We start from the raw sequence: 144,179 nt of genomic DNA on the forward strand, positions 1-144,179 counted from the left end.
GATGAATCTATAAATTTAGTAAGATCTAAATAAAAATATGGGAAAGACTTTAAACCTTGTGTAATTGCAAATTTTTTTCCTTTTGTATATTTTTATTGGTTAATTCTTTCAGAAAAAATTAAATAATAAGGTTTCCAACACAGTCTTCTTTTTCACTTTTACTTGAAATCCTTTTCACCATTAGGAGTTATGCCAGCATTGGCTGATACAACATACACATACTGTAAGTTTTTAGTTATAGGAAATCAACTCAACATTTCTATATTCTCATTTTACTCAACTTCTTAAAAGCAATCAACACAACTTGTCTCTCCACTTTTTTCCTGTGGCTTCTAATCAACACAACTTGTCTCTCCACTTTTTTCCTGTGGCTTCTAATACCACCATACACTCCTGCAGCTCCTTCACTGTTGTCCTTTGTTCTCTGTACCTCTTTAATCTGCCATCCAAAAGTTGCAGATGCCTCAGAGTTATTCTTTATATGATCTCTTGTCCATGTAACCTCATCTGGTCTGTCTAAAAAACCCTAAATTAGAAAGAGCCAGCCTGGACGTTCCTCCCAAGCTCCTTCCTCATTTCCAGCTACCTTAATGACATCTCCACTTGCATGTCAGATAGGCATCTCCAAGCTGCCATGTCCGAAATAGAACTCTTTATTCTCTCTGCCCCCAAACCTATTGCTCATCTCACACTCCTTGTCTCAGTAAATACCTACCATCAACCACTCAGCTGCATAAGTCAAAAGGTGAATTATTCTTAATTCTTCCCTTTCCCTCATCTAGTCCTTTTGGTTGTATGCCCAAAATATCTAAATGTTATCCCATATTATTTTCTAGGAGTTTATAGTTTTGCATTTTATATTATGGTCTATGATCCATTTTGAGTTATTTTTGTGAAAAGTGTAAGGTCTGCATTTAGTTTTTTTTTTTTCTTGCATGTGGACGTCCAGTTATTATGGCACCATTTGTTGGGAGGACTGTCTTTTTTCCACTGCACTGGGTTTGGTGATGACTCCAAAAGCACAGTGTATGAAAGAAATAATTGATAAGCTAAACTTCTTTAAAATTTAAAATCTTTGCTCTGCAAGAATCACTGGCAAGAGAATGAGAAGATAAGCTACAGACTGGGAGAAAATATTTGCAAGACACATCTGATAAAGGACTGTTATCCAAAATATACAGAGAACTCTTAAAACTCACCAATAAAAAAACAAATAACCCCACTTAAAAATGGGCCAAAGACCTGAACAGACACCTCACTAAAGAAGATACAGAGATGACAAATAAGCATATGCAAAGATGCTCTGTGCCATATGTCATTAGGGAGATACAAATTACAGCAACAGTGAGATACAACTACACATCTAGTAGAACGGCCAAAATCCAGAACACTGACAACACCAGATGCTGGGGAGGATGCGGGGCAGCAGGAACTCTTACTTATTGCTGGTGGGAATGCAAAATGCTTACAGCCACTTTGGAGGGCAGTTTGGCATTTCCTTATAAAATTAAACATACTCTTACCTTACAATCTAGCCACTGTGCTCCTTGGCATTTAACCAAAGGAATTGAAAACTTATGTCCACACAAAGCTCTGCACATAGATGTTTATAGCAGCTTTATTCATAATTGCCAAAACTTGGAGGCAACCAAGATGTCCTTCAGTCGGTGAATGGATAAATAAATTGTAGTATATCCAGACAGTGAAATATTATTCACCACCAGAAAGAGATGATTAAGCCATGAAAACACATGGAAGAAACTTAATACATTACTAAATGAAAGAAGCCAGTCTGAAAAGGCTACATACTATATGACCTCAATTATGTGACATTTCAGAAAAGGTTAAACTATGGAGAGAATAAAAATTCAGGCGTTAGGGAAGAGGGAGGAATGAATAGGTAGAACACAGAGGAATTTTAGGGCAGTAAAACTACTTACATTCGTCAAAACCCACGGAATGTGCAACACCAAGAGCAAATCCTAATGTAAACTATGGACTTTGGGTGACCATGATGTGTCAGTGTTGGTTCAGCAATTGTAACAAACGTACCGCTCTGCTGGGAATGTTGATAGTGAGGGAGGCAATGTGTGGAGTGGGGAGGGCAGGGGAGTAAATGGAAAATCTGTACCTTCCACTCAATTTTGCTCTGAACAGAAAACTACTGTAAAAAATAAAATCTATTGTTTTAATGAGGGTTTAGTAAAATTATACAGAAAATAAACATAAGAATCTGTATTTTAAAAATTGACTCTTAAGTAGTAACATATAAAAACAACATATGTAACATATGTAGAAACACAACGTTAAATACATGAAGAGACATACTTAGATTTTTGGTAGGAAGACAGCACTGTAGAAATATAAATTTTTCCCAGTTTGACCTCTAAGTTCTAAGTAATCTCATTCAAAAAGGAATTTGACAAAATTATTTTAAAGCTAATCTGGAAGAATAAACATGTGGAAAAAAATCAGAAAACTTCTTAAAGAGGAATGTAATGAGGAGCTCTCTAATTTACCAGATTATAAGATGCATCTAAAAAAATTGGGGGAAAAAAAAACAGGTCAATGGGAGGAAAACAGAGTTTAAAATATACAAAAGGACTTTGTTGTGTGATGAAAAAGCATTTCAAATTCTTCCGTAAAAGAAGAACCAGAGTATTGAGTCAATTGACTAGCCATTTAAAGATAAACACACACACAAATGTAAGTAAAACTGGGGAAATCTGATTACGATTGGATTGTATCAATGTCAATATCCTGGTTATGAATATTATACTATAGATTTTCAAAATGTTACCACTGAGGGAAACTGGGTAAAATGTTCAAGAAATCTCTATTATTTATTACAACTATATGTGAATCTATAATTATGTCAATAAAAATTTCAACGAGAGGGAGAGAGGGTCCCGAGATGATCTAACTCATTACATCAAAACAGTTTCAGATGGCTATTGCATTAAAGCTTATTAAAAGGAAAGAAGAGAGAGGGGGAGAGAGGGATCTGATTAACTTTCAATTTCCAAATCAATCATTTTCTCTTGATTCTGTTGTTAATATACACAATTTTTCCAATGTAAAGAAATGACACTTTAAAGGAGTCTTCTGTTTTGCCCAATCTGTTGTCACCTATTGATTTATAGCTAGTATTGTATTTAAACAATTCTTGTCCTTTGCACTGAATCTAAATTCCTTTCCATCACATACAGTCAACACTCTCCAATCCCATCAAATGCACACACAAACATTTATTGAAATGATATTATATTTCGTGAAATAAGCAAACCAAAGAAAAACAAAACGTTGACTAAGAGAGTAATTATGCTATACAAACCAACATTCCTACCAAACTCTATGCGTGTGCAGCTGTGCTTGGAGGAAGAGTCTTTGCACACGTCTTCTGGTCATGGGCATCCAACTGAAGACGGTTAGCTGTGAAAGAGTGGAGGTTTGTTTGGGGATTCCCTGCCCCCGCCCCCCGCCCCTTTTGTTACTCCCTGCCTCACAGCCCTTCATGTTTGCTCCATCCCACTCCCCGGGGAAATGGGCAGCATGCACTCACACCTGTCTGCTATGCATGAGTGAAAATGAGCCAAGGCTCGTTGCATTTGTCATTTAAACTTTAACAACAACAACAACAACAAAAACAATGAGAAGAGAAGGGCTTTGTTTCCTATTAAGAGTTTGGGGCAGCTTAGGGAAAGCCTCCAGAGTCACACTGGGTTATTTCCTTGGGATAAAACGTATGCATTCTTTAAGGACACACGCATATCCAAGCACAGATGGTAAACACCTCACAGTGATTGCTGATGGCGGTGGAAGAAATAAGTATAGAAAAATGGATTGGTGATTGTACTAATCTCCTACTGCTGCTGTCACAAATTACCACAAATTTAGTAGCTTAAAACAACACAAGTTTATTTTCTTCTGATTCTGGAGGTCAGAAAGCCAAGACGGGTCTCAGTTGGCTGAAATCCAGGTGTCAGCCAGGCGGCATTTTCTCCGGAGGTTCTAGGAGACTCTGCTCCTTGTCTTTTCCTGCTTCTAGAGACTGAAAGCATTCCTTGGCTCATGTTTACCTCTCCAAAGCTCATTACTGCTTCTGTCACCACATCTCCTTCTCTGCTTCTCACTCTCTCCCCTCCTCCTTTCATGCATAAGGGCCCTCGAGACTACACTTGGGTCTCCCTAAAAAATCCAGGCTAACGTCCTCATCTCAAACCCCTTAATGTAATCACAGCTGCAAAATCCCTTTTGCCAATCAGGTGACGTATTCTCTGGTCCCAAGGGTTAGAGCATAGACACATTTTGGAGGGAAGGTGTGATTAATTTGCCTACCACAGTGATAAAAGAGAAAAGAACAAAATAGAGCAAGAGAAAAAGAAGTTAACAACTAGAATTAATAATGTGTCTGTTAGTTAGCTCCATGCTTCTGAGGTTAGAAATTTCTTCCTTCACCAGAGTACAAACCAGAGATTCTCGGCCTTACCTACATGTTACAATCATCTAAGAAGCTTTAAAACCTCCCAATATCCCAGCCCGCGCACCAGACCAATTAAATCACAACCTCTGATTGTGGGGAACATCAGGACTTTTTCATGTCCCCCAGGTGAATTCCGTATGCAGCCAAGTTTGGAAACCCCTGGTGTAGGTACTTAGTGATTAGTGAAGGCATCTTCCTATGGGTTTGTGAGTAAAGACGTGTTCCTAATAGGTCAAGGGACCTGGAGCTCTCCTAGCTGGCTGCGCCCTACTTCCAGACACGTTTTTCTCCATTCTCAGGTAAAAAGCACCCCATCCTACTTACTGTCTCCAAGTTCTTCTGTCTCCTCATTCAGTCACCGGGACTGAGAACACCATCTCACTGAGCTCTCCCATGCTCACGATGGAAGCTGTGCCTAAATCTCTTCCACCCCAACCTAGTCTCCCCGCAAAGTGTGGTGATAGTGCTTTTGCGTTCTGGAAAGGTCATTCCCACTTCCTCAGCCCAGACTCTCTTTTAGCTCTCAGGGTCCAGGATACCCAGGGCAGAGCAGCACAAGAAACACTCAGATGGGTGGAAGTGAGGACGTGGAATGAAACGCAGGTGCATAAGAAGCATAAGAATTGAGAGGTTAGTTCCAGACAGAGTGTGTGTGTGTGTGTGTGTGTCTGTGTTTTAAGCTGCGTGTGTAAAAAGTATTAGTGGTTTTCATTTTGAAAAACTAATGGAAAGAAAAGCTGTAACATTGTCTTGATTCCATGAAAAGTAATACCAAGTGGCTTTCATCAATTGCTTGTTATACGCATAACCATTATGCAGCACGAATATTTCATATATTACATGTATCACTTTGTGCTACATAAATATTTGTGCATATATCCAATTAATTTATAAATTTTATTTGACAGTGATGTTTACATCCCCTCTATTACTCTTATTACAGGTCCTATCAGAAATTCTGGAATATGAGGTTCAGTTTTGAAGTCCATTGTTTGATCTACAACATGTCCAATTAGTACAGTGTACTGTGCTTAACTATAGGTAGTGTATATAAAATCCATTCTTCCAGCAGGAGGCTCTCTCACCATTAGAAGTACAGATGGGAAAAGTTCTTAAAAATGTTCCACTCAGTTGTTCTTTCATCCACTCCTTCACCAAAATATCATTGTGTTCCTACTAACTACCAAATTCTGCTACTTTCCAGGAATCCAGTAGGGAGATCTTTGTTCTCAGGGAACTTAGAATCTGATTTCTAATTTTTAGTTACCTCTACTAGAAATAATCAGTTTCTGAAGTAAAGGCTGTTATTCCTAGAACATTCGCTTGGGGAGGAGGTGATGCTGGTTGCTGAGAAGGTAAGCCCTTTGAAAAGACTTGGAGTCCACATTAAATTTGAGTTTGTTCTTCTCTGTGCTCTAAGAGATGTATTCCCTCTTGCTGCTAGAAGAGAAATTGCTTCTGTTCCTTCGATAGCCTCTCCTGAGATCCAGCCGATGCTGGATTCTGAGAGGGAATGACTAATCAGAGGTAGAAGTTCCCTCTGCCAAAAACTTCAAATTTCTTGTCTTAGAATCGATTATTCTAAGAATGATGAGAGAATTGGAAGCAACACCCAAGATGCAGAGACCATGAGCATCACCTAGTACAATGGGAGTCAAACGGTTTCATACAAGGACCAAGTCAAGAAAAATTAAGATTTTTCAGACGGTATTTTTGTCTTCCTTCCAAATGAAAATGACATCATTGCTTCTAAGAACTTGGATTAACCACTTTAATGAATTTTTTAAATGTGAATGAATAGACTGGTACTCTTATGAACCAGTAAAACATTAACGTCAGAACCAGGTGGTAAAACTTGTTTCAAGGGGTAATGGGAATACCTGTTTCAAGAGGTAAAAGGCTGTGGCAGCTTCTAATCTTTCTTCTTAAGATTTCAGTCTGGGTGCAGCTTCAGGACCATGGCATGTACACGGATCTGGTTCAACCATCTCATTTTGCAGATTAGGGACTTAGAGCCCAACAAGGATTCAGGACTCGTCCATGTCATGCAGTGAGTTCTCAGGGCATCTTTCTTCAGGATTCGTTCTTAAAGATTGTGAAATCATAGCATCTGCAAGTTAAAATGAATCTTAGGAAGTTCAGCCAATCCAACCTTCTGCCCAAAGTGAAAGCCAGGTCAGTAGCCCCTATGAAGAGGCGTCATCTAAGCCTTCCGCCCCTCAGAGGGGCCCACTCCATCCTGAGAATCCCCGTTGTATGAAAGTCACACACTGGGTGCAAAGATAACTTCTCATTATTTCTAGTTTTGCTCTCTGCATCTGTTATTTAAGAACAATCATCATAGCTTCAGTTCTCTTTTCCAAGCTAAACATCCTCAATTTTTCAGCCATTTTCCATATGCTGTAGTTTCTCCTGACGTCCTCAAGTCCTACCCAGATCCTAAAATGTGATGCCTAATGTGAAGTTATTTCAGATGAATCTGAGGAGCAGAGAGTGGGATGTACAAAGATACAAAATATGCCCACTTCCCGGTAAACATATCTACAGATGAGAGAATAAAGAGTCGTCACTCTGAACAAATAAAAGAAAAACTGCCTTTCATGTCATTTCAATCTATGGAAGGTTTTTTCAGTTTAGCCAGTTCTCCAATCTAAAGAATGAGTTTATTTGAGGGGAAAAAAATCAAGACATTTCACCCATATGATAGCAATACAAATCAACCCAGAAATTCTGAACACCACTCCTTCCACCTCGAAAATCCTAGGGCCTGGGCTCAGAGTTAACCAGGTCCAAATGGATCGATGAATGCCTTGAGGTTCAGTGCTCTCTTGGGGATATTACGTCATTCCAAAGCACATATTCTTCAGCATCTAGAGGTATAATTATAAGGGGTCTTTGGATTCATATAATAAGCATATTAACAAAAAACACCAAGGAGTAGACAATGCAAATTCCTTCTGTTCATAAATAACATATGGATGTGTTTATGCAAATCAATGAGCAAAAACCATTACATTGCAATAACTTCTAAATAATGTCCAGTTCCTAAAACTAGTTTTAGCTAATTGACTATGGTAAAAACTAGCCCATTGTCCTCAATCTTACTGAAACTCTCTATGATACTTTGAACAAGTTGACAGTGACTCAGAATAGTCCTAGATTGACAGCAGAGAGTCAATATTGCTCAAATTTCACACTAGCCCCCAACAACGTGTATGTTTTGTCCTCTGCATCTAACTTATATGTTTTGTCCTCGGCATGTTTTCAGCCAGATACCAGCCACGTGTTCACATTATTGTCAGTGTGTCTGGGGAGAGTTTCAGAATCTTATAGTGACCATATTCACTGGGTCAAAAATAAGTTGATTTATGGGAGCAATGGGATAAAATATTTGAATTTGTATCCCCAGAAAATTTAGAAGTTACATTACTAATGTCTGTTCCCATTTGGACTTGAACCATGTCCAATTTGCTGGGATTATGTCTTAAGCCACCAAAATATGGTACACACACTCAATCTAGTTTCCCTGGGAGCATTTTAGCCCCCAGACGTGGAACATTAAGATAATAGCTAATAATCTACCTAGTGTGATTTGTTGGGTACCATAGACACACACTATTTCATTTTGCCTTCGTGAAAAACCTTTTCATATAGGTACTTATTCATTCACATTCTGTAGGTGAGGAAACTTGAGTTTTAGAAGAGTGAATTCACTTGTCCAGGGTTGATTAGCTAAGAGGTAATAGAACTGAGAACTGGATCCCAGGTCTACCTCCAGAGTGTATGCAGAGTACCCTGCTTCACAGAGGATGCTTCTCATTAAGGGAGAGAGGATGTGGCTCCAGCTCCGTATCTTCCACCTGGAACAAGTGAAAAGTACCTGGGCTGGGAAGGACTCCTGTCCACTTTTGACAGTTTTCCTGTACAGCTAACCAAATAGCTATACCCACTTACAAAACACTCATTTTTGAAAATCCTAACATCACCTTAAGCTCAATGTTGAGATCAAATCTATTAGCTTTTCTGCACAGAGTCAGCTTCGTGTAAAAAAAATTATACAGAGTTTGAAGTCAGAAAACTGTACTCTAATTGCACCCTCACCATCTACTACTGTAGGTAAGTTATCTCTTGGAATCTCTTCCCTCAACCCTAAAATGAAAATAAAAATGTTATCAACTTCCTAGAGTTGTTACAAGTATTAAATAAGAATAATACATGTGAAAAATATTTCTCAAAATCCTATGCATACCATATGATATCACTCATATGTGGAATCTTAAAAAAAAAAGACACAAATGAACTTATTTACAAAACAGAAACAGACTCACAGACATAGAAAACAATCTTATGGTCACCAGGAGGGAAGGAAAGTGGGAAGGGGTAAATTGGGAGTTCAAGATTTGCAGATACTAACAGTATATATAAAATAGATTTTATACTGTATAGCACAGGAAACTATATTCAATATCTTGTAGTAACCTATAATGAAATAGAACACGAAAATAAAAAAATTGGATTTGTTAATGAAGAAAACATATTCAGTTCTTTAACTGTTGTAAATTAAGTGCTGTAAAAATGGTTTTAAAAACTTCTTAATCATTTCACCATATATATGTACACCTTTAAAAAAATCCTGTGCAAATCTTATAATTATTACTATCCTTTGTGTTTATATGAGAGCCTACTTTATTCATAAGATATAACCATCTGAAAGTAGAAATATGTTCATAAAATATTTTCATATTTCTACCTTTATTATAGTTAAACAATAACAAAATGTCAACACAATGAAGTAATTTCCAAATGCTAATTTTCACAGTTTGCCAAACATACAGTAAAAATACTCAAACTTTAATGTTCCTACCATTTTATTTTACTTCTAACAAGTACAGAGGACAATGAATTTAGCTAAGAATGATTTCAGATTAACTTCTCTAACAGAAAGCACTCAACTTTTATAACATATGAGGGCAAATAATCAGCACAGAAATATGTAATTGCTTTTTAAGAAATATCTGTTTTCAGTTGTGGTTTTAGAGTAATGTGGAGGACTAAATTATATTATTTTAAAAGGCTGTTAGGTAAAACTCTTAGTATCAGTAATAGATTAGGAAATGGAAGTGTCGTCATAGAAAAAGGAAAATAAAATTTTAAAAGCATTGAACCTTAAACTCTACCATTATTCCACAATCCATGAGAAGACCACAACAGTCTATTATTGAAGTAAGACATCAGTCTCATTTTATAATATTTCCTCTGACTTTACACTATTCCTGAGCTATGTTCTCAGAATTTCCTTACCCAAGGTGCTCTTTTGTTTGCGGCAGGCCCTCCTGCCAGTCTCTGCCCCATTCTAGCTGCATTAGCTATTTGCTTCGTGCACTTAGTTACCTGCAGGCCAAATGCTCCCTTCGTGGAAATAATGAAAGGACAGGTAGGCAGGATATCAGCAATCTTCATCCTCAGAAGAAAAATCTGGCTTTGAAAATAACCTTAGAATGCTCTCGCTCCAAAAGCAGAGCTGCCAGGTGGTGCTCAGAACAATCATTCGTGCAGGAGTTTATGCATTTAGAGATGATGTAATGAAGAAACAAAAGCACCATCTCTGGAACAACTTCCATTCCCAGCTCTTCCACTTATTACCTGTGTCGACTAGAAAAAAATGCACAACCTCAAAGTTGAGAACGATGTTTTATTCGGCAGACAAAACTAAGAAATTAAGCCCAGAAGACAGTCTCTCAGATAGCTCTGAGGGACTGCCAGGATACATAAGAGTTTTGCAACAAAAATTCAGGTACCTAGAACATCAAAAGACTAATGTTAAAGAAAACCAGACATCTCAAGGTAATGAATTTAGCATGCTTTTCCATGTATGGGAAGATACAAGAGTCTGGGCTAGTTAAAATCATTCCTTTGATATGCACCTTAGCTATCTAGGGCCAGGGTCCTGTTTTTCTCCATCCTGAATCCCCTTAGGGTGCATAGTTGTCGGTGGCTGCTGGCTTGATGGCCACAACATTCTTTGTTTACTGATATGACAGGCAACATTTTTTGATCTACAGCTTGACCTTGGGCAACCTAACCTCTCTGTGCCTCAGTTTCCTCGCCTATAAAACGTGGGAACTAACTGCACCTGTCTCGTAGAGTTGTTGCAAGGAGTAATTGAGTTAATATGTGTGAAATACTGGAACAGTGCCTGGTGCATGGTCTCTGTTCCATGTGTTCCTGTTAATGCTCCTCTCATTTTTTGTTATTATTCATTCATGAAATATTTACTAGTCTCTGCTCTTACTCTAGGCATCATACTACGACACTGAGCAAAGCAAACAACAAACAGTCCTCATGGAACCTACCCAGAGACAAACGCAAATCAAATAATCTCACAAATATACAATAGTAAACATGATATAAACGCTTGAGGGATGCCTGTCCGCTTTAAAATCATGAGCCTATCTGCTGGATTTCTTAATACTGCAGTTCCTCTGTTTTTTCCAGGTGGCAGGACGGAGTCTGCTTGGCTACTGACTGGTGAACTAGTAATGACTTGCTTATCTGATCCCTTTGCGCCCTATTTCTAAGGAAAGGCCTGACTCCCACTGGTTTCCATTCTTCCCCATCTAGTTTTGGAACGGCTCTATTAAACAATGCAACCCATACCTCATGCTTCCTCCATCACGGAGCTGCCCCTTTGAAAGTCAGCCTCGGTCCTGATTCTACTCAAATCAGCAGTCCTCCTGGGCTCTGCCACTCGGGTGGCAGTGGCGCCTCATTGTCTGTCATATTGCTCCAGGTTGCCCGTATTCCCATACCTCCTACAGCGCACACTTTGGGATACCTGGATCTGGCTTCACATGCTGCCTCTACCATTTGTTACTGTATGAGTTTTACCAAGCTTCTCAACCTTTCTCATTCAATCTTTGTAGTTGCATCTGCAAAATGAGAATAAAAAATATCTACATTATAGACGAAAGCACCTTAAATAAGATAAAACCACTTGAAACAACTTTAAGTGTCTAACATTCAGTAAATAAATTCATTCACACAATAAGTATTTATCCCCAGGTACTAAGGCTATTTAACCAACAAGTACTTATCATCAAGCTCTGAAGATACAAGGGTAAAAAAAAGACGTAAATTGGTTTCTTTGTTTGGGAAGATTATATTCTATTGGGAGAGGCAACTAAAAAGTTAAATAATGTAAATTATAATACGTACTATATAGGAAACAACAAAAAAATTGTTGAGATAGAAAACCAAAGGCAATTTACTATAGGTAGAGCAGTCAAGAAGGGTGGTGGGGAGAGGCAGCCAGAGGAATGAGCATGTGCAAACGTCCTGAGGTGGGAAAGATTAGCATGTTTGAGGGTCTGAAAGACCACAGTGGCTAGAGCCTGGTAAGCCAGGAGTGGAGTGGCACAAGTTGAGATTGAAGAGGTGGACTTTCTAGGCCTCCATAATAAATGGTTTGGATCTTTCTTATAATTTAATTTCTCTCCCTCCTAGGACCACTGCTAGCCCCCTGTTTTATTTTTTAAACAACAGATAGATATTGCTACACAGAAGTCTAGTTGATTGATCTCCATTTTAGGAATTGGTCTTGTTACTTTTAATCCAGCTCTTTAGGGAATGAAGAGGGGAAGGGGAGAGATGGACAGTGTGATATACATAATATTCTTCCATTTTCTTCCTTCTCTTCAAATGTTGGTGTGCCCTAGGGGCTCAGTCCTGCATCCATGCTTTCCATCATAATCTCCTTCAGCCCCAAGGCTTTATGTAGCATTTTGGGCCAGTGACTCCAGTTTACATCTCCAGCTCTGACTTGAGAGCACTCCAGATGGACATCTAACAGTAGGCCTCTTCACGTCACTACCTGGGTGTTCAATAGGCATCTCAAATTTAATGTGACCAGAAGAGAGCCATTCATTTTTGCCCTAAAATCTGCTCTTCCTTCGTTTTCCCTATCTTTACCACCATCCAACATTTTATTCAAATCAAAATTGCAGATAAAATCCTGACTCCTCCCTTCCTCGTGCGGTCCCCCATCCAATCCATCCATAGTACATCTAAAATAGATCTTTTATCTATTTCTCTGTCTCACAGCCATCCCTCTCCCTGAGTCAATCCATCATTATTTGAACTACCTGGGCTACTGCAGTCCTCTGTCTCCTAAATGATCTACCTATTTCCACCATTAATCAATTGTTTTTAGATTGTTATCCCCAACAATCAATTCTCCACACACCAGCCAAAGTGAGCTGTTGAGAACACGAACATAAATCACATCATGTTACTTTCCTACTTAAACCCTCCAGTGCTTCCCACTGCACTTAGAATACAATCCAAACCCCTGACCCTGGACCATGAGATCTTATACGACCTGGCCCCTTGGCTCCCCTCTCCTACCTTACCTCTTAGTCCTACATCTCCTCTCCTCCTGCGTCATGAAGTTCCCGCAATACTATCTTCAAACACAGCACAACAGCTTCCACCTGAAGGGCTGCACGCATCTTGTTCCCTCTGCCCTGTGCCCTGTACCTGATCTTTGCAGGTCTGGCAATCTCTTGTCCTTCAGGCCATGCCTAAATGCTTCTCTCCCAGAGAAGCCTTCTCCAGCCTCTCATTTTACAGAAGTCCCTCATTCCCACGCCACTCAACAGGACTTTCTATGATGGAAATGTTGGAAATGTTCTATAATCAGTGCTGATCAATACAGTAGACACAAGGCAAGCAGATCTCTACTTGATGATCGTTGATAACACCATGGGCCCAGACTGCTCAGATTCAAAGTCCAACTCTGCATTTCTGTCTGTTAACCCCTCTGTGCCTCAGTTTGCTCATAGGCTGTTTATCAGGATTTAATGAGTTAATAAATGTGGTGAATTTAGAACAGTACCTGGCAGAGAATAGCACTCAAGAAGCGTTAGCTATTATTGTTATTATTACTGCTACTACTGCATTGTGTGTTGAAAACAGATTTTTCTGCTTTTATTTGCTGTTAATGAGGTTCTCATAAGTTAATAATCACGTCACTCAAGGTTCTTAATTGCAGGCAACAAAAACCAACTCCAGCTGACTTAAGCAGGAAATGGGATTTATTTAATACATGGGGAGTGACTCCCAGAATTGCTGGAAGAACTAAAGAACTGACATGCGGCTGTGCTGTCGGTAACAACAGCTAATCACGAGGGAGACCTGCCCGGTGAGACTTCCTCTTCCCTCTTTCCCCGCTACTACCACTGTCACCTCTGAAGCTCTGGTGTTCTGACTTGCACCACTGACACCCCGAGTCCTAGATGCTGCGTACAGCCAACTGCCCTGAGGAACTCAGTCTTCCTTCAGCTGTCACCACCACGAAATTCAAGCCTCCCAGCCCCCACCTCACTGGCTCTGGGTTCTCAGCTGGCATCGTCTGACTGATGGAGGCTTGATCTCAGAGAGATGCCAGAATAGCAAGAATTTGGCATTTTCTTCTTCTATGGTTGTGGGTAAGCCTGCTTCCTTCCAAGATTCATTAGATGGGGGATTTCTAAAACATAACATGAGCATTCCAATGGTGGACTGCCAAAATAATTTTTAAAGGTGAGTGTCTGCTAAAGTGGTCATTAATGATTTCTCCATGATGAGCATAGTTTTTTAATTCATGCATTAAAAATTCAGGAAGTTCTCCCAAGGATTTACACCCTTATTATATCCCTTTCAAGGTCATAATGGTAGTCTTGGAACTAAAATAAAAGATTGGTCAAAATACTAATTGCTTGACTGATTTATTTGCATTATTATTTTTTCACTGATGGATTATCCTTCACGAGAAACTCATTAATTGCTTATTATAATTCCCCACCAATCTTTGTGCTCTTTCAACACTCAGGAGCTGTGATATTACAAGCCTCTTACCCCTTAAAAATTGAGTTGTCTCTGTTTATGGCCTCCTTGGAAGAAGTTCAAAATCTTATTGCTTGTGGTATTTTAATTTTATTTTTCTAGGAGACAGTCATGAGAGTTTCTCTCATTAGAAGCTTCAGAATGAGTGGCTCTGGGCCCATGTGATTTGGCGCCAGAGAACTTGAAATGAAGTAGATGCTCCCCTGCACATTAAAGAAGGAGCCCCTGACACCAAGGTCAAAGCCATTTTATATGCCTACCAACAGCTTACATGGATCTAAAAGGAGGAGACGGGATATTTCTGCTCCAGGTAATATTCTACTGCCATTATCTCAAGAATCTAGAATTTTTCTCTGGTCTTTTACCTTGAGATCTTTTATTTCCTCTTTTATTTTCCCCTTTTATTTTTCCCTGATGCTATCCATCTGTAGAGGGTTGTCCAAAAAACACACATTAGGCAAGTTGATTGCATTGCTTAAAAGTACTTTACAAGAGTGTAAGAAAAAAAATGGTGAGATACAACTCACACCTAGGTGGGTCAACATGGAGTTAAAGTCTTGGTTAGTTAATTCAGCTTGAGTCATCTTAAATAATGGTTCAACCACAGAGACTTTGCCTCTTCGGGGACATTTGATAACGTCTGGAGATCTTTTTTTGGTCACAGCTGGGGATGGGGCAGGGCAATGCTATTGACAGCTAGCAGGTAGAGGTCAGGGGTGTTGCCAAACACCCTGCAATGCACAGGACTGCTCCCTCAGATAAAAAAAAATCCTCCCACCCAAGATGTTAATAATGCCTAGGCTGAGAAATCCTACGTGAACACAGGGACTTTCACAGACAATTCCACTTTTCCCTCCTCACTCCATAGCCCTTTTCCTTCCTGGTCTAGAGACTCTTTCTGGCTCTCAGGTCTCTAAAGAAGTGAGATTCTTTCAGAGTGGTCACCCCAGAGCTCATCCTTAAGCTTCAGCTTGGAAGATAAATTCACACCCTGATCTTCCATTCTGAAAATTCTTTGAACAAATTGACCTTGGTAAATCCTCCTTGGTTTGAAGCCTTTTCTGAAACATTCAGTTCTGTGTATTTGAACCTGAGATTTAAAAGACTCAACTCCTGTTCTCCCCACAAGGCTCACATCTTGACCCCAATTTCTCTTAACGGTGTAGTCCTAAAGTTCCAATGGCATCCTACCTACAGCCGCGTGGCCTTGGAAAGTCACAAAAGCTCTCCCCACAGCATTTCCACATCAGTAAAATAATATAATAAAACTAGTATTAGAAGGTAGTTTGATGATCAGATGAAATAATGTAGAAGCATTTAATAATCTGTAAACAGTAGAATGTTTATTTTTGCCATTATTATTCTTTTTCTCCCCAACTCTTTTCCATACCCTGCTCCCCTGGGGTTAATATGTGTAGGCCTCCCTGATAAGGATGTCCTACAGATTTTTGTTGTTGTTGTTGCCTTTAGCAACAAAATCAGCATATCTATAACACACATTTTTGTTACTCTTGCTCTTACCCTTGTAGGCAGTGAATCTATGTAGTCACATGCTTTGAAGAGTTGAGAAGGGAAGACATGGCAAGGGGACCCTCCACAAATATAGCAGAAAAAAAATTATAGATGGCTCAGGATTTTTACTATATGATACCTGGAGATAGGAAATAAAATAAATCATCATAAAATACTATATTTTCTCTTAGGAACAATCTTATGATTTGTGGTTGAAAAAAATGGCATCAAATAAATCTAAGAAAGAACAAAGACTAAACAAAAATATATAATCTTTGAAACAGAAATTTACTTCTAGCCATAGAAAATAAGCATAAAGAAGTCATACAGATTGACACATAACATTTATGTTAGTCTTAATATTTATAAAACTTTTTTATTGATGGACTTGGATAGTTTATGTTATGAAAACACAGCTCATGGAAGTCTGAATTACTATCTTCTTTTTCCTTTAGTAAGTTTCTCTAAACTTAGCTGAAACAATCCATCTACCTTGGAGGGCCTTGCAATGTTGAGACCGTTATTCATAGTCAGGGCAGTATCTAAGCATTTGAAGCTTTCCCAAAGAACCTGAGTTCCCCATTGCCTTTCTCCTCCAGCATTGGATGGGAAAACAAACCACGTAAGGAAAGCTATAAAGAAATGAATGGCATAAAGGACGATCACAGTCCTTTGGCTGTGAGCATTGGAAGGTAGTAATGAGTTGACTGTTGATGAAGTACAAAGTCTTTTGAGGAACAGGCCATGGAGATGCATTTCTCCCCTCATCATATTGCTCTCCTGGGTTACTGCCAAAAGACAGCAGCATCAAACTCTACTTCAGAGACTGTAGAGTGAGTGAGTCTATTCACAACAAGCTGAATTATGGGTCCAAACCCACCCATATCCACTTACACACATTAGTATCCATTTGTCTCTATTTCCTAGTAAACCACCTTTCAATTTTACAAATATGATTCCTTCATCCCATATGTATTCTTTAGTAAGTATAGACGACAAAAACATTTCAGGATTATTTAACCAGCAATGTTATAAATGCAAACATTTTGAAGTGTGCATCTTGAATGGAAAATCCATTTCCCTCCAGATACAAGCATCTATTTGGAAATTATTCTTGATGCATAGGATCAGACTTTATACTGTGTCTCCATATTGTTACTGTAATCAACACTGGCAATTTACTGTTGCCTGTTCTTGAAGGCAGACTGCTGTTAAATAGTCCACTGAGATTTCAGCTCTTCCTTTAAGAGGTCGTTAGCTGTGTCATGAACTCAACTCAGTGTGGCAGATTTTGCAAGCTAAATCCCTGTTTCTTAATCCATTCTGTCTGGCCTAGTTCCCTCCGGGTCCATTACAGCAATTGCTGTCACTTGTGATAGTGTGACATTTGCCTTTTCTATCTTAGGTTCAGGATTGCAAAGTTAACACCTCAGAGACTATTCATCTGAACCTAGAGATGTGTCTGAAAATTCAGGTACTCCCAAAGGTGAGCAGTGGTGCCTGGCACTGACATCCACATAGGGATGGAAAAGGAAAAACTGCATACTTTCCAGTTGATTTTATTTTGTTTATTACAATTTATTTACTTCTATAAAATAAGGCAGTAATGACAAATCATCCTCTAATAATTAACTATAAAAAGTGAAACATAATTCAGAACAAAGAAGAAATTCAAACATCTCAGTAAATTCTCACAAGTAAACATCTGCAGTAAGTTAGGATCTCCCCTTACCTCCAAACTAAACATCTCTGTTTGGTCATCTTCCCAAAATGGCTGAGGCTGCTTAAGCTCTGACTACTTGCATTTTAAAAATGAACCTAGATCCTTTGAAGTAGGGGTACCTCGGCAGCTCTAGTGCTACACGTGGTAATGCTAGTTGTGCGCCCAGTCCAAACATTGGGGCCTCCCAGATTCACGGCCATCCCCATTTTCCCATACACATCCACACACAGCATGGTCTGTATGCTGCTCTGCTGACCCAGCTTTGGTTTTGGACCAAAGTTTGGTTCCTGCGCCTGGAACTCAGTGCTGATACCATGTGTTAATCTTAGGGCACTTAATCAGGGCATGAGGAAGAGCAGGTTTCCTTGAAACCTCATCTAGAAATTGTTTAGCTATAAGGGTCTTAACTCTCCATAACATGGAATCTACCTGAGGCATAAAATCTAAATGAGAACTTGAGAGAAGCAAGAGAAATAGGAAACTGGGAAATGGGGAATACTCATTAGACTTTCTGTGTAATATTACTGCCATTTTAGCACTGCACTGTTCTTACCACGTTAGAAAAGTTTGTCAGTAATATTCTACAGATCACACTTTCTTCTCCCCCCAGAAAAATCCCTACAACATATTCAGCAAGTCCACATCATTGTCAGGACTTGCTCTGACTGTTCACTCACACATTCCTACTAGCCGAGGCCACCCAGTCCCTGATTCTGCCAAGCCTGCACCTGTCTTGGCATTTGCAATTGCTGTTCCTTCTGCCTAGAACGCCCTCCCTGCAGAAGCTTGAGTAGCTCACTCCTTCTCATCCAAGTCTCAGCTCAAATATTCTGCTCTCAGAGAGGCTGCCTTTCACTGCCCTACTAGCTAAAGTTGCCCCTCTCCAACAACATTCACTGTTATAACACCCTTCTTTAGTATCTTCATACCACTAAATACTACCTACATTATCTTAGTCATTTACTTGTTTATTATTTGTCTCCCCCACCAGACTATTTATTAATATACCTAATAGATAAGGGCAGAATAGGAACAGGATAACCGCCATAAACATTCCCATTTGAAATGGAGAAGAGTGGTATAGAGATAGCAATCACTATTCTGTGGCAATTGTGGAACCCTACCAGGCAGACATCACAAGGGTCCTCCACCCCAGGGTGGGAAATGTTCCTCTATTAGGTTTCAGTTCTGATCCATGGTAGATCCTCCTCCCCCACTGCATTGTTTTCCTGTGGTCCTTAGCTCCATTTTCCACCATTTAAGGGAGTTCTTTTCCATTGTCCCTCATGTCCTTCTACTAAATGAGCATGAAGAATCTGTCCTTGGATTTTTTGAGGGGGCAGGTAATTAGGTTTGTTTATTTATTTTTTAATGGAGGTACTGGGGATCAAACCCAGGACCTTGTGAATGCTAAGCATGCACTCTACCACTGACTTATACACTCCCCCTGTCCTCCTTAGATTTTGAGCAGCTTTCTCAGACTACTTCCTGCCCACAGAAAGTTGAGTCCCAAGGGTCATTTTAAGTCTCATTCACAGTTTCCCTTTGCACTCACTGGTAGATATTTTGGCACCACCCTAAAAAATTTAGTCATCTTCTCTATTTGATTCAAGTTGGCTCCATGTGCTATTGTCACAGCCACTGCACTTTCTGAGACAAAAATTTTTCTTTAATTTCTCTCTTGTGGGCAAATTGAGCCCATCAGCCTTTGTCACTGGGGAGACCTGTACCATTTTATCCAACTGAAGGGACATACTGGGCACCACTTTAATCCACTTGGAGATTTCAGTCATGAATGTGACAGTCATATCCTTGAATTGATCCTTGACACAAGGCTGAAGTCTAGACAGCCTTTGTTGCTCAACTCAGTTAAAGATAAGAATCATTTGCATCTTATACACAGTATACGTTTCTGAATCTCTGGACTCCACAATCTCTTCCATTTCTAATTGCAAGTTTGACAATTATTTTCTGATTCATCTTTTCCTGTAACATCTTATGTAATCAATAGTTACTAACATCCAAATGTATCTAGCAAACATATACATCCAACAGCAGCAAAATACAATTCTTTTCAAGTGCAATGTTTTCTAGGATAGATTATATGTTAGGCAACAAAACAAGTCTCAACAAATTCAAGATATAAATTATATCAAGTATCTTTCCCAACCACAGTGGTATGAAACAAGTAATAGAAGGAAAGCTGGAAACTCACAAATATGTGGAAAATAAACAAGACAATCCTGAACAACCAATGGATCAAAGAAGAAATCAGAAGGGAACTTCAAAAATATCTTGAGACAAATTAAAATGGAAACACAACATACCAAAACATATGGGATATAACAAAAGCAGTTCTAACAGGAGTGTTTACAGCTATAAACACATACATCAAGAAAAAAGAAAGAGGAGTTGGCTTCAAGATGGAGGAATAGAAGGACACACAGCTTACCCTCTCCCACAAATACATCAAAAATATATCCACGTGTGAAACAATTCTCAAGGAATACCTACTGAACTCTGGCAGAAGATCTTGTACAAGTGGAACTACAAGGAAAATCATCACAAAACTGGCATGCCATACACCCATAAAGATTACTAAACTCTTTGAATGCTTAAAAATAAGCCCATGAAGAGAATAAACACTGCAGATCACCTTCTAGCATTTCCAACATATCTGTTCCATTTTCTTCATGGTTTCATGTAGAAGTTACCCACACTGATTAACTTAAAAAAAAAAAACAGAGAAAATAAAACTGGAATAAAGTTGAGCCAGATGTGTACAGTGCCTGGCTCTGGGAAAATGTGTGCAAGCTTCAAGACTTCACATTGAAAGGCATCAGGAGGAATAGGCTGGATGGACTGAGCCTTCAGCTGCAGCAAGAAGGTCAAGTGAAGGGTAAAATAGCTGTGATGACCTGTGTCTTACCTAAAAATCCAACCATAGCTTGCAGACCTTCTTGGGGATAAGGGGTTGGGAGAGGCATGGAGTGGCCTCAAGGGGTACTTTAATCCACCTTACATGAAATGGCACCTGAAGACAACTTCAGTATACTACTTTTCTTCAAGTGCATACAGATGCCATAGTCATTAATAAAATTCACATTCACTAAAGAAAGAAAAAAGAAAGATCTCAAAAAACCTAACACTATACCTCAAGGAACAGGAAGGAACAAAATAAGCCCAAATTTAGCAGAAGGAAAGAAATAATAAAGATCAGAGCAAAACTAAATTTAGAGAATAGGAAAACAACAGAAAAGATTAACAAAATAAAAGGTGGGTCTTTGAAAAGAGAAACAATATTGACAAACCTTAGCTAGATTCACCAAGAGAAAAAGAGAGAGGACTCAAATAAAATAGAAATGAAAGAGGAGACATTATAATAGATGTCATGGAAATACAAAGGATCAGAAGTGACTAGTATGAGCAATTATACATCTAAGTTGTCCTAGACAACCTGGAAGAAATGGATATGTTCCTAGAAACATACAGCCTACCAAGACTGGATCATGAAGAAACAGAAAATCTAAACAGACCAATAATGAGTAAGGAAGTAAGGAGATTGAATCAGTAATCAAACAGCTCCCAACAAATAAAAATCCAGAACCAGATGGTTTTGATGGTAACTTTCATCAAACACTTAAAGAAGAATTAATATCAATCCTTCCAAACTCTTAGAAAAATTGAAGAAGAGGAAACACTCCCAAAGTCTTTTACAAGGCCAGCATTACCCAGATACCAAAGTCAGATAAGGACACTACAAGAAAAGAAAACTACAAGTCAATATCCCTGATGAATATGGATGCAAAAATTCTCAACAAAATATTAGCAAACGGATTCAACAACATATTAAAAGGATCATACACTATGATCAGGTGATATTTATCCCTGAGAATAAAAAATGGTTCAACATATACAAATCAATAAATGTAAAAAATTACATTAATAAAATAAAAGATAAAAATCTTTTTATCACACAGCTGAAGCATTCAACAAAATTTGATATCCTTTCATGATAAAAATTCTCAACAATTGGGTATGAAAGAAACATACCTCAACAAAATAAAGGCTATATATAACAAACTATGGCTAACATCATAGTCAAGGATAAAAGATTGAAAGCTTTTCCTTTAATATCAGGAACTAAACAAGGATGCCCACTCTCACCGTTCCTCCTTCAACATAGTAATGGAACTCCTAGCGAGAATAATCAAACAAGAAAAAGAGATAAAAGACATCCAAATCCAAAAGGAAGAAGTAAAGCTGTCTTCATCTGCAAATGACATGATCCTACATATAGGAAACCCTAAAGATGCCACCAAAAAGCTGTTAAAACTAACCAGTGTATTCAGTGAAGTTTCAGGATACAAAATTGACATACAAAAATCAGTTGCACTTCCATACACTGACAATGAACTATCTGAAAAAGAAATAAATTAATTCCATCACAATAGCATCAAAAACAAGTATTTAGGAATAAATTTAACCAAAGAGGTGAAAAACACTGTACACTTAAAATTATACAACATTGGAGAAGGCATTGAAGAGACCAATGGAATGATATCCCATATTCATGGATTGGAAGAATTAAGATTGTTAAAATGTCCATCTACCCAGAGTAATCTATAGATTTAATGAAATCCCTATCAAAATTTCAATATGTTTTTTATAGAAATGAAAAAAATTCTAAAATTACTATGAAACCACAAAGGCCTCAAAAAGCCAAGGCAATCCTGATAAAGAAGAACAAAGCTGGAAGTATCAAGCTTCATGATTTCAAACTATATTACACAACTACACTAGTCAAAATGTATGGTATATAAACAGACTGTACATCTCTGGAAAAAAGTAGAGAGCCCAGAAATAAACTCATGCGTATATAGTCAACTAATATTTGAGAAGAGAGCCAAGAAAACTCAATGGGGAAAAGATAGTCTGTTCAAAAACTGGTGTTGGGAAAACTGGACAGCCACATGCAAATGAGTGAAACCAGACCACTATCCTAAACCACTTTCAAAAATTAATTTGAAATTGATTAAAGACTGAAATTTAAGACTTGAAATCATAAAACTTCTAGAAGAAAACATAGGAAAAATAATTCTTGACATTCGTTTTGGCAATGATTTCTTGGCTAGGACAACAAAAGCAAAAATAAACAGGTGAGACTCAAACTAGTAAGCTTCTGCACAGCAAAAGAAACAACAAAACAAAAAGGCCACCAATGGATTAGGAGAAAATACATGTAAATCATACATCTGATAAAAGGTTAATATCCAAAATATATATAAATGCATACAACTCAATAGCAAAAAAACCAAATAATCCAATATAAAAATGGGCAAAGGACCTGAATAGACATTTTTCCACAGAAGACATACAAATGACCAACGAGCACATAAAAAGGTGCTCACTGTCACTAATCATCAGGGAATTGTATATCAAAACCACAATGAGATGTAACCTTACACTAGTAGTGAGGTGGGAAGCCCCATGAAAAAGACCGGCAGGACACCCAGGCAGGGCCACTACTCTCCTGCCGGCACCATCCAGTTCCCTGGCCCAGTGGCATTATCTCGCTTTTTAAACTCTGAAATGGCTTACCTCTAGGAAAGCGGAACTTACCCCTAAGATTCTATTGGTTCCCTGAGCTAACTCCTGATTGGTCCATTTGTAGTGCTTCATTTTCATGGAGCTCACTCCTGATTGGTGATCCATTCCTGGTTGATCCATTTCTACAAAGCTTGTTCCTAATTAGTCACATTTGTTATACCTTATTTGCACATGATGTTACAAAATGTTGCAAAGTCTAGACTGGTGGTAGCCTGTAAAAGTCTGTTTAAACCTACAGACTGGGTCCAGAGCTTGGAGTGTTAACTCCTCTGGGCCTGCTGGTGTAATAAACCCGAGTTCTTCAATCCTCCGAGTGCTGCTTGGTCTCTTGCCTGGATCCAGGTTGCTGTCACAACTGAGCTGTAACACTGAGCTATAGTACTGAGCTGTAACACTTTGCTGCAACAGTAGGAATGGCTATTATGAGTTAAGACAAGAGATAAGTGATGGAAAGGCTGTGGAGAGAAGAGAACACTTATGAACTATTGGTGGGAATGTAAATTACTATAGGCACTATGAAAAATAGTAAGGAGGTTCCTCAAAAGATTAAAAATAGAACTATTGGTGTAAAAATAGGTTAAAAAACAAATTTCTCTATGTAAAAATAGGTTAAAAAACAAATTTCTTCTGTACAGTACAGGGAACTATATTCAATACCTTACTATCAAAACTTTAATGAAAAAGAATATGAAAATGAATATATGTATATATATGCATAACTAGGACATTATGCTGTACAACAGAAATTGACACATTGTAATTGACTATATTTCAATAAAAGAAAAAATAGAACTACTATATGATCCAGCAATTCTACTTCTGGGAATATCCAAAGGAGTTTCAAACAGCACATAGAAAAGATGTCTGCACTCCCATGTTCACTGCAGCATTATTTACAATAGCCAAGACATAGAAACAACCTAAGTGTCCACTGACAGATGACTAGATAAAGAAGATATGGTATGTGTATACAATGGGCCATAAAAAAGAAGGAAATCCTGTCATTTGTGATATATGGATGAACCTTGAGGGTATGGTGCTAAGTGAAATAAGTCACACAGAGAAAGATAAACACTATGTGATCTCACTTATATGTGGAATCTAAAAAAACAAACCCCACGGAAACAGAGAGTAGACTGGTAGTTACCAGGGACTGTGAGGTGGGGGAAATGGGTGAAGGTGGCAAATGGGTGAAAGTGTACAAGATGAATAAGTTCTGGAGAATGTAACGTACTACATGGTGGCTATATTTAACAATACTGGATTGTATACTTGAAAGATACTAAGTAAATCTTAAAAATTCTCACCCCCACCTCCTCAAAGAAAAGGTAACTATGAGGTAATGGATATGTTAACTATCCTTGTTAAGGTAATAATTTCACAATACATACATATATCAACTCATCATTTTGTACACCTTACACTTATACAATGTTATACGTTAATTCTATCACATTAAACTTGGAAAAAAAAGTAAATAAAAACATGCCTCTCCCTGAAACACACCAAAAATAGTTACCAACACATGCCAACAGCTTTCCATTTTCCAGCCTCTTCCACTAGAGCTACAAGTTTACAGGGTCCATTATCGGCCTTCCATGCATCACCATGTTGTCACAGGAGATTGTTTTGCCAAATGTTTCACTCCTGTGAACATGAGTCACCATGCATAAGGCTTCTAAAATCACTTCCTTTGCTGCGTACTACCCAGCCCCTGAGCCAATGCCGTCTACTTAAGGTTTTTGTTCTAGTCACAGCTCACCTCTGACAAGAATTTCTGCGTCAGTCAGTGTTGCTGCAGTAATAAACACCACTATCTGAGTGGCTTGAAACAACAAAAGTTTCATGATGATTTTACTATATATCACTATGGGACGGCAGGGGTGTTCTGCTCATTGTTGTCACTCAGGAACCCAGGCTGACAACAGCCACCGTTTTGAGTGCTGCTAGTTGTTGCAGGAGAGGGAAAAAAGAGCTCTGAAGGGTCTGGCATTGGCAAGGCTGGAAGTGACTCATATTACTTTTGCTCATAACTAATAGGCCAAAATTAGTTACATGACATTACCCAACCACAACGAAGCCAGGAAGAGCAATTCTCTCTTGAGCTTAGGATGGCAGACAAAAGGAAATATTTGTGGACTACCTACCAAAATAGATAAACAAAAAAAAAGAAAAAATGTATGATGAGTGAACTGAAAGAGGTTCTGAAAAACTGAGCTATATGGTAGACATGATTGAGGAACCTATTAGAAGTTGGATGGTCTGGAAGGCCTTGCTAAAGAGGTAACATTGGCACTGAGACCTCAGGAGTGAGCAAGAATTAAAAGAACATTCTAGACAGGAAGTAACAAGCATAAAAGCCCTAGGGTGGAATTAGCTTGGTTTTCCTGAAACTGGCAGAAGATGAGGTCTATGGGAAACTGAGAAACCACGGGATGGGAGGGGAGGGTCATGAGATGAGAGAGACCATCAGGATCAGACCACAGAGGGTCCTGAAGGCCATGGCAAATAAATAGGATTTTATCCTAAATGCAATAGGAAACCATTGAAAGGTTTTAAGATAAGAAATGCATATTTAATTTATGTTTTATAGAGGTAACTCTGGCTGTATAGGGAATTAATTGGAAAATGGGAAGACCAGCAGGGAGGCTACTGCAGCAGGGCAGAGCTGATAGGGATGGGAAGGGTCGGGTTGGGGGTAGTCAGCAGGGAAGATGGCTAGAACAAACAATTTAAGATATATTTTGAAGGACTTACTGATGGATCGAATAAGAGAGAAAGGTTGGGAGCAGTAGGACTTATTTATGACTCCCATTGTCAAAGACGAGCAAAGCAGGACCCTGGTTAAAATGGTAAGGACAGATTTTTGCCAGCAGTAAATATTGCTATAGGGAAAAAGAGTCCAATGTAAACTAAACAAAACTTCAATTTCTACAGCAATGAATGTGTATTTTAAAGGGAGAATACGGGTAGAGTATGGGTCTAGAGTAGGGGCTCAGTAGAGTCAGGGAAGGAAAAAATTACAAACGATTAGTCAGCATAAATGCAGTTAGGCCAGCTGTGGCTGCTAGTGGCAATCACTGAAGTTAGGATTCTACCCTCCTACAGAGACTGGGAGAGAGAGGTCCTATCCTCAGGGGTTGACTGGGAAAAAGAGGAAAGAATTTTTTGGCAACCTTAGATTTTCTCATGCAGGTACTTTAAGGGAGACTGAGGTCATTTTAGGATGTGGCCTTGAGCTGTTAGGAAACTATGTTAATGTTTGGTCAAGTCTTTATAGACAAAGGTTGAAACCTAGTCAAAAAGAAGGCTCACAGGGGCCTGGCTAGAGTCTGGTCAAGGAGAGAATCTTTTGTCATCATGTTTCTGATCTTAGTGACAGTGTGGTTGGTGATGTCATTCACAGAGAAGGGATGGTCTAGGGGCAACTAGGTTTAGAATCTAGAGGAGATCAAATCCTATTGTGGACAAGTTAAGTTCGAGACATTCAATTGGGTGAAGAAGTTAAATATAAGAATGGATCACATAGGAGAAGTCTGGACTAGAGATAAAAACCAAGCGCTGTTAGCAGGATATAACTCAGAGATCACACAGGTGGGAGTTAGAAAAGAGATAGGAACTCCAGGATTTACCTAACAAATTCCTCCTCCAGATCTGTTTCCAGAAATGTATCATTGTTAGGCATGTGGAGTTATATTTCTTATTGTCAGAAAGTAAAGTTAACAGAATAACAACTGTTAAATATTTGGAGACTCTTCTTTTGCCCTGAATCCTACCCCTGTTTGCTATTTCTAAATCATAGCCATATACATATATGCATTTATTAAACACTATAGTCATACCCATTTAATATACATGGAAAACTGAACCGAGAAGGATTAAGTAACTTGCCTGAGGTGATACAAAATTAGTAAGGGTTGGGTCCTTTATTCAAAACTAAGCATTCTGGTTCCAGTCTGTGTTCTGAACCTCTATACTACATGGCAAGCCTAGTATAGTACCTTGGTTTATCTATTTAGTGGGTCATAAACAATAAACTATATATATATATATATATATATATATATATATATATATATATGTATATATATAATAGTTCCAATAAGAGTTTTTATTGGCTTTCTCTATGTTCATGTGTGCATGTCTGGATCATTAGGGTTGAGGCACAATTTACCTGGTGGACGTGCCGCAGGCTATTAGAGTCAAACTCTAGAAAGAATGGAACCGGCTTCACTAGAACGGTCCTGAAGCTTCAAACCATTAAAAACAAACGAATACAAAATTTTAAAAACACCAATTGTACTGGTCAGTTAAGTTTTCTCTGCCCTGGGGCAACAAGCTGAATTCCTAGTCCCTGGACATCATTAGCTGGTCAGTGAGACAGTAAAGTTTTTCCCTTCACAGAACATTATATGTAGTATTGACACACTGAATTCACATTGTTGTCGTAAGTATTGGAGAGCTCCTTGAGGGCAGGAATTGTTTTATGCCTTTTTTTTTTTTTTAATATATCCTCCGTGCCTAGCGAAGTCTGACATGCAGTAGGAGCACAAGGAATGCTAGATAGAAGGGAGGGAGGGAAAGGACAGAAGGAGAAAAGGAGGGAAAGAGGGGGAAAGGCATTAAAATCAAACATGCCTACTGAATACTTTTTGAAGATGAGTAAAACGGCCTTCCAAGGTTGTAGTTTTGGTTTGTTTGTTTTTTAAGTTTTTCCCGTTTATAGTGCCCAGAAACGTCCTGAACTCAGGTAAAATCCCTCTCCCTCCACCTGCCCTCCGCGCTTCCTGACCTCCAGCCCGGTCCCCAGGCCTCCCAGTCCCGCCCACTCCGCCAGCGTTGGCCAGTCCAGCCACGGCGCCTGCGCACTCGGCGCTCTCGATCCGGGCCGTCGGGGCGGGGTCCCGAGCGGGACGTTCCGCCCAAGGGAAGAGGAAGAGGAAGTTGGGGGAGGGTCCTAGCTGGGAGTGAACCGGAAGTGCAAACGCTCCTGCTTCTCCTCGGCCAGGCGGAACCTTCTGTGCTGGGCCCGGTGGCTGCGAAAAAACTTTCTTTCTCCCGCCCCAACGGTCGCCGCGGCCAACTGCCTCGCCCGCCTGGCAACCTATCCCGCCTTCTCTTCTCTCCGGCTCCGCGCGGCCCTGTCTCCCTCTCGCCCGGCGGTATCCGCTTGCTGCTGCCACCGCCTCCTCGTCTTCTGCCCGGCCAGCCGGCTCGCCCCGCTGCAGTGATGTGCGACAAGGAGTTCATGTGGGCCCTGAAAAACGGAGACCTGGACGAAGTGAAAGACTATGTGGCCAAGGTAAGCGGGGATGCTTGGAGTTGGCGAGAGCCTGGAGGTGGTATGAAGAGGAGGCTGAGGAAGCAGCTGGGAGCTGGGCTGGCGTGGGCGGGGGTGGGGGAGACCTCTTGGATGGAGGTGGCACCGACAGAGTGGGGAGTCAGAGAGCGTCTACACTGAAAGAAGGGTCCAGATAACGCGGTCGTGCTCTGTGTCAGGTAGCTGCCGTGGTGATACAGCCAGGCGCTGGCCTTCCTGACCCCTTGGGGGAGGGGAGGAGTGGTGACCCGCTCTTTTAGAGTCACTTATGAGCACTGATGATTTCCGTTCGGCCCTCTTTTACGCCAGTTACTTAAATCTTTCTTTGGATGAGGTAATTCTCCATCTTGGATCTGCCCATTACTGAATGAAGTAAGTTAAGTGATTAGGATCAGAGGAACGTTTTCTTTACCTTTGGGCCTGTTACGAATCTAAAGTAGTCATTGACCATGAAAAAAGAGTACCGAAAATAGCAATAGTTAAAATTCTGAAACTTCTCTGTAAAGTCCTAACTTTGGGTGTGGCCTTTTCCTCCACCACCCCCGCCCCTGGTCCCCCAACAAATACTTGTTTGCTTCAAGTGGTAGGGTGGTTGGTTAGCATCTGGGAATGTTTAAGATTATCTGAGTAGTTTTCAAACAAGAATGTTAACTTTTATTATTCTTTCTTTCTCTTTGATTCCATCTGAAATGCTTACATGTGTAGTAAATAGTAATGCGGTTTAGTCACAGTAATATGGGGGTAAAATCATGATGAGGAGAGCTAATCTCAAACCTGAACCCAAATGTGAATCCACATTGCAAAGAAGTGGTAAACTTTAAATTCCAAGTCGGCCTGCCTTTGGACCCTGAAACTGTGCTTTTTGTAATTGTGAGAGAACTTACATGTAATTTCAACATGATAATGATTTTAAAAAGTTTTCCTAAAGTATGGCTTTATGACATCACTATGGAGCACATTTTGCCTCTAAAATTTTAACTTTATGATGAGATCATGGAGGGCATCTTGGTCACCTTCTAAAAGTGTGGGAACCCAATCTAGACTTTAGTTCTTCAAAGGGTATGATAGGCTGCTGTGTTTTTACTTTAGAGATCTGTGTTAGGAAGCAAGTAAGCAGAAGAGAGTTTCTTAAAACTCACAGGATTGTGCAAGGCAAGCTACTGATAGACTTTCTACATAGAGATTATCTGCTCAGTTGTTATTTGTAGTGGATTTTTAGAACATTATTCACTGCCTTCTCAGCTAGTGGCAGTCTGAAACTCAACTTGTTGGATGTTTCAATGTAAGATTAAAGGGAAGAAATTACTTGGAATACTTTAATCAACATGGTTCACTCCCAGTGGTGGGACTCTGCAGTACTCTGGAAGTGAATGGGCTTCCCATTAATAGTGGAACCTAAGTTACTTGATATTCTTGAAATAAAAAAAGTTGTTGCAGCTTGCAGCTACAAAAATAACACAATTTATGTAGTATATTTCTGTTGTGTTATTTTATATCATTCTTGTGAGTCTTGTGGAATAAGTCCTTTTATTAGCCCCATTTTATGGATAAGATTACTGAGATGCACGGTACTTAAGGAAAAAATCCAAAGTTGCAGAGATAACCAATGATGAAGTTAGAACTAACCTGCTGACTCCAAAACTTAGACTCTAACTGCTCCATGCAGTATCTCACAATCTAAACTGTAACTGTGAGAGCTTATGATATCAAGATTTCTAGTAGGACATTCTTGAGGTCCACATCTAAGCACATAAATTATACAGTTTTCAATCACACAAAAACATTTTTGTAAAATTGTGTGCTAATAATGATTATTTCTTTTTGGTTAGTTTTTTAATTAGGTTATTCAATTTGATTTTGATTTTTCCCTATTGCTACCATACTTCCTACTTTCATTAACAAAAAAGATGTGCATGAGAGGGAAGGACAGTTAAAGAAAAGTAAAAAGAAGTATTAAGAACTGGTTTATCCAAAAAGATTTGACCGTAAAGTAATCCTACGGACAGACCATTGAGCTTTAGACTTCTGTAGTCTTTACTGAGTAAATTGAGTCTCTTAAAATAGCATTTGCTTCATTAGTGAAAAATAACAAAACACAGAACAACCAAAAACTGCACTCTAGTTTTTACTGCCTGAGCACCTGAGCTCCCTTATTGTGCCTTTTCACCTTCTCAAGTCCTCATAACATGATTTGTCCTGTTCAGCTGCCATCTTTCCTGCTTATTCATTGATTCACTTTTTTATCCACCAATTTATGAACACTCATTATTATTTTCTGAGTTTATGTAATGTACATTTATCTGAGTGTGTACAAAGAAGGTACATTAAGAAAGATTTAGACTTGTCTAGTTTTCCTTTTAAGAGGTGAGAATCTTTAAAATACTCTCCTCAGTATTCCCGTGAAGATCCCTCCCATTGTTAACGTAAGAATGGACCTATAGGTGAAGCGTTTTAGTATTTTCTCTTTTTTAAATTAACATTTTCAAAAATCAATAATTGTACTTTTCTACCTGCTTCTGACTTCTGTGCAGAAATCTGAAGTATGGATAGGCATAAATTGTTGGTTTGGGGTGAATTCTTGAACCCCGGAAAATAAGTTCAGAGTTCCCATACCACTGAAAATTATTTTTCTAAGTGGAAAAAGCGGCATATAAAGAAGAATTTAGAGTACTCCATATTAAATGCTTATGTAAACATTAAAACACTATCTGAAACAGTTTGGTTTCTTGACTGACCTAAAGACCACATTTAGTTAATTCATCCATCTTTATTGGGCACCTTTCAGGCCACCAGCACTTTGCTAGGCCCGGCACAATAATGAAGTTGGACACAATGCTTAGAAAACTTAAACCTCTATATTCAGCAGATCTATATGGAAAAGCTGTTGTACTTTTAAAGTAGTATGCAAATTATAAGTAACATCTCACTTACATAAGCAGTTTGTCCAATTGGAAAACAAGTAAAAGCCACAAAGTGTGATATTCATGAGCAGTGTTAGTAGCTATTCATAGTCCCATTTTCAATCTGTATGATTCCTCTGGGTGCCTTATTTTGCCTTTGTCCTCCATTTCTGCCTGTATGTTAATTTCTCCCCTTGGAGTTAATTCAGCCCTCACATGAGCTCCACACTGCCTAATGGGTAGCTCCATTCAGGTAAGTTCCAAATTGAGCTCACATTTTCTTCTCAGAAACTGTTTCAATTTTTGTTGTCTCCATTTTGACTTATGACATCATGACCCAACCATTTGCCCAAACCAGAATTTGGAGGATTTTCTCCAGTTTCTGACTGTTATCAAGACTACCCTTCTTAGTCTTTCTCATTCATTCCTTACTCTCCATTCTTGATCATCAATACTTTAGGTTAGTTACTGCTTCTTAACCACCTGGACTGTATTTTCCTTGACTGTAGGTTTCCCCTCCTTCCTGGTCAACTTACACATCTCAGCTGGAGAAATCTCTCTCTAATATGAGTCTGAGCATCTTATCTTTTTCAGCTAACCTCTTTCACTGCTCTTCTTATACATTTGTGAGTCCTCATTATTTACTCTTAAAAAGACCAGCTCATCCTTGGTTTGGCATACTAGATGGTCAAGATCAGACCCATGCTTGCCTTTTTAAACTTGCTACTCTACAAGCACGCTGCCTCAGACCCTGCCATGCTATTTCTTACTTGTATCTTCACATGTGCTCTTCCATCATCCTTGACCAAGTCTACTCACCTCAGTCCCTAACTCCCAACCTGGTGAGCTGTTTATCCTCAGCTTAAATATCACCTCTTCCAGAAAAGCATTTTGACTTGAAATGAAGTGCTGCTGCTTTTACTGTTTTGCTTATCACATAGCTGTGATTTTGTTTATATGTCTGCCTTTAATTAGGCTCTGAGCCTCTGAAGGATAGATACTATATCCTTTTTCATCTTTGTATCTCCAGTATAGTGCCAAGGAATTTCACACATTAAAAGCATTTGTTCCAAATAAATTCTTTTTATTCTCAACTTTGCTATACTTTCAACATCCTGCATAGGTTATATAATAATAATTACCTTTGACAGGTTGACTTATATTGCCAAGTACTAGAGTGCACTCTGCAAGATTTTTACTTAAATTTTCCTTTTTTTTTTTACCACAACGTTTCAGGATAGATACTAGTGTTCCATTTTAAAGATGAGTAAATTGAAGCTTAGAGAAGTTAAGAAATTTAACAAGATCGCAAAATAAGTAGCACAATTGGGATTTAAACCCATAGCTTTCCGAAATCTACAGCCCACATTTTTTTCCCTTATCAGTCTGGCTTGAAATGGTTATCTGGCTTCTTAACTCACAGTAGCTTAGCAGCAGCACATTAAGAACATGAGAAAGGGGTTTGCAGGAGGCAAGCACGAATTATCTCTGACTATGAATGAGGACATAGTAAATTGGCTACAGTTTTTAAAATATTAAATAATAACAATTTGGAAGTAGCATGGAGACACCATCTCTATAAACTTTTAAGTCTTGTCAGGGGCTATTTTTTATCTTTGCTCAGGGTGTGTCTCTAAAGAAACTGATGGCTTGTGGAAACTTTTGTATGTATAGTCACACATAAATAATCTTATAATTTATATTCATAGTTATGATCCTGTACAGTACAGGAAAAGTTAAATTGTGTCTGCCTTAAGAAGAAACAAAAGTTAACTGAAGTATTAAGATTTCTATTCAGATGGTTTAAATTAAACAAATGACACTTTTTTCAAAAGTATGTTCTTAAAACTTCTATATATTTGAGTATTGTGATATCAAGTACAGGTATAATGTCATTTACTTATCACATCTACCCATGAGCATAGTTAATATTATTAACCTGATTTTAGAGATGAAGAAACAGAGGCGAAGATTAAATAACTTGCCTAAGGTCATAAAGCTCTTGAGTAATGAAAATGAGATTTGAACTCAATCTCTCTGAGTTCAAAGCTCTTTGCTATTTACGTCAGCATACCGTTGACTTTCGTTTCTCAGTAAGGCTGGATAACTCAGGGGTACTATATTATTGAGTACTTAAGTATTAAAAATAATCACAGCAGAATGGTAATTATCCATTGAGACTATATAGAGGGAGCTTTGTGTTTAGTTTAGAGAAACCAACTTTCTTAGTGGTGAATGCTTGTGAGTTATATTGATAAGTAGTATCTTAGACTCTCCAGCAGGTCTGATATATGTACTCGCTTGTTTACATGTGCTTCTGTTTCACTTGCAGTGAAATACTATACATTAGGTCTCTAACTTCCCTTTATTTGTGGTTTCCTTTCCCTCTCCAGCCCGCATTCTAATTATACCTGCCTTTGACACTCTAATAGAGTTGAAAAGCAACAATTGTCCACCTTCTGAGAGAAAAAGATCTCTTGAACTTGAGAAAAAGTATTATCTAATCTTTAGAAGTTGCGTGACTTACTGGGATCACTTTTCACTTTCCTAATAAAATAGGCAATTGAAAAGAGGTCCCGATTCAAACTGTCTTGCGTTTATTAGTTTTATGCAGTTTTCTTTTTCCCCCTTTGTTTTTGTTTTTTGAGTTTTTTTAATTATCAGTTTTTTTGGTTTTTTTTTTTAATTTATCACTGTGTTATGCCCTTTCTATAGAAGGGCTTGTGACCCAGTCAGACAGCCAATATGTCAGCTTGTATATGATACAGGTGCCCTTTGTAGATACAGAGAATTTAGTGTAGATACTTTATATTAGTCTTTTAGTCTTTTACTTTGAATTTAAAATAAAGCAAGATCTTTTTTACCCTGGAATATAAGTGTTCACTCAGATGTCCAATGGCTATGTGTAGTGTTTTGCTTTGAGATTTTAAACATTATCAAACTAATGCACACAATTTAAAGTGTAATTAATTAAAGCCGATTTAAATTTTAAAATACTGTTTATTATTTAAGAGATAAAGCTGTGTTGAGTAGAATGAAACAAAGTGCCTCATTGCCCATTATCCCTTCCCAGGTGGTTTCTTAATGTAAAATACAGATTTTATTAGATATTTTTAAAACAGAAAAGTATAAGAAAAAGACAATAATTGGCCCATAATCCTACTATCTGGATAATTCCTGTTAACTTTAAAAAGTGAAATTAATTAAAGTACAGATTAGAAAATGTAACACATGGGTCTCTGTCTCAGTTCCTGTGAACAGAGGTAGCCATTCTTAACAGGTTAACATAATTAATTCCAGAAAAACATTGGGAAACTCACTGACTCATCCATTTCCCCACTTTAAAATAATTCTATGCACACTTCTGCACTAGGCTTTTTTTTTTTAATTCCTTAAAGATTTATCTTAGGTTCCATATTGAAATTTATTCATTCTTTCCTTTTTAAATGATAAGTAGTATTCCATTTTATGGATATATGATAATTTATTTAACTGTTGCTTTTTGACAAACATCTCTTTCTAGCTTATTTTTGTAATTAAAGTGTTATCGTGATTACCTTTGTATATATGCCTTGAGACCTTCTGAGGCTATATATGTATTTACCCTCCTGATGAATTTTATCAACTTAGACACACGTCAGTAGCACGTGAATCAAATCATTCATTCCCTCACGATGCTGCATTTTTGCTATTTGCATAGGTGAAAAATAATGTTGCTTTGATTTGCATTTCTTTAATGAGGCAAACAAACATCAGAACTTTATTAGCTTTTGTATTCATTTCCTCAGACTTCTTGTTTATATCTTTTGCTCACTTTTCTGTTAGGTAATTGGTCTGTTTTTTACTGATTTGTATGAGCCCTTTATAAATTAAGGAAGTTAGTTTTTTTATCATTTGTTTTGCAAATATTTTTTCCAGTTTGTGTCTTGGCTTCATCTTTCTTGTTGTTCTATAACGGTCTTTACTTTTTAGCTTTTATGTGGTTAAATATATCGCTTTTTCCACCTTTTATGACTTGGATTTTCTGTCCTGTTTAAAGAGACGTGTTTTTTCTCCTCTGTCAAATCATGAATAAATTTGGTCTTCCTTCTAGATCTTCTGTGGGGTTTTTTTTTTCATTTTTTGCATTTTAGGCATTTGATCCTTCCGTTATTTATTTTGAAGTAAGGCATGAGATAGGAATATAGCTTATGTATTTTTAAACAGTTTTCACATCATTTATTGTAATTCCCCTTTACCTACTAATCTGAACTATTGTCTTTATTATAAAGAAAATTCCAACATGTGTTTGGATTTCTTACTCTTTTTCTACCCATACTAAACTGTTTTAATGGTAGCTTCATCATATGTTTTAGTGTGGCATAGAGCCACTTTCTCATTATGTTCTCTCTAGAATTTTGGCCAGAGGGTTCTTTTAAGATTTTTTCCTTTTTCCTATCATTTCAGGGAAAACATGAGCATTTTTGGAATCTACGTCACATTTAACCCATGTATCTTCATAAGCGTTAACCTTTTTTTTGGTCTGGAATACTAGCATCATGTGATCTGGAGACATGATGCTTTAGCTTCATTCTTTATGAAGTATCTTAGGAGAATATGGTACAGTATCACAGTGTTGTGTGTCAAAGTTTTTGAAACAGTGAAGTTGTGTTTAGGTAATCAAATCACAGCTGAATTGTTAATTAAAAATTTCTTGGTGAGACTGCATCAAAGACAAGACCACCTTGTAATGAGAAATATGACTAAAAGTAGTTTTTTTGCAACTTGGCTTATTTTTTTAGTTCACAGACTATTACAAGGGTGTAGAGTACCTGTGATTAGTGAAAGCAGTGAGAGAAGAAATAAAAACATAAGAAACTGACCCAAGAAGGTGAAGTGACAAAGAATCACATTACCTTAAAGTTCCACAGACCTGTATAATAAGTAATATGTGTAAGTGTAACCTTGAGCTTCAAGAAAAGTTAAAATTTGGTCTACTTTCTCTTATTGAAAAAGTCAGAGACGTGCATAATATATTTTGGAAAGATTTCCATTTGACAATATGAAGTAATATATTTATAATATTTATATACTTGGGCCTAAATTCTTGGGCATCTGAAAAATTTAAATATCAAAAAAAAAGGTTGTAGATAATAAACACTTTACCCATAGCATAATAGAAGGCATAATGGCAAATTCCCTGTTGGCTTTGGAATTAAACTCTCCCACTCTGGCTTTCTTACTAACTGGATCACTTTGAACAAGTTAGTTAACTGCTCAGAACTTGTTTCCTCAACTGGGGCAAATGGGGATAATGGTGTCTACTTAATATATATAAACTGTGTTTCCCTGGCATATGGTGAGTGCCAATAAATGTTAACCATTGTTATCAATAATACTAACCATAAATTTATTTAGAAGCAAAACTACTTAAAGATCATCTAATCTACCTCCCTTATTTTGTAGATGAGGCAAAATTAGATGTTAAAGGGCTGGACCCAGATCATGCTGCTAATTAGGGTTAGGACTTTAATTCAGTTTTCCTGACCTGAACAGGTGTGTTTTTCACTACACTACAGTGTTTTTGAATGAAGTAGTTTATACTAGCTGTTACCACTATTGGAGTATTCTTTTTTGCCTCACCCCATTTGCTTGGTAAATTTCTGTTTATTTTTTTTAAGTTTTTTTTCTGCATAGCATTCCCTGACTGTGCAGTTAATCCCTCGTTTATGCCAACATGGTACCTAATATAGAGTTTTCTTACTGTATTTATGTTCTAGTGTAGAGTTTCTTAAACTTGAGAGTTACAGGCTCCTGACTTGGCTGACAAACCCCCAGACTTGAATTTGAAAAACAGCGAATGGCTTAAGAAACTCAAATCTTGCTATGTGGAATATGTCTTTAAGTTTTCAATGTTCAGTGTTTTGTGTTAATGACTGTTTGAAAAAACAGATGCGGGTATAAGCGTGTGTCACTTGTTACTATTTAGATATTTGAATAGTGCCTGTCAAATTGAGAACTGAGAGATTGTCCCCTCAAAATATCTCTGCAGATCTTGATGTAAGATGCATTGTTTGTAGAGGGGCGTTTGTTTTCTTGGGGGTGGGGCTTCACAGCCTATGAAACCCCTTCCTGTGTTTGAGGAGTTCCCTGGCATGTAGTATGAATCTTACTGAAATGCAAAACTGGCTCCCAACTACTCAAAAGCCAACAAGAACAAATAAATTGTTTTCTCCTGCCCACACTTAGGAAATGGGCCCATAACCCAAACATGGCTAATTGGATGTTTTTACCTGAAACTGATACTCGGGCACAGTAGAGGATGTAGTGGCAGCCATAAAGCATCCAGTTTCCGAAAAGAGAAGTAGTGGTGTACCCGTTTTGGCATCGCTTCTGTGCTCAGGTGGTTCATATCTCAGATTTTGATTTTATTCTTGCCTGTAAGCCTCCTTGGTTCCTGCTCATTTACTGAGTGTGGTTCTTCAAACTTCCCCACAATTCTAAGAGCTACTTTTAATATCTGTTTAATGCATTACATTCTGTTGATCAATATGAACTGGTTTTTGTTGCTTGCAATTAAGAACCCCATATTAATTTTTACCTGCCTGTCTTTCCTGTTTGACTATGAACTTTTTGAAGATAGAAATTATCTTTGTAGTCCAAATAATTATCACATTGTCTGTTACCTGCCTATGGCTTAGTTAAATTTGGGTTGAATTGGTATCTCCAGGAACTAACACTTCCTTTGTTGTTTTCAAAGTTGTTTTACCATATATGTCTTTGAGACAGATATTCTTAGTATAAATGGTATTCCTTCATTTCATTAGTTAAAAATAGATCCGTTTTCAAACTCTTTGTTTTAAACTCAGTGAACTTTGTCCACCTTTTTCACACTACTACAATAGTTGTGAAATACAATAATAGTGACAAAAGTTGTATCCATTGTATAAATATAGTGCCAACTCCACTTGTAACCTCTCATTTTATAATTTCAGTGAGGAGTTGTTAAATTCTCAATTTCATTGCAGCATTATTTACAATAGCCAGGATATGGAAGCAGCCTAAGTGTCCATCAATAGATGAAGGAATAAAGAAGATGTGGTATATACATACAATGGAATATTATTCAGCTAAAAAGAGAATGAAATCTTGCCATTTGCAAGATGGATGGACTTGGAGGGTATTATATTAAGTGCAGTGAAGTCAGAGAAAGACAAATACTGTATGATTTCACTTATATATGGAATCTAGAAAACAAAATAAGTAAACAGACATAACAAAACAGAAACAGATACATAGATACAGAGAACAAACAGGTGGTTGCCAGAAGGGAGGAGGATTGGAGGGATGAGTGAAATAGGAGATTAAGAGGTATAAACTTCCAGTTACAAAATTAATGAGTCACAGGAATGAAATGTACAGCATGTGGAATATAGTCAATAATATTGTAATAATTTTTATAGTGACAGATGGTAACTAGACTTGATCATTTTGAAATCTATAGAAATAACAAATCACTCTGTTGAGCACCTGGAACTAACACAGTGTTGTAGATCATTTATACTTCAATTAAAAAAAAATAAGATTACATATATAAAAAACGCTTTGAATAAAAGCATGTGAAATACTATTATTCACTGAGGAAAATATTAAAGTCCATAAATAAGTCTTAAATGTTTAAGTATTTCCATTTTCGTTATATTTAAATGTATATTTAAATGTTTATTAATAATTGCCTTAAATTGTCATTTAATTCTAATATGACTTAAAGTTTTTAAACCATGCAGTCTCAGTAAAAGTAAAGATAGTTGTTTTGCTCATTTCCTTGTGAAAAATAAAAATCATCACTGTTCTTTTATTGGTGTTAGTGGACAAATGTTAAAACCTGTGCTTAATGTGACATTACTTATGACAATATAAAAGCATGTTGACCATTAAACCAATAAAATTGAAAGCTTTCTAGCCGCAAACTAAGGCCTTAGAAAACACCTTCATTGTTATTTTAAAGGTCTCTGAAGAAGAGTAATTATGCTTTTTCTTTGATTTTCAGTAGACCTGAGTTTGACTCCCTGCTCTACCACGTATTAACTTTGACCAAGCTATTTAATTTCATCAAACCTCAGCTTCCTCATCTGAAAATAGGGATTGTAATAGTACCCAATTCATGTTTTATCCATAATTTTTATCCAAAAAATTTACCCAATTTTTAAAAGAGATAGTTAATGTAAAATTTAACAAAGCAGTGCCTAACGTATTGTAACTGTATAGTAAATGTTTGCTGTTTGTGGTGTTTTTAAATAAATCCTTTCCTAAGAAGGGGCTCTCTTACCTCTTAAGCTTTGTAAGCCATAGAATCTCTGTCACAACTATTCATCTCTGCTGTTGTTCAAGCAGCCATAGATGATATGTAAACAAATGAGCACGTGTGTGTTCCAGTAAAACTTTATTTACAGAAATAGGCAGAAGATTGGATTCGGCCCGTGGGTCATCGTTTGCTCACTCCTGCATAACACTAAAGTCACAAAAACTAGATTGTCAAATAAACTAAATTTCATTTCTTTCTCCTTGAGTTTTTGAGATCGAAAGTAATTAAAATATATAATCAAATATAAAACTTATTTTGGGGATCAGCATTTTCAAAAATCTGATCTTTATGGTTTAAAGATACTAAAGTATAAAGAAAAGCAAGGCATAGAAAGTCACATGTAGCTGGGGGAAGAGAAGGAGAAGCTGAATAAAATTCTCTGCAAGAAGTATAGAGTCTCTGCAGTAAATCTGAACCTTAGACAAAAGGCCTAGAATTATTCTGAAAATTAGGAGTTGTTACTTATAAACATACCAACAGGAACTAATTTAAGTCCTTAAACTGAAAGGAAATTCTAAATCTTTTTGGCTGTTAAAGGTCATTTATCACCAAAAGTGTGCCAGAATTCTCTTTCCAGCCCGAGTGCCAGTCGCATGACCTGGCTTGATTTCTAACTCTAAAAGTAAAAGAGAAGGTAGTTAGCACAGTTTTCACTGGTTCATTCACAGTTCATCCAGCAAATATCATTTGAGACTTATAGTACTGGCTGGTGTATTTAGTAACTCTTCTGAAGATGAGTTTCCTTTGGTAGATTCAGATAAAAGGATGTACAGGACAGACAACAAATAAGATAGTTATATGAGCTCTGAATAAATTATTTCCTTATTTAATATATGACATATGAATAAAACTTAGAAAGCAACTACACAAATGTGTTAAGAAAACTTACAACTATATAAACAGAATAGACTGCTGTAAGAGCAAAGAAGTCATATTTGGATGCAATACAGTGGAGAATAAACTCTATAGAATATCAAATTCAAAATAGAAGATAATGAGAACAGAATGCCTTCTCTTATTCTTACCTGGTATGGTCCACATAATAAATTAATACACATAAGCTGGACATGAAATTTAATCCTCACATCTACCCAGGTAGGCCTTATCTCCATTTTATAGGTAGGGAGATGGAAATGCCTGTGATCCTATAACTAATGAATGAGTGGAAGGATTGGATTTGATCCAATTCATTCGAGTAGAGTATTCTTTACCCATCATTTGTATTGAAATGTTTCAGAACTACATATGAAATACATAGATGGAATAAATTGAAGATTAAGTATTATAGTAGATAAGCCATTGGAATTGAACCAGCAAGATAGGGAAAAACATACAAGTTTGAAGTGCTAAATAGAAATACAAGTTTTCAGAACTGAAAAGAAGACCCCAGATTGGAAATAGAGGGTCCCTACTTCTATTCAAAATTAATAAACCCAAATGAAGAGCAAGATACATCCTAGCTAAAGTGATTAACTATAAAATTTTTTTTTTTTAGTCTGTAACCTCCTGGGCAAAATAATAACATTAATTTCCAAGGGGCAAAAAACGTCATCTTACCTTCAGATTATTTTCTATGATGGTACTGGAAAACAATGAAATCAGCAATTCTGTCAGGAATATAATATATGAAAAAAATGTTTAAATTGTCATTCATAAAAAAAAGTCATTCATGTGTGATGGCTACAGAAAAATAATCTGAGAAAATGTATATCCCACTTCACTCAACAGAAGTCTACAGAGATCATGCTTGAAATTTTAGGGATTGAATTTTTATTTCCCTTTTCTTTCTCCTCTCTTGCCTCCAACTTTCCTTCCTTTCTCCCTTCCTATCATGGAATTATTTATAGACATAGCCTTTAAGAATGTAAACCATTGGATCAGGACACAAGATATTTCCCAGGCTTTGTGAGAGTTTTAGGAATTTATTCCAACTACGGAGCCATGAATTAGTTTCTTGAAAATGAAGCTACTTTTTGATCATATTAATCTTTTTTCCAAATTGAGATACTGCTGTAATGTTTTGAATGGGTTTTCTTAATTTGGGTAGTCTTTCTCCATATAGAAATATGCATTTTGTTAAATTAAAATTTTAGTTTTATGCCGCCAGTAAAAATTTTAATACTTTGCTATTTTCAGTTAGAAAATGTCTAACTGACTAGTTGCTTTTCTAAATTTTTCTTAAATGAGTTGCACTTTTTATTTATTTGTTTATTTATTTTAGAGGGTAGAGGTAATTAGATTTACTTACTTGTTGTTTTTAGAGGAGGTAGTGGGGATTGAACCCAGGACCTCCCGTATGCTAAGCATGCCTTCTACCACTTGAGCTATGCCCTTTCCCCTTGAGTAATCTTTTAAACTTCCAAAGAAGAAAAATAACCAGTGTACCTAAAAAAGAGAAGTGTGCTTTTAATAAGTAAATCAGCTGTATAAAACTAATTTAAATGTCTGAAGTAGTCGTTTTGAAAGAGGAAAACCTTAAAGTTCTATATAGATGTATACATGGTATGTATGGAAATAGACCGTAAGATTTGTGGCCTTAATTATTGCAGGATTAAAACCTTTTTTTTTTGTAGTAAGAAAGACAGATGCTTAGCACATACATTGATTAAACATGCTAATAAAGACTTACACATTTGCACTGAACATTTTTTTCTGGCTCACATTTTGTTTCTTTGACTTCTATTAATTTCATGTGATGCTGCTGAGTAAATTAATGAAAATGAACCTGTAATTTGAATATATACTTCCAGAACCTTGAATAGTCCTAGGTTAAGAATCCCAGAGACAGAGATACATGGTTATTTGTAAAAACTGTTAAAAACACAGGATTTTGTTTTATTTTGTAGTTCTCTTCCTTAGATAATATATATGTGTTTTGTTTGTGAACAGTTTTTTTTTTCCTTTTTGGCCAGAGTCTCAGCCATCACTACCATTGAAGTGTGTCAGAATTACTACCACTTGCAGTAATTTAGTAAATGAAAATAACCCTCAATTGGGAACATGTCTGAAGTGACTGATCTATTGGATTTTACAAGGTGATGACCTTGGTCAGAATCAGCCTAACACAGGGCTAACATAGATTCTAACTAGTAATAAGAAACTATTGTTCAAAACACATTAAAAGTATTTCATAAAGATGCATTTTCATGTATTGTTATTAAACAGGTGCTCATTAAACAAATGATTATTTGTTATGGGTATTATTGTTCATTACTTTGAAATGAGTTTGTATTTATAATATTGAGAGTTGGAGGCATTTGGTGTGACAGAACTTTCCTGTTAACTTTGTAGAAAGTATATAGATTAAGAACAAGTTGTATACTTCTCAGACTTTCTACCTTTCTGTTGTGCCGTCTATTTGTTTTTTCTGTGTCATAAAGTTCCAGATAAAATACAAAAGTGTTATTCATTTGAACCCTTTGCTGTGTTGTAATTTATAGCTCTGGTACTGTTTTACCCACTAACGTCACCAATGCAGTAATGTATGATTCTTCTTGGCAAAGTGATATCCTGTGGTAAGAACTCAACCTTGAGTGGCAGGGGAGAGAGGAGAAGAGAGGGAGGATCATAGGAAAGGAGGAGGCATAGCATTCATCCAGTTGTCAAAGGGATCTGTCCTTATAAAAATACTAAACACCATAATCTTACAGACTTCTGAATTCTAAATAGGGAAAGGTAATAGTTAACTGTAACTGAATTATTGGGGACATTGACTCAATTATATAGAATTTGTTCAATTTGATAGTTTTGCTGAATTCTACAATCAGGTGTCCAGTATTAATTTACATGCTGTGCTACAAAATGGTCACACATATGCTAATTTAATCTTCTGTTTGTTAAGTAGCTTTTGAGGACACTGGTTTCTTGTGACAGTACAATATGTACTTAGGCCTTAGAGCTCAGTTGCAGTGACGTGTACATATCTTAGAGATCAAAGGAAGAGAATTGTTTCTTTTCACCTGGAAAAAGGCCTAAAAAGGAAGTTCTTTGCCCGTGTCAGATGACCATTTCATTTAGAAATATTATAGAGAACACTGTCCCATTCGAATGTTTGTTATTCAAATGAACCTAATGCTGCGTAGTAGATAGAGGGCTTGCAAGAAGAACTGGATCTAAGTGAGTATCTCCACTTTTGAGATGCATGTAAGAGATTTTTGCCATTAAGGACAGGAAATCTGAAACTATTGAAAATGTTATTCCGTATTAAAACCATTAAGGAGAGTGAGGAAGGCAAAGACTGAGGAAAACAAGGGGAAATCTAGTAAAAGGAAGAGTAAGACACCTTTAAAAAAAATAGAACTACTAAGTAAACTAGACTCATCCTGACTTATTCTGTATTTGGATAGTGGGTGTTAGAGATAGAACACTTCTTATCACAAATGAATTTTTTTTTCTTTACCAGTATACCTAACCTGTTGCCCTTTGTTTGCCTTTAACTTCTAGTAGCTGTATTTGCAATGAAGCAGTAACAGCAGCCCACCAGCAGAAAATTTACTGTCCGGGCCGTATAAGTGATTAGGATAATAATATCCCTGGAACACAGATAAAGCAGTCAGACACCTATTTTTTTGCCCTGTGCTGTGATCACAACAATGATCACAATATTCGAATGGCCATTGTTTAATGTGAGGTTATTTACTGAGTGCTTGGTCTACATTTTCTCATTTAATTGTCAGAAAAAAATTGATTTAAAAAAAGACCAAATAAGATTGTTTTGCAGATGAGGTAAATGAAACTTGAAGAAATTTAGGTAACTTGTTCAGGATAACTAAGCTAGTAAATGGCAGAGCCAAGATTTATCTCTGGATCTGTTAGACTCCAGAAGCCACTCTTGTTCCGTAACAGAAACATGAGGTGTTTTTTTGTTTGGGGTTTTTTTTTTTTTTTTTAAGTTTTGTTTTAAGATTGAGGAGGGAGAGGGGAATGGAGTTTGAATTTTTTTTTTTGTATGACTTAGCACAAACCTGTTGTCAAAGGGAAACTTCTAGAACCACAGTGACCATAGTCCAGCTCTTGCTGTGCAAATTACAGCTATTACTTGACTTGAACTTTGTATTTTTTGTTCACTTCTGTATTTCTACCACTTAGAATAATGTCTAGCTCATAGGGGGAGCTCATAAATATTTGTTGAATGAATGACTGATCAAATAAATGGCTAGTGAATGAACACGCTTTAAAGCTGCTGGGTCTTGTGGAAGATCTAGAGCCGTGTTTACCGGGGTTAAGAGGAGTCCGTGTAGAAAGAGCTTGCAGCTCTTTTCTATCCAGAAGGCAAAATCGAAATCAGATTAAGGAATATCAAGTCGAGGTGGCAAAATTCGGAGTCTAAATGACAGGAAAAGAAGAGTATCCAATGTCTGACTACGAAAAAGGACATTAGCACAGAGTCCAGGTAAACCAGTTCACCTTCTTGGCGTTCACACACTGGCAAACGGGGTCTGAAGGAGGGGGAGTAACATCGTTACAGAATTAACTCGTCACCCAGCGCTTTAGGGGTGTTCTGTGTTCTTCGATGCTCTTAACTACTTCTAAGGTGTAAGTAAGACAAAGAACAGGAGATGAAATAAAAAGGATGCCAGCCACTTTGAGTTAATCATGTAAAAAAGTGGTTCAGCATTTCAGGCTTCATAACTAAGTGATAATTTAACTTAAGTCATTGTAAGACTTCTTTACCTTTGGCACAGAATGTTGCCAGTTGGTTCAGTTATATATATGACATATATATATCATATATAATGATTCAGTTATATATTACATTCCTTTTCATACTCTTTTCCATTTTATTACAGGATATTGAATATAGTTCCCTATAGGTCCTTGCACAGTAGGTCCTTGTTGTTTATCTATTTTATATATATAGCAGTTTGTATCTGCAGATCCCAAACTCCTAATTTATCCCTCCCTGCCTTCCCCCTTTTGTAATCATAAGTTTGTTTTCTGTGTAAGACTTGTTTTTTAAAATAAGCTTGGAGATCTTCTCCAGTTAGTGCTGAAATTGCTTTATTTTGTTCTTAATTATTTTCTTGTTTCTGTTCTCAATACTCATTTTTATAAGGATACATTTTGAACAGTGTCAGGTTTGGGAATAATTATTCTAAAAGAAATATTGATGTATGTATATATAATATGTATATATATTATATATATATATATAGAAATATTGGGGTTTTTTCTCAAGTATAAAGAACTCTGTTTAATGAACTCTTATTAATACTGATATTACAAAACTAGAAAGATAGGGTGTTCTGAGATTAATTTTCTTTGGAAACAAGATGGATTGGATTATTTTTCTATACACAGTGTTTTATGGATTTTTAAATTTGTAAAAATTGTCATTACCTTTCAGCTAATGTGAACAGTTACCACAATTAGTATATTTAAAATTTTTGTTTTTGTTGTTTCGAGACCTAACCAAAATAATGTTTTCAAAATCTAATGTGAGTAAACAAACTGTGGCAGACTTTAAAAAGCCGTACTTTCATATTAACTTAATTAACTGTCTCACAAAAGCTCACTTGATTTTTCACAGTCAGTTTTGGTTCTGTCTGTAAATAATATTTTTACCTTTAATATAATTAATATTTTTAGCCTTATTTTCAAAATAGTCTGTAATTCTAGTATGGAGTTCCTCTTTACTCCATCAGTAATCTAGGACATTTACTACTGGTTTGGCTGTGTGTTCTGTGTGTTATTTTGTTTGTGCCTTTGATTTTTTGTTCTGTTTTGTGTTTGTGCTAAAGCTTTTGGTATTAATTTTTAGTTCTATTGCATTGAGATTAGAGAGTGGGTTCTATAAGCTTTGGAGTGTATTGAGGTTTTCTTTGGTCTATTACGATTGAGTTTTGTTAATATTCAATAAAAATAGAAGGTATAGTTTCCATAGAGTCCAGAGTTTGATATATATTCATTCAGTCTCACTAATTATTAATCATGCCCTGCTAAAGACTGAAATTATTATTCTTCATTTTGTTTATTCTTTTTCTTTCCTCAACCATGGTTGTAGGAGAGTGATAGAATTTTTTAAGTATAGTTGCTGTACAATGTTATGTTACAGGTATACAATATAGTGAGTCACAGTTTTTAAAGGTTATACTCCATTTACAGTTATTATAAAACATTAATTATATTCTACATTTTGTACAATATATTCTTATAGCTTATTTTATACCCAATAGTTTGTTCCTCTTACACCCCTATCCTATATTGCCCCTTCTGCCTTTCCTCTCCCCATTGGTAAACATTAGTTTGTTTTCTGTATCTGTTAGCCTGCTTTTTTATTATACTCACTGGTTTGTTGTATTTTTTAGATTCCACGTGTAAGTGATTTCACACTGTATTTGGCTTTATCTATCTTATTTCACTTAGCATAATGCCCTCCAAGTCCATCCATTTTGCTGCACATGGCAAAATTTAGTTCTTTTTTAAGACTGAGTAGTATTCCTGTGTGTGGTGTGTGTGTGTATGTGTGTGTGCACACACCATATCTTCTTTAGCCATTCGCTTGTTGATGGACACTTAGATTGCTTCCATATCTTGGCAATTGTAAATAATGCTACTGTGTATCTGTCTTTAATTGATTATAAAAATAGTGCATGCTCGTTTTTTAAAAATACAATCCCAGGAGTGGAATTACTGTGTCATATGGTAGTTGTCTTTAGTTTTCTTGAGAACCCTTCATACTGTTTTTCCACAGTAGCTGCACAAATTTACACGTATGAGAGTTCCCTTTTCTCCACATCCTCATCAACATTTGTTATTTGTGTTCTTTTTGGTGATAGCCATTCTGACAGGTACGAGGTGATAATCTCATTGTGATTTTAATTTGCATTTCCTTGATGATTAGCAGTGTTGAGTATCTTTTCATGTGCCTGTTGGCTATTTGCATTTCCTCTTTGAAAAAATATCTATTCAGTTCTTCTGCCCATTTTTTAAACAGGTTTTTTTTGTTATTGAGTTGTATAGAATGCTATTTTTGTCTGTCATTTTCTTGATACTCTTCATGAAAAGTCTACTCTTCTAAAAAATCATGACTAACTTCTGTGTTTTTTAAAAGTAGCATGAACATCTCTTTCCCATTTGCTCTGCCTTTAATTCTATTTTGTCATATATTAATATTACTCTTAGTTTTTTAGATATTTGTGCATGATATACTTTTGCCCATTCTTCTATATTTTCCCATTTTCTCATATTACTTTGTTTTTAGATATGTCTCTTAACAGCTTCTAGTTGGACTTTTGTTTACTTTTCTTTTTGTTGTCATTTAACAAAATTCAGGATTCATTCTTTATGTCTAAATTTGATAGTTTTATCTGTTCACATTTATTGATATAACTTGATCAATTTAAATTTTCTGTTTTTTAATTTTGAATTCACTTTGTTTAAACTTGCTTTCATTTGGCCTTTTTTTAGCTGTAGGAATTTATTTTTTTGGCTTCTATTTCTTCCATGATTTGAAAGGCATTCATATTTTTTAAGTCTGCTAGAACTTAAATTTCATCAGAAAAGATGTTTGGGTCTAGATTTTACTAACCAGTAGCCTTTGGTTTTAGTTTTTCAAAACAAATACCTGTCTTTAATTGATTATAAGAGTAATGCATGCTCATTTTTTTTTAAATTACTGAAATTCAGGATCTTCATAATTCTTCTCTCTAAAGATGACTACTAATAAATTTGTTGCATGTATTCTCTGAAATTTTATGATTGTATATAAGCATATTCTTCTAAGTTTTGAAATAAATGGGATCATACCTGCTTTATTCACTCAATAGCATGATCATCTCGCACATCAGCAGTACAAGACTTAGGTGAGTTACCTTCTCTGTGCCTCAGATTCCTTGTACAAGAATAGTAGTAGTACTAGCTTCCTAAAGCTTTTGTCATAACTAAATGAATTAATACCTGGGAAATACTTGTAACAATGCCTGGCACATGGTAAGCATTCAAGGATTATAAGCTATTTTCATTTCATTTTGAATGATTCTGCATAATATGGTATCAGATATGCCATCATTTATTTAAAAGCCTCCCATGTACAGCATTTAGTTGTGAACGTGTCACTTAATAAGATCTTGTGTCTGACAGAATCTAGTAGGTTTTATATTTCCTCACCTACTTTCTGTTCTATATAAATGTGTGATTATATATATTTGTTAAATTATATATCTTCTCTCTTAAGACTTGTTTTTTTAACTATATTTCTTAAGTTAAAAGTCTCACTTAGCTTTACTTTTCATTATTAATTTATGCCAAAACTCCCCATTCTTGCATTCTAATTTTGAATTCATCTCTTTGGTTTCACTAGAGCAGCAGTTCTCAAAAGTACTGTAGGTCTCTAGAGGCCCCACAGACCTTTTCAAGAGTTCCATGAATTCAAAACTCTTTTCATAACAGTATTAAGACTTTATTTTCTCTTTTGATTGTGATGATACTTTTACTGATGATGTAAAAGCAAAGTGAGTAAAACTTTTTTTAATTGTTCAACTATGTATCTGTGGGAGGCCAATTTTTTTTCATATATTTCAGCCAAAGCAGTATGTCAAAACAAATTAAATGTGGAAGCAGATATGATAATTCAGCTGCCTTCTACTGAAACAAACATTTTAAAAATTTGCAAAAAATGTGATACAGTGCCATCCTTCTCCATTTGAGGGAGGGTGGAATACAGTTTTTGTTTTTTGTTTTTTTTTTAAAGATCTCATTTATGTTAACATGTAATGTCTTTTGGTTATTTCTAAATGAATTAATAAACATTTAACAGGTCTTCTACTTTAATTTCTAATTTGATAAATATCTATAGCTATAACCCATATTAAGGGAAAAAAATTCTTTGGAATCCTGAGACTGAAATGTTGGAGAATTACTGCCCTAGAATTCTTAAAGTGCACCTCACCTTTGCCTCCCACTCAAGGGAGCCTGGGTGATACATTTTCTGATTTGCTAATACCCAAGACTGCCTTTACACATGAATGTTGATTTGCTTGCAGTGAATACATGAGTCATAATTTACTCTTTCCAAACTGCAGGTCAGAGATTCTCAATCTTCTGCCTACCTTTAACAGCTCACACGTCTCCCATTATTAGTATTAGTGTCAGTAACTCTCCTCGATTCTACCTGGTCCCCAGGCCTTCTCCAAATATCATTACTGTAGTTAGTTTCTCCCTGTTCTCTAGAATTCGGTGTGACAGAGAGGTAAAAAATAAGACATCAGACTAATTTAATTTTCTTTAGTGTTATTGTGTTTGTTACTTATAAAACAAATTGCAAAGCTGTATTAATGAGAGAGTCTGTTGAATTTTTACTATAATATAGTGAGCTTTTATGATCTGCAGGTTCAGGCCTTTCTTGAGCTCAAAAAAATTTATTTTTATAACTATCTCACTTCCCTTTTTTCTTTATGTATTATTTATAGGTTTGAACTTTAGTTGCAGCAGTCATCTTTTTTTTAATTATTTTTATTTCCTTGTTTATCACCTCTGTATTCTGGTAGAATTTCTTAAACTTGTTCTCAAATCTTTAATTAAATTTTCTTAATTTGAGTAGTGCTGCCCATCTCTGACTTCAGTGCAGTTTTGTGTAAGTGTGTATATGTTTATTTATTTATTTTTTAAAATTTCGTCTAGTTGAAGTCTAGTTTGAAGTCTAGTTTGAAGTCTACTTGATTTACAATATTAGTTTCCGGTGGACAACAAAGCAGTTTGGTTATACATACATTTTTTTTTTCAGATTCTTTTCCATTATATGTTACTACAAGAAATTGAATATAGTTCCCTGTGCTATACAATAGGTCCTTGTTGTTTATCTAGTTTATATATAGTAATATGTATCTGTTAATCCCAAACTCCTAATTTATCTCTCCACTGCCCTTTCGCCTTTGGTAACCATAGTTTGTTTTCTATGTCCATGAGTTTGTTTTAGGTTTGTAAATAAGATTTGTATTTTTTTTTTAGATTTCACGTATAAGTGATACCTTGTGCTATTTGTCTTTCTCTGTCTGACTTACTTCACTTAATAATGGTAATCTCTAGGTCTATCCATGTTGCTGCAAATGACATTATTTCTTTTTATGGCTGAGTAATATTCCACTATATATATATATATATATATATATATACACTCCACATCATCTTTATCTAGTCATCTGTTGATGAGCATTTAGGTTGTTTCCATGTCTTGGCTATTGTAAATAATGCTGCTATGAACATTGGAGTACATGTCTTTTCGAATTACAGTTTTCTCCAGACATATGCCCAGGGGTAGGATTGCTAGATTGTATGATAAGTCTGTTTTTAGGTTTTTAAGGAACCTCCATACTGTCCTCCATCGTGGCTGTGCCAGTTTACATTCCCACCAACAGTGTAGGAGGGTTCCTTTTTCTCTACAGCCTCTCCAACAATTACTATTTGTAGACTTCTTAGTGATGGCCATTCTGACTGGTGTGAGGTTGGTGCAGATTTTAATTTTGCAATTACAATTTTAATTTCCTTGCTGTAACTCACTTTCTTAGCCAGCTTCCTTTTCCTGTCAGCTGGTATCTCAGTTTGTTCACTTTGTATATTTACCTGTTTTCTTTTTTTTTTAACATTTTTTATTGATTTATAATCATTTTACAGTGTTGTGTCAAATTCCAGTGTTCAGCACAATTTTTCAGTCATTCATGAACATATACACACTCGTCACATTTTTTTCTCTGTGAGTTATCATAACATTTTGTGTATATTTCCCTGTGCTATATACAGTGTAATCTTGTTTATCTATTCTACAATTTTGAAATCCCAGTCTATCCCTTCCCACCCTTCACCCCCCTGGCAACCACAAGTCTGTATTCTCTGTCTGTGAGTCTATTTCTGTCCTGTGTTTATGCTTTGTTTTTGTTTGCTTGTTTGTTTTTGTTTTTGTTTTTTAGATTCCACATATGAGCAATCTCATATGGTATTTTTCTTTCTCTTTCTGGCTTACTTCATTTAGAATGACATTCTCCGGGAGCATCCATGTTGCTGCAAATGGCGTTATGTTGTCGGTTTTTATGGCTGAGTAGTATTCCATTGTATAAATATACCACATCTTCTTTATCCAGTCACCTGTTGATGGACATTTAGGCTGTTTCCATGTCTTGGCTATTGTAAATAGTGCTGCTATGAACATTGGGGTGCAGGTGTCATCCTGAAGTAGGGTTCCTTCTGGATACAAGCCCAGGAGTGGGATTCCTGGGTCATATGATAAGTCTATTCCTAGTCTTTTGAGGAATCTTCACGCTGTTTTCTATAGTGGCTGCACCAAACTGCATTCCCACCAGCAGTGTAGGAGGGTTCCCCTTTCTCCACAGCCTCTCCAGCATTTGTCATTTTTGGATTTTTGAATGACGGCCATTCTGACTGGTGTGAGGTGATACCTCATTGTAGTTTTGATTTGCATTTCTCTGATAATTAGTGATATTGAGCATTTTTTCACGTGCCTTTTGATCATTTGTCTTCCTTAGAGAATTGCTTGTTTAGGTCTTCTGCCCATTTTTGGGTTGGGTTTATTTTTTTCGTATTGAGTTGTATGAGCTGCTTATATATTCTGGAGATCAAGCCTTTGTCGGTTTCATTTGCAAAAATTTTCTCCCATTCCGTAGGTTGTCTTCTTGTTTTACTTCTGGTTTCCTTTGCTGTGCAGAATACCTTTTTCATAGAAACTATGTCTTTTGGGTTCCATTTTGGTCACACTGTAAATGCTTTCTAAAATTAAGTTCTTGAGTTTTCAGTATGATACTCCTTTTTATTTTTTTTTTATTTTTTGCTATATGATTAGTTTTCATACCTCCCCATATTTTTCTTGTTACTGACCCTTTAAAGAGGGAAAGCTATCCAGATTCAGGGTGTGTGAACAGACAGTAAGGATTTCTTCTGACCACACTTAGCACTTGCTTATGTGCTAGAAGAATTTTACTTTCGGGTGGCTTTGTTGCCTGATGGGAGATCTTTTATACTCTCTATTGTCTAGTTCTAATACACTATGTAAAACATTGTCTTCAGGTAAGAATGTGCCTTAGGTCTCTGTGGCTCTGTCTCTGTATAAGATAATCCTTTGTGGGTAGAAAAATAGTGGATCAGTTTTTTTTTTTTCATCTGATGGGAGCAAACTCGTTGGTTAAGAATGAATATGCAAGGAGTTGGCCAATGTGTTTGTTTTTCTGAGCTTTTTTGAGTTGTCTGTTTCTGTTTGTTTCACAGAAGTTAGGGCAGGCTTTTCAGGAAATGTTTCCCTGAGAATATATTACTTATATTGGGGTTCAGTTTGCATTCCTTTTAAGTTTGTGGACATAATTCAGCTATCAGAACTTGCAGACATTTAGTATTAGCATTAGGATTTAATGTGTTCCTGTTGGTTGTAACTTATTTAGTATCTTTATTAAAATCACATAAAATTACATTTAAAGTATGAAATATTCTATTTAATGTTTAATTTTTGATCTAAAATTAATCGATAGTGCGCACACCCACTTCTCATGAGAATAGTATCAGCAGCTCTTACTCTCAGTGAATTTCACCATTTTGTGTTCTCCAGATTCAACATCATTTAATGTGTACTTCACATTCTGGCATTTTGACCCAGCCGTATGTTAATTTCTGTATCAAAGCCAGGGATAGGCAATGACTGTTAGTGTTTTTACAGAGCACATAATCAACCCATAAGCACCCATTCCCACTCACCAAGGCAGAGTAGTAACAGTGAGATTGTGTGGCTTTCAGGCACTCTAATAATGTTTTTTAAATACCTCTTTATATTTGTTTTGTATGTGTATATGATTTAGTAAGCAGCAGGTTACATAGTGTGACAAAGATGGTATAAATGTATACCAGTTCTTTACATTAGACTGTTATGCACAAGTCACTCATAGACATTGTAGGCAGTACTTATAAATAAGTAAGGCATTGTCTTTTCTTTAATGGAGTTATCATTGAAATTCATAAATAACAAATACCTAATTGAATAATGGTAATTATATAAGAGACATATAAACAAGAACTGAGGATTAAAAGGAGGGAATTACATATCAAGAATTTTGGGGGGAAAACAGTATCACGTTAAAGTTTTATAGAGAAAATAGATCTAGAAGGGATAGTGGAATTTCAGTGGAATTATTCAGATTAATACAAAAGTGGAAGTGGGGTAAACATACCAAAGAAAGGTGACAACATGAGGTTTCCCAGATGTGGGACAGCACTGGTTTGTTGGGAGTGGTGTGTGTGTGAGAGTGAAAAGGCCAGAATGGTAGTTAGTGTTGAAGATGACTTGGGTACCGTGATGAGGATTTTCTGTTAAACAAAAGGGAGCAGTGTATGTCAATAAATTTTTAAAAGGGGGGAGCAGTTGAAATTTTTTGAGTGAGGAAGAAGCATGATCAGTGTTACTCTTTAGGAACATTGATTTACATTTGTTGAATTATTGCAAGTGGGAAAATTGAGTGGAAAGCTGTTCAAATGAGAACTATTGAGGCCTCTAATAATATTATCAGTTGACATTTATTGAGTGCTAACTTATTCCAGCCACATTACATTATTTCAGTGAAGGCTCACAACACTGTAGTAGGTACTTTCCAAATTAGCACCTCCTGGATTTCCAGTTGGCTTATGAGAATTCGATACACCATAATATAGTCATTTCTCCAGGCATATTCTCTTCCATACATGTGTGCATACAGCCACACTGTCCAAATCAGTAGACACCTTATTGATACTGTTATTTCTTAATTTAGCATTTTATAATATGCTGTTATATAATCAGCAATCAAAACAAATTTTTATTGAGATTTAAAAGTACCATATTTGAAATTGTGGTAGAAATAAGAGAAGTATAAGATGTAGTCTCTAACCTCTAAAGACCCTTAAGATCTAACAACACAAGACGTAAATACATGAAATATAAGTGATAATAAAAGATGAATTTACAACAAGCTAAGTTACTGAGCATTCTGTTCATTTAGACTCCTCTGCATTTGTGGTACTCAGCTAAATGGCATTCACTTATTTGCATCTAGCTTCCCAGCAAAGGAGCAGATTCTTTCCATCAGAGTCAGGCCTTCCTATTTTATCCCAAGCAAGTAGCACAGTGACTAACTTATGATAGGCTCAGTAAATGTTTGTTGAATTAAATTAATTATAAGTGTATCTTTTTCAAATACTGTGTTTCTTCACCTTTTTAAATCCATGCCTACTTTGTTAGTAAACAACTCAAAGTAATAATAGATTTGAAAGAAAAAAATTTTTGACTTTGAAATGTATGTATATATATTTTTTACATTGTTCATGTTGTATTAAATCTTCTCACTTGATCCAGCTTGTATGGAAAGTTAAGTGTACCTACCGTAGCATCTATTTTCAGCATCCAGTTTCTTGAACTACTTTGTTTTCATAGCCGGAAGTACAGAAAAACCTTTTTCTTCGGTCTAGAATATAAGAGAGGCCTGGGGGAACAATTGTAGATTGACAGGACCACCAGATGCCTTTAACCCATAGAAGTAAAGAGCACAAAAACTAACCACAAAAAGACTTTAGAGGTCATCTTTTCCAGCCACAGGTATTTCAGTGAGGAAATTAAGATCTCCCAGGCTTTTTACTTCCCCGTCGTGGGCAGTGGCAGAGGTAACTAGAGCTGAGGGCTTGGCCGGTGTTTTTCCACTATTTAATACGTCTCTTCATAAAGTAGAACTTAAGTAGGCAGTGAAAGTTCGAGAAAGGGGTTCTTAACCTCTCAGGGTTCATGGCCCCTTTTGAGAATAATCTGATGAGAAGTTGACCCAGACTCTACCTAGAGAATTCTATACACACACAAAAGAATATGTAAACTTTTTGAAAGTCTGTTCACAGATTGCCTAGTGGTCTGTAGATCTTAAGAGGAAAGGTATGCCACCAATATGAGCATACTGTATCCATGGCATCAGAAATAGACAAGACTGAATTAGATTGTCATCAGCTTACAGTCTTTCAAGGAGTTACTCTAAGCATATAAACATGGCCCAAATTGCTGAAGCATCCTTGGGTAAGAGGAGTGGGGGACAATACTTTCATATTTGGGGGTGTGGCTTATATATTAAAACAAGTAAAAATATGCATATATACGTGTGTGTGTATATATATATATACACACACATACATTCATGATATATGCATATTTGTACAGATATATTTGAATGAATTTTTAGTTTGGCTCTTTAAGATTCTGCTTTCAGACTCAGGGAAGCATATATTTTCTATCCTTTGCTATTTGGAGTACTTCAGTGAAAAAGTTTGAGAAGTACTGGGTAGAGAGTTAGTGGAGCAGGCAGCTTTATATCTTTGTGAGTGATGAGATGAGATAGGTAGGTAGATAGTTGATAGTTAGCATTTCATACATATTTTGTCAAATTAGTCAATCATTGAAGAGTAAAATTCTTGTGGGTACAGACCCACAATTCTACTTTCTTGTACCCTTAGCATGCCTAGGAACCTGATTTCACAATAAATGCTAGTTGATTTATGGATATCCATTGTACCAATAGTCAGATAAGAGAATTTATCAGTATAACTGAGGCTCTTGGCTATTTAGAACAGTGGTGCTCAAGAAATAAAATATGACCAGCTTTCTCAAATGCCAGCAATGTCACTATTGAAGAACAGCAGGAATCAACACATCCTAAAGCATTTCATGGTCACTGTGGTAGAGCTGAATAGAATGTATTAATTTAAACAATGCACCAGAAAATATCATGAAATAGTAGTATTTTATATCTGCAGTATTACATATATGTTATGTATAACATATCTGGAATATATTATATTTAGAAAAAATAAAAATAGCTCCAAAACAACTTTCTTGGTACAAGAAAAATATGGTTAAAAAATACAATTTTAATGTAATAAAAATCTGTCATATATTTAACGGCCAACAGGCTTCATGTTGCAATGACAGGAAGAAGAATAAAATGAAACTGGGAAAACTATTCTTACTAAAAAGGGAGAGGTGATGCTAGACAAGGCTGGATGTGATGACAAGTTAGGTTTGTCAGCCTGCTTTACCTCATCTGTAAAGTAGGAGTGTATGCTGTGTGCAGAGTTTTTTTGTCACCTGCCTGGTTATTTACACACATATCTTGGTGAGAATGTTACTGTTGCCTGACTCTGTGACATATGATATTCCTGTGTGATGATTTCTTTAAAAACACAAACTTTATCACTAAGAAAGTCATCCCCCCAAATTCTATAATCAAGGTATTCCTGTGAGGATACTATTATAAGACTATAAGGCTAACCAAATTTATTAGCTGTTTGAATTATATATGATGATAATCTGAATTCATAACCAAGATCTCAAATACTTGTTTTAAACATCTGGTAGAAGCGAACAAGTCAGAAGAGGGAAACGATGAAGCAGTAGTCAGAGAGCAGGAGGAAAACTGCAATAATGTGGCACGCCTGAAGCCAAGGAAAGAGAATGTTTAGAAAAGGAAGGAGTGATCTTCTTTGTCACTGTTGGGAGGTCGGTTAAGGTGAGGACTGAGATACTACCTTTGCATTTTGCAATGTGGAGGTCTTTGACCTCAGCAAAAATGGTTATGATATAGTGTCAAGTGTGGAAGTCATATTCGAATGGGAAGTGAGAAACTGGATACTGCAAATATAAACACTGCTTTTGGAAAGTTTAGCCATGAAAAGGATAAGAGAGAATAGTAACTAAAAAGGTGGATGTCAGGTAAAGGATAGGTTTTTGTGTTGCTATTTGCTTTTTTAGTGGGAGAGTTGTAAATGGCATAATCTGATGAGAAGGAGCCAGTAGAGCAGGGGAGGTTGAAAACACAGGTAAGAAAAGAGATAAACAAAGGAATACCTTTTTTTAAGAAAACAAGAAAGGATGATTTAGGTGAGGGATTGGCTTTATATAGGAAAGGATTTGTCAGTTGCAGGAAGGTGTGGTGGAGAGAAGTTCAAGAGGAAGTTCATGTCTGAAGGCAGTTTTCTGTTTAAGGAAGGAGGAGATAGAGAAGTTCAAGGTTTATAAAAAGTGGAAGAGATTTAAAATAGTCTGTTTGGAAGACGGAAGAGCAAGAAAGGAAAGAAAACATGGTAAGATTGCCGTGTAATGCTAAGGGACTTGTTGAGATCATGCATCTCTCTCCTCTGTCCCCAGAATCTGGGAGGCAAAATTAGTGTTAGATTTTTCTCTTTAGCTGGTAATGTTTCATGGCGTTAGAATAAAGATCTAACATCCTCTCCGCTGATGTCACTAATGCCAAGGGTAGGTAGAAAGGAACTAAAGAGAGCACTATCTTCCTTCCCTGTTTCACCATCACTACTGAAGTTACTACCTACCCAGACTGCTGGAAAGCTGGTGAAATTGTCATTCAAGCCTCCTCTAACCATAAACATACCACTGATCTCAAATTACTAACGCATTATCAGTGTTTGCTTGAAAAGGAAGATATTATGTATGACTTACTTCCAAGTCTGTTGATTGAACAACTTCACCATTTGTTCAGTGTAAAAGCTTCCATTATGTAAATGTTTATGTGTTAGAAACTATAGTAGGTGTTAGAGATGCAAAAGTAGGTAATAGTGACATGATACCTAACTTATTCATAGAGGATACAGATAGAGTAGAACTGAGTAGGATACAGATTAAGTAGAAAGTGACACAGGAAAATACAGCATGCTTTGGGCACCCCTATGAAGGTATTACTCAAAGTTATGGTAGGTCAGGATGACTTTCCAGAGGAAGTTTAATTAAAGTTTGATTCTAAAGGATTAGTAGGAGTTAACCGAGCAAAGGACGTAGGAAGGAATGCTGGGAGAATTGAAGCTGGAAAGGTAGTCACTGGGTAGATCACTCCACATCTTGTAAACTATGTCAGGTTGTTTAGACTTCTTCTCTAGGAGCAATGGATGGTCATTGGAGTACTTTTAGAATGGGAATAATGTGATGACATTTCGTGTTCAGCAAGATCCCTGTAGCTGCAGAGTAAAGAATGAGGCAGGCAAAATGGGGCTGGAAGTTGAGGGACCAATTAAGAGGTTTTATCAGCAATCCAAACAATTGTTTTGATCTCTAAATCCCATCCAGCTAGTAGGGGTCATATAGATCTGCTCTTATCCCACTTTAAAATTTCTTGTTCTATGTAGTTTGTTGAGTTACAGGATATAGAAGTCAAGAGCTTTTTATTCAGCACTAACAGGGAAGGAACTTGACATCAAATAGATTTTGCCCTTTAAGTCTCCCATGAAGGTCATTCCTGTCCGCATTCTACCTCAAATTTTGATTTGTTAGCATCTCATTTTATAAGAATAGAACCACAGAGACTTGATTTTGAAAACCTATATTACTGAGGTAAAGTTGAAATGCAACAAACTACAGATATTTAAAGTGTGCAATTTGGTAAGTTTTGACGTTTATATAATTGAGAAACCATCACTACAACCAAGATGATAAACATCCATTACCCTCAAGTGCCGCTTGGTAGTCCTTCCCTCCCGTCCAAAAGCAGCCACTGATCTGCTTTCTATCACTATAAATTAATTTGCATATTTTATAGTTTTATGCCAATACCATGCTTTGGTGATTACTGCAGTTTTAATAGTTCTTGAAATCAGGTAGTGTTAACCCGCCAACGTATTCTTTCTTTTCAAAGTTGTTTTGGCTGTTCTAGATAGTTTGTGTTTCCGTATGAAGTTTAGGATTAGTTTGTCAATTTCTTTTTTTAAAAGCCTGCTGGTGTTTTGATTGGTATTGCAATGAATCTGTGCATCAATTTGTGAAGAACTGAGATCTTTACATTATTGAGTCTTACAACCCATGAACGTGCTGTCTCCATTTATTTATGTAGGTCCTCTCTAATTTAGACAGTATTTAGTAGTTTTCAATACATAAGTATTTCACATTTTTGTGAGATTTATCACTGAGTATTTCACATTTTTATATGCCATTGTAAATAATACTGATTTTGGCTTTGATTTGCAGTTATTCATTACTAGTGCTATATAAAAATGCAGTTGATTTTGTATGTTGATCTTTTGTCCTGCAGCATTGCTAAAATTACTTACTAGTTTTAGTAGGTTTTTGGTAGATTCTATTGGATTTTCTACATACAGTCATGTCATCTGCAAATAAAGACAGTTACAGTTCTTCCTTTTCAAAATGGATAGATTTTGTTTATTAGTTTTCACTAATTCCACTGATTGGAACCTCCAGTACAGTGTGGACTAGAAATGATAAGAAAAGACATCTTGTCTTCCTGATTTTTAGAGGAAAAACATTCAATCTGTCACCAATTAAATATGATGTTAATTGTAGTTTTTTTTTTTGGAGAAGCCCCTTATAATGGCCTTCTTTACCTAGTTTGCTGAGTTTTTAATCAATAAAGGATATTGGATTTTGCGAAGTGCTTTTTGAGATAATAATATGGTTTTTCTTTTTTTAGATTGTTAAAATGGTGAATTATGTTGACTGACTTTTCAAATATTCAACCAACCCTTGTATTCCTGGGATAAACCCAGTTAGTCGTGGTATATTATCCTTTTTATATGTTGTTGGATTCATTTTGCTAAAATTTTGTTTAGAATTTGTCTTTATAAGAAATATTAGCCTGTGGTATCCTTTTCTTATATCATCTTTGTCTCATTTTAGAATCAGAGTAATGCTGACCTCATAGAATGAGTTCGAGTGCTTCCTATTTTCTGGAAGAGTGTGTAGAATTGGTATTATTTTTTTCTTAAATGTTTGGTAAAATTTACCAGTGTAGGCATCTGGGGCCTGGGAGTTCTTTGTGAGAAGATAAACTGTAAAGTCTGATATTGTTAGCAGTTTGTGTCTTTACTCTTTTTTTCTGTGATCACTCTAGCTAGAGATTTAGCAATTGTATTGATCTTGAAGAATCAGCTTTTGATTTCTATTATTTTTCAGTTTTCCATTTTATTGATTCCTGCTTACTTTCAATTTATTTGTTTTTTTAATAGACCTTTTTTAGAGCATTTTTAGGTTCACAGCAAAATTGAACAGAAGGTATAGATAGTTCCATATGCCTTTTTCCTCCTTAGTTTCTTAAGGTAGAAGTACAAAGGTGATTAGAGATTTTTCTACTTTTCCAATACAGGCATTTAGTACTATAAATTTCTCCGTAAGTACTGCCTTTGCTAAGGGCTGCAGAAGAAGAGCCTTTCTTTCCTGTCAGTCACACAGAGCCTTTCCAGTACTGTTATTTTTGTCTGCTAAAATAAGAATTGTAAACAGCAGTGTCTGCAGGGATAAAAGAGAAAGTTTAAACTCACAACAGTTCCTTTTTAATATGCATTTTGCATACTTGTACTAAGTAGGAAAGGAAAATACCACATACTTTGACTCAGGAAAATATATTTTTGGCAAAGCTATCTTACTGAGTGCTTACTGCAGTTATTTCTTCTCTTTGTTTCACTGGGAAGGCCTATCCAGTTAATCCTTTCCAGTTATTAATAATGGGAAGGAAGTAATAATGCAAGGAAAACTGGTTTTATCTGAATTATTTTAAGCAATATCTCTTTACCTCATAGCCTCACATTTCTGCAGTTGTGAATAAAGACTAAGGCATATACCAAGTTGCCCTTATTATTAAAACTGTTTCTGAATATAAAGTATATTAAATTATATCTTTATATTTAACCATTATACAGAACCCTTCATTAACCTAATCATGGATAACCTTTTAGAACCAACATCAGGAGCCCACAGCAATAATAGTTAACTTTATTAAACATATTAGCCTGTGTCAGGTACTGTTAGATACTTTGCATGGATTATCTCATTTGATGATACACTAAAACCCTGTGAGGTGTATTTTCATTCCCATTTTACAGATAAGAAAACAAACATCTAGAAAGTAACTAGCCTAAGGTCCTACATCTAAGTGGTGGAATGGGAGCCCTAGCACAGTCTCCAGTGATCTTAAGCCTATTATAAACCTCCTTCTATATCCATATACTTTATAGGAGCCCCTGTTTTACTGCAGGTATCACATTGACTTGAATAAATAACCTATTAGCAATTATGGCTGTGAGTCACTCAAGTACTTAGAGAAAGGTTGTTTTATCATCTAGTAATTTAAAGGAGGAAAATGATTATTGATGAAATTTTTGATCTTCCACAGAGACAGTGTATTTGAAATATACATCTGAGCTGGAACTTGGGAACACTGTTGTGACAGACAAGTGCTATCACCTCTTGGAACGCTTTTTTTTTTTGTTTTAAGTACCAGCCCTTGAATAATAAGTAAGATGATAGAGTTGACTCTCATACTTAGCAGAGGATGTACAGCCCTGGAGTTAAACTTTTTCCTTAGGGGAAAGAAATACCTCTGTATACTTAGTAATTTCAAATTATTATGACTTCATTGTTTGAAAAATTGATCCATTATCTAATAGTGACCCTTAACATTAAAATGAAAAGACTAACTGGATTTGATTCAGTACTTGAGTATATGTCTTATGTACATAGATAACTTATAATAGTAGTTAAGATATTATAGCTAGTATTAATAGAAACATGATTAAGTGCTTTATGTTGATCGCCTAGTTTAATTCTCAAAACAGCTCCATGAGATGTAGTTATTGTTATTTCCATTATGTTTAGTCATTAGTGTATTCATGTGATTATTTGATTAATATATGCCTCCCACACTAGGTAGTAAGCTCCGTGCAATCAGAAGCCACGTCTGGTTTTGCTCATCGCTGTCACCTCTTCACAGAGCTGGCCATACACAATAGGGCATTAGTAAATGTGGAGTGAGTGAATGAAATGAATTCTTTTTTGTTTGTTTTGTTTTGTTTGGAGGGTAATTACGTTTTGTTTTGTTTAATTTAACTGACATATTGGAGAGCGAACCCATGACCTCATGCGTGCTAGGCATGAGCTCTACCATTGAGCTACACCCTCCCCACTGAAGTGAATTCTTAATAGTTAATACTGATTACCTTGTGATTATGATGTCTGCCTCCATCAAAGTAGTGATGCTTACTTTGACGTATTACAATACGTGTCGTATGATCTGTGTAAAATCCAAGTATGTGAGCTCATCAGTCTTTCATGGCCACATCCTGACATCATGCTGATTAAACTCCTTAGAAATAGAACACTGTAATATATTTCATTACATTTAGCATTATTTTGTACTGTTTTCAGCTTGACTAAGCATGATTTGAATGATTATCATACTGTGTGCTAACTATTGTGCAGAATTTAATTTCAAGTTCTTGGTTACTTACTGCACTTCGCAAGAAATGTAATTCTTTCATGAAACTCTTACAGCTTTAAGAATATAAAACATCAGGTGCTTCGTTTCCCTTCTTCAGTCTACCATCCTTATGAATATTGTTTTCATTTGGCTTCTTTTATAAGGGAGAAGACGTCAACCGGACACTAGAAGGTGGAAGGAAGCCTCTTCATTATGCAGCAGATTGTGGGCAGCTTGAAATCCTGGAATTTCTGCTGCTGAAAGGAGCAGATATTAATGTATGTAAAGAACATTGTCATTTTAGAAAAAAAATTGTTGTATGCTTTAGGTAATTATTTTCTGTAGATTTGTAAGTTAACTTGCAGAAGCTTCATTTGAAGTAAGAATATAGTCTGAAGTTATACCAAATTCCTCTAACTTAAAAATATATAGTTGGGACTCTTTCTTAAATAAGCAGAACAAATTGATTTTTTTTTTAACTGATAAAACTGGGAATTAGGGTGTTTCCCTTTCAGGTTCCAAAGCACTTGAGAGTTAGCACTGTCTATAGGTGGCAAATGGCTGTCACTCAGTGGAGCATAGGACTGTGCAGTCATGTAAGAACTGGACTTGTGGACAAAGGTCAGACAGGAGCAATCGTCTCTGGACTCTTGCCTTTTGTAGCTTCTGCATTTCAGAGTCTTTGAAAAATGTTTAAGTAACCATGACATCAAGTGAGATGAACTTTTCACGTTTCAAGGAACACCATGTCACACGGTCCAACTGTGGCTGTCTTTTACCTCTTCATTGGCTATGTTCCTCCCCTTTTCCTGGACCTCATTTGCATTTCTGCAGTATTGAGGAGTTGAGGCTCAGAGAGGTTAAACAGCTGGCTGCACAGTAAGTGGCAGAGCCCAGATATCAGCTGGGGTCAAAGCCCTGCTCCCTCTATTTCACTCTTAATTCCCAAGGAGAAGCTGCTGTGGGTTGGGCCTTTGGCAGCTCTCTAAGAGGCTAAAAACATGTAGCTATGAAACAGTTTTGTATTGAAAGGCAAATGGGTAAAGGTGGATTTTTGAAATAGTTACAGATGTTCCCTAATTAGATCTAGAAGGAAGAAATGAAAAATGGATAAGATGATTTACATCTCTGTTATTTCGTAGGCTCCAGATAAACATCATATTACCCCTCTTCTGTCTGCCGTCTATGAAGGTCATGTTTCCTGTGTGAAATTGCTTCTGTCAAAGGTGAGGTCAATTGCTGGATTTTATTGCTTTTCCATTACTGTGTAACTGTTTAAGCTGAGTATTTGGTAATTTACTTAAATTTTGTGTGGCATCAGGAACAGAAGATTAGAGATAATGTCCAGAATTGAAATCTAGAGCAGTGTTGCTCAGAATAGCTGGCCCACAAGCTGCTTGTTACCAGTTCATGGTAGGTAAGGAGCTTGGGCTACAATATAAGTTAACACAGTCTCCTTCACCAAGAGTATCTTGCTATTTAAAAAAAAAAATGTTAGCTGAACTAAGCACTGTACTTAATAATATAGAAAATGTTGCCCTGGGCCAGTACCAGGTTCACATAACGCTCTTTGAATAACCCTGGTTTGAAATTTGTAGATTTCATTTTCAGTAGTATGCACTGAGCAAGATTATTAGAGGCAGATTGCTTGCTATAAGTAAGGACTCTCGAAGTCATCTGGTTTCTTGATTGAGATTGTGATAAATTTGGAGTTCCCTCATGTTTTGTCTTTGCTATTACAAGCTTTCAGATGAAGTTCAAAATCCAGCCTCACGAATTAACCAATCAGTTGTGATCATTCTAGCTGCATTGGATGGGACCTGCAAATGGTGGAAGACAAGAAATGTTCATACGATAAGCTTGGGATTGATATTGGTGCCTTAAGATTTCATGGCCGTACTCTGGAAAAGTGCTGTTCATAACATTTCACTTGGAATTTTAAAAATAAGCCTTGCTAAAAGAGGCAGGGAAAAAATAGAAATTAAATGAGTGAATGTATATAAAGCATTTTTCTACAGTACCTGACACATAATAAGTGCTTATTTAAAATAGTAGCTTTAAGACTATGACTAAGAGGATTTCATGCTTCATTAAGATTTGAAGAACATTGGGAAAGAAAGTGGCACATTTGTCCCAACTCTTTATTGACAACTCTTTAAAGTTGTCTTTTTCTGAAAATGGTTAATTCAGGTTTTCTAACATTTTTTTTAAAGATAATTGTTCTGAAAGCAATTAATTTAGGTCCTCAAAAACTAGGGTTTTATACCCATACCTTCATGGTAAACAAAACACAAATACTGAATGATTCCTTCCTTCGCCTTCTTTCTCCCTCTCTGCCTGACCTTTTCTACCCAGCCAAGGATTTTGTTCTCTGAAAATAAAAATCCCCGTGGGATCCTTTATAGCTTAGGGCGCTAGTCATTTACTAAATGAGATGCCCCTAAGCCAACTCTTTCTTCCCAGTCAGATCTCAAACTATAGATCAGAATGGTATTTCTTTTTCATAGGCCTGTCTTTCCTCCTAGGACAAGTAAAACAAGATGTAATTATTATTATAGAAGAATGGTTTGGACTCTCTCTAGCATATTTCTTATTCTCAAAACATGATGCTCCAAGTCATTGAGATCTTCTGGTTGTAAGATTCCATTGTTAAAGAATCTTCCACATTAAAATAGTTCCTGAAAAGCTGGCTTGACTTGAATGTACATTAAGCCTTAATATATTGTCCCAGAAGAGTCTTTATAAATATGTACTATGTTGCTAAACTGTTGGCTGTGAATTATCTGATTTATAACTAGTTTATTTTTTATTTTACTTGTGCCCTAAATATTGTTTTTTCATTTGTGTCTAAGCCTTAATTTTTGTAGCTAAATAAGTGATACTCAGAGATGGCTGTTTTGATGGCAGATCAGTTGTAACCACATAGAGCTGTTATTTTAGGTGAAAGATTTTTTTACCGTTTTGAAAGCAATATAATAAAAGTTAGTTTTGCTTTCTCAAAATTAATTACTTTTATTTTATTTTTGCATAAGTTTCTTTAATGGATACCCTGTAGTTGTGTTAGCCAAATTTTGGGGGGAGGGAGGGAACTGTGCTTTTTCAAAAATCTTTAATTGCTACAATTAAGGCTATTCCAGTGCATTTTTTTTTAAAGTTGTAATCAGTGCTTATATTATGAAATCTGGTTTGTTCTGCCTTTTATCAAAAGTAGAACCCTTTTGGATTATTATGAATTCATTTTAAAAGTACATCGTTTAGAAGTTTTTCAGATTCACTGATATTGCTCACATACAGCTGACCCTTGAACAACAAAATTTGTACTAAACCAGTTCACTTACATGCAGATTTTTTTCAGTAGTAAATGCTGTAGTACCACACAATGCACAGTTGGTTGAATCCGGATGTGGAGGAACTGCAGATATGAAAGGCCGACTATAAGTTATAGATGGATTTTCAACTGCACTGAGGGTCAGCCCCCTTAGCCCCTGCCTGGTTCAGGGGCAAACTGTATTATTCCATTGGTGTATCATTAGCATAGGAAGAAAGCCAAAATAATAAATTTTAAAACTCAATATGATCACAACCAATAGCGAAAACAAATTATAAAAACAAAAGAATTGCTAGAATGTATAAAATCAAACTCTATGTGCTACACAATATCACTTACTGGACAAGTATTTTTATTTTAATGCAATGGAAAATGAAGTTTATGACACAAGTAGAAATTCAAAACATCTATTGTTCATATAGCAAAAGAGGAAACTAACATATATGGAAAATCTAAATGTGCTAAATAGTTTTTATATAATCTCCAAATACATAAGTATAATCATCTCCATTTTATGGATGAAGTAACTATCTGTCTCAGGGAGGTTAAATAACTACATGAAGTCAAACAGAATATAATAAAATCAAAATTTGCTCCAAGATATACGACTCAAATGCCCATGTTCTTTCTACTCCTCAAGAGTGCCTTTCAGACTTACTGTCAGGGACAGTTATGAGAAATGATTATGTATGTTCTTTCAGGTAAAAGCTATTTGGCCTGATTTTTAATTAATGCACTCAAATGACAGGAAAGATGTTTTTAAAAAGAATGAGTCGGGGGAGGGTATAGCTCAGTGGTATTGCTCATGCTTAGCATGCACAGGGTCCTGGGTTCAATCCTTATAAGTTTCCTTCATTAAATAAATAAACGTAACCCCCCCAAAAAAATGAAATAAAAATAAAATTATGCTCTTAAAAAATAATACCTTTAAAAAATAAATGAAATGAGTGAATCGATATCTGCTTTAGACCATAAGAAGGGGTTCATTAGACAAGACATCATGATGAATCCTTGAGAAACGGAAAGCAGGTGGGGTCATGTTGAAAAAGAAAACACTTGCAAGCATGAGCAAGAGAGTACTGTTGAAAAAGGTAGGAGCTGATCCAAGGCAGCTTGAAGCCCAGAAGTGGTCAGTACCCTTCAGCAACAAACAAGTGAGTTGGAAGTGCTTTCAGGAAGAAACAAATTAAACCCAAAGGGAAAAACTGAGATGCAAGGAGTGCAAGCAAGAAATTAGTAGGTGAATAAATCTAAACAAATATTGAAATATCAAAACGAACATTTAAAAAAATAAGCTGAAGTTATAGAACTGTTAAATAATAACTTGTAAGATGCAAGGGGAATGAACAAAAGCTCCTGGTACTTTCACCAAATCCAGAGTACATGAGAAACAGTAGTAAAGCTGATGAAAGGAGACAGGGGAAGCAGGTAAAAATGCAGGCTCAGGAAGTTCCGTGGGCTAGTAGCAGTCCTGAGGAGTCAGAAGCCCAAGTGAGAGTGTGAAACAGGAGGAGTGGTAGCTGCACAGCAGTCAGTAAAAAAGCCCAGCCTTACAGACTGCTGTCTGATTTTATGAAAGCAGAAACAGACCAGGTAAGCACCTGTCATTTTGAATTGTAATTATACTCCAGCTGGATAAGGTTCCCTTTTATTGCCCTAAAAATTAAAAATATTACTAAACTAATCTTCCTGGTTAAAATCTCAAATGCCTGAATAATAGCAGTGTTGTGAGAACACATTATTTAGGAGAGAGTTATCGTGAAGTGGTACTCTTGAACTATAATATTACTGGCTGATGGATGTTCATAAGTCCAAAATTCATTTATTTTTCACAGTTACATATAATTGGACATCTTCATCTAGTTTCTGTGTGGTTAAGGAAACAATTATCTATAAGAAATAATAGTTTGCCTGTGGCATTAATACACTATCATGCTAGACATTTCCTATAATATTAACATTATATAGTATTTAATAAGTATTATAGAAAATTTGATACATATTAAAATTCCTTATAATTTATGTAATCCCTTTGATAATAAAGGATTTTAAGAAGTCATGTATCCTTGTTCTCTCATCCTAAGGAAAACCATTTCTAAATAATCCACTATAAAATATTATGGGGAAAGAGGGAATACTTGTAATATTTGTATTAACTTTTAAAGATGTTAAGTTTGCTCTCATTTAGAATTTAGACATAAAGGTTCAGTCATTTACTCTAGTGTGTGTTGGTACTCTGTCCTTTATATATTATATACTTCTATTAAAAAATGACCAACCTCCTGTTAGGACAAGAATTCTATTTAACTAATAAATAGAAAAAAGTACCCCAACATGAGAGAATCACAAATCTCTTGAAATGAAAATCTAATGAAAGTTTTAAAAGCTTTATAGTTACTGTTTTATTCTTAGATTACAGAAACCAACTGACAACATACTCGTTAGTTTAACCTCATTTGTTATTAGTGATATTTAGTGTGCTAAGCTATATCTGAGAGAGGAAAGTCCAGAAGAAACTTTGCTTTCTTGTTTTTCATTCTGTTTCCCTCTGCGTCAGATTTACCTCCTTAGGACGTCTGCTGTAACCTTACAACAGAAATGTGTAATCGCTGATAATTGTGCAGCTCTGATGATAGTGACGCACAGCTGTTTCAGACTACTCCAAGTTCATTGTATAGGATAAATGAGTGAGAAACAGAACAGAGGTTTACTCAGCACTCTTCCTTTCATAAAAAGGAAGTCAAAATGATTAATGTCTTATGTACAGTTGCTATAGAGAGTAAAAAGTACTAAAAGTCAATTTGCTAAGAAAATACGGAAAACCATCTTATTGATAACATTGATGGTTTTGCTCAGTGTATTTTCTGTGCTATATTCTTAAAAATCAAGCAGCCAGTTAATGATAAAATTTGAATACCCCCCTTACAGTTAAATTCTCAAGAAGTGTCTACAGGATGGATTTTGCTACTTGAATTGAGAATCAAGTATGTAAAATATAAGGGCTGAGAAGTTAGCCCTTTTCAGCCTAAACAAGTAGGTGTGTTTGCAGACAAAAACCACTGTTTTTCACTTGAGTTACTCACTATCCCACTCCCAATGAAATCTAAACAGTTTCACACATTCTCAGGCACATATTTCATGATGATTTGGAAACCCCAAAATTCTATTCCATATAACATTAGGCAAGTTTGGTTTCAAAAAATACTAGGACAGGTAACCTGCAAACAACTTAGTGATGCCTTTCTATATTGCCTTATATTAAGAAGAAACTATACAACATGAATGGACCTACAGATTATCATACTAAGTGAAGTAAGTCAGAAAGATAAAGACAAATACCATATATCACTTATATGTGGAATCTGACATGTGACACAAATGAACTTATTTACAAAACAGAAACAGACAGACATAGAAAACAAATTTATGGTTACCAAAGGGGAAAAGGGATGGGGGAGGGATAAATTAGGAATTTGGGATTAGCAGATACTAACTACTATATATAAAATAAATAAACAACAAGGTCTTACTGTATAGCACAGGGAACTACACTCAATGTCCTGTAACAAACCATAATGGAAAAGAATATGAAAAAGAATGTGTATATGTGTAGCTGAATCAATATGCTGTACACCAGAAACTAACACAATATTATAAACCAACTATACTTCGATTAAAAAAAATTAAGAAGAAACTGCCTTATATAAGGCCTACCAGAGTTGGTATAGCTAGAAATTTTACTCCCTCCCCTAAATAACTGAAGAAACCTGTTGCTGTACTGTTTTGCTGTATCTCACAAATCTCATCCAAAAGTTTGTCCATTGTAAGCTCATTGTTTTTTTACCTATTTAGCTCTTTTAGATTGGAGAGCATCTTTATGTTAAATAGTTTCTGTTAGTGACATGTACTGTGTTCTGTGACATCACACACCCCTAGGTTTGAGTCTCAGTTCTGCTTCTTAATAATTCTGTGGCTTTTAGCAAGTTCTTTACCATCTCAGCCTAAGATTTCTCTTCTGCAACATGGGACCAGTACTTATCACATAGAGTTGATGAGAAGACAAATTAGTTCAGTTGAAATAGTTCTTATATGTAGGAAGTGTCATTTAAGTGCTTTACATACATTAACTCATGTAATCGTCACAGTAATCTCATGAAGTAGGTATAATTTTTATCCCCCATTTCACCATTGGGGAAATGGAGGCACAGAGCATTAAGAAGCTTTCCCAGGGTCACACAGCTGACTGGGAGGAGAGTTAGGATTCAAACCCCATCACTTTGGCTCCAGAGCTTGTGTCTGTAACCACTACATTGCACTGCTTCTCAGCGTAGCCAGTAGTTAAATGAGATAATGTGTACAGGTCATTGTTGGCAATACTGAGCTCATGGTAAATTCTCAGACCAGTTACAGTTGATGCACATATGTTTGATGTATTTCTCAGAAAAGGAAAAACTTGATGTAAGAATGAGGGTTCCCAGAAAAACAAGTTGTATGAAAATTAACTATTTCAAGTATAAACCAACTTTTTCATCCAAAACTTTAGATGTACCACCACCTCACAAGTAATATAAATGGTTCACTATCTGAATGTCTTTAGAGAGAAGTAATCTGAAGGCTCATTTATCCTTTACCCCATCCCTGTATTTCCATGATGTATTTTTCTCTGAAACCTTGAAATGATCTCTCTGTTCTTGCTAGATATGACTACAGTAGAGATGTTAAAAAATTGTATTTTCACAAGAGATAACATAAGAACAAATCCAAGACCACTATATATGCAACTGCAAATGAACTGTAGTCACTGTCTCCAAATGAGAAATAAAATGAAATATAAAATGCGCCTCATTGTAGAGGGGGGCTTCATTTGTTAGTTTTTGTTATGTAAATAAGTTGGGGTGGCTACCTGCCTCTCCCACCTGAGGTTACGAATCAATTTTCTTCAGAGTAAAAGATTAAAACAGCAGCAGCAACACTTGGCCAACCAAGTAAGTTGAAGTCCTCAGCAAGTGCTGTCATTCTCCATTGTATGGTTAGCACAGTGTTTAGAGAGGCAGGCTGGGGTTGCAGGGGGGTGCACATAAGGAGCATGGCACTGAAATTAGAAAAGCGAGATTTAACCCCTGGTCCTATGACTTAATAGCCAATAAAGCACAATTGACAGATAATTAAGGACTGTGGAAGTACTACAAGAGAAGTAGAGTTCAACTGTAGCAAAAACTCCTACTGTGGAGATTTAAAAAAGAAAGTGGCTCTTTTTCATGCCTGAGTAATATTTCATTTTAGAATTATAATTAGTTCTGGTTTTTAACAGAGATTAGCAGAATTTTCGATCTAGGAGATTCTGCAGAAATCATATAGTTTACCATTTTGTTTATAGATGTAGGAAGTATCACAGAGAGGTTAAGGAACTTGCCTGAAGTTACCCAGCTAATTTGTGGTAAAATTGGGCTTCACAACTAGGCTTAGTATGACCTTGAACCACACTACCTGCTTAATTTTCTTATTGAAGTGTAGTTGATATACAATATTATATGTTACAGGTGTACAATATAGGGATTCACAATTTTTATAGGTTATACTCCATTCATAGTTATAAAATATTGGCTGCATTCCCTGTGTTGTACAGTATATCCTTGCCATTTGTGACAACATGGATGGACCTTAAAGGCATTATGCTAAATGAGATAAAAATCAAACAGAGAAAGATAAATACTGTATAATCTCACTTATATATAGAATCAAAATAATTATAAACTCATAGATACAGAGAACAGATTGGTAGTTGCTGGAGGTGGACGGGGTCAAAAGTTATGAACTTAAGAGTTATCCAATAATTAAGTCCTGGGGAGGTGATGTACAGCACGATGACTATGGTTAACAATATTGTATTGTGTATCTGAAAGATATATGCTAAGAGACCAGATCTTAAAAGTTCTCATCACAAGAAAAAAACTTTGCAACTCTGTGTGGAGATGGATGTTAACTAATCTTATTGTGGTAGTCATTTTGCAGTATATACATACATCAAATCGTTATGTCATACACCTAAAACAAATACAGTGTTCTATGTCAGTTATATCTCAACTTAAAGAAAAAAAATGGCTCTTACTAGGATGCCTGAAGGTATGCAGTCCAAGGCTGAGCAACTGGCTCCACTGTGTCTTCAGTACCCCACACTCTGTTCTCTCCTGTCTTCCTCAGTCTTTAAGGTCACAAGATGACTGCTGAACCTCCACGCATTGTGTCTGTGATTTGGGCAGGAAGAATTGGGAAAAGCTAAGGACTCTCTCCTCCCTGGGGCTTTATTGGGAAAGGAAAGCTGACCGCAGGAGGAGCCAAATTTGTGCCAGATGGCCACCTGTAGCTTTAAGGGACTCTGGGGATTCAGTTTCTTTTCGGCCTCTGTAGGAGAGGAAAGCATAGAAAAAAGGGGATTGTGCTAGACATTGGATGAGCCAAGCTATATAGTATCTACCTTGAAGTATGATCAGCAACATGCCAGGAGCACACAGAAGGAGAGAGAGCCAACTGTCTGGGAAATTCCAGAAGGGCTTCACAGAGAATGTAACAATTGAATGAGAGTTGATCGAGTGGTTAAAGAGAGAGGATAAAGAATTCCTTTGTTCCTTTAGATTTTAAGAGTCCTTATGGGACATTTAATCAAATAGAAGGAAATACACTATATTCATTCAGACATTCATTTTGTATTTGATTCCTGCCTGCTTTCTTGCTAAAAGTGAATTGAATATGCAAAACCATGGTTGTGGATTTCTTAGATAGTGATTATATTCTAAGATTGTAAAACAATGTCTAGCAACATACATAGAAGTGTCCACCAAGACATTAAATGTGTAGTATGTGTGTGCATGTATATAAATGTGTGTATGTATATATCTCTCCAAATGCTAATTTTTTAATTGAGCTGATAAATTTCACATTGAAACAGCTGCTTGGTATACTAACAATTGATCAATATTAATTGTAATCATCATCTTCACCACAAAGGCCTTTGTCAAGGTAACGTCAGATAACCTCAGTACAAGTTAAACAGTTTCATTCTTAAAATGTTACTAAACCAGTTTTCTTGGCCTATTTGCACAGATCAAGAACTGGTGGTATAAAGCAGAACTGGGCTATCTGAAATAAGGGGCAGATAAAGATACACTCTTGCTGTTTCATGCCAGTGTGTTGTATCTTCCTTTGCTACGTTGTAAACTGTTCTATTCAGGGGCACAGACAGCATGACTTGAGTTGTTTAAACATTCCCCATATTTTACAACTTACTATCAAATAATACCTGATTATCTAAAACTGTAACTTTTGAAAATCAAGAAATTACTTATAAGGCCCTAAAGCTTTTTACTCCCTAGAATGACAGATTGCCTGTCTTATCTACTTTGGCCACTTAACTTGGCAGTAGGATTCTTTTCTTCCTCCAGAAAGCTTTATCACAACCTAAATTATGCTCTAAATAGAAGCATATGAGCCTAGTCCTGATTCTAATCGAAACTGAAGGGTCTTCAATGTTGAAATTACTTGAAAATAATTAATTTATATAGTGTGCTAAGGAGCAGCCTGTTCTTAGTGGCAGTGTTTTGTTGATCTACTCACAGTAATTTGCCTTCAATGAATAATTATTTTATCCAGTCATTTATTTATTATGTGTGCATAGTCCTTACCTATATCAATTAATTTAATATTTAATTTTTATAATTTAATTTGATTGCCTGTTATTGAAACTCTGTAGGGCCTTGTGAATTCAGAGACTGATAAGTTGGTTACTACTGTCAACATATTTAGTCTAATAAAATGTAAAACAAGTGCATAAAAGTGTTGTGATTTGCTGTGACAAAGCTTATAGGTAACACAGCAGGGATCTGAAGGAAGAAGAGGTCAAGTGTGGTCCTGGGAGTCAAGGGGATAGTGTGTTATAAACAAGGATGTCATTACAACTTCAGGTACCACGAATGTAACTTCAATAAGCAGCTGACACTTGAGTTCAGTCTTAGAAGCTTAGTGTCCAAGAATCTAATAGAGAATTGGAATACCATTCCAGGCAGAAGCAGCAATGTGAGAAAGGTCACAGGGACAAGAGAGACTGTGACACATTAGGGTGAGGTAAGTTGTTCAGCACAGCTACAACATAGACTAAAAGAGATTTAGCAAAAATATGACTAGAGACTTCAGTAGTGAGCAGATTATACCTTACGTGTTGTGTTACTTATCTCATTCTCTTCTGTGAGGATGCCAGTAAAGGTTTTTATGTAGGTGAGTAGTATGGTCAGACTTGCATTTTACAAAGATCACCCAGACAGATGTATGGAGTTTGAATTGGAGTATTGTGGGAAGTGAAAGAAGAAACTATTGCATTAGAATTTTCATAAGAAAATCTTGAACTAAGAAAGTAATGGTAGCAAGGATAGGTGGAAAATGTAAAGAACATTATGGCCTCAAGACTTGGTGACTGCATGTGAAGTAAACAAGAAAAACTACATAGCGTCTCCACAATTCCTGGATGGTGGTTCTTCATCATGATAGAGAATACTACTGAAAAAGAAACAAGTTTGTGGGAAGATTGTGGATTCGCCTTAGGAAAGGTTGAGTTTGAGGTATCTGTGGGACTTAAAGTAGATAAATCTTAGTGGCATGTATGCATTTATGTATGGGCTTAAAGATCGGGGTAGATGTTCAAAATGATGATAAAAGTTGGAAGTTAAGTCATAAAATGGTTGAGATGGTCAGGCAAAAGCATACTGAGCAAGTGCTGAAGCGTTCCGAAGACCAGAGCCATGGAGAATCCCAGCATATAAACAAAGCCAGAGGGGAAGTAAGGGGGAGGGGTGGAGTGGAACAGGAAGGTGCGGGAGGAAGGAGAGGCAGGCTGGACAGACAGAACTTGGAGATGTTGTTATCAGAAGCATGGCTATAAGTAGTTAGGAATAAGATTGTCATTGCTGTTCAGACACCATAAATCTTGATTGAACTTGTCATTTGGAGGACATTAGTGGCATATTCTGAAGTATTTTCAGGACAGTATAAGTTAAGCTGCACATTGCCTTCCATGTCCATTTTTACTCTTCCTTTTATAAAGAGAACCCCAAGTTTTAGCTGAGCCCATGGCAGCCCAGCTAGTCCTTGCATCTCAGTTGGCCTTGTAGTGTATATCGCTTTGTGTAAGTTTGGGCTAATGGGATGCACACAGATGATGTGGGCCACTTCCAGATCATCACCTAAAATATGAAGCCGCTTGCTGTGGGCTTTCCCCCTCACATCCAGCAGGCTGGAAGCAGATGTGGAAGTGAGCAAACTTAGATTAGACTGTTTTATGAGAGAGAAATAAATTAACTTAGTTTAAGCCATTGTGTTTTAGCCTCTCTTTGTTACAGCTAGCAGTTTAGCCAAACCATAACAAATAGGGTCAAAAGCTGTTATTTGTAAATGAATGAGCAGGACTGGGGAAAACTCAGTGTGGATCTCCTGATTCTGTCATTTGGGAGGGTTGCACAGGGTTGTGATACTGGAACAATAGATGTAAAGCTAATCGTAGTCCCCCAGGTCCCACAGTGAACAGTGTTTACCTAGCAGTAATTTAAGCATCATTTATGTATTTTAACTGTAAGAATCTTATCAGTATGCAGGACCAGATGGCTTTACTGATGAGTTCTATCAAACATTTAAAGAAAAATTAAACTCTTCCCCAAAACAGTACAGATGGGACCACTTCCAAACTCATTTTACAATGCCAGCTTTACCTCTATACCAAAGCCAGACAAGGATGCCACAAAAGAAGATTGCAGGGCTAGATCCCTGATGAACATAAATGTAAAAATCCTCAACAAAATATTAGCAAACCAAATTCAACGATATGTTAAACAAATCATACTCCATGATCAATTGGGATTTATTCCAGGGGTGCAAGGATGATTCAGCATTTGCAGATCAATCTGTCCGATCTACCATAATAACAAAATGAAAGATGAAAATCACATGGTCACCTCAGTAGATACAGACAAAGCATTTGACTTACTCAACATTCATTCATAATAAAAATGCTCAGCAAACTGGGCAAAGAGGAACCATACCTCAGCATAATAAAGGCCATGTATGACAACCCCACAGCTAACAACATAGTCAAAACTTGAAAGCTTTCCCTTTAAGATGAGGAACACGATGAGGATGCCCACTCTCACCACTTATTTACCATACAAGTGCCCTATTTACCGTGAGAAGTCCCAGGCCAGAGCAGCTAGGTAAGAACAAATAAAAGGCATCCAGATTGGAAAGGAAGAAGTAAAATGCTCTCTATTTGTTTAGTAAAGTTGCAGAGTACAGAATCAGGATACAAAAATCAGTTGTGTTTCTACACAACAATAACGAATTATCCAAAAGAGAAATTTTTTTAATTCCACTTAAAACTGCATCAAAAAGAATAAAACATCTAGGAATAAGTTTAACCCAGGAAGCTAAAGACCTGTATGCTGAAAACTTAAGACATTGATGAAAGATACTGAAGAAGACATGAATAAATGGAAAGATACTCTGTGCTCATGGATTGGCAGAATTAATACTGTTAAAATGTCCATACAGCCCAAAGCAAGATTTAATGCAATTTCTATCAAAATTCCAATGACATTTTTCACAGAACTAGATTAAACAATGCTAAAATTTGTATGAAACCAAGCAGATCCCAAAAAGCCAAAGCAACCTAAAGAAGAGAGAACAAAGCTAAGAGACATCACATTTCCTGATTTCAAACTATATTACAGATATGTAGAAATCACAACAGTGTGGTATTGATATACAGACAGGCACCATAGATCAACAAACAGAGTAGAGTGCCCAGAAATAAACCCACATATATACTGTCAATTTATCACAAAGCAGCCAAGAGTATACAATAGGGAAAGGTCAGTCTCTTCAATTAATATTGAGAAAAGTGGACAGAATGAAAAAGAATGCAGCTGGGCACTGTCTTACACCGTACATAATAATCAACTCAGAATGGTTTTAAAGACTTTAACATAAGACCTGAAACCATAAAACTCCTAGAAGAAAACATAGATGGTAAGCTCTTTGACATTCATTTTGGCAATGAGTTTTTTAATTTGACACCAAAAGGAAAGGAAACCATCAATAAAATGAAAAGATAACCTACAGAATGGAAGAAAATATTTGTAATCATAAATCTGATAAGGGGCTAATACCCAAAATATATAAAGAATTCCTGTAACTCAATAGAAAAATAAACTCAGTAGAAAAAAAATCTGATTTTAAAATGGGCAGAGAATCTGAATAGACATTTTTACAAAGAAGACATACAGGCGCCAACAGGCACATGAAAATGTTCCTCAACATCCCTAATCATCAGGGAAATACAAATCAAAACTACAACGTCACCTGACACCTACCAGAATGGCTGTTATCAAAAATTTAAGAAATAATGAGTGTTAGCCAGGATGTGGGAAAAAGAATGCTTGCGCACTATTGGTGGGAATGTAAATTGGTGCAGCATCTGTGGAAAACAGTATGGGGGTTCCTCAGAAAGTTACAAATAGGACTACCATGTGATCCAGTGGTTCCACTTCTAGGTGTTTATCTGAGGGAAACAAAAATGCTAAATCTATACCTTGTGTTCATTGCAGCATTATTTACAATAGCCAAGACATGAAAACAACCTAAGTATCTATCAAGATGCACAATAGATGCATCGACAAAGAATGTGTGTGTGTGTGTGTGTGTGTGTGTGTGTGTGTACATATGCAATGCAATGGAATATTATTTGGCCATAAAAAAAATCCTGCCGTTTGCATCAGTGTGGTTGGACCTTGAGGGCATTATGCTAAGTGGATAAATCAAACAGAGAAAGACACATACTGTATGATCTCACTTGTATGTGCGCTCTCAAAACTCAGACAACAGAGAACAGATTGGTGGCTGGGGTGAGGGGGCAGTGGGGATTGAGTGAAGGTGATCAAAATGTACAAACTTTCAGTTGTAAGTAAGTTTTGGGGATATAATGTACAGTATGGTGACTATAGGGAAAAAATCAATAAACAAAAAACAGTTTTAATAGAACAATATAAAAGTTAATCTTGACATTTAAAATAGAAAAGCTGACAATTTTAAGAGGTAGGGGGGTGATGGAAGGTGGAGAAAGTATCTTATAGAGGAATGAGATACTGTCAAAATTGATGGAACAGAAAAACACAGGCTTAAATAAATATATCAAATTTATAAAGAACAAACTTATTTTAAGCATAAGAAATGGGGAGGATCTGGGAAAGAAGATGGTGGTGTGCTGAAGCTGGCAAGCAGGCAGAAGGTAATATCTAAAGTTAATAACTCAAATAGCATGAGTATTTTGTTTAGAGCTGTAGAAATAACCACTAGAACCAATAACAAACAATTGAAAATGGTTTCCTCAAGGAAGGAATGAGGCCAAATATACTTAAGTTCTCCAACAACTGCATCAGGTACCAAAAAAATCATTTTCTTTTAATATCTTTATCCACATTGACAAAACTGGTTCACCTTTTTTCGAAGGACTGGTTTGAGCTTATTAAATTTATTCTTAATGTTTTCTTCTTTTTGATGTTATAAATGGAATTGTTTCCTTGTTTTCATTTTTGAAATTTGAATATTAAAGTCTTTTATCATTATGAAATGTCTCTCTATCTCTAGTAATATTTCTTAAAGTTTCTTTTGTCTGATACAGAGTCACTATTTTATGAGTACTCACTTATTTTTAAAAGAAATACATGCACATATTTAGAACAAAAGAGTAGACAGAAACACTAAAATGTTAACATTAGTTGTATCTGGCTTATAGAATTATGAGTTTTATGGTAGGGGAGTTGTGTGTATTCTGAGTTCTGTAATTAGTTTGTATTATAATTAGAAAATATATATATATAAAATTTATAAATACTTTTATCAACTAGATTTGGGGGGTTACAAATAGCAGAATTTGACTCTAACAGTAGAAAAGGAATTTTCAAAGGTATTGGACTAGTCATAGAATCAACAGGAAAGCTGAGGGCCAGGCTCAGAAGAGGCCAGGGCTGTGGCAGCTGAAGACTGAGACAGCAGAAGCTTCTCAACCATCTCTTCTGGGTGATGACACAGAAGTAAATGAACTCTGGCTTCACGCTCTCTCCAGTCAAGACTCAAAATCCAGAAGTGAATGTCTTGCTTTGACATTTGGCAATGAAAGTACATGGCACCTTGAGTTACGGTCCCACGGCTCCACAGAGAGGGGGAAATTATTCCCAGTATGAAATTAGGATGCTGTTATCAAAAGAAGGGAAATGAACTCTGGCAGCTAAAGAGGAACAGATGTTCACTATGATAGTTAACTTTGTGTTAATGCAGAATTGCAGTTTACAATGCTAGTCATAAAAACAGTTATCAATGTGAATAAGAAATGTGTTTTGAATATAGTGGTCCCAATTACTGTCACTTAACCTGAGTTAAAATACTTACCACTTTGAAGCTGTCACTCACAGATTTCTTTCCCACTCTAAGTTTCATATGTTCCATAATGCAATTAAATTCAATTAGAAAATTAGAAAACAGACTTTTTTAGTCATATTGAGGAAGACTTTGTGATAATTTAACACTTCCTAGAATGTCTGTCTTCTCCTTCTTGGTTTACCTGGGTCAACTTATACTTACTCATCGAAACTCAGCTGAAGCATTACCTCACCCAGAAAGGCTTCCTTACACCCTCCTACCACATCCCATTCTAGTGTACAGTGCACTCATCACTGCACGTAGCACAGGTATTGTCCTCATCCCATTGTGTCACATCGGTTGATTTGTCCCCCACACCAGCCAGACTGGCAGACTCTACCTTGTTTTTCTTTGATTCTTCAACCCTCTACAGAGTATCTATTCATCAAAAATTCAGTAAATATTCGTTGAGTAATTGAATGGATTTGCCAGAGAAAAGGGGATAGGACATTCCATATGGAACCCAGCAAGTAGAAAGGCATGGTACTTGGTGCATTCAGGAATGGTAAGATGTTCCAAGGGATTAGAGCATTGAAAGATGAATGGGAGAAGAGACTGGTAAATTTGAGTAGAGTTGGTCTCTACAGGACCATTTATGCCAAGTTTAGACAATTCTGTAGGCCTAGGAACAGAAGAATGAGTGAGATTTGGCAGTGGGAGGAGGGCAGGACATGAGGTTATTTGATGAATATGTACTGGTTGGGCTGGAGCTGGCAGGGAACCCTCAGACAATGGGTGGAATGTTGCTGTCTCTGGGAGTTAGAGAGGTTCAGACCTGGTTTGGGAGCTGATTCACTTGCCATGCCCTGAGAACTTTTCTAGATACTGGGGACACAGTAGTGGGAAATATGAACAAGATTTCTACTCCCATTGAATTTTTATTCTAATGAGGGGAGACAAAAACTATAGGCACAAAGGTGTGTGTACACACTCTCAAACCTAAAGTGCCATGTTGCAGGTGAAATGTTCCAGAACAGCACCCTCACAGGAAGCGTGCAGAGCAGGCTAGAGGGGGTTTCCTTAAAGTATAGCTGGGCCACTCCTTTCCTGGTCCACGTCCCAGTCACGTAGGGCCAAGGTTTTGTAGGTATAATGACCAGTATTGTACATTCTCTCTAGAAATTTGTCTAAAAATAAAAGATTTGTAAGTTCTGGGTTTTAGAAATATATGTGTAATACTTAAGCACTCTCCAAAAGGTGTTTCAAAGAAGAAAAATAATTTTGCACAGTAATACTTTCTTCTTTAGCAGAAGTGATTTCCCTCCCACCCTCCCTGTTTTATAGTACACATAAGTATATGCTTTTATAAAGCTTTGCTAACTGGGTAAATATATGATAGTATAAATAAAAGCCAGTCATTGCCTATGTTATTGACAAATTGTGATTGTAGTTTACAATTTCTAGTTCCTGAAAAATCATCTGGTATTTTTACAGTCTAATCCATAATCTTGCCCCCTGTTTGGGGATTTTCCTTCATTAGAATGGATTCTGGTAATAAAGCAGTTTTGCCTGTGTCAAATAACGTAGCCTCGCATTCTCCTCTCTCGGTTGTGGGCTCATTTAATGGTAAAGGCCCTTTCCTCTCTTTTCCAGGGTGCTGATAAGACTGTGAAAGGTCCAGATGGACTGACTGCCTTTGAAGCCACTGACAACCAGGCAATCAAAGCCCTTCTTCAGTGATGGACGGATGGGTTAACAGCTCTGGAAGAATGACTCTCCTGTGGCCTCACACTGCTGCCTGTCTGTCTGTCACTCTCTATCTGCCAGCTTCTTCAGCTAAAATACTTTAAGAAGGGTGAGGGGAGAGAGAAATTCATAACAAATCAGACTACCAGAAAAAAAAAAAAAACAATGTTTGGGAGGAGAGGAAAAAAAACGAGATCAGGCTTTTACTAGGATTCCTGATCAGGTCAGCCTCTTTTCCATTTCCAGTAAAATACACAGCTTATCCCCAAGGGAGAGCAAGGACAAAACATACCAGTAACATTTGACCTTTTCAGCTCCCTAGCTAATTTTATTAGATTGCGTTGAGGGTCTGATTATACCAAGGCCGACTCTACATATTTGGCAGCCCTATTGTGTGTGCAGTAGTGGCTGCTGTGATGTAACTTAGGGTGCTGAGATAAGCAATTAGCTATAGCCTTCTGCCTTAAGACGCACTCTAGTGGGATCTCCCGGCGTAGTTAAGAGCGCTGCCTGTGGTTGGTGACCAAATCTTCCCTCGGTGACTCAGCTTTATGTGGAAGCTCAGTTAAGACGAGGAGGGGCACACTCCTAAACTGCTGGACGGCTGAACTTTGGATTTCCTCTCGCCCTTCACATGGATTTCATGTATCTTTAGATAAAACTGACTAGTTTTATTTATAAAATCTCAAATTTTAGAAGTCTGGAGGAGAAATCATTCCAGTATGCATTTTTTTTTTCTCCTCTAGATTCAGACATTTATATAACATTGAAACACTTGCAAACTCCTGCTGGTAGTAAAAGGGGATTTTAAAATAGAATCATAGCCATAAGCCTGTTAGTATCATTTAAAGAAAGAACAGTTGTCTTAGTACCTATGGATTTTCTTCATTTGCTATTTGAATGGATTGGCCTCTGTTACGTTTGAAGAATCAAGGAACATTCTTTGAAATGCCTCTCTCAGACCCATCTTGGATGCTGATTACTTATTGCACCAAAGCTATCAATGGGGGGAGATTTACTGTTTGGATAAATTTAACCCCATCCCTTCAAAAATATGCTTGTTACCAGGTTTCCCTGAGTTGTTGATAGGCTCCTGCTGAACGTATGGCAACCCACCTGCATAATATATTTTTGTTTCTTTTCTATATTATGCGTTGCATATAGTGTGACACCTTCAAATTGTATTCTGTGTTCTTAAAATACAGTGCCCTGAAACAGTGTTCTTATGACCTGCAGAAAAATTTAGACACATTTTTAAATGTTTGTGAGCAGTGCAGCTAATTAAAACATACGCCCTTAAATTTGCCGTCTTGCATATAAAACATCAAAATTCCTTTGACTTGTCATCCACATTAGTTTACTAAAAATATTAGTAATATTAGGGTTTTTCCTTAGCCATGTCATGCAATAATTGAATGTACCTCAAATTTTTAAAAGGGAGGGGAGGATGGGTTAGGGGCTTGCATTCAGATTGTGGATAATAAAGAATTAATGATGGTTTTTTTAAGGCAATGTAGCATTCTACAGCAGGGTTAAACCAGTATCAAGAACAGTCAGCCTGGCCAGTAACAAATCTTACTGACCAGTGGCTGATTGGTTGGTTAGTGTGTGGGTTTATTTGTGCGTGTACTTTTCCCCATGAGCCCTTTTTTATCCTGTGGCATTTTCACTTACAACTAGCCTAGCCCTGTAATTTTCCGATGTTCAAGAAAACAATCACAAAATGCTGGTTTCAATACTTTGATACACTTGGCTTAATTCTACTGTCTTAATGCAGCCTACCAGAGTTGGATTAAAAGTCAGTAATCAGTACTTTATAACATCACTGAACTGAACCACGGAGCCATCCTCACTGAAGATGAGGGCACTCTATCAGTCTGTAACTGTCAACATAGTGACAAGTTGTTTTGTTGTCTTTGTTTTCACCTCTTGGCATACTGCTCTTTTAAAGGCTTGGATTTTACCCTCTACGCAGTCCCTATCTTTACTTTCCCAGTGTTTTTGTAGTTGGCTACCGCAGAGTGTGCACCGTCCTGTCATTCCCAAACCTCGTCTGCCTTCTACAGTCCACCTGGTCTAGAGACCATGCGATTCTCTGTACAGTTTATCCTGATGTTCCTTGTAATGCAGTAGAGGCTACTTCGCCTTCCCTCTTCTTTCTCAGCCATTTTGTAAACCCATAATTATGAGGCGGTTGCTTGAGAAAATAACAGATAAACATAGAATAGACTGACCAAGATGGTTTACAATTTTTTTTAACTAGGTTATTTATGATGTATTTCTGAACCACTTGGCAGAGAAATTCACGACACTTAATGTTCATATTTTGAGTAAAGGAAGCTAAAACCTTGTCTGCTTTTTGGTACTACATGCATTAGTAAAAGGTTAAATAAGTTTTGTTCTCCACTGAAGTAATATTTAACATCTCAGAAAAAATCTTGCATGTTCTGTAGTTTTGTATTAAGTCAGTCATTTCGTATGCACTATATCAAGTGAAGACAGGTGGTTTACCTGTCTGCGTTAGTATACTAACCACTTCCCCGTGCAGCTTCAGACTGGGGTTTGTAGACGAACTATTCAGCTACAGCACCCAGGTCGACCAAGTGGTTCTCTGCACAGCTCACCTTCGATACCCAGCGGGGCACGGAGGAGGGGGTCGGTAGGTGCAGTGTGTGGAAGCTGCAAGCAAGTAGGTCCTTCATCCATTGATTTCTTTCCCCCAAATAATGGATTCCAAATCTGTATGCACCTATTTGATTTTTTTCCCTAAAACTTCAACTGAGCTGCTGTTTTCTTCCATGCAATATTGTATAATCGATTGTGTATAGAAGAAGCTGGTGAGAGTGCCCTCCTACATAAGCAATTGCAGTGTTTTGCATGCAGAATTTAAAAAATTTAAATTGTCCTGATTCTATTTTGTAAATGGAGAAACAATCATATCTTTCTAAGCAGTAATGGAGGAAGACTAGTGCTTTGTGCATTTTGATATATTTTAGTTCATTTTTCCCATAATGTAATACATTTGACACAATTGGGTTTCTCATATTATCCTAGTTCATGTACATCAGAATGCTAAATAATACTGTGTTTAAGTTTTGTGTTGCAAGAACAAATGGAATAAACTTGAATTGTGCTACAGTCAGTGTGTCAGCATTTTTCTCACTCAGTTACTGTCACCTTCCTTTTTCTAGGCTTCTCTGCAACCATTTCAGTAGTTTGACTCATTTTAATTAATCTAAAGATTTCCCCCTTTGCCCTACTTCTAGAAGAAAGTAAGTGGAAGGAAAATAAGACATAGGAAAGATTTAATTGAAATAAACTATACTATTTATTGGGAAGTTTTGCTTTTTCTGTCAGTTTCCTAATACAAATTGTGTGACTGTAATAAATGTTCAGCAGTGACTGGGAGCAAGCTGTCGCAGGATGTGCTAGAGTGTCAGGATCTTAATAGGTGCTAAAGAAAACAGGGTCATGATGAACCTCTTGTCCTTTCCTGTGCTTATTTTTTTGCTCAGGTTGCCACACATTCCTTGGAGGTTTGTATTATCCAAACTCACTTGACCACGAGCACTTCGTGGTCTTTTTAGGACAAATTTTCTACTTAACATTAAGTCACTTTGAACATCAAAAAAACTGAACAAGACTACATATAAATTAGTTTGGTTTCTGTCACGATCTCGTCGACACCTTAAGAATTGCAGATAGTTTACTTCTAGAAGTAAAAAGTCCACTAATGGTGGAAAAAAGAAATGTGTACAGATGCTAAAATACATCAAAAGCTGTCTTTCAGAACTTTCATGTCAGCAGAAGCATAAAAGGGAGGTAACAGCTGTGGCTGTAGGTTGGGAGTGTCCATAGAAAGTTTTTTAAGCAATGAAGTTATCACGAGAATTAAGGTCTATAAAACTGTTTAAATATATTTTAAAGGGAACAGAGCCCTATATATAATCATTGAAGAGCAGACCAGTTACACGTCAACAGAAGGAACACCCGGAGGAAGGAGAGCTGGGAGTTGATACGAAATTCTTTTGTGATTAGAACAGCTATCACAGAACTTCCACACAATACAGTATGTCAGACTGTTAGATTTTTTCCCCCTCTTTCTGCAAGACTAATGATTCTCAAAATGTCCCTGGACTAGCCACATCACTATGTCCTGAGAACTTGATAGAAGTGCCCAGCCCAGGTCTAATGAATCAAACTCAGGTCGGGCCCAGCAGTCTGTTTTAACAAGCTCTCCAGATGACTCCACCACACACAAGTTTGTACAAGACCGTAAACAGGAGGAGAAATAGTCAAAAAGCCTGTGAATCTGATGTCATCAAGGGTGGCTTCCTAGAGAGAATCTGTAGTAGGCAGAAACTGCTAACGCACGTACAGCAACACTGGACACCCAAGAAAATCTTAAGATGAGCTTCAGTGATATTCTGGGCAAAAGAAGTCAGGATACAACAATGGCTCCAAAGATGTGACGCGGATAAGAATGACTTCATTATTAGGGTTTTTTCCATGAAGGGTGTCCCATCAATTGCTGTGGACAGTATTTCCATGGTCCACATCAGCCCAGAGTTATATCCACTTGGCTGAACTGCTGCAGCTTGAGCCTTGCCCAAGTCCTTTGAATTCCAAAGTGGGGTAAGGGGAGCATGCAAGGAATTTCGGGAGGTAGGTCATGATCTCCTTATCTCGTGCCTGCCACGTTGCAGGTCACCGGATGGCTCCAGGCACTTAGCTGTGCCCCTGCTGGCTTCTGCCTGTCGGTCCCGCAGCAGGGGAGCCCCTCTCCGGGAGACCCATTGCTGCTTTCTCAGCCCTACTGCGCTGTGCTGGCATCAGCGCTGTGACTATGGATTCTCCGTGGCAGTGGGCGTGCCACTGGCTCGGGAACAGCCACCTCTGTGCCAACTAACCATTTTCCTGTTTCAGGTCCACTGTCTTCCCCAGACACTAACCAGATCATCACACATCAGCCATAGGATATTTTTCTTCAAGGCTTTTACTTCATTGAAATACAATTACTGATGTGGAAATAGAATTTATCAGCAGCTTTAATAGCATGTGGTCCATAGTAGACATCCACTGTGTTCTGAACTATAATGTCAAACCATTGTACAGTCTAATGTGAGAGACTTTGTTTTAGTAAATCCTGGCTAAAGGATTACTATCAGGACCATGGAGCTACACCTAAGTGTCATTGTACCCAGATCATTGGCTGAGCAGCCTTCTAAGTACTATTGATACGGCAAACCCAAATCAACAAAGCGGGGACGAACATCGCAGTCACAAGGATTCGCTGAGGAAATGCTGACCCCATATGGGGTCAGATGCAGGTCACCAGGCTATTGTGGCATACGCTAAAGCACAGCTAGTTGTACGCTGAGAAACAAAACAGAGGATTGTCTGGTCACCCTAGCAACCTCTAGGCATTCAGCAGCTGCAGCAGCGAGGGCGATCTTATTTACATGGTTTGGATAGAATGATGGGTCACCGGTTGGTAGGCCACAGCATCTTGTCACAAAGGAGGAGAATGCGTAGACAATTCCTGGCAACTGGATGCTGGCTTTGAGGATACTACCAGATAACTTTTTTTTTTAAAGAATGTGTGCTATTCTATGGTTTTACTAACAAATCTGAAAATGTATCATATATCTGTGTATCCTCCTCCTAATACCTAATAATGTCCCATACGTTTATACACATCCCCTGTGTCAGGCCACCAAATCTAGCGATGTGCCACTGCTGGTGACTTGCTAGTCAAATCTCAGTAGGCTTGAAAGTACTCAGATCTAAGTTAATTACATTAATTTTACTAGAAAAAAATTTTTTAGTTATTAGATGACAGCTAGGAGTTGTGCAGAGAAATTTTTTACATTTCCTTATTCAATTTCTACAATTAATGTGTTTTAAAAGAGAGTGAGAGAGAGACTAAGAGAAGTTAAGTAACTTGCTCACAGCCAGTAAACAGCTCAGGATCTGTACAATTTAGTTCTTTCCGATTTTAGAGCCCACACGCCTTCAAATTAAATGAAGAGTGAAAGTTGTTCTCACCCAGATATCCAAAATCAATGCTCATACCCATTCCCAGAAAACTCGGAGGTTCTGCGGCCTTTGTGCCTTTTTTTCCGCTTCTTACCAGCAGATCTCAGAACTTATTTATTTTGCATACTGAAACTTTATAACCTTTAACCAAAAACTCCCTATGTCCCCCCGTCCCCTAGCCCTTGGCAACCTCTGTTCTATCTTTGCTTCTATGAGTTGGACTATTTTAGATTTCACACATAACTGAGATCGTACATTATTTGTCCTGTGTCTGGCTTATTTTACTTAGCGTAATGACCTCAAGGTCCATCTATGTTGCTGCAAATGGCAGAATTTCCTTCTTTTTTCAAGGCTGAATAATCCTACACCATATATATATATATATACATACACACACACACACACACACACACACACACACCTATATACACACACCATATGTTCTTTATCCATTTGTATGTCAAAGAACATTAAGGTTGTTTCCGTGTCTTGGCTATCATGAATAATGCAACAAGGAACGTGGGAATATAGATCAACTATCTTTTTGAGATCTAGATCTCACTTGCTTTGGCTATATACCCAGAAATGGGATTGCTGCATCAACTGGTAATTCCATTTTTAATATTTTGAGGAACCTCCATATTGTTTTCCATAGTAGCTGCACCAATTTACATTCCCACCAACAACATACAAGGGTTCCCTTTTCTCCACAACCTTGCCAACATTTGTCCTTCATGGGCTTTCTGTTTTGATAGTAGCCATCATAACAGGTGTGAGGTGATATCTCATTGTGGTTCTGATTTGCATTTCCCTGATGATTGGTGACAATGAGTTCCTTTTCATAGCTCTGTTGGCCATCTGTATGTCTTCTTTGGAGAAATGCCAATTCAGGTCCTTTGCCCATTTTTTTAATCAAGTTATTTGGGAGTTCGTTATTGAGTTAAAGGGTTTTGTTTATATATTTGGATATTAACCCCTTATCAGATACATGGTCTGTAAGTATTTTCTCCTATTGTATAGGTTGCCTTTTCGCTTTGTTGATGATTTCTTTTGCTGTGCAGCAGCCTTTTAGTGTGATGTAGTCCCACGTGTCTTGTTTTTGTTGCCTGTGTCATATCAAAGAAACTATCGTCCAATTCAATGTCAGAAGCTTCTTCCCTATGTTTTTGGGGTTGGTGTTTAAGTCTTTGATCCCCTTTGAGTTGACTTTTGTATATGAAGTGAGGTAAGAATTATGTTCTTTTGTATGTGGGTATCTAGTTTTCCCAACACCATTTATTGAAGAGACTATCTTTCCCCATTGAGCATTCTTGGCTCCCTTGTGAAATATTAGTTGATCATAGGTATATGTAAGGGTTTATTTCTGGGTTCTTCTATTCCATGGTCTATATGTCTGTTTCTATGCCAGTACAAAACTATTTTGATTACTCTAGCTTTGCAATATGTTTTGAAATCAGGGAATGGTTCCAGCTTTGTTCTGGCTCAAAATTTCTTTGGCTATTCTTTTGTGGTTCTAAATGAATTTTAAGATTATTTTTCTGTTCTTGTAAAAATGTCATTGGGATTTCGATAAGGATTGCATTGAATCTTTGGAAACTATGGACATTTTAACAATATTAATTCTTCCAGTCCATGAACACAGGACATCCTTCCATCTGACTATATTTCTTTTATTGATGTTTTGTAGATTTTAGTGTACAAGTCTTTCACCTCTTTGGTTAAGTTTATTCCTAAGTATTTTATTCCTTTTTATGCTGTTGTAAACTGAGTTATTTAATTAATTTCCTTTTGGATATTTTTTTGTATAGAGAAATGCAACTTATTTTTGTAGGTTGATTTCTGTATCCTTTGACTTTACTGAACTTGCCTATTAGTTCTAACAAATTAAAGTTAAAAAGTTCTTGAAACTAAACTACAACACTGTGAACCTGAGAACCCTATCATATTTCCATGGTTATCCAAAGTTACTATTTAAGGGAGTTAGAGTTTTATGACATTTTAGTGTTTGTTTAACCATTTTAACTGAGCTTTTACTGTGGTCTGGGCACCATGCTAAGTATTTCATGTGAACTGATTAATTTAATCTTCATAAAAACCCCATGAGGTAGCAAAAGACTGAAAATAGATTTACCATATGATCCAGCAATCCCTCTCCTGGGCATATATCCAGGGGGAACTTTAATTCGAAAAGACACATGCACCCCAGTGTTCCTAGCAGCCCTACTGACAATAGCCAAGACATGGAAACAACCTAAATGTTCACTGACAGATGACTGGATAAAGAAATTGTGGTATATTTATACAATAGAACACTACTCAGCCATTAAAAAATAATAAAATAATGCCATTTGCAGCAACATGGATGGACCTGGAGATTGTCATTCTAAGTGAAGTAAGTTAAAAAGAGAGAAAAATGCCATATGATATCACTTATATGTGGAATCTAAAAAAAAATGAACCTATTTACAAAACAGAAACAGACTCACAGACATAGAAAACAAACAAGGTTACTGGTAGCAGGAAGGGGTGGGAAGGGATAAATTGGGAGTTCAAGATTTACAGATACTAAGTACTATATATAAAATAGATAAACAACAAGTTTATACTGTATGTCACAGGAAACTATATTCAATATCTTGTACTAACCTATAATGAAAAAGAATATGAAAAGGAATATCTGTATGTATATGTATGACTGAAACATTATGCTGTACACCAGAAATTGACACAACATTGTAAACTGACTATACTTCAATAAAAATTTTTAAAAATTAAAAAAAAACTTTTTTAAACCCTATGAGGTAGAACTATTGTCATTTGTTTTCAAATAAGAGAACTAAAGCTCAGAGAGGTCAAATAATTTGTATATGTTCACACAGCCAGTTAGTGGTAGGCTGAGTTTAAACTCAGGTAGTCTGACTCTAAAATTTGTGCTCTTCCCCTTATATTGCCTCTCCAACTTTCACTGAACCAGCTCATGGCATTTTATTCAACAAACACCGTTTTACAAGTTCTGAAAAGATACTTAAAAATATGATTATGAACTTAATGTTTTTATGTTTATGATTTTAAACAGATGAAAAATAATATGCATTTATCAATCACTTCCCATGACTGAATCAAAGTCTTCAAAGATGACATTTAATTTTCAGTTCAAGAAATAGCAATACTTGAATATAATATACTTTCCTGGGGCAGTCTAGAATTACTATGGGATAGAATCAGCAAATTATGGCCCACAGGCCAAACCTATCCCACTACCTTTTTTTCTTTTTTTTTTTTTTTGTCGATAAAGTTTTATTGGAACATAACTTATACCCATTCTCTTGCAGATTCTCTATGGCCGCTTCCACACTTCAACAGCAGAGGTGAGTACTTGCAACAGAGACTATATGACTCACAAAACCTAAAATATTTACTCTGGCCCTTGATGAGAAAAGTCTGCCAACTCCTGATATAGATGTTTAGCTGGGAAAGGTTGATGAAAACCCTGTAAGACTGGCCGAGACCGAGGAGCAAAGTCACAGGAAAATGTAATGTGTTGGTTGACGCAAATGAAAAGCCAAACCCAGAAATAACGCACGTCTCTTGACACCCAGGGTACACTGTTACTGTCATGGTCCCCAGTGAATCACGTCTGGGTACCCACGCCCTTGTGTAACCCTTTCCCACACTGACTCTTGGCCTTGGCCGTGTGGCTTGCCGGGGCCGAATGGGATATTAGACGCGGAACCAGCAGAGGTGCGAACAGGTGCTTATTTACAGGGGCTTGGCTGCTTGGACCTCAGCTTGGGAAGTTCAGAGTTATACCTGAGGGGAGGCCATGTGAAGGACTGAGGCAACCCGGCCAACAGCCCCGCCTAACAGCCAGCCAGCTGAGGGAGGCTAGCTTGCACTTTCCAGCCCCGAGCTGAGCCTCCAAATAACTGCAGCCCTGAGTGACCCCAGGTGAGCTCAGCAGGAGAGCCACTAGCTGGACCCCGTTCAAACTGCAGAATCGTGAACAAATACACAGTGGTTGTTTAGGCCACTGGGCTTGGGGTGGTATTGGATCAGCCATCTACTGCTGCATGAAACACTCTAGATGAAAGACATTTCCTGATGAGGGATCAGTAACATCGCCTGGGGACAAGAACATGATTAAAAGGGAAATGATTTCTTTTAAATACACACACCTGTGAGATATAAGCAACTGCATTGAAGGGCCCAGGATTTCCCTTTCTTTCAAACTCTTAAAGAAAAGCAAAATAGATTAAAAGCAAAACCTTTGGCCTCTGTCTAGGAAAGGTTAGATGCTATAAATAATAAACAATAAACTCTCTGTGTTTCTGCAGAATCCTTTTTCTCCCTCTCTATCTGCCCAGAGTCTCTCACATCCTTGTAGGTTTTTCTTTTTGCCTCCTGGAGGAGTCAAAGGCTAATGGGGATTTGCTGGTATGAGCCAAACACCTGTGCCCAGCTAGTGGCTTAAAGGCAAAATAATGGCCTAAATAGTATGGGGTTGGGGTGGGAAAAGGGGGCAGCATGAATGGAATAAAGAAGAGCCACAAGGGCTAAGACTCTCATCTGTGAGTCTCACACTAACTGCCAGGTGAGCCTGTGTTGGCCCAGATGTGAAGGCGGGGCCCCTCACCTATGGCCAGCAGGGTGTGGGCCTGAGGGCTGTGTCCAGAATGACCGCGGCAGCAAAAGTTCCCTCACACTTAGTTTTTTACCTCTTCCCAGCACTCTCTCAACCAAGACCTGTGGAATCATTTCAAAGCAGCCTTCTTAAGACCCATCCCAGCCACTGTGGCTCCAAAAGCTTAAGAAATGCCTCGGGTAACAGGGGCAAGAAGGTAGGTAGGGTGATAGTTCTGTAACATGTGAGCTCATCCATTCAACAAGTATTTATTGAGTGTCTATAAATGTGTCAGGCACTATTGTGGGCTCTGCAGATACAACAAGAAAATGATGAATGTGGTAAACTGACATGACTCCTGCCCAGATAGGGATGACATCCTAGGGGGAGAGAAAAGACAAAGTCTACCTCTAAAGAAAACCACTGCAGATGCTGATGTGCGCTGGACAGAAAGGGACAAGCTGGGTCGGGGAGCACATCGTAGGGTGCCGGAGGCCCTCCTGGCTAGCCGAGGGCAAGCACCTGTATCTTACTCAGGTCTGTACTGCTCCATGGGTTCATGCCTTCGAAGGAAATGTTTTGGCCTCAGGTAATAAAGTTCCATGTAGTTAGACTTTTTCCACATTCTGGTTTATTGTGTTGTGTGACGCTGATGCAGGCTGAGACGCGGGGGGGGGGGGGGGGGGAGGTGGTTGGTGGCCGTGGTGTTGAGACCAGACTAGGCATTAAGCAGGCTCTCAGGGTGGTGGGGGAGGGTCCGGGATCGCCTGGCACCCCACTAATGTCCCTGCCAGCGATGCTTCTATGCCATCTCCCTGCACTGTGTGTGCTCACTAACCAAGGGGCAGCGGCAGGGCCCTACCCAAGCTCTCTAACTAGATTGCCCTAATGGGACCACACAGCTGTCTCTGGAAGGAGCTACCAATGCTTCCAAGTCCAGGGAGAAGACCATCAGAGCTTAGCTTGCTTTACCAATTAGGCACGGAGCCCCCAGGCTTCATCGACCCAAGGAGGATGTGTTTTCTAATATCTACACCTCACACTGAGCACAAAGCGCTTGTCATCTTTCTTACTCCCCCTTTTCTTTCTGTGTGCGCCATTACACAAATCCCGAGTTGATCTCATCTCAGTAGCGATGAGTTTAAATCTTGTTGCATGTTATTATTATAATCATGAAAAGAGCTGCTAAGAATCAGTACAAACCTCAATTAAAACCTAGATATCTGCCACCCAGTTGCCACAAGCAACGGTTCACTCAGGAGGCATGGCTGAGGTTTGATGATTTCGAGGAAAAGAGGGAATTCTTCTCCAGTGATAACCAAACCAAATAGCACACATTTTGACTGTGTGACCCAGTGGATTATCTTTTAGAAGTCTAAAGTCTCTCATTTAAAATTAAAGGGGTATGTTTTTAATATTTGCTTTTTATTGAAGGGTAGTCAGTTTACAATGTTACTTTCAGATGCATAGCAAAACGATTCAGTTGTACTTAAACTTTTTCTTTTTCAGTTTCTTTTCCATTATAGCTCATTACAAGAAATTGAATATAGTTCTCTGTGCTAAAGAGTCGGTCCTTGTCATTTATTTATTTTATATACAGAAATGTGTATCTGTTAATCCCAAACTCCTAATTAAAGGGCTATATTTTAAAAGGAGGTCTTACTGATTAAATATTAGGAAGTCTTTAAAAAATCTAATACCTCTGTCCCAGAACATTTTCATTTGATTAAATTTATCCCCTTTTTTCTGAGATATTCACTATCTTACTATGAGAGTCAAATACATGACTTAATATGCCTCCTAAATTGTGGCATGTTGAACAAAGGGGAAATCTCTGCATTATTGTTTTTCTCCTGCCATAATTATTTATTTGAGTTAGACTGCCTTGTGCTTCCTGACATATTTTAGGGAAGAATTATGTTTAGAGATTTGCCATGTCATGAATTAATGTGACAATTCTTTTTTGCCAAAAATCACATCCATACTTTTGGCCCCATTCTTTCTCTTTGAAGTCATTGTCTCCTTGTTAAGAAGGAAAAAATACAAGCTTTCATAAGCCTGTGGGGTTAATATGACAAAGGGGAGGGTGTGGAAGCAGATGCCAGGTACAGGATGAGGGGCTGCTGAGGCTGAACTCATGCGGACCCCCGCAGAGAAGCACTTCCTTTGCTCACACTGTGTTATGTCCGAACTGGCACCCGTTGAGACACGCCAGCTCTTTACAGACGAACTTGCAGCCTAGAGGAACTTGTCCAGGTTTGTTGTGCTCACATGTGGCTGAGCTGAAATGCGATTCCCAGGAGCCCAGACACAGTTCTGACACCAGTGATCAAGTTCTTTGTAAATAAGTAAATCCATCCAACAAAAATTGAATTAAGAGGTCCTCATTCCTGCTTCCTCCCCGGTGCTGCTTAATGGGTCTAATAAGGTTCCATTAAGACCACCCAGGCCCCCACAGACTAATGTGAGCAGCTGATGAGCAGTGCCAGTGAGCCGGATTTAAACTGGATTGACTAATGGAGTCAAACACGCAGGTAACCAAGCAAGAAGAAAGCGCTGACAGCCCTGATGTAAGCACCGATTTTGCAACACAAGGTGGTTATGAAATGATTCAAAATGTTTAAAGACAGACAATATGTTTTGAGAAAGCAGTTTTGTGAGGTTTTAGGAGATCTGAAAACATCCTGTTTCCAATCCCAACAAGTGAAGGTTCCAGGAGTGTAGAGGCATGAGCAGGGACACCCCAGAAACAAGAATTTCAGGCCAACTTGATAGAATCCTTCCACATCCTAACTCCTAAAGCAGTATTATCTCACCTCATTCTCAAGGAGGCAGTCCCCGCAAAATGCCCGTCACACCATCGACCCAATGCACCCAGTGCTCATCTGTTACGACAGAAGTCTCCACCCTATTGCAAAGAGGAGTTGTACACAACTAGAAGTGTTCCTTACACAGATGTTCAACATCAAAGCAAGAAACTAACGCAAAAGCCAGGTCAGGGGTAGACAAAAACGCAAGGGCTCCAGGAGTGTCCCCCAGAGAATAAGTCCCAGATCCACAGCTTTCTTGAAATTTCACCCAAGCTCTGGGCCCTGACCTCCAACTGCCTTCTCCATCCAAACCTAAACCTATGATCTTCACTGCCCTCCCACCGCCAAAAAGAAAACATTTCATTCCTGCTAAATACAATGTTTACAAAAATCAATTATTTGAATGTATATCACAATATTCTTTTAATCATGTAGATAGAACCCAGCCAAAACTGCTTGATTATACACCCTTCGTTTCATCTTCTCTTACAGTCATTTCTTCCATAAAAACCCTCCATGGCCAAGTTTAACTCTCCATTCACACTGGTGCCCTACGCCCGCCCCTTGCTGGCCCTGATACTGTCCCATCCCCCAGCAGAAAGGCCCTCCCATATCAATCAGTCAATTAACACACTCCATTTAGACCAACCTTATCATTGTCCCACTTCCACGGATTCATCACTGTTATGGGTTGAATTATGTTCTCTGAAAAGGTAAATGTTCAAGTCCCAACCCCCAGTACCTCAGAACGTGATTTTCTTTGGAAATAGGGTGGCAGATGGAATTAGTTAAGATGAGGTCATACTGGAGTAGGATGGTCCCCTAAGCCAGTATAACCTGTGTCCTTCTAAGATGTTTAGCTGTGAAGGGGAGAACACCACGTGAAGATGGAGGCAGAGACTGGAGGGAGGCAGCTGCAAGCCAAGGAACGCCAAGAATGGATGGCCACCACCTGGAGCTAGGCAGAGACAGGGAAGGATTCTACCCAGTCTTAGAGGGAGCATGGCCCTGCACGTGCCTTGATTCCTGGCCTCTGGAACTACAAGACAATACATATCTGTTGTGTTAAGGGATCCAGTTTGTGCTATTGTTAGGGCAGCCCTAGGGAACTGACAGCCCTCTTCTCTTCTAAAACCTTCAATGGCTCCCTATTCTCTCACCCAATCAAGTTCAATTCTTTAAGCCCAGCTCCTGAGGCCCTTCCCCATGTCATCGTCCCCTTGCAAATGTATCTCCCACTATTTCTTCATGACCTTTTCTAAACTCCAATCTACACAGACCTGGCCCTTCTTCCAAGTCCGGCTGCCCGTGATTCCTTACACTCTACCAAGTGGATTTATTTCTGCCTTCCTATCAGTCATTAGCCCCCTGAAAACTAGGCTATGAATTTTTTTGCCTCCCTTGAGCATACAAATAATCTAAAAATACTTGTAGATTAATTGATCCAGTAGCCTTGACACATGCTCTGCCCTTGACCTGGAACACCCAGGTAGGCTGGGAGCTACATGCCAGGGGCCATTGTTTTAATCTTTGTGTCCCCAGTGCCCCCCAGAGTGTCTGGAAGTTCATAAACTTTCAATAAATATTTTACTTCATTCATTTTTAAAATCCAGCCTTCAGGTATATCTGCTCTGGGTCCATCCCAAGTAAATCAGGATCCACCTCCTTTTAAAGAAATTGCTAATAAAATACCATAAAGTTCCTCAGACAAAGGTGGCTGAAGAGGGGGAGAAAAATGCCACTCTCTTTCTCCAGTAGCCTCACTAGTGAGTCATTAGAAGGGCCCCAGCCTGGAGCCTCAGGGAGCCTTATTAGCCCCCCATGACCCATCGGAGAGGGGAGCCCCCTCCCCGCTATCAGGCTTCCTATTTAATAACACATGACAGGGCTTGTTCTTCTACCCCATTGTTACCTGTGTTTCCAGAGCCCTTTGAAAGCATAAATAAATGATAGTTGGCTGACCGCCTCTCCCCAGGATTTTGCCAGTGCTGAGAAGCCTGAAAGCTTTCCAAGACATGATTTGCCACTACAAATGCCAGGTGGGGGAGTTCCTGTCCTCTCCTGTTCACAGGGGTGCTTGATAACTCAAAGTGCCAGCTCCTTCCCACAGAGTCCAACAGGCTAATGTGCTGTCACAGATCTTCAGGTGACAGGCCTGTGCAGTGGGCTTTTTAGGCAGCCCGAGCTTTTGCAGGGTGGAAGACCTTTGCTCATCAGGGAAGTCATCCATATCTCCAAGACGCCACACCCAGAGCGACTGCAGGGGTCACCATGTGACTCTGAGGGTCAGAAGAGGGGAAGGAGCCCAGAGGAAGATTACTGCTCTTTCAGCTCTGTCAGCCTACCACAGCCCTCCCCTGCCCACTTCTAGCCACATCCTCTAAACCATGCGAATTAGCCCCCTTGAGAGATAGCTAGCTATTTTCTTGGCCTTGGCCTTCAGAATACACATCCTCTGGCCATGATTAGAGGATTAGGATGGGGGAAGGAGAGGTGCAGTGTGGGGGAATCCAACCTTGGACGGTAATTAGAAGCCAAAGAAGAAAGAGGGGAAGCCTTCAGTTTCCACTTCCACTTGTAAGGAGCTTAGAAGTCACCACTCCATCCCACCCAACAAGTAAAGAGCTAAACAGGCTGAAAAATCAACAACTCTTCTTGATTCAGTAAACGAGCAGAGGACCCAGGGCAAAACACTGCCCTGAAGACTAGAGAGAAGGATAAGGGAATACAGGGAGTCACAAACTTACCAGAGCCGAGACTCAGGAGAAGCCGCAGCAGGGACCAGTGCCCAGGTAGGAGAACCTGCAGTTAACGAGCTCCCGGAGGCTCGATGTGGGCAACTCGGACAGTTAAAAACCTCAGGGTGACCAAGTCATGGGCAGGGGGCTCCCAAAACACTGTGAGATTTACCTCTGGGAGCTCAACCAGGTTTCTTCAGCAAACTCATGAAAAATCCTGGGAGCTTCCAGAAGAGGGAGAGGAAAAGGAACCATTTATAAATTCACCAGAGCATGCCGGGCTTTCAACAAGGCACGCCCTCAGGTGAAAGCAGTTAACCAAAGCCGGACCTGCTGGGGGTGTTATCGAAGCCTAAATGACCCGGGGCAGGGAAGCACCCAGCTCCAGCTGGCTCTAGCTTCCCTGTGAGAGAACAGAAGTACCCAGCTCCCGCCCACTCTAGCCACCAGGTCCCACCTAAGAAAGGAGACGAAAACTGAGAAACACTTGTGAAGTCCACGGTCCAGAGGCACAAACTCACTAAAACACTAAGACCTAATTATAGGACTTGCTCTCCAGCCACACCTCATCACCCCGTTACTAAAGTCCTCTTTACAATACTTCTTTTAACCTGGTACATCATGTCTTGCTATCAAGAAAAAATTACAAGGCGAACCAAAAGGCAGAAAACACAGTTTGAAGAGACAGAGCAAGTATTAGAACCAGACACAGCAGCAATGTTGGAATTATCAGGCCAGGAATTTAAAACAACTATGATTAACACACTAAGGGCCCTGATGGATAAAGCAGACAGCGTGCAGGAACAGATGGGCAATGTGAGCAGAGAGATGGAAATCCTAGGAAGAACCAAAAAAGAGATGCGAGAGATTGAAAAAACACTGTGACAGAAATGAAGAATGCCTTTGAAGGGTTCATTAGTAGATTGGACACAGCTGAGAAAAGAATCTCTGCGCTAGAGCGTATACCAATAGAATCCCCAAACCAGAAAGCAAAGAGAACAAAGACTGCCAAAAAAGCCCTAGAATATCCAAGGACTATGGCACAACCATGAAAGGTATACTCTGTGCATAATGGGAACATCAGAAGGGGAAGAAGGAGAAAGGAGCAGAAGAAATATTCGAAACAGGAATGACTGAGAATTTCCCCAGATTAATATCAGACATCAAACCCCAAGTCCAGGGAGTTCAGAGAACACAAAGCAGGGCAAATGCAAACAAACAAACAAACAAACAAACAAAAATAAAAACAAAAACAAAACAAAAAAACCTACCCTCAGGCATACCATTTTCAAATTACAGAAATCAAAGCTAAGGAAAAATTCTGAAAGAAGCCAGGAGAAAAAAAAATACTTTACCTATAGAGATACAAAGGTAAGAATTACATTCAGTTTCTCCTCAGAAACCATGCAAGCAAGAAGAGAGTAGAGTGAAATATTTAAAGTGTTGAGAGAAAAAAACCACCAACCTAGAATTCTGCACTTGTGAAATGATCCTTCAAAAGTGAAGGAGAAATACTTTCTCAGACTAACGAAAATTAAGGGAGTTTGTTGCCAGTAGACCTGTCTTGTAAGAAGTGTTAAAAAAGGTTCTTTAGAGAGAAGGAAAATAAGATAGGTTTACTGTATTTATTTATATATTAGTAGTAGAACTGTGCTACTATATTTACTAAAATAAAACCATATTATAATATTGATTGTAAATGTATATTGTAAACTCTAGGGTAACCACTAAAGAAAGTTTTTAAAAGTAATTAAGAAAGGAGAGAAAATGAGATCATATAAAAAGCTCAGTTAAAACCACAAAAGGCAGAAAAAGAGCGGAAGATAGAAATAGTTACAAAGAACAAGGGAAACAAACAGAAAACAGTAATATAGTGTCTATTCATCCAACCATTATCAATAATCACTCTGAATGTCAATGGTCTAAATGCATCAATTAAAAGAGATTTTCAGAGGTGACCAAAACATATGACCCAACTATATGTTGTCTACATAAAACCCACTTTAATGATAAAGACACATACAGATTAAATGTAAATGAACAGAGAAAAACATAAGATGCTAACACTAAGAAGAAAGGAGGTACAGATTATCAGAAGAATGTACAGATGATCAGACGCATTTGAGAGAGAAGAAAGGAGCTGAGATTAACAAAAGGACCAGAATTACATGATTGGGCAAATAAGGAACAGAACTTTACAGGAGAACACAATTTCAAAAGTGGACATCAAGGCCTAAGGCGGCTTGAAATGAGATATTGAAGGGTTCCCTAGATAGTTTTGCGAGTTCTCAGCAACCTTCTGCCCCAAAATACTTTGCACATTCGCAGAATAGAGAGCGAAGGAGACCTAGTCTGTCTGGGGAATGTTAAAAAGGTAGGATGAAGAGCGGATTTGCCTTCCGGAAGCGCTTGAGGAAGCTGTAACCGCCAAAGGTGAACACCTTCTTCCTCTTCAATGTCCCAGAGCTCCTTGAAGAAGCAGTTGATTCCAGATTTGGGCAAGAAAAACACAAGATGATCTTGGAGCATCTTGTGGTGCCAGAAAGTAAGAATGTGCTCAAAAAGGATGAAAGAGCATAGAAACCAACATGAAAGTGTTCCCATTGGCCAAAGCTGGAATATTCTGGACAATGAAATAAATAACAATATTGAATTGTAATCCATAGACTAAAGTAAACATACGAGTCTATTCTGATAATTGAATGAGTAAATTGGCAATAAGGTATAGCTCTTCCTTACAAAAGAAAAAATCCCAATTAATAAATGTAGAAGGAAAGAAGAAACATAAAATCAACATTAGTAATAATTACTGTGGGCAAAAATTCACCAATGGATGCTAATATTAGTAGGCAAAAGTTTAAAAACAATATTTGCATAGTCTAAGTGTATCCCCCCACCAAGACATTTATTAATCACAAAAGGAAACACAGGAACTTTACAGTGGAAATACCCGTCAGACATACCTTAACCCACTGATCGAGGGAAAAGCACTAGTAATAAAACTTATTGAGATCATGTCACCCTGGTATCAGATTAGGGCCCCACGCTTTTGACCTCATTTAACCTTAAATACTTCCAAAAAGCCCTGTCTCCAAGTACAGTCACCGTGAGGGTGGCTTCAACATATGAATTTTGAGGGGAAACAATTCAGTCCATAACACTTTCCAAAAATATATAACCACAACCTATGCATAAAAAAATATCAGAGAAACCCAAATTGTCTGTGAAACAACTGACCAACACTCTTCAAACATGTCAAGGTCATGAATGACAAAGAAAGATCGAGGAACTGTCATGGTGAAGGATTCAAGGACCTTTAAGTATAACATGGGATCTGGGATTCAAGAAGAGGACATTAACTGGGAAATGGGTTAAATCTGAATAAAATCTATAGTTGAGTTATTTGCATTGTATCAATGCTAATTCCTTGGCCATGGTACTACCACTAGGGAAGACGTTAACATTAGGACAGCTGGGTGAAGGGCATCTGAAATGCTCTGTGCTGTTTTTGCACATTTTCTCTAATATTATTTCAGAATAAAAATTTCCCTAAATATCCCTTCATGTCACATTCCTTGCAATAGTGGTGGGAGTAGAGAAATAAATTATCAACCACATTTTCTTTGGGGAGCGGAGGAGGGAGGAGATGGTGCAGAAGGGAGTAATGCAGTTTCTCTACCCGACAGGAAGAAGGAGGGAGCCAGGAGTTGGAAGGACTCAAAACAAAAGACAGATTTTAAAAGCTGGTTTCATGGAGACTGATGCGGAACACAGAGTCTGCAGTAAGGGAGATGAGTGTTGGCCTATTTCCAGGTGTCCAGCCCAGAGGCAGCCCGGGCGCCTTTATTTTAAGACTGTCAGCTGTTTGTGTCCACAAAAGAGAAAGAGAGGACTCTGCTTCCACATGAACAGCCCAGTACACAACTACCACTGGCCGCTCCCCCTCCCAGCTCGCTGATTCTGGGGCTCTGAGAGCTTCGAGCCTGATTATCGTGGGGATTAGCACCTGACAGTCTGGGAGGCCCAGATAATTCTGCTTATTTAGGACAATCAGCCATGAAGTGGATGGTCAACCCCCTCCCCAACCCCTACTCTCCCAGCCGTCTTTCAACTCTGTGGTTCTAAGCATTTCTGTTGTTGTTGTTCATTTTATAAAGGCTTTTTTGAATACCTATCTTGTTAAAGCATAAATAAGACCCAGAAGATAGAAACTAGCCTAAGAATTGAGTAACAATACATAGTAAGCTCTCAATAAAGAGCTTGCTGAGTTGACTTCAGTGCCCTCTATGCATTACATCCAGAAAGCTTTTCTATTGCCATTGTGGTATTTCTGGCCATAATTTCTGTTGCACAGTAGCCAGAATATAAATTGCTGGGCTGAGGAGTAGCTGCAAACGTTTCTAAAGATGCATTCTTTAATGGAAGGACTCTTCCGTACAAGATGCATCACGAACCCTAGATAAAAAGTAAAAGTGGAAATAATAATAATAATAGTTTTTATTGAGCATTTACTGTGTGCCATAAATCTCCCAAGAACCCTATGAAGCAGGAACTATTGCAATCCCCGGTTGGCAGATGGGCTAGTAAATGGCACAGCCTAGCGGCAACCCAGGTAACCAGCATGGGAAATGGGTTAAATCTGAATAAAATCTATAGTTGAGTTATTTGCGTTACCATTCCGCTCCCTTCTTTCACATTCCTCAGTTCTAGTCCAGTCTTTTGGAGGAATTCTGGGCACATCTTTAAAATTCTCTGGGCTCCTAATTAATTGCCTGCAATATGGGGATGATAATCCCCTCTTACATACCTCAAAGGGTCAATTACACAAGAGAACATTGATGAAAGTTGAACACCTAGTAGGTCACAAAGAAGTTCCCCAAGATTTCAGGGACTCTGCAGAGTGACCACATCTTTGGCCATAATACAATTAAATCAGAAATCAGCCCCAAAAAGGTAGTGGAAACTTATTTTAAACTAATATGCTCATAAATAAGTCATGAATTAAAGAAAGTTAAGTCTCATTAAAACAGGAAACTGATTATATATATATATAATGTATATATATCCACAAAATCTAATTCCTAAGTTGTAGTGGAGACACTTTTGGGACTGACTCCCAAAAGATCCAGACATTATAGGAAAACAGGAAGCCCTGAAAGCAAAGATGGACAAAGATCTGAAAATAGGACTGGCTGGAAATGGGTTTAGGAAGCACTTGGATCTTAGAGTGCCTTCCCCTCTGCACAGCCAGGTGACTGCCCCTCCCATCTCTTCCTCTCCAAGAAGCCTGGACGTGCATTTTCTGGAGACAGTAAGCGGGAGAAACTCTGGCTCAGGGAACACCAGGCTCAATTAAAGATTTTAATACTGAAAACGGCAGATTCCGTGGAAACTTATGCTGAATATTGATACCCTCTCCTCCCAGCCGTCATCCTCCATTCTCTCTCAGAACACCAGCAGTCAGGTTTGCATGCTGCGGGCAAGACTTTGAAAGAGGCATCACTGGGGAATCTCAGTCTAAGGATTCTGAAATTCAGGGTCCCCTGAACTGACCTAGCCAGAACTCCTTACACTGACCCTGACAGTCAGTAAGCCCTACCCATGGGCTCAGGGCTCCAATCGTCTTTTTTGTTTTTTTCTTTTATTGTGGTAAAATATAAAGTACACACAATATGCCATTTTAACCATTTTTAAGTTTACAATTCAAAGGCGTTAAGCACATTCACAATATTGTGCAATCACCACCGCTATTTCCACAATTTTCATCACCCCAAACAGAAACTCTACTTATTAAGCAATAATTCCCACTCGCCCCTCCCCACTCAGCCCCTAGTAACTTCTTTTCTACTTTCTTTCTCTATGAACTTGCCTATCCTCAATATTTCATATGAGTGGAATCATAATATCTGTCCTTTTGTTTCTGGCTTATATCCCTAAGTATAATGTTTTCAAGATTCATCCATGTTGTAGCATGTATCAGAATTTCATTCCTCTTATGGCTGAATAATATTCCATTGTGTGTATATACCCCATTTTGTTTATCCATTAATCTGCTGATGGACACTTAAGTTGTTTCCACTTTCTGCTAGTATTAATAACGCGGCAATGAACCCTGGCATACAAGTATCTAAGTCCCTCTTCTCGGTCCCTTTGGGTGTTCCAGTTACTTTTTAATTCCTCATAATCATGGATCATCAGACATTTGAGGAAAGTATTTATAATGACAGACAAAACACAAACAGAAAAAGAAACTTGGAGGAAACAATGACTATCCAGAGAAAAGGAAACAAAGCAAAAAAAAATGAACATCCTAAGAAAGATAAAAAGAAGACACTGATCTATAAAATAAGACTCGTATCTAAAACTGGAACTTTCAGACAGAACAAAACAAAGTAGTCCCTAGGAAATAAATGTATAGGAGCAGAAATTAAAAGCTTAGTAAAGAAACATGTTAAAAGTTGTGGAAATCACCCAGAAATTAGAAAGACCAAAGAGATGAAAATACAAAGGGAAAGAATAAAAACAGAAATCCTGAAGAGGCGAGTAGCATCTGAACAAACAGGAGCTCTACAGATGAGAGAGAAAACAGAAAATTTAAAAATAACAAAAATAATCATAAAATAATACAGTAAATAATAACATAACATAAAATAAATTACTATTATAATCAAGAAGATTTCCCAGAATGCTTGCACATTGTTGGTGAGATTATAAACTGGTTCAGCCACCATGAAGCACAGTATGGAGTGCTTCCTCAAAAAATTAAATTCCTCAAAAAATTAAAAATAAAATTGCGATGTGATCCAGCAGTCCCACTTCTGGGTACATAACCAAAGGAAATGAAAACAGGTTACCCAAGAGACACACAGGCCCTCCCATGCTTTATTTATCCACTGCAGTATTATTCACAATAGCCAATAGATGGAAACAACCTAAGTGTCCATCAGTGGATGAATGAATAAAGATGACATGGTATATATACATATATATGTATACACACACACACACACACACACACACACACACACACACACACACACACACACACACACACAATGAAATATTATTCAGCCATAAGAAAGAAAAAAATCCTGCCATTTGCAACAACATCTATGGACCTTCAGGACCTTAGGCCAAGTGAGATAAGTCAGAGAAAGGCAAATATTCTATGATATCTTTTATATATGAAAGCTTAAAAAAAAAACCTAAAATTGTAAACGCAGAGAGTAGAAAGGTGGTTACCAGGGGCTGAGGTGGGGGCAGGGGGGAAAGAGGGAGAGATGTTGTTTAAGGTGCATATTGGCAACTAGCAGATAAATAAATGATAAATAAATCCTGGAGTTCTTATACAGACAGCCCCCAACTTACAATGGTTTGACTTACAATTTCTGGACTTAATGATGGTGCGAAAGCACTATGCATTCAGTAGAAACCATACCTTAGATTTGAACTTCGGTCTTTCCTCAGGTCGGTGATATGTTTGTGATCCTCTCTCCCGATGCTGGGCAGGGGGGTGAGCCCCAGCTTCTAGTCAGCCAGGTGAACACAAAGGTATACAACCAACACACTTACAGCCATGCTGTACCCACACAACCATTCTGTTTTTCACTTTCAGCACAGTATTCAAGAAATGTGTGATTTATCAGGTTTTCAACACTTTGTTATAAAATAGGCTTTGTGTTAGATGAGTTTGCCCAACCGCAGGCTAATTAAGTGTTCTGGTCACATATGAGGTAGGCTAGGCTAAGCTATGATGTTCAGAAGTTTAGGTGTGTTAAATGCGTTTTCAACTTAAGAAATTTTCAATTTACCATGGGTTTATCAGGATGTAACCCCATTGTAAGTCAAGGAATATCTGTACATAGTACCATGATTAAAGACAACAGGACTGTACTATAATCATTAAACTTGCTAAGAGATTAGATCTGAATTGTTCTCAACACTAGAAGAAATGATAATTATGTGATGCAATAGAGGCATTAGCTAACATTACAACGGCAATCATATTGCAATATAAATGCATCAAATCAGCAAGTTATATACCTTAAGCTTACACAGTATATTGTATGTCAGATAGACCTCAATTTTTTTTTAAAGAAAATATCCCAGAGCTGACACAGGTGAGACAGGCTCACCCCAAAGCACATCATTATGGAATTTCAGAGCACCAAGGACTAACAGAAGACCCTACAAGCGTCCAAAGAAAGGAAAACAAAATCACTTATAAAGGATCTGGAGTCAGGATGACTTCTGACTTCTCCCCCGTGACTCTGGAAGCCAGCAGACAATGGAGCAATGTCTTCAAAATACTTAGGGACAATGATTTCTGACCTAGAAATCTTGACTGTTGTTAAAGGCACTTGTTCTCCCTGCACCCCCACGTGAGAGCTCACCGTGGCAGGACGTTCCCCTCCAAACTCAGTCACTGCTGTACGACTGTCACAATTTTTGTCATAACCGCAAACTGCATGTGTTATTTTTTTAACTGATTTCTTTTTCTTAAATTGAGTCACCTTTTTGTTACTTTTATCACTTGTGATAAGTAAAAGGCAAATATAAAAATAAAATAAATTCTAAAAATAAAGACAATGATTTCAAGTTCTCCTGTTGGCTTCCCAAGGCCCTGATCCTGGAGCCATTCTCTGCCCAAGAAAGGAAGATTAGCAAGGACAAGTGAGGTTTTAAAGACCAGCACTCTGGTAGCTCTTTTGACCTAATTAAGAAGATCAAGATTTGAAAGAACTAATTATCTCTATGAGTCAAGTTTATATAAAGCCGCCTCAGGGCACCACCAACACCTCCAGGCCCCCAACCATCCTACCAGCTTTTTCTTGAAAATGCCACACTGAGAGGACTCAGAGGCCGCATTCCACTTGGCAGCAAGTCTTAGGAATGACGACGCGGCCTGTGTCTAAGAAAAGAAAAGCACTGAGGGCCTTTAGACCCCACCAGGCTCAACAGCTAAGACCACTAAACCCTGTTTTGGTTTTTAAAAAAACCTGTCTCTGTTCTTCAAAGCTCTGAAACCAGAGGATGTGAAAGGGCAGGTTTCCTCTTGAGGACCAAAACCAGAGCTTGCTGCAGCCAACTTCCCGCCTGCATCTCCAAGGTTACTTCGATCATCACACTTTGCCACTTGGCAGAGTAGCCTCCCCAGGCCGCTCCCTGCAGGGCTGGGCCACGTGGAAAAGGTCACTTCGTAGTCCCCTCCAGGCCTCGAGCAGCCTTGTGCTTTCCCTGTGTGTTAACACAACCTCTGAGGCTGGTCCCAGAGACCTGAAGACCCACTGGTCCCTGACTGAGACGGGCCACCTCGTAACTGTGTGTTCGGCACTCTCTGGCAAGGCTAAGCCAGATCTCAGACTCCGAGACTCGTGTGGCCTGCACTGCCTGCCTCCCCGACCCACTCCAGCCAGGAGAGAGGAGTGAGCATGGGCTGGTAGTTACGAGACTACGGTGAGGTCGTAGGGGCTGTGGTTACAATAAGTCAAGAAGAATTTTTTTTGACTACTCTTGGCCTGACTAATAACAATAACTGCTCAGCTAAAGCTTATAACTCAGAGGCCCCAGGGCAGCGCGGCCCCTGAGGACCTTGTTCATCCAGACTCCTTTCTATACATGCTGGTGAAGCCTGGAGTTCATCCTCAGACAATCTCTCATCTTTTCCGTTTCCTCTCTCTCCCTTGTCAGAACATCCAGTCTCACGGTCTCCTCCAGTCTCACGGTCTCAGTGGTTAGGTCACTTCTTCAAGGTCACGTAGCTAGGAAAGAGCCAAGTCAAGGATTAAACTGGAGTCCACTTGCTGTCAAAGCCTGTACTTCTAACCCCTGTTCCTAAAAGATGACTGCTTGAGAGTCTTACGTCAGTCTGAGACCGCCTCTGCTCTGGGCTCCCAGGCAGGGTTAAGCGGCCCTGATGCAGCCAGTCCTCATCCACCAGCAGGCGGGGGCTGGCGAGCTCTGGCCCTGAAGTCCAGAACGGCCATCTTGTCCCAAGGGTGTGCCGAGCACCGAGAGCCAACACCAGACCCCGGTGGAGAATGGGGGCCTGGAGCAGAAGCATTCACAGGATTTCACAGTGGCTCTTGGGGAGGAGGCCCCACAGTTATTTTGAGACAATCTTTGGCAATATCTGTGGTTAAACCCAAGTGTCATGGTGAGGGGTGCCAGTCACCCCAGATACGTGTGACTTTTCAGAGCTGGTGAGGTCTGTTATTTGACACCTTCTGGGTGTTGGTCACCAGTGCGAACGAGGCATGACTGAACACAGGAAGCAACGCAGGAGCCCCAAATGTGTCTCCCCTCTCTGTTGACCCATATAGTGTGCAAGGGAAGTAATGTTCAGTGAGAGCCTACCACACGCCAGGCGCTTTACCCCCACACTGCCCTTCGGTCACCCTGTGAGCCAGCTGTTGGTATCCTCACTTAGCAAATGAGAAAACTGAGGCTCTGAGAGCTTGCAGGTGGTGAGCTCCAGCTTCCCATCGAGCCTGTCCACATCCCGAGCTCAGACACGAAGTATTGCTACACAGATGTTTCTTATGGGAAGACGAGCGCCCTTTAACTCTAAGGGAACTTTCTCTCTCAGGAAAGCAACATGTTTCTAACCAGATATGTCCATGTGCTATCCAAGTGGCTGAAAAAAAACAACAAAACAACTTTCCTATCTGGAAAAAAGTTTATTTATTGGGGAGCACTGGACTTGGAGCAGATGTATGGCCTGGGTAGGAGGTGCCAGGTTGGTACCCACTGTGGTGGCAAAAAAAACCAAAACAAAACAAAACAAAAAAAACCCTCTCTTCCCATCCTAGAAAGCTGCTCTTAATGTCCTCTCCTGCACCCTGGTGGTGTTCCTTTAGGTAGTTGAAAATATTTACGACTGCAAGAATCTCTGCAAATTTCTCATGTTAGACTAACCTAGGGGCAGGGATTCACTAACCTGGTTCCTAACCGCTCCGGCTGCTGGGAAAACCGAGATCAGTTACAGGAATGGAGGCATGTAACCTGAGGAGCTCTAAAGCGGCCATCACAGTTATTCTTTCCCTACTTCATATATTTTCCTGTCAATAGCTCTGCCATCTATTCACCGAGTCACATCTGCATCTCAGTTAATGCTAAATACTGGGATCCACATCTGTGAAAAGGAAATAATATAAGACTCTCCAGATGAGAGAATCCTCCAGCAACAATCTGGTTTATCCCCCCAGCTCCAGGGACCACCAACGCTCTTCATACAGTGAATGAGGGATTCCATTCTTGAAGGTGTTTCTCACCTCTTCTGTAAGCACTTCCCAAGGTCTGGACATCCCAAAAAGAAATGCTTTCTTATATCTGATTTCAATTTCTCCAGGGAAATTCCAGCTCATGTTGTTCTCTGTGGAGATAGAAAATCCTTTTCACGAAAGATGCAAATATATTCAAACGACATTACAAAATTAGGAAACAAAAGTTTATAAAATATTCAATCTTACCAGCCCACCTTAATTTTCATTTCTCTGCATCCTCTTCCAAATGGTATCCATATGTATAAATATTTGCAATTATTATAATCCTAACACAAGCATCATTTTGTAGACTCCCTTTCTCATAAAACACTCTTCACACACTAATTTGTATCTCTGTCTTTCAGGCAAATCCTCAGTAACATACTATCCTTCCTGCACAGATTATCTATGGAGTCCTCATCCATACTCTGGAAAAGATAGAAATTGTGCTTTTGTTGGAAGGGTGTGTGTGTCTGCCCAGTTAGAAGATGAGGTTCACTGAGCCCACCTACCTTGTCCCATCCTATCTTCCTTGAGCCCAACAATCTTCATGTATAGAATGGATGGCTGAGATTATGTCAAGGCTTTCTTAATTTTGGATTAGGGTCCCTGTCCCTTTCCTCTTAATCATCCTAGAGATGGACCCGTAATTTGTCTTAGTTTTCAGTACCCCTTGGCCATGAACCTTAATGGCTGCTGTATGTTGTCCTGGGAAGGGAGCAAAGAACTTCAGGGCTAATGCATTCAACCTGACATCCTGCCCAGTCTTCACCCAAAACACTCATGTCAGTGTTTAGTATCTGCAAACTGAGCTCTATCTTGACATTACAGGTCTGCTAAGCTCTGGTTCTATTGATACTTCAAGTTCCCTGAGAACAGGCCCCCCTTGACACTGGTGTTCCCATTAGGAGACAGAATATGTATGGAACTCTCTTTCTATTTCAAGCGCTTTCAGTTTAGCATCACACAGTCTGTGACCAGGGGACAAGATTGTTCTCAGTATAGCTCACCGGCTGCTGATTTGGAACCAAGACCTCTATTATGCTTTTAGTTACAGTTAAATAAGAGGGACATATGAGTCCCTCCCTGAGCATATCCTGGAAACTATTTTTTTTTAACAAAGACAGTAAAATTAGAGCACCAGCCCTCAGAAATAGGAACGAGAAAGGAATGCATATCAACAGGAAAATAAATGCCAGCCCAGAATGACAAGCTGATTTCAGCTCATAAGCATAAGACCAAGTAAGAGAGACTCCACTCCACTCCACTCCACCCCCACGCTCTCTTCCATCTGGCGCTGGGGAAAAGACTCCATCTCTTGACTTGGAACAACTCTTATTGGCAATCCAATTTCTGAGTGTCATTGTGTGCCCTTCTACAAGCTTAAAAGCATGAGACTTTCTGGCAGAGGGCCCCGGGAGAGTTGTCAGACATCCTGATAAATAGGAATCATCCCGATTTTCAGTGTTTGACCACACGTTTCAATGCCAGTCTTCTACACTCTTCTGATGTCCGCACGGACTTTTCCCAATAGCCAGGCACAGAGCCAAGATAACAAGTGAACATCTCTGCCCCTTCCTGTGTAAGTCCTACTGCTCTTAAAATAATGGACAAGGAGGCTTGTTTATAATGCTGTGCTGGTGCCAGCTCACAGCAGCTCATGAGAGCTGACAGTTAAATTTTCAGGAATTCTGTGAGCAGGTTGGTACCACCCTGATTGCTGGAAATCAGCCATGGTAAGATTATTTACACCACAGAAAGTGGCAGATACCACAAATCTGTTCCAGTATTTAAACATTTATTAGCACATCACAGGCTTGTAACTGAATCCTTGGGATTACATAGACATTCAGAAAGGGTTAGAGTTTGAGGCATTTCATTTTTTAATTCTCTTCAGAAAAGACCAGCAAAGATAGAAACAGAGTCCTAAAATGTTGAGATTGAAAGGAATGCTGGAGGGCACATAATGAAAATACTGTGGCCAAGAGAGGTGACCAGAATGTCACATGGCCAGTTATGGACAAAGAGGACAAGACCCAGATCCCCCATGTCCAGGTCACTGTTCTTTGCAATATCCCACACAGACTCCACAAAAACAGTAACAGCAAAAGACGGTCACTGCTTTCACTATATTGTTAAGGAAGTAAATTTTCCCATCTTAAAAATAAAACATTTGATTTTCTTCATGATTTTCCTTAAACTAAGAAGCAGGTGGGTCTAGAATTTCCCATGCATTTCATGGAAAAGAGCCATTTCTTGCTTCACTTGAGATTTCCAGGTAGGAAGTGAAAGCTGTTCTGACCAGGAAGCCCCTGAGCAGGTGAAGCTTCTGCCTCCAGGCCATGGTCTTAGTAAGTCGGGCTGCTGCTGCGACGCAGTACCACAGACTGGGTGGCTGACAAACAACATTTATTTCCTGTCGTTCTGGAGGCTGGCAATCTGAGACCAGGGTGCCAGCATGGTCAGATTCTGGAGGGGACCCTCTCTCTCTATGTTGCAGACTGCTGACTTCCCTCTGGGTCCTCACATGATGGAAAGGGGACAAGAGAGCTCTCTGGGGTCCTTCTTTATAAAGGGCACTAATCCATTCCAGAGGGCTCCACTCTCATGGCCTAATTACCTCCCACAAGCCCCACCTCCAAATACCATCACATTGGAGGTTAGGATTTCAACGTATGAGCTTTGGGAAAGCACATTCAGTCCACTGCAGGGCTAGTTCAGGTTGCTGGAGTCTTAAGAGTTAGTATCAAAGAGACACCTCTGGGTTCAGGCAGTACTAAATTCCCTGAGCTCCTGCAATGCTGAGGAGATAAGGTCCCCACCCCTTCTCCTACAAGCTGACCTGGCACAACTATCCTCAGGCCACCCATGCCTGAGGGACACAACGACCAGAGTGTCAGGGGCCTGGGAACCACGTCAGAATTCCTGCCTGTGAGGGCCCTAAATCGTCATCCCCTGAGGGCTTGGGGAACTGGGTAGGGAAGGGACTGTTTCTCCCACTTTGTGGTTTGTGGCAGAGGAGGTACAGCAACTTTTCCAAGTTTATAAGAAAGATAGAGGCGAAACTGGGAACTTCTGACTTTCTGGATTTATTTAGGCTGAAAAATAATTGAGAGCATCTCAAAGAATAACAGAGAAGTGCTAACGAGCTAATTAGCACTTATGCATTGTTTGCTAATAGTTCACAGGTGACCAGAGTACCTCCATTAGAACTTAGAAGTTTGTTCTTGACACTTAATTAGAGGATTCTAATTCAAAGGGAAAAGCTAGGTGTTAGATTATATGGGTGACTTTACAAAACATTACAGAGTATTTTATTTTAAAAAGTACGTTTGAGTCAATCCAGTCTGAAACTGCCGGTGCTCTCGTTCCTCTGCTTGAAGTAAATGTAACCACTTTTGTTAAACATGTCATCAGCCATGTGGTGACAGACATTTTCAGTACACCCATAGCACCCATTCAAGAGTTGACTCCACCTCCTTGAAGCTAAACTTTGTGACTTGGATCTACTTCAGCGAAAGGAAATCATTATTGCGCTCCAAGAAGTCGGGACTGGAATGGTGATTCCATTAAGTTCAACAATCAGTGAGCACTTACCATCTCCAGGAAACAGCCAGCTTCTCAGACTGTAAGGTACTTATGTGTCCTCTTGTCCGGGGGATTCTCCCTGCTAAAATGCAGATTCAGACAAGCTCCCAGGTGATGCCGATGCTACTGGTCCTGGGACCAAACTTCAAGCAGCACAGAGCTAGACAATAGAAGTAAAATGATCAACAAAGTCTTCACACCTTAGGAGCTTCTAGATACACACATGGGCAATTTCAGTACAATGTTGGTGCTACAACAGAGACACCAAATGCCCATGTGCCGGGGCATCAAGTAGAGACATCTAACAGCCAGGGAGGGAGAGGTGCCAAGGAAGTCTTCCCGAGAGAAAAGGAGGAATAAACCAGGGATGGCTTTGTATCTCTGGCTACAGTGTTTAGAATTTTTTTTATTTCATGTAGATTTATTTCATGTAGATGTAATTATTTAATCACACATCACACCCACACACACTCTATTCTGTTTACCACTATATCCCCAACCCCAACAGTGCATATGGAAGGTGTTCTATAAATATATATTGAATGAATGGATTGGTTGGAGGTTTATGATGGGTGCCAGGGAGACCTATTAGAACGCTTGTGGAATCATACAGGCAAGAAAAGAGGAAGCCTAAACTAAGGTCTTTGTAACAGAGGTGAAGAGATAATGGTTGAAAAATACCTAGGAAGCAGAATCAATAGGGCTTGGTGATTGAAGAGAGATAGAACACGGAAGGAAAGAAAAAACAAAGATGGCTTGATGACTTCTATCTTATGCATCTAGTGAGTGGCACTAAATGATGTAGAGAATCCCAGAACTAGAAAATGATGAATTCAATTATGGATATGACGAATTTGAGGTTCTTCTGGAACATCCAGGGATGGAAATGAATATATGGGTCTGGAGCTTGGGAGAGATGTCCATGCTGAAGGTATACATTGGGGAGTTATCAATATCCAGATGCTCAGAGAAACTATATACAAGAGGAAGATGGATGCACAACATAAAATCTTGGGGTACACCAACAACTAGGTGATGGGTGAAGAAAGCGGAGCTCACAGTGGAATAGTCAAATAGGGATGATGAGAACCAGGACATTCTTCTACGTGTCATGGAACATTAATGTTTCCAGGAAGCAGGAGTGATGAACGGTGTTAGATTTAGCAGAGAGGTCAAGGGAGGTAATGAATAGAAATTGTCCATTGGATTTGGCAATCAGGTGCTCCTGGGCTCCTAACATTCAATAGAACTATGTAGGTAGAAGTCATACTGCAGTAAAATGAAGACTGAATTGGAGAGGAGGAGATGAATAAAAAATAAGTCTTTGAAGAAGTTTGAATGAGACTAGGAGAAAGAACAGCAGCTAAAGAGGTCACAGGAGGTTGTGTGAGCATGTTTTTAATGATGAGAAAGATTTAAATCAGTATGTTTGTGTGCTGAGGGTAAAAAGCCAGTAAAGAGGGGGAGGTTGGATATAGGAGAGGACAGCTAAGTGGTGGAGCCAGAGCCCAGAGATGGGAGGGGAGGGTTAGAGGATGTCTGGGACACAGGTGGCAGCACCGACCTTCAGCAGAAAGAGGAGTATTTTATTCTCTGCGTCAAGAGAGATGAAGGGAAAGGTGGAGAGAGATAAGTAAATGAGATTAAGAAAATATAATGGCCTCAACTTTGTCAGTAAAATAGGCAGTAGTTTAGATTTTTTTTTAACATAAGCAGCAACATAAGTAGGAGCCTAGAAGTCATGTCCTGGTGCCTGTGCATAACATACTACAGGCTGGAGGCAGGGAGACCCAGGAGGAGATTGTTTTAAACCAGCACGAACAGTAGAAAATAAGAACCAACAAGACTCATAATGTTGCATGGGAGGCAGAGTGCAGCACCACCTCCCCTCATCTCACTGGGGCGTGAGATCCTATTTAAGAAAGCTTTGCCAAACTCAAGATCACTAAGATCTTTACATACGTTTTTTTTCTAGAAATATTATAGTTTCAGTTCTGGTATTTGGGTTGATGACTGTCTTTGTGCAGATTGTGTGAGGTAGGGGTTAAGGTACTTTTTCCTTGTGTTTTTTTTGTTTTTTTGTGTTTTTTTTGGTTTTGGTTTTGGTTTTCTGTTGAAAAGATTATTCTTTCCCAATTGAATTGCCTTGGCACCTCTCTTGAAAATCAACTGACCATATGATATTGACATATGTGTGGGTCTATTTCGAAGCTCTTGATTCTGTTGCACTGATCTACACGTCTGTCTTTATGCCAACACCACACTGTCTATATTGCTATACTTTATAGTTCTTGAAATCGGGTAGTCTAAATCCTCCAACTTTGTTCTTTGTAAACGTTGCTTTGACTATTCCATGTTCTTTGGATTTCCTTATAATTTTTAGAATTGGCTTGTTAATTCCTACAAAAACAGCCTGCTGGGATTTTAATTAGGTTTACTTTGGATCTATAAATCAATTTTGGGAGAATTGATTTTTTAACAATATTGGTTCTAATTCATAAACATGATATCTCTCTCAATTTAATTCAGGACTTCCTTAATTTTTCACAGCAATGTTTTATAGTTTTCAGTGTACAGGTCTTTTACATCTTTTGTCAAATTTGCTCATATATACTTTATACTTTTGATACTATTGGCATTTTTAAAATTCAATGTCCAATTGCTAGTATATAGAAATACAATTACCTCTTTTATCAATCTTGTATCCTACAAATACAAGATATCAATAGCTTTTTTGGAGATTCTTGGGGTTTCCTACGTACAAGATCACACTGCCTGTGAGTAAAAACTATTTTACTTCTTTATCTAATCCTTTGCCTTTTATTTCCTTCACTTTCCATACTGCACCAACTAGAACCTCCGGTACCTTGTTGAATAGGAATGATGAGCGCAGAGATCTGCCTAGTTCCCTGTCTTAAGGAGAAAGAGCTCATCTTTCATCATTAAGTATGATGTTAGTGGTAGGTGTTTTGGAGACGTGTAGATTTCCTATTAGGTTGACGAAGCTCCTTTCTATTCCTGGTGTGCTGAGTTTTTATTATAATGGATATTGATTTCATGTATCTGTTGTTCTATTCTTATATATTCTCAATTTCCACCAGTAAATCACCACAAAAAATTTTTACTAGGAAGGACTTCTGTTACTCATAAAAGATATTTAATTGTCAGTGTTGCCAGTATTATGTACAGGGCTTATTGGATAGCAGAAGAGTCAAGTGGGAATTTTAAATCTTAACAATGTCCATGTATTTCATTTTATGTGATTTTACGTAACTTATTTTCTGGTTTATTTGAGTCATAAGCACTTTAGAAAGCTTCATTCTGATAAATAATGGTTTGTTAAATACCAATTTAGATCTTTGAAAGAAAGAATTCTCATGAGTGATAGTTCATAGAAAATGGAATTCTCAAAGCTCTACTATACCTAAAACTCACCTGGGTAAGATTGAATTAGGCTTGCATAAGAGCCAAAGAATCTTGAATACCTTACACAAACTTTCAGATTAGTTTTCTTTGGAAGGGAAAGTTTGTCTGGGCTCAAAAGTAAAAATAACTTGATCCTCAAAAGAAGTTAAACGTATTCCATCACCTAAACAGCGTATCTAGATTTGGCAAGATGCCTCCTTATCTTGCTGGGTACTCAGTCCACAGAGATGAAATAAAAACGGTTCATACTCATAAGCACTCAGGAGCCACCGCAGCAGAGAGTTGCCACCACAGCGGATACGTGAGATATCCATTCGCCACAACCGGGTTGTTACATGAAAGTGGAAATAAAAGCCTTGCCCCCGGCAGTCACTTCTTTCCCCTCTTCTAGACAACTCCAGCCCTGTTCAAGGCTCAGCCTTGCACTTGCCTAGAGAAGATGATGTAAACCCCTGGGGAGGGATCTTTCCCCACTCCCAAAATTCACCCCATCCACAAGCGGATCTCTGGGATTTCACTCACGGAGAGCCTTGATGATTTGGGCTGGAAGATTCGGGAAGGAGAATGGGTCAGACCACTCTTCTGGGCTGGAATCCCCTTGAGAGCTGCCCTTCTGACAGCCCATTGCATCTTTGGGCAGTTCTGATTCAAAGAACAGCCATCTTCCCACTGGGCCAAAAACAGAACAAAAAAAACAAAAAACACATCTCCCTGTATGTTCCACCCAATGGTCCCAGTTCTACCTCTGGGCAACATGCTACTGAGCGGGTCTATCCTTCATGAGAGTGGAGGGCAGTTCCCCAGGGCTTGCTTAATCTGCTCTTAACTCTTCACTGAGCCAGACGTATCCCGTTACGTCTAGGTGTTTCTTAAAGCAAGGAATCCAGGATCACTTGTAAGAGCTCCAAGGGAAGTCTGAGCCCCATGGAGTCAGACTGGGATTTACACCTCTTTCATGCTACACGTTATGTTCACATTAATGCAGTTTTCCCAAGGCAAACACATCACACCATTCATTATTTTTACAGTTAGTATAGAACAGCCCAATGAAACACATCATTCCAGTAAGAAGCAATTCTTCAAAGATGCAAATACCTCTGGAAGAGTTTACAAATAACACTACAGAGAGAAACCTAGCTGTGAATTGATTTCTCAGATCTATTTCCTCTGGGCCAAGTCTGACCACTGGGCACCAAGAGAATATTCAATCTGAGGAGGAAAGAGGTACATTTTATGAGAACTGAGGGAACCAGGCCCATTGGGGCACCACAGGGTACAGAAGGAAGGGGAGGGGAGGAGGGACACAAAAAGAGGAGGGGGACCGTGTCAAGGACAGAGTCTAACTTTTCTGTAGTGTTCCCAGGGGTTAGAATTGCCCGAGCAGCAAGCCAGCTCTCTTCCCCATCCTTCCAGTTAGTTCCCTAAGAACAGAAATCCGCTCACTCTGTCTGCCTTCTCACACAGGGAAAAGGCTATTCCTATCACTGGATTCAGCAAATTCAAGTCTCACACCCTCTCCTGACAGGTTCTAATCCAACCCCCTTTTCCCTTTAAGCCTTTTTTAAATGATCTCTTCTTTTCTCCTAATCAATACAGTCATAAACAACTGGTGGCTCCTTAACCAAGGAATCAATGATGGGGGGCAGGCGGAGCAGGGAAAAACCAGACAGACCACCTCCGGGGCCCGAGTTACACCTGTTGTATGGCAGCCACAGCATCACGGAACCAGAAGGCCATCGCTGCAGTCAAGCTGCTGGATTCACGGGGCTTACACAGGTGCCTGGAAAGACGAGGCAAGGGCACACGATGACCTCGCTACTGAAGGATCAGGGGAGGGAGGAAAGAAAAGTAATAGACTTTGAGCATCTCCGGGCACAGGCTGGGTGCTGTACACATGTTTGACACACACACTAACCTTGCGGGCTAGGCAGTATAATGCCACTTCACAGGGGAGCTCACAGAGGTCACGCTCACAGACCTTGCCCAAGGCCACACAGCTAATGGACAGATGAATGAGATTTGAGCGACGCAAACGTCCATCATATTGCCACCTTGTTACACAGCCCCCTGGACTCAAAAGAATTGCATCTGAAGCCATTTGTTCCATTTGATTCTTGGTTGTCAAACCTCGACACCACATGCTAAAAACCACAGACACAGCTATGTAACCCTGCAGCGCTGAGGAAGAAAGAAGCTAACATTAAGAAAATGCCCCAGTTCTGCTTTAAGTCTGTAAGGCAGACTCACAAATGCCTCTAGGGCCTGGGAGTAAAGGTTTGCATCTACAAGCCAAGAAGCCACCAAAGGGTGAGCAGAGGGAGGGGACCAATAGTTACTTATCACGTCCAGGTGCATTGGCCTTACATGGGCAGAAGCAGTACCATCACCCCACACTTCCAAAGCAGTGATGTAAAGCAGACACACGTGTACACACAGACATTCACATTCGCAAACAATCCTTCACTGTGGCTTCGCTTCCCGTCTCATTTAGGTACATAAAAAAGGCACAACTTTGCCCCTTTTGCATGGGAGGGTGAAGCTTGGAGTTGGTGGGAAGGTGGGAAGAGAAACACTAAGAGCTGGGGTGAGCTGTGGTTGGAGGGACACCATGATCAGCAGACTGGGAGAAAGAAAAGGGGAAGGAGTGGTTGACAGGCCTCCCCCACCAGGAGGATCTGGAAAATACTAGTTCATAGTGAACCTCAGACTATTTACTCACTATGAAGTAGTAACCATCTGGTTCCAAACACTTGTGCCCATGAGAGAAAAAGAAAGCAATTTAGTAAAGCCATTGACTCTTATTAATTCCTAGGGCCAAATTAAACAGCACATTTGTCTCCTGGTGATTCTCCTATTAGAACACACAAAGGATCTTAAACAGTTTGTTAATACTTTGTGAGGTCAGCTTACCATAGATAAAATACGTGAAAGAAGTCCCTCCCCCTCAACAAAACCCCCTGAAAGTCACAGTTGGACTCAAATAAAAATAAAATAAACATTCCTTTGGAGCAGTTGTAAAGCAAAGCAATCAGAACTAAGGAAAGGACACAGGTTACTGAGCCACAGAGCAGCAGGGGCGGCGACCGGTTCAGTGTCTCCAGGCAGGTGTGTCAGCCTGCTGGGCGGCCATGACTGAGGACCACAGACCGCGGGCTTGAACCGCACAAGCTCATCTTCCCACGGCTCCAGAGGCTGGGAGTCCCACATCAAGGTCCGGCAGAGCCGTTTCTGGTGCCAGGTCTCTTCCTGACTTGTAGACACGTTCTCACCCTGTCCTCACATGGCTCGTCTTCTGTGCTGGCAGAGACAGACAGAGGAGAGGGAGCGCCCTGGCATCTCTTCTTATAAGGGCTCCACCCGTAGGACCTCAATTAACCTGCTGTTTGGAGGCCCACCTCCAAATCAGCCACACGGCAGGGGATGAGCTTCAACACATGACTTTGGAGGGGAACACAAACATTCAACCCATAACAGAAGGGACTGGCCTCCCGTTCCCTGTTGGAACCTGGCGTGGGGCAGGGATTTAGGGACGGGGAACATGAGAGTTTCCTGCCTTGTGAAAAGAAGCTGAGAAACAAGGCCACGGACCTGCTGCCTGGGACAAAACCAAACTTCAAGCACAGGAATTAAGCTGTATCATCCCCCATACTTCCATGCAGCAGGAACCTCAAAATATCATTGTAAGACCTAATTCTGGACTAGGAGCCTGAAAGGCCAGATGGAAGCAGCAGCAAAAATCATAGAACTCTAGATGTGACGAGAGCAAGAAAAGAAAGAAACACAAATCTTCTGAAGATGGCCCCACAGGTGCCTTTCATGAATATTTGTGTTTGTTGCATCACTGCGGCGCCCACCTCCTTGAGGGAGATGCCCAGCTACTGCTTTTTAGGCTTCTTTTCAAATATGTGCCTTGGAGTGCTATCAATCTTCCTTTAAGCAAGGCTTCAACTGCATCCACAAGTTTTCATCTGTCATATTTTCATTATGACCCAGGTCAAAATACTTTCATTTTTATTGTGATGTTTTTCTGATGCATGAGTTATTTATGACAGTATTCTCGATTTCCAAATCTAAAGAATTCTAAGTGCTCTTTGTTGTTGTTTTTGTTGTTGAGATTTAGCTTAATTACCCGGGACAGGAAAGCATGTTCTGTAATCTTAACGCTCTGAAATGTGCTGAGACTTCTTTTAAGGCCCAAGATACAGTTTGAACAAACAACAGCTCATATGTTGAAAGCTTACAATGCACTCTTAAATCAGATGTAGATTACAGAGAGGATCATCAGCAAAACTGTAAAATATTTTGACCTGAAATGCAATGAAAATCATGCATATGAAAATTTCTGGGTGTGATTTAGGTTGTACTTAGAGGCAATTTAGAGCTTGAAATAAATTCATCATAATTTAAATAAATAAGAAAAAGAGTGAAAATAAAAACCATGGAAGTCCTAAATTTAGGTCAGGAACAGCACAATGTTCACAATATCACCTCTGTCATTCAGTACTGTCTGTAGTTTCTAGCTAACGCAATAAGGCTTCCTTAAAAGGTATTCTTAAAAGAAACAAAAAGAGTAAGAACTAGAAAGGAAGAGGAAACTATCTTTGTTTGCAGATGTTAAGATTGTTAAGAAAATAAAATAGAATCCATATATACTCTATGATATCTAATAAGAGAATTCAATACGATATTGATTAAAAGATCAACATAGAAAAGTCAATGGACTTCCAATAGCTACACAATTAGCAAATTAGAAAATATTTATCCAAAACAGGATTTCATGCAAGCAGCCATAAAAATGGTAAGCTTCTCAGTGGGGAGAAATATAACAAAATATGTACGAAATGTTCTAGGAGAAAATTTTATGATGTATTGTTTGCAAACATAAAATTTGTAATTAAATAGAGATATAAACCATGTAGATTGATGGAAAGACTCAATACTTAAAGATGTCAATTCTAACCAACACGGTTCAATCAAAATCAAATGGGCTTTTTCACAGAATTAGACAAGATGGTCCTAAAATTCATAAGAAACTACAAAGGGCCATAGCAAAGACTGAAGCAAATAGTTGGAAAGATTTACTCTATTAGACATCAGCCTTATAAAGTTATGTGAGCACAGAGAAAGCTAGACTGATAGAACACATAGATGAGGTGCAGACACTGACCTGCCACATGGTAGGCGTGGCTCTTCCAATCAATGGGGAGAAGATGGACTAACCAGTAGGAGTTGGGACAATGAGTTGTCTAAATGGTAGCTTATACCATTCACGAAAGTCAACTTCAGGTGGACTAAAGACCTACAAGTGAAAAATAAAACTTCAAAACTTTCAGAAGAAAATACAGCATTATGTCTTTAAGACTTAGAGGTAAACAAGACACACAAAATAAATAAATCATAAAGGAAAATATTGATAAATTTTACATTAAGATGAAATGAACTTGTTCAAAAAAAGACAAAATATAGCAAATAGATAAGGTATACACTGGGAAAATATATTTGCAATATGAATAACCAATAAGGGCACAATATATAAAACATACAAGGAGTTTCTAAATCTCAATTAGTAACAGAAATATAATTTATTGAAAGTTTTAAAACAAGTAAAATAACAGCATATAATTTATTGAAAGTTTTAAAACATACAAGGAGTTTCTAAATCTCAGTTAGTAACAGAAAATGTAGACTTTAAAACTTCAAGTTGAGCAGAATAATCTATAGTAGTTAAAATCAATCAGCTCGACCTCCATCTGTCAACCTAGATAAATCTGAAAGCATAATGTTGAGTGAACAAAGCAAATTGCCATGTGGTACTCACAGCATATAATTTATTGAAAGTTTTAAAACAAGTAAAATAACAGTCTATATTATTTACAGTTACACACCTATAATTATGGTATAGAAACATGCACTAAAAGTATAAACACCCCATTGAAGATAGTGGCTACCGCTACTGAGAGAGGGGTGGGGAAGGATTATCGGCACTGAGTGTTTCTGATGCATCTGACATATTTTATTTCTTAAAAGATAATTTCCATTTATCTAAAATTACATAAGTGTTCTATTTATCTGTGCATAAAGAGACATCTGAAAGGAAGTTGACCCAAACAGATAGTGGATTTGGGGTGAGTTGTAGCTGCATGTTCCCCTTAAAACTTCTTCAGGATCAAACTATACACAAAGTGAAAAACATATTGTCATTTTTTGAGTAATCTCCCAACAGATTAGCAATAAATGGGAAGATTTATAATATCTAAGCTGGGTGCTCTGACTCTATTATCGATCATGTAAATTGGTGCAACTTTTCTGAAGAACAGTCTGGTGATACACACAAAATTTTTAAATGTGCAAATCCTTTGGTTTATTCATTTCTGGAATTTGTCATAAGGAAATAATGAAACAAGCACAAACAGATGAATATACAATAATGTTTGTTGCAGGATTACCTATAAAAGCCAAAAAAGTAGCTTTTAGTTACTAGACAATAGATTCAGAATTGACCGCTGAAAACAGTTTCCTCTTATTTACAGAAGTCGTGGTATATCTATTCAGGGGAACACCATGCCACCATTACACAGGAACCTACAAATCTATATTTATTGACATGGGAAAGTGCCCAAAACACATTATTAAGTGGAAAAGGTTAGAAAGCAGTAAATGTAATATTTTATTCATTACGTTTCTTCAGGTTGTAAACAAAGGGAATTGATTCTGGCTCACATAAGCAGAAACACAGAATGACGAGGAGGAAGGGGAGGAGGGGTGAAGAGGGGAGGGGAGGAATTTACTGGAAATATGCTGAGGCTATTTCATGGATGAAGAAAGAATAAAACAACTAGAAACAAGAGCAGGACAGAAGCCAGCACAGTTTCAGAGACCTCAGCAGAAACAAATTTCCAAATATTCTAAGTTGGTCTAGATTGGCTCAGATGTCTACACCAAAACCCATCAGCTTTGGTTCATCAAATAACATAAACATGCGATTTTATGTTTATATAAGACCTACCCAACTCTGATTATTGGGATGTTCCCAGAGTAAGACAAAATTTTATGCATGAACTCAATATTATCTATTTCTAGTATGATCCCATTTTTGTAATATGTGTGTGTGTGCATTTCATGGTGATAGAATAGTGAATGATGTTCATTTTCTTATATACCTTAATGTGTGTCTTTTTTTTCAATGAACATGTACAATGTTTATAATTTAAAAAAAGCAGTTTTCCTTTTGGGGGAAAACCAGTCACTTTAGAATGCGCTAACATGTTTTACGAGGCCCTGGACAGACCTGACAGCCAGAAGGTGCAAAGCTTTCATCAAACGCTCTTAAGAAAGGAAAGTAACCACCAGCTCTTACCTCTCCTCTCAGCTGTCTGCCTGCCTCTGCTTCCCTGTCAATCACCCAAATACAAGTCCTTGATATGAAACAAAGAAGAGGTGATTATCCTGGAAGGTATAGGGTAAAAATAAAGACAATAGACCCCCATCATCCCAATAGAAGGAAACGGTTGTCAGCTGTCAGTTCTGAAATCAACATCTGGTAATTTAATCCTTTGCAAAATCTAGAGGCTTTGTGTCTATGTCCTTCTCTGCTACAGATTCACAGAAGATGGTTTTTAGTCGCTGTTTCCGCTCTTTCTTTTATACGTACACATTGCAGGAGAAAAAAAATTCAGATATCCTTTAAAAAATTTTTAAGCACCTTTTGTGCCTGTTTCGGATATTTTCACGTGCATCGCATGAATGAATATTCATTTGACAAACATTGACCATCATCTCTACAAGTCAGATCAGCTCAGGCTTTGGCATCAGTATGTTTTGCGTTTGAATTTTAGCTTTGTTTTTACTATTGGCATGTCTGAAAGAAATCACATGACTGTTATGAGCTTTTGTTTCTCAATCTGTCGAGGGGTTATTGTGAGGAGTTACGGAGGAGACAGATGGGTCTGAAGCTTTAATCTCATACACACATAAATTGTAGTGCACATGTCTACCTTCCCCTCTGGATCATTAGCAAATTAAGGGAAGAAATTACAGCTTCTTTATCTTTGCATTTCCGAGGCCTAGCACAGCGCATGGTGATGACAGTGGGGAGGGGGTGTGGGTGGAAAATAGAAATAGGGACAACCATTCGTTAAGCTGTACTAGGCACTGTTCTAAACGTATACTGTCTTTAACTTCTTTCACTTGTCTACACCGCCAACTGTACTCCAATCATGTTTAACCAATCCTATATATTTTGTGCCTAGAAGGCTGCCAGGTTATAGTGGGACCCCCAGGATTATTTGTAGAATTAATACATTCAGCCAGCCAGCCATATGCCCTTGTATTCAATCACCATCTCCTCTTGTCATATCAAAGGTGTTCTTCCCAATAGAGACAAAATGTGGTGGGAAGTCAGAGGTTAATGTTGAACCATTGGAGAAACTGAGGCACAAAGCTATTAAGTGGCTCAGAGTCACTCACCCCCAAGTCAAGGGTAAAGTGTCACTCCATGCACCCGTATCCAATCCCTACCCAGCTTCCAACCAAGTGAGAAAAGAAGAGAAAGTCCCTAGGTGTGAGATGAGGAGTAAACATGCCCTGAGATGAGCAGAAGAACAAAGGAGACTGTTCACCAGCCTCCATGGAGCGGAACGACAGGAGACATTCCGAAATGGGAGTGGAAATTACTACCTCGAAATTCCATATTTAACCTAAAAGCCAAAGGGTAAGTTGCCCTGTTGGAGAGAATTCCTAGGAAGTGACTGGTGAGCACCTGTCTGGGGCCTCCCAGATGTGTCCGCCTTCAAGGCGCCATCTGCTCCCAGGGAACTCAGGGACCACCACAGGCAGCCATGAGCACTTCCACTTTCTCAGGAACAACAAATGGAAAAGAGCCATTTTGCTTCTCAGATCAGCTTTTGTTTCTGTAATTCCAGGATGTGCTCGGGCTGTCCAAGGCTGTTGTGTCAGAACACAGGTCATGTGTTACTCCAGGGGTGAGGCCACTCTTCTTTCTACGGATAATGAAAACAAAACAAAAAAATAAAGATTGGAGAAAGTGTTCAAAACGTTGTTGGTTTATTTTATGGAAGAGAAGCTCCATGCAAAGATAAGAAAACTGAGAGGACCGTGTAGAATTAAGTGCTGCTTCTGAAATTTAGGATCAAGAGTGCCTACAGGGACAGTTCCTGCTCAGAACAGTTATCATCCCATCTCTCAGAAATGAATCTCTTTGTCACAGACTGCACCCCAACCCTGGCAGCTCCTTCACAGATCTATGCCAGTGTCACAAGGTAGCAGATGGGGTCTGTGTTACCTGGCCTCACAACTGGAAAAACAACCCAAAGCATCGTCTTTCCGAATAAGGGCAAAACACTAAATAACAGGCCAGCCAAGGGGTCCTTCCATGGTTCTAGAAAAGAGCTTTGTGGCTCCATTTGGTGCCATGGATGAACCACTGGTTAATAAGGAGTGTATTTACAGGGCAGGGACTAGGCTGAAGCAAGTCCTAAAAAAGTCAGTCCTTAAGATAAAAAATATCCTAATGCAATATTTTAAAAAATCAAAATGAATGCAAAAGCCACTGTAGGAAAGAGTCTGGTGGTTCTTCAAAAAATTAAACATAAAATTACCAAATGATCCAACAATTCCACTTTTGAATATCTATTCAAAAAGAATTGAAATAGAGACTTGAACAGTTATTTGTATGCTCATATTCATCACAGCACTGTTCACAATAGCCGAGAAGAAGAAACAACCCAAATATCCATCAGTGGGTGAATGAATAAACAAAACGTGACGTCTACGCAACATGGAATATTATTCAGTCCTAAAAAGGAAGGAAATTTTGACACCTGCTACAACATGGATGAAACTTCAGGACATTATGCTAAGGGAAATAAGCCAGTCATAAAAGATAAATACTGTATGATTCCACTCATGGGAGGAACACAGGAGTAGTCAAATTCATAGAGGCCAAAAGTAGACTAGTGGTCGCCAGGGGAGGGGAGAATGAGGAGTGAGTGTTTAATGGTGCAGAGTTTCAGCTTGGGAAGATGAAGAGAGTTCTGGAGCTGGGCGGTAGTGGTGGTAGTGGTTACATAACAGTGTGACTACTCTTGATGTCACTGAATTGGGCACTTGAAAATGGTTAAAATGGTAAGTTTTGTGTTATAGATACTTCATCACAATGTTTCTAAATGCAAAAATTTCTTGATAAACAAAAGGCCAAAAATTTTAATGAAGATAGAATAAATATTGATTTTTCTGCCTAAAGCCCTAAGGGGCTCCGTGGAGCACTGTTGCTGATCCAGTCTTCCTTTAAAATGTTGGTATTTTCTTCATCACAGATAATTTTTGCATTAACTTTGATTTTTGTAACAACTGCCTTGAAATATTATTCATCTTGATTTCTGAGATTTGGGGCTCCCCCTTAAATTTCGTGGCTGAAGAAAGTGCCTCACTCTCCTCTCTTGCCTCTCCTGGTCACTCTGGCTTTCTACTGCCCCTCTTTGTCAGTCCCAACTCCTGTCCCTCCTTTGCTGGGTCTGGACAAAGAGAAGGGGCCCAGAAGCCAGTAGCTCTGAATCATCAGTCATGCTCCTATTTGCAAGCCTTCCTGACGTGCCCTGGGTTCATCACTGACTATGTTTTGGGCTTGTTTCCCGTGCCCGTTCCCTCTCGCCCTCACCCCGTCGTCATCACCTGGAAGCTTGCAGCCTGTGACCCCACGTTACCTTCGGCAGAAAGCCCTGCAGCGCTCCTGTGCCAGCTGTTTTTTTCCTCTTCTGGAAGAACTGAGTCCTCGTGATCCTCTGAGCTGTAATCTCATCAGGCTGGAATAACCTGACACTCCCATTTGTCTGAAACAGAAGTCGTTTGTCTTCCAAACCTCAGGGCTGAGGTTGTTACGAATTCTACCCGCTGGTCTCCTCTTAGAGGGTTGTGACCACTTCATCAGCTGCTTCTGCCTCGCCTGAGAGGATCCATGACTAGCGGGGAAGGAGAAACATCCTGGGCAGAGAGTGAGTGGGGCTTCTCAGGGGCCCTGAAGCACTGATTTGGGGCATCGGTGCCAGGAACCTGCCCTACTGCCCAAGACACCTGGGGCAAGACGAAAATCTCCCTCAGGCGGGGAACAAAATGAGTATTCAGCTCCTGTCAAAAGTTTAAAGAAGTTGCATATTTTTGACCTTCTGTTTCAATGGGTTATATCTTAATAAAAGAATTCTTCTATAGAGTGACTTTGGCCAGAACCTGGATTAACAGGGAGAATTTTTGAAAGTTAAAAAGTATTCCTGGCACATACCACCTTTGAGTGAATAAATGAGGACTTGGCTTGCTAATTCAGAAGGGTTGCCAACCCCTCAGTTAGGAAAATGCCAGAAACTTCTGGCCACTGCACAGAAAGAAGGTTAAGCAGAAAGGGCCTGGCCCCAAGCCAACCAGCTAATCCCCACCTTAGTCATTATCGACGCACTGAGGTCCAGGTGAACCCTCTCTCCAGCCCCAACTCTCCTCCTGAAGAAAGGAGCCAAACGGTGTCTTCACCACCTCTTATCCCCACTGCACAGAATGTGGACTAGCGAAAATGAAAATAGCGGGACCACCTTTGAGATAATAGCATGAACTCAATTTATAGTCACAGAATTCTGAAGCCAGAGATGTTGGTGGGTAGGTAAATACTTAACAACCAGCTCTCAGAAAAAAAAAAAAAAAAGGTAAATCTATGTCCATACATCTATAAGGATATTGTAAGTTTTCCTGATATAAATCATGTATATCTACAACACAATTTACAGATAGTAATAAAATACATAATCATTTTTACTGCAGATCCCATCCAGTTAATTTTTCTCCCAGGATGCTCTTGAATCCATAGTCAAACCATAGTTTCAATTCAATCATGATCTGACAAATGGAGTTGCATCTCAGTCTGCTCTTTTCCCAATAAATTTATTGTCATTAAATGTGAAGAGATTTACTGATAAATTCACTCTTGTACAAACTATGTTCATTGAACTGAATCCTCTTTCACCTTTGGCACTGTCGGATTTTTTTAAGTTTACTTTGCATTATTAATAATTTCTCCTTGACGTTCTTAAATCTGGACAAGCAACAACATAATAAATCAAACACTGATTTATAGCATTTGCCAATTTCCTTGGTGTAAATACTCCCATCGTGGCCAATTTCAAGCTATCAGTGTGACATTACTAACCACCAAGTAGAGAAGAGACACACGGTGGCGCACTATTACATAGTATTTCCACTCTACACCTAATGAAATAAAATTTATATTTTATGGCAAGACAAGAAAAATTTAAACATAAATTTTTTTTTTGCCCATTTGTGCCTCCTCCCTTCCCTTTAGAGTGTGTTATGCAATGCATTAACCAGACCTCCTTAGGAGAGAACATTCTTTCTTAATCTCATAAAGCATCAGGACTCTTTAGGAGATAACTTTCCTTCTTAACATTGTAAGGAGTCAGATGCCCCATGACCCACTACTTGCCTTGTACCTGTAGATCTGGATTGTGTAACCTGTCAATAATACATCATTATATGTAGAGCCCTCTGTCTCAAAAACACACAGCTGCGCTTTAGACCTCTCATGGGCGGAACAGTTCTCGGAGATTTCTGAGAGGCTGTTCCTGGGTTATAATCCTCAGTTTGGCTCGAATAAAATTTTCCATTTCTTTCTTAGATCAACTATTAATTTTTTCTTTGCCAAAAGATACAATCAATGTAAAAAAAAACCTCAGAAGCATACATAAAATGTGTAAAATAATTAGACAGTGATGTGTTTTGAATATTTATTACTCAGTTTTTAATAAATGCACTTATTTGTAAATGTATATGATGTTTAATAGTGGCTGTACTGAACAACCAGCCCACAAAATTCCTAAAAATCTGACAATCAGTTCTCAAATGCTCACACCAGCTGACCCCCTCACACCACTGGCTGGGGGAGCTCTGGAGAGAGCCACGTGTACAAAATGCGTGGAGACAGGAGGTAGGGATGGGCTATTTGGGGATCAGGAAATCCAGCTGTCCCACAAAGATGTCCTGTGCCTCCACACGTAGCTCTGGGTGTTCGAAGGAAGCCTAGCCTCTGGCGTGGCTGCCCTGGCGTGAAGCCCTCCAGCTCCTCACTGGCTTTGTGGATTTGACCTATTTGCAGACCAAAAAAAAAAAAAAAAAAAAGCCACGATGATTTATTCTCCAGTTGCCAACTTTGGCTACTGGTTGTGCAGACCTCGCTCTACTCCTACAGACACACCCCTAGCTTTGACAGCATTTCCCAAAACTCTGCAGGTCTGGAAAGAATGACACAGCTGGAGATCATTTTGAAGACAATTAAAGCTAATGAGCTGACTCAGCAAAAGCAGCCTAAAAAGGCAGGAAATGGCTCTGGCTAGAGGATAGTTTTGCCTTGGTAGCCGGGAAGAGGCCAGTAAGGAAGTAAAACGGGACAGGACCTGATTTCCTAGCAAAAGTTAGGATTTGCTTAACCAAGCCTCGACCATAGCTGAACTGGAGGGTGTACTTCTGGCGGGGCTGCGGGGAACCAGACACTTTTCTGCACTGTTGGGAGGAGTGTAAATTGGTACAAGCTTCCATAGAAGCTAATTTGACGTTGACTCTCGTGGTTTTAAAGGCACATTCCCTTTGACCCGGATGCTCGAGGATGTCCATTGCAGCATTTTTTGTATTAATAATGGCACTGAATTAGAAGCAAACTCAAAGCCTATTAATAGTGGCTTGATAAATTTACAAAAGACAATAAATCCAGACAAGGGAATACCATACAACCACTAAAAACAATATGGCAACTATCACTTGCTGTAGAATCAAATCTACTGTGAAGTGAAAAAAGCAAGGTAAGGAACACTGTATGCTACCATGTGGATGTTTTGCACAATATACTTAAACAATTGAATGGGCATAAAATACCTTTGGAAGGATACACAAAGAAACTGGCCACAGTTGTCTGTCAAGAAGAAAACTGACAGAGGCCAAGAGTGGAGAAAGACTGACTTAGCGAAACTTTAAAACGTTTTAATTTTCTATCACGAACTATGTCATCTTTAATCAAATAAATAATAAAATATGTGGCTATTTTTTAAACGGCAACAGCAACTACACTTTCATGATTATTAACCAGTCCTGAGCCCACTCGATTTTTCCTCTAGTCCTATTTTAAAGGACTTCCTCCACACCAGTTTGCCAGGGGCCGTCCCAATTTGAACACTGGAAGTCTCGTGTCCCAGGAAACCCTTCAGACCAGGTAAGTAGGATGGTTGGACAGGCTATTCCCCTCTCAGATTGGTGTGATGCCCTCAGGGGAGCCTGTCACACGTTCACCCACAGGCTCCTTCTCTGTCTCCTCGATCCAGCCAGACGACGGAGGGCAGGATGCTGGGGCTGCAGTCCAAGCAGATCAGCCTCCTGGCCCCAAGCAGGAGGAAAAGGATGGAGAGGGGACCCCCAGGGGCTGGGCCTTTTAGAAGGTCTCACTTCAGTGACCCAGGAATGAGAACACTGGGCAGGGACTTGGATCCTGGGTTCTAGCCTCAGCTCTGCAATGAGTGACCTTCAGTCGGTCCTTTTACTTTTCTGGGCCTCGGTTTTCTCATTTGCAAAGTGAAGGGGGAAAGTGGGTACCTTTCACGGTCCTAAGTGCACATGTCTCTCACTTCTCAGACACTTGTCACAAGGGCTCACTCCCCAGCAAGGGGCAATGTGAGTTCCCACACGCATGCTCGGCACCCTCCCAAGGAACCACCGGAACCTCTCAGCTCTGGTTCACACAGACAAACCTGTAGCTTCTATTCAGGATCCAACTGAAAGCTGCCTCCTCTTAAAGCAGCATTTCTCAACAGAGCAGATTAGTTCAAAATGTCAGTCATGGGCTCCACTGCAAGAGATTCAGACTCAGGAGGGCTATGGTAGGAATTCAAGATTGGTTTCCCCGAGGCCACGCTTTGAAACCCACTGTCTTAAAGAACAAGGCCACATCGTAGTGTAAGAATTTTCAAGTTCATTTCCTCTTTAATGAAAACAAGCTATTATTCTGAAATGGTTATTTTTTAAGAGCAACAATGAGAGTTTTGAGGCATCCGATCCACATAATGCAGGGCAGCCTGAAACTACGCGCTAAATAGTAAGACTGCATTTCAAAACACGATCAAACATCAGCCTGATCAGCCAGGTGTTAGACTCTCAATCACAAGCCTCAAAACACATAATCAAGTATCAGTAAGCAGGTGTTTTAAGGGAAGATTGAGATAAACAGTTGCCTTTGTGGTTATTGAAGAGGTTTTGCAACATTAAAATGGAATGTCTCACACTCAAGCCGGCAGACCTCAGAGGCCTCGTGGCTGAATAAGGTCAGGTAATAATTAGCACTGGAGATTTTAACTGGATTGCAATCAAAAAGCTTTGATCCTTTTTGAGGAAATCTGTGTCCTTTTCTTTATTTCTACTACGTTTCAGGGGTTGCCCTTAAGGGTGGCAATGCTTTTAAAAATCCCTAGAACACACTTCTTTTTGTTCAGATTGAAGATTTTGATCTCTTTTGAGCAACTGCATGCAGGTCATGTGCACACATTCAGTGCCACAGTGCCAGGGACCCGTCCCCCTTGTCTCTCCAGTGTGTCAAGTCTAGAATGGGGCATTCCAAAGAAAAAGCAAAGTTCCATTTTAGAAATTAATTGTTGTACACATGCTAAATGGTTTCTCGGTGGCCTAATAGTAGTCCAACGTAGCCCCGTGAAAAAAACCCTGAAAGACTGGGGACAATACCAAGTGACCATCTCAGTCGACGCACCCTATTTAGGACCCCGTATAAATCAGACTAGCCTATCACTTAAGCTTAATAGTGCTTGCCCATGTGATTTATTTTAGGGCATACCAAGAAAGTCCCTGCTTAAAACTGTAGCTCATTAATTTCTATTAATTCCCCTTGATTGTGAGTAGCCATTTAGCTTTGAAAAATTATCTTAATGCTTCACTTTCTAGTTCTCTTCCCTCTGCCCCTGGCCTCAGATTACCACCAAGATGTTAGTTTCAGTTCTTCTAATTGTATCTCCTACCATTAAATGCTCTGTTAGAGCATTTGGTCATACATGGCACCAACTTAACAATAAGCCCCCATCACCCTTACCATTCAACAGAGATAGAGGTGTCTGAGACATCAGCAAGTTTCATTGTCAATCATGGATATCAGCGTACTGCTCTGAAACAAAATCAGGAGAGCCTACCAGGTCTGAACAAATCAGGGGTTCTGAGACCAGGCTCGGAGGCGGAATAGGCCCAAAGGACTTCATCCTTCGCTGCCACCAGTTCCCAAAACCTGTCAGTAATTGTGGGCGGCATCACCATTCCTCTTTTATACTGTCTTCCTCTTCTGAGCTATAGGATTCAGCAGGGGTGCTTGTTAGTGTGTCGTTGGGGCTTTCAAGACTCAGGACATTCAAACCTGAACTCTGAGTCTATTTGCAAAGATAAGTTTTCTCTCCAATCCAGGGAGGCTGGCTACCTTCGGGCTTCTCTGGTCTTCCTTTGTCATACTGTACCCTTCTTTCTTTGGTATCTGTGCTGTCTCGTCTTTCCTCCCCTGGTAGCCACTGCGACAGCCTAGCCGAAGGGTTAGCCTAGACTTCTCCATATGCAGGAGGAACTCAGCAGCCCACACCACGCCATTGTAGCGGGTTTCACAACTTGGAGTTGGGCTGGAAATTCCTCAGAATTCCATAACACACATGATTCACGTCAATGCAATCAAGACTTTTCCTCTTCACTGTGCTTTGGTAAACCTCTGACCTCCTATTTCATGGAGAAAATGGAAATCACCAGATGGAAGCTTCATCGGCTCCTCTCCTGCCCCATCTAATCTAAGACAGTGGGAAAGAGGCCCTCCTTCCCTCTGGACCAATTCGCCACCAAGGCTTGGGACTCTAGCTCCATCAGTCTCTCTCCTACATCTTCAGCTTCTCCCTCTGTATTAGCTGTGGCTCATCACCATTTGTACACAACGAAAAGTTACATTAGAAGTTGGGGCTGAAGTACCAAGATAGAATAAAGACTACATTCCAAAGGATGTGCTAGACCAGATATGAAATTTCAAAGTAGAAAAACCAAGGACCAGTACTCTGACTTTTAAATTCCCTCCTTCACCAGGAGGATGAAGAGCTGAAGGGGTGGGCATTGCAAGGATTGAGTAGAGTCATTAGAGTGCTGTGGGTCTCAGGCCCCAAGGATGGAAGGATGAAGGGGAGCTCTGCCTTCTTCCCAAGCCTAGTGAGGATGCTTTAGTGGAACAGCTTGGAGATATTAATGCATGCCCCCTGCAGTTGGGGGCTGGAGGGACTGGGACCTACTCATGCCTGAGATGGTCAGGGCAGCAGGGAAGAAGGCTGAGTCTTACTAGTTAGTAACTTCACTCCTAGGGAGTAAACTAACTGAGACTGAGACTGTGACCTAACGTGATTCAGAACTTTCTTTTAACTCTCTTTTAACCAGAGAAATGACCAGTGCCTGAACAGATTTAAAGCGACATGGAAGACAAGAGAAAGACCGCTTTTGAGAAAACTCGGCATGAGTCCTAATGTTCCACAGACGGACAGATAAACAAGCAATGGGCGATGGCAATGGCTTATGGACACAGGGGTACTCCTTACCCAGCACTGCCTTCTTTTGAATAGTGAGCTTGTAAAACATTATAGCCCACAACTATTTCTTTTCTTCACTCAATCTTTTGCTGTTTTATCTTTGTATCTCTTACATAAATCAAACCAGTTTATGTTTCCTGCCGCTTCTGTGTTACCCAAAGATTTAAAAAAGTGTTGGCTTCCGTTATTGAAGAAGGAACTCTGTGACAACTTGACACATCCATTTACTTGTCAGAAAACAGTGGGAGCAAAGGGATGTGATGTTTTCTTAACATTTTATCAAACAGTCAGACATTATTTCATTTATTTTCTAATTACATCTATTGTGATGTGAAGAGACAAGGGTGGAAATTCTAGGCAGAGAATTTTGACATAGGGAATAGATTCTACACTCCTAATGATGTTAAGTCCATATTTACCGATATACCAATATGTAATTTTTACTATCAAGTGTACTTAGACACATGCCACTGTGTTAAAAATAAACAATAGGGACAAGTGAAAAATAGGACCTAAAAATTTGACTCCCTGGAAAAGACAACACTGAAACAATTTGTGTACACCTCTCCTCTCAGACCTTTTCCTAAACATTTACAACCATATCTACCAATACATAATTTTATTTAGTTAGTTTTACAAAATGAGGCCATATCACACGGACGGCACTGGAACTTGCTCTTTTCACTTAATGTCATGAGCAATTTCCAAAATCAAGATGCACAAATCAATCTCATTCCTGTTTTTAATATTTTATTTATTTATTATTGTAATATTTAATTATTTTAATTGGGGGGAGCTAATTAGATTGATTTAGTTTTGGAGGAGGTACTGGGGATTGAACCCGGGACCTCATGCATACTAAGCATGCGCTCTACCACTTGAGCTATACCTTCCCCTACTGTCTCATTCCTTTTAACAGATGAATATTGCTTTATTATTTATTAAAGTCCACAATTTGTTTAAGCATCTTCTTGGGAAACATTTGAGTTATTTCAAAGTTTTTGTTACCACCAATGAATTTTATACATCTTATACCTATATCTTTTAACAGTTGTCCAGTTATTCACGTAGGCTAAACAGCCAAAAGTAGACTTGCCTAGTCAAACAGTAAGCACATTTACATTTTGATGGTACCAGACTGCACTCTAAAAAGATTGTGTTGGGTACTCTCCTTCACCCTCTCCAAAAGTGGACATTATTAATCTTTTAATTTTTACCAACCTGATAGGTAAAAAATAAACTCATCGTTTCAATTAGCATTTTTTTCATAGTCTGGGGAACTGAACTCTTCATATGCTGACTGGCCATTTTATTGGTTCTTCTAGGAATCACCTACTCCTGTCTTTGTCCAGTTTGGGGGGAGGAGCTGGGCTATTTGGCTTTTCCATCAATTTATAAAATTTCTTTAGCTAATAAAGATATTAACTCTGTCATGCTGATTGTAAATAAGTTTTCTCAGTTTTTCTTTTTTTTCATTTTGCCTATGGGTTCCCCACCTACTTTTTTTTTTAACTTTTTTTAACTTTTCATACAGTCAAGTATATCCATCTTTTCCTCATGGTTTCTGGTTTTAATGTTATATTATGTGAGGTTTCACCACTCTATGGTTATAAAAATAGTCACCCTTATTTTCTTCTATTATTTTTATTATTTTACTTCTACATTTAAATTGTAACTTCATGGAATAAAGTACATATTTTGGTATAAAAAGTGAAAAAAGAATCCAGTAGTCTCATACTCCACATACTATTTACAATAAATTTTTTCACTTATTGTATTGTGACCATGTAATAGATATATTCTGTAATAGTACTTTATACTGGTTCCACAATTTAGTTAATTAATCTCCTATCATTGGATAACTAAGTTGTTTGCAAATATTTCAAACACCTGTGTGATAAACATGATGGAAGTTAAACCCTCATCCACTACCTTGACAACCCCCTTAGTATGCATTTCAAACTGTATCTTCTCTCTATAAACCTTGCCCTGTCTTCTCTTCACAGTGGGCTGTGCATTTGAAAGCAGATAGAAAGACCCCTAAATTAGGAGGCCCACCAAAGTGTGGGTCCTTGCTGCCAGCTGTGAAAGAATTCACAGCAGAGGCAGAGAAACAAAGTGAAAAAGCTGCTTTATTTTTCAAAAGAGAAAAAAAAAAGAGAGAGAGAGAAAGAAGTGCTCGAGCTGGGAAAGAAAGCACTCGAGCAGGGAGCCATCGGCCAAGATGGCCAGTGGAGTCAGCTCCAGCTGTGGCTCAGGCCTTGTGGACTTTTATGGGAGACTTCCGCCATCATATCTTCCTTCCCGGTGTGATGGAGCCAATTGACTGCTCTTCCATCTTTGTATGGGCTGTTCTAGTTGTTGTCACGGCAATTGTCAACTTTCATGGTGCTGGTGGGTATGTCATTGAGCATGCTAATGCATTACAATAAGCATATAATGAGGCTCAAGGTCTAATAGAAGTCAAATCCTCCGCCTTCTTGAGCTTTGTTGGTTCTATCCAGTTCTTGTTTCTTCTCTTTGCAGCTGCCTCTTGAGAATTAGATAATTCTAATTCTGTTTCTATTTGAGGGAGGGGCAGGGTATGATCCTGGGAGCAACAGTCTTAGTAACAAAAGGAAAGTTGCTTTTAATCTGAATGCCAGCAATCTGGTGGACTCAGTGCCCCCCACCCCCCAAAAAACAAACATTTCTGCAGATTCTGCTCAATCATAAGCAAGAGGCAGGGTGGGGGGTGGGGGTCCTTAGTTCCTGCAGAAGAACCAAAAGATGTTGTCATGTATATTCCTTGAGGAGGAACCAGGACCCTGCCCCAGGGCTGCACCATTATTTCTTGACTGTTTCTCCCTTCTTTCTGCATTTCCTCCCTTCCCTTTGGAACTCAGGGAAGATCAAGGATGCTGAATGAAGCCTACTTCCTATAAACAAGAAATGGGGGGCACAGAAAGGATTTGTATCAGGGAGGACCCCACAGGATCCTGCTCTGTTTCACATTCACCCATCCTGTTGTTCAAACCAAAATCTTGGAAGTAATTTTTGAATGCTCACTTTCCCTCAACCTTCAAACCCAATCCATCAGAAAAATTCCATCACCTCTACCTAATTGTCCATTTATATCCCATTCTTCTCCTCACCTGCATGGCTGCAGAGCCTCCCTGTTCCCACTCATGCCTACTTCAATCCTGTCTCTACACAGCAGCTAGATTGTCATTTCAGAATGGAAATCAGATCGTCTCTTCCCTGCTGACAACCTTCTGATGGCTTCCCATTGCACTTGCAGAAGTAAAATAATAAACATCCCTTGCCAAGCCCTCCATCCAAGGACTCTGTCATCTAGCTCTGCCCACCTCTCTAATTCAAGTTCCCTGTTTCCCAGACACTGACCCCTTTTCTACCCCTTAAATGAACCAAACTTGATTCTAATTTAAGGCAGGATTTCTCACTCTTGGCACTAATGACATTTGGGGCTGGATAATTCTCTGTTGTGGGGCCAGTCCTGTGCCATGTAAGATGTTAACTAGTATCCCCAGCCTCTATCTCCTAGATGTGAGTAATGCTCCTCCCCACTCCAGTTGCGTTTTGCCTCCAGACATAGCCAAATGTCCCCTGGGGGAAAAATTACCCCTGCTAGAGAACCACTGATTGGGGCTTTTGCACAAACTGTTCCCTCTACCTGAAGTGTTCTGCCTCCTAGATCTTTATGCAAATATTTCTTTCTTACTCAAGATTCAGATCAAAGGCACCTCCTCAGACAGGCCTTCCCTGTCCATGCAATCTAAATAAGCTCCCCACCCATCACCAATCATTCACGGCTACATGACCTGTTTTGTTTTCATAACAGCTCTTATCATTGTCTGAAACAACCTTGTCCAGTCATTGGTTTACTTGTGGGTTGCTTGTCTCTCCTACCAGAATGTAAGTTTCAAGCCAAGAGCTGTGCTTGCCATGAGTGAGCAGATATCCAGGAAATATTTGTTGATTGGAAAAAATGAACTCCCAAAATTGGAAACCAAAGATCTATTTATTCTAGATCTAATCAATACTTTAAAGTTCTGTATGCCTTCTCTCCAACATTTGACACTCATAATGACCTGCTCTTTAAGTCATTTCTTTCCTTGGCTTCCATGACACTCTGTTAAGACTCTTTTCTCAGGTTTCTCCCTTCCAGTTTCCTTCAAGAGCTCCTCTTCCTTGGCCCATCATAGACATACTGCTCTTCAAATAGCCCCGCCCCAGTGCTTCTTCTTTTCCAATTCCATATCATCTAGCAAGGTGACCTCAGCCATTCCTAGGCTTCATCAATAACTATCTATTTTCTCATGACTCCCAAACCTTTACCTCTATCCCAGGTGCAAGTAGCCACTGGGAAGTCCCACCAGCCCCTCAAGTTCAATATCCCCAATCTAAAAATCACTTCCATCAACCCCAAGCTGAAACCTCAACAACCCCTCTCACGAGACACAGCTAAGCCTCCTGCAGCTGAAGCTCCTAGCTCCTACAGTGGAATTACTCTTCTGGCTTGCCACAGCACCCTCTAACAGTCTCCATGACACTGGCCCTGCTCCCGAGTAATCCATGCTCCCCACTCTTCTGCTTGAAATTCTCAATGGCTCTCACTGCCCTAAGTCCTAGATCCAAATTCCTCCCCATGGCTTCCCAGATCCTTCATGGCCTGTCCCTTTCACCATCTAAACTACGCTCTCCCCTCACCTGTGGGGCCACAGATGTGCTTCTTCTTATGTCTGTAACCATGCTTGCCTCCACTTTTCTGTGCCAGGATTCTGATAATATTTGTAAAATCAACAGATGGATGGAGGAAATTTCTTGGTGTTTCCAATACCCTTGCTCTTGAGTCACTATCACTTTGGTCTGGGTCTCCAGTTGTGTTTTGCCTCCTGACATAGCCAAACCTTCTTTTAAAACAGTCAGGTCTACAGACTCCTTCCTCCATTGCCAGTCCTCAAATAGCCTTTGCTTCCCGTGCAACTTGAGATAACTCTTTGAAATCATCAGTGGGGTTTTTATATCCCACCCATCTTACTTCCCAGGCCCTAATCCTAATTTTTATATCCTTCCCTCTATGCTGCACCGTAAACGACATCCCAACAATTTTGGAGGCTCAGGGTTAATTAATAACTAGCTTCTGCATCTCCCAACGAAGCATTTAGCTCAATATTTACATTTTGCTGTCACTGGGCACATTTGGTAACAGCGACTAAACATTCTGGCAGCTCTCAAATTGTTCAAAAGAAATTCAGAGAGAACATAATAGATTATCAAGAACAACAGATAAACAGGCGATTTATTATAAATAAGATGAGTTAATAAGAGTTAATATGTTTCATATTAAAACAAGCAACCAAAAGGAACAGCCAAGCCACTGTCTGCTCCAGAGATGTCACTGTGCAGCCTCTGCAATCTGTCCCCAGCTCCGCTGTCACTGTCACGTCAGCTCCTCAGCGGCAGCTCGACCTACTACGTGAACACACTCTCAGTTGAACCAACGTGGGAAGAGAGCTGAGAAACCCGACTTTAGACGTTGGTCCGCCCAGCTTCCCAATCAGGCCAGCCCCAGGGCACTTTCACATGACACACCCCTGTAAGGGTCATGCTCCTCTTACCATCCCCTAAATGCTTCTATTGAGGTGGACGGAGTAATACTGTTGGGTATTGCCTGTGGTATGGCTGTTTTCCCCAACAATAGATCTAGGAAAAGAAGAGCAGAGAATGATGATTGCGCAGCGGTGCCCAGACAGTATCCCTGCTGGTCCACCTCCGCTCAGAGGGCGTGAGTGGGAACCTCATCTTGTAGATGAGTGAGAGCCAGTGACCATGTGGGGGTGAAGCTCGGCCCCAAACAGGGAGCTACAGCGTGACTCTGAATTGCAGTTTTGAGAACCCAGAGCCATATACCCCTGCATCACCTCATTCTTCTGGCCTCAGTGACACGGGACTCTATCAGTGGTGGGAGACTATTGTGGACAATTTCTCAAGGCTGTGCCTCACAAAGGCCTTGAGAAGCCCATCTGAGTCTGATAATGACCGTGGAAGCTGCAGAGCAACGGCGTCCCAAGGCTTGGGAAGGAACCTCCTAGCAATTATTAACCACAAAATGCATTTCTGTTGCAAGGTGTTAAAATAAGCAAGCTGGCCCCAGTGCTCAGCTCAGCACTCTGTGCTATGAGGAAATTAAAAAAGCAAAATCCCTGCTCTGGAGGCAGTTGTGACCTAGTTAAGAAAGTAAGACTTTGCATGTAAAATTACACCTTATGCTGGGGCTCTTGGCCGTCCTGCACCCCGAGCCATGCTCAGCAGCTGGAAGGCTCAGCGCAAGCAGGGTGGATGGGCCATCAGGGGCCAGGGTGGCCATAGTGCTTGGAGCCTGCAATAGGTTAGGGGTCCAAGAAGACATTTTAATTTCTTTTAAACTCAGAAGAAAAAAGTGAATGTAATCCAATCTGGATTGCATTCACCTTTATACCAATGCAATTGCAAAATATAAGTTTTACTTTTTATTATGCAAAAGGAGGCCCAAGAATGGCAAAAATTTCGGAGAACTCCAGAAGTTATAAGGCAGCACTGACCGAGCAGAAGAGAAACCGAGCGAGCAGCAGCATGAAATGCCCGGTTCCTATCCTGCTCTTGCACGTGCAGCTGCCAGCTGAGCAAGAAACGTGCAAATCCCCCCTCCTCTCCCCCAAGAGCCCTGGAGCAAGTGCTGAGTAGCCAGTCTGCTCATAGGCATCTGACCCTGCCTGCCCTGGACGGAGAAATGAAATGTTGATGGGAGTGATTATGGTGATAATGGCTGTTAACTCTTTAATGAGTACTTCCTGTTTGCATCAGAGTCAGTGCTAAGGCTTTACCTGCTTGATCTCATTTAATCATCTCCACAGCCTTGCAAGGCAGATATTATTACCTACATTTTGTGGATGAAGAAACCACAGCTCAGAGAATTAAATAAGCAGCCCTGGCCACAGGCTCTGCATTAGCGACTGCAGGGGGCACCACCATATTCTATCCCCTGACGCTGATGCCCTGGGTATCACGTGATGTGAGATGTGGCAGTGCTGGCCAGGCTCACCCATGTACTTTGTTTCCTCACTCCGTGGCCTCTAAAATTATAGGTTTTTCCCAAGCAGAAGCACATCCCAGACCAAATAACAAGAATATGCAAGAAGTGGAACCTAGGAATTTGCCCCGGACAAATTCCCCTAAACCTAAAAGCCCAAGTTTTCTGTAAAGTAGTCCCTACCTCAGGTCACAGGACAAAAGGGCTCCTCGTAGCCAAGCCTGTCGCTGCTGTGGGGGAGCCTGTGGGTACCGCTGCTCAGGGCCGGAAGTGCAGATGGGTGGTCCTGCTCGCTCCAGGCTTTCCCATCTCTCTACATCACTGTTTGGCATGTCTTTGCCAGTTTCTGGTAGATACTTTCCAAGACCCTCTGTAAGTATGTCTGGGTGAAGGAGATAAAGTTAACTGCTAATTTTTGTCCATATATTTCCCATAAACCATCTTAAATCTCCTATGCACCAAGCTGAGCATAAATACGGAGTTATAAGTTGTGTAGTACTTCACTTTTCAAAATATGGTCCCTAGACCACAGCACTGGCACCACCTGGGAACTTGCTGGGGAGGCAGAACCTCAGGCCCTGCAGATGCCTTGTCGACTTGTGTGCACACTGAGGTCTGAGAAGTGCTGGCGTGATATGGAAGAGGAGTCACTAAGATTGTCAAAGCTGGCTCTACACTGAATCACCCTGAGCTTTAAAAAATACTGAAATGTGGATCCCCCACCAGAGACTCTTGGTGTAAGGAGCAGCCTGTGCACTAGGGATTTTAAGGAGCTCCCAAAGAGATGCTAATACACAGCGAAGTTTGAGAGCCCCCTAACTAAGTGATGTGAAATGGCAGTGCTTCTGCAGAATTTGGGAAGGAGGGCAGAGGCCGTGTAGTGGGCGGTGGGCATAAGGGTTCAGGGATTCAGACCTGAAATAGGAAGAATAGGGTGCTGGAGGAGGTGAAAAACACTCTTAGCAAAGCTCACTCTGACGAAGATTTGCTGGACAGGATGGATGGTAGGGAGCCTGGAGTCAGGGAGACCAGCTGTTCACAGGAGCCCATGTAATCGCTGATGAGATTGGAGAGGCAGGATGACTCTTAGAAGAAAAGTACAAGATGGCAGACGTGTTGGGTTCTTTTACCAGGGCTGCTGGAAAAGTACCACAAACTGGGCAACTTAAACAACAGCAATTTATCATCACAGAGTCCTGGAGGCCGGAGTCCAAGACCAGGATGTTGGCAGGGTTGGTTCCTTCTGAGGGCTGTGAGAGAGAGCCTGGTCTATGGCTCTGCTCCAGCTTCTCGTGGTTTGCGGGCAATCTTTGAGGCTCCTCAGGTTACAGAAGCATCACCCCGATCTCTGCCTTCATGTTCCATGGCTTTCTCCCTGCAGGCCTATCTCTTTTTATAAGGACATGTGTCATTGGATCAGGGATCACCCTAACAACCTCAATGTATCTACATTACTTCTATAAAGACTCTATCTCCAAGTACAGCCACATTCTGACTTACTGGGGTTTAGAACTTCAGCATACTAATTTGAGGGGCACAAATTCAACCAATAAGACACAACAAAAGAAAAAAATCTGTAAGCGATCAGTTTTTCTCCCTCATGCTGGAGACAAGTGAAGTCAGCTGGATGGGATCTCCTCTCACACCTTCTGAGGCTGGTGATGATCTCGCTTTACTGGAGGCAGATGCAATAAATGTAAAACTACAGGGGACGTTCCTTGGCAGGGAAAGCTGGCCAAAACCTTTTAAAGTTCAGTTTTCCTTGCATCACAGCAATGACAGTTGGCTTAAATATGTCAATTTACAGAGCTGGAATTTGCAGTCCATGGTGCAATGTGAAAAAGCAAGTACGCCATCCCTTGTATATAGAAATAACGGTCACAGCCCAGCAGAGGTATCAGCAGGCCCCAGATGGTTGAGCAGAAGAGAAAATAGAAGTGTCCATAGGTGCTGTTCTCCCACGTCGGTCAGCAGACCGTGGGCCACGGGTGCCAGCTTGTGTTGAAGGAGGCAGGGAATTTCCAGGGTCAAGAGCAAAGACCATGCAGGTTAAGGCAGCCAGAGGGTGACGTCATGAAGGTGAGATGACTAGCAAGGCACCCCAGCCTGCTGGACACCTCTGGTGACTGTGGCCGGACGGCAGAGTTAGAGTGTGTGGTGGGAGAGCCTGTGATCTGGGGTCGAAGATTCTAAGGAACAAATCGTCCAGCGAAACTGCAGCAGCTTCAGGTGCGCCTGACGTAGTTCTGCTGCTCCTCACCCAACACCGGGCGCTGAGTTCCATCGACTTTTTGCTGCTTCTTCCGGTAACAGAGACGGGCTTGGGAGAGCAGCCCTTCTCAGGTTTATATGTTTTGGAACCGCTGGAGGCACTCGTTAAAACATGAACTGGCCAGACCCACCCCAGAATGTTGATTCAGTCGATGTGAGGTCGGACCTGAGCATCTGCATTTCTCACAAGTCTCCGGGTGACGCTGGGCTGTGGGCCACACTTCGAGAGCCACTCTGCAGAGCTGGGCACGCTTACCCCTTCCCCCTCATGACCAAGGATAAGTGTTTGGGGAGCAACGAGCCAAGGATCAGGGTGCACTCAGTGACCATGCAGTGTAATCGTCCTCCTCACTGTTTACTAAGGTTCAAATTCAACATCTCCTGGCCTCACTGGCCTCGTGCTCTAACTGACTGACCCAAGTGGCCTCGACTTTTCAATTCTTCCAGGAGCTAAAGGATCCTGACGAGAAGGGAATTATTTGATTTTTTTTGTGAGTGGTCATTTAACCCGAAATTACAATCTCAAGGTATTTGTTATAGAGAAATAGCCTCACATATACACGAAGAGCCATGCTCATTGCAATTACTGACTATAATAGGCAAAGTTGGAAGAATCTAAAGGGCCATCAAAAGGGGAATAAATTTGGTATATCCATACTAAATAATGCTACACAGGGACTTAAAAGAATGTACAAACATGAACATCTATAAGGGATAATTAGAGGAAAAAAAGGAAATTGCAAAACATACATACTAAAATAGCTCATGATTTTTAAAATCCACAAAGATATGTGTATAAATGCATTTAAAAAGGGTGAATGATGCACACCAAACTCATACAAGTAATTATTTTGAGGATGGAAGGGCAGATGGGAGAAGGATTATCTCAGTTTCCGATACAAACCAAATTCTGCCTTTGGCTCTGGCCATAGCGGAAGGTGCTGGGCTCAGCCCAGCCCCTACATGATCTGGTGTCCCCAGCAGCAACCTGAGTGATACAACCAGGGTATAAACTTAGACCAATGAAACACAGGAGGTGATGGGGGCTCCCCTGGGCATAACTGGTTCCTTGGCAATGTCCCATGTGACCAAAACCATCTGAGTTCTCTTCTTTTCTTGGGAGCCTGTGGTCTACTTGGTAACTCCCACCTTACATTTACCTTTTTCCTTCCTGGCCTCA

At 39.0% G+C, this 144,179-nt stretch overlaps 1 protein-coding gene and 1 long non-coding RNA gene across 4 annotated transcripts; one reads left to right on the forward strand and one right to left on the reverse strand.

Moving 5' to 3' along the window:
• Positions 1-11,146: 11,146 nt before the first annotated feature.
• LOC140697532 (uncharacterized) lies at positions 11,147-27,553 on the reverse strand. Of its 2 annotated transcripts, none has more exons than XR_012074668.1 (3): positions 27,385-27,553; positions 15,887-16,016; positions 11,147-11,412 (listed from the first exon to the last, which is right to left on the reverse strand). It is a non-coding gene; the product is annotated as an uncharacterized lncRNA (long non-coding RNA). The 2 variants fall into 2 exon arrangements; XR_012074667.1 differs by lacking the exon at positions 27,385-27,553 and adding an exon at positions 23,223-23,658.
• A 256-nt stretch (positions 27,554-27,809) lies between these two features.
• MTPN (myotrophin) lies at positions 27,810-84,648 on the forward strand. Of its 2 annotated transcripts, XM_072964387.1 has the most exons (5): positions 27,810-27,960; positions 28,219-28,512; positions 63,149-63,262; positions 64,127-64,210; positions 81,418-84,648. In XM_072964387.1, exons 2-5 carry the CDS (start codon positions 28,441-28,443, stop codon positions 81,502-81,504), a joined length of 357 nt encoding a protein of 118 aa, XP_072820488.1. In that variant the 5' UTR covers positions 27,810-27,960; positions 28,219-28,440; the 3' UTR covers positions 81,505-84,648. The 2 variants fall into 2 exon arrangements, with proteins under 2 accessions (XP_072820488.1, XP_006213163.1); XM_006213101.4 differs by lacking the exon at positions 27,810-27,960 and having other exon boundaries at positions 28,187-28,512.
• The last annotated feature ends 59,531 nt before the right edge of the window (positions 84,649-144,179 follow it).

The sequence above is a fragment of the Vicugna pacos genome, chromosome 7, assembly GCF_048564905.1.
Source record: "Vicugna pacos chromosome 7, VicPac4, whole genome shotgun sequence".
In the NCBI taxonomy this organism is placed as follows: domain Eukaryota; kingdom Metazoa; phylum Chordata; class Mammalia; order Artiodactyla; family Camelidae; genus Vicugna; species Vicugna pacos.

What these genes read in the sequence shown, in the direction of transcription:
- MTPN (XM_072964387.1), top strand. Translation starts at nt 28,441, where the DNA reads ATGTGCGACAAGGAGTTCATGTGGGCCCTGAAAAACGGAGACCTGGAC. An exon ending in TGAAAGACTATGTGGCCAAG is followed by an intron (nt 28,513 to 63,148) that starts GTAAGCGGGGAT and finishes TTCTTTTATAAG; the next exon opens with GGAGAAGACGTCAACCGGAC. An exon ending in TGAAATTGCTTCTGTCAAAG is followed by an intron (nt 64,211 to 81,417) that starts GTGAGGTCAATT and finishes TCTCTTTTCCAG; the next exon opens with GGTGCTGATAAGACTGTGAA.